Source organism: Quercus lobata, chromosome 11 (assembly GCF_001633185.2).
Source record: "Quercus lobata isolate SW786 chromosome 11, ValleyOak3.0 Primary Assembly, whole genome shotgun sequence".
Classification (NCBI taxonomy): Eukaryota; Viridiplantae; Streptophyta; class Magnoliopsida; order Fagales; family Fagaceae; genus Quercus; species Quercus lobata.
The window spans coordinates 5,825,149-5,941,537 of record NC_044914.1 but is presented as its reverse complement, the minus strand read 5'-3'; the positions used below and the strand labels follow the sequence as shown (position 1 = coordinate 5,941,537).

Here is a 116,389-nt window from a genome sequence, read left to right as displayed (position 1 = left end):
GGAGAAGTGAAAGCACCAGGATGGATCTGGTGCTGGGAAGACTAAGAAAGGGAGACGGAGGATAGCACCAGTGAACGAAGAGAGGAAGAAGCAGAGACACTTAGTCCATGCCTCGATCCTGACTCCCAACACACTGGAGCCATATTAGGTATGCTCATGAGAGCGCGGTTGGTACTGATGATGGGTGTTCTTGACTCAGTCACACCGAAAGTTCGATGTGACGAGTCCCTACTTCGGATTTTGGCTGAAAGGAAGGTAAGACGAATCTTAAGCCTCCGCCATCCTTCCCCTGACCGAGCCATTTCGAACTTTATTAGAACATGACGCTTTGAGGAGGGGAATGGTTTCTTCATCATTTGTTATGGTGAATATACTGTGATTTAGTGTATAAACTGGTGGGTAAAGTAAACTCTAGGGAAGGCCAAGTATTTCAAATCTCAAAAGGATGAAAAGGGACTCTTTTACAAAAACAATAACCTCCTACCTTCCTTCTTATACAGAGGGTGGAGCGAGAGACATTTAATAGGTTCAGATCTCCAAAGGAATCTGCAAACACAAACATGTCGGTTCTGTTTCTCCACCTCATCAAAACAAACCGTCGAATTAAAGAAGTCTCGTAAATAGAAGTCATTAAAAGCGCGTTTTTGGATACCCAAATAATAAGAATGCATCAAGCGCAAAATCAAAAAACTGTCTCATAGACCGGTGCATTTCCTGGGCAGATGAAGAGCCACTAGCATTGTTGACAGGCCGAGTTGACTGGGCCATAATAAAGGCTCGGTGTTACCAAAACCCCCCTTTCCAACCAAGAGGTTGGACAGCAGGGTTTTGAGGGGCTATTGTGGGGCCCAAATGATTTATGGGCCAGGCCCATCTACCGAGGAGAATCCAAAGGCCCAAGCCGAGGAAGGTTATGGCCCAAGCTCGACAAGATAGCCTACGGATACCGCCGAGGGCAGTTCAGTACTCGGCCGATCCAAAGTCCCCCCAAAAAGAAGGGTAAAGACGGTATAGGACTGAAACTTGGAAGAAAGATCTAAAATATCCAGGGAAAGTTGCTTTTACTGCCATTTAATGCTCTGAACCTGACAGAGCCACATTCTTTGGCTTTTACAACCACCCCCAACAACTTTGGGTATGGACTGATGGGACAAGTATCAGCCTTGGAAAGGTTGACCCTATACGTGGATGAAGGATAGTGGACGCAGGCGAGTATAAAAGAAAAAATAAGTAACCTAAAGAAGGGGCTGGGAAAAATGGCCAAAAACCAGAGCCTCCCAGCCCACCTCCAGGAGAAAGACTCCAGGGGTGAAGGAAACTTAACTATATACGAACATCCCGAAAAACCCACCGCCTGGTGACTAAGGCCTAGCCTTTCAAACCCACGCTCTACAAATGACATTGTCTGGGCCTTTTTACGTGTGAATCCAATACTGTTAGGTTCGTCACGAAACGTGTCCTTACAGACATATATGTTAAGAACATAAAAAAACATGCAATTTAACAATTATATTTTAAAAATTCACATTCAATAAAAAGATATAAGAGGAATTTTTAAAGATTTCTTTCTAAACTAGTTTGGATAGAAACCTTGTTCCAACCAAGTAAAGATGGAGCTAGAACTTGAAGTTAGGAGGGGCAGGTTTGCTTCTAGTTGCGTGTGGCGGCTTTGACCTCTGACTCTGATTTAACTGCTTAGGGTTATTTTATTTATTTATTATTTATTAGTGTTTTTTATGTGTACAGTTGCTACTGGTTAAAGACAAAATTATTATTTTTTTTTTTAAGTTTTAAACATCAAGTTTTTTTTTTTTGGTTGTAAAATTGGTTAATTGAGCTTAATTGTTTTTAGCTTTATGGTAATTTTTGTTGTTAGGCTATATATTTTGTTTTAAATTTTACATCTATAAATTTTTTTATGGTTTTTATTTTTATTTTTTTATTTTGTTTAAGAAAGTCCTTTTAAAGGAGTTAAATGCTAGAGTTACAAACTTCTGTACAAATTACTAATGTTGTGAGCGATTATTATTAAGTAAAAAAAGTGATATAAGTGATGAGTATGCAAACTAATAAAAATACCTTAACGATTTGTGAATATATTATAAAAGAGTTTGCCATTATAGGGTTACTTTAAAAGAATTAATAATATTATTAAAAGACACAAAATATAATTTTATAGAAAAAATTTACTAAAATTGATACATGTGAATATTCTAAGAGTGCGTTTGGGAAGCGCGTTTTGCGCTTCCCAAACGCGTTTACGTTTCTGGAAATTTTTTTTTTTTTTTTTCCAGCGAATGAACAGTAAAAGTACTGTTCATGTACTGTGCGGGAGACAAATTTTACTGTTCATACACTGTTCACGCACTGTTCATGGGACCCGCAATCACTTTATTCAGAAAAAAATATTAAAAATGGGTCCCACGGTACTATTTACACATTTAAAAATTATTTTGCTACAGTGTTTTTCAGTTTTCAGTTTCAGTTTTCAGTTTTCAGCTGTATCCAAACGGACCCTAAGTATTAGCAAAAATTATTTTTGCCAACTTATTTTACTATTTAACTTATTTTTTATACTATTCATGAGTCCTAATGCATTTTTTTGATACTATTTATAAGTTTTACTGTACTATTTCAGTCAATTTTTACATTTATTTACAATACTTTCAAAAAAAAAATAATTTTAACAAAATAAATAAATCTCATCCGGACCCTAATATTAAAAAAAAAAATCATTAGGAGGGTCGTTGGGCCCCAAGGTCAAAGCCTCCTCCGTCCCTATAACCAAGTGAGAAATTTTTTGGATGCACAGACTTTCTCCCGAGAAAAACAAATAGCACACTTTACACGTGCATCTAAAATAATAGGAAAATATAAAGTTGTTAACTAAAAAACCAAAAACAAATATAATGTTATTGTCTTGTCAGATCAATAATAGAGCAAGCAGAGCTGTGTACCAATAAACTGCAAAACTTTTATACACTGATATGCGGCCATAAATCACACCATTTACCCAGCAGTATTTTTTCTTTTCTTTTTATGTTTTGGTTTCTCATGTACACAGTTATCCACAATATCGATCACTCAGTTCATTCTACATCTAAACGAAAAACAGAGAGAGTCTGATACCACGGCCAGCAGGCAGCAACTCCGGATGGCAAGCTATAGAGGACTCAGAGCGTTGCATATCTGCAGTGTAAGGGATTCTTTTTCTCTAGCTTCTTTTCTTAGTAAACCAGAGATATATGTATTAAAGCTGGGTTTTTTTTTTTTTTTTTTTTTTTTTTTTTGTGGTTTGGTATTAGGAAGAGTTTTGATTTACTTGAAAGTGGAGTAGTGAGTACTATTGATTTACAAAGGATTTGTTTGTTATGTTTTATGGAAAATTATTAATTAAGTAGCTCTCTTTTCAGCTTTTTCATACATTTGTGGACTCATCGTGAATTTAATTAATAGGACCATTGTGGATGTGAAAGCAGAGAGCACATGATTGATCCTACTAGTGGGTCCAAACGTGAAAAAATGGAGCTCAGGACTTAAGAGTGTTTTATTTTGGGATAGGGAAAAGCTGATCTAGGAATTTGTTAAAGTTGTTTGTTTTGGAGAGGCTATGGACTGGGCCAGATACTTGCTGTTAGTATTTTTGGGTTTTTTTTAATCAATTATCAGTTTCAGCTTATTCAGCTGAAAAAGCGTAGAAAATAAGGTTAAAAACTACTCGTTGAATAGTATTTTGGAATTTAGAAATAGTACCAAAGAAGGTAATGGAACCGTGAATAGTACTAAAAAGAAAATAAAAACTCAAATAAGCTGAAGCTTGTAGCCCATTCCAAACAAGTTCTTGGAGATCGAGTTTGAAATAAATAAATCAATAATTTGTGTTGGGAGGCTCAAATGAATTTTAAGAGAGGAGGACTAACTAAAGTACTAAACCAAACCAGTGGCATTTTTTAGGCTCAAATGAATTTTTCTTAATCAACTCTTAAATTGTGAATGGTTAACACACTAGTACCAACTGTTTTAAGAGCAGGGCAGGAGTTGCTATATATGGATTATAATTTGCAACTGTTTCTGCACCTGCACTTGTGAACTTTTAAAATCCCATAACAAAGCCAATTTCTGTCACTTTATGCTTTCCAAATCCCATTTCCTCTTGCTCTGCCTTGTAAAATGCATGCTATTTGAGTTATTCAGGTTCAATTTACATTTTATAAATACACATTCTCATATTTATAACATTTTTTTAAAGTAAATATTTAGAACTACATAGTGTTTAGGTTTACTACATTTTTTGGAACGGTCAGGTGAAGGACCAAAGCTTTTGTCTAGAGCATTGAACAGGGGACACGATGTGAACACGTGATCAATTTTGAAGACGTGTCAGATTTAGTGCATAGGACCCAAATCAGACCCCCACCAAGAGCCCTATAGTTAAGTAATATGGTTATGAGTTATCAAATTCTCAAAAAAACTGTTAGTGTTATGAGTTATTTTTGCCATCAGCAAGGGAACGGTGCAAGGTTAGTTTCTTTTTCTCTTGACATTATTATCAATATTATGAAATTGTTGTGTCCTTAGCTTTATTTTATTATTATTTATCATTTTCCAGCTTTAATGCCACTTATTTGAATACACTGGTATTTAGTCCATTCTTTTTTTCTCCCTCTCTCTACTTATGTGCTAACAATAACATTTTTCTTTTTTGGTCATATTCTTAAGTGTCTGTTTGTTTTGGCATACAACCTTTTTTAGAAAATATTCCTTATTTTTGAGTTGTTTGGCACTTGAAAATTTTGGTCAAAGCAAAACCATTTTTCACTGAGCAGAAAAAATACTCTTGTTAACACGTAAAACATTTTCAGCCATTTTCAAATTCAAAAGAACATAAATACTTATATTCTATCAATAAAACTAACCATAATTGAAACTAATCAAACTAAACCTTAATCCAAACTAATTTATTTGAATAAAAAAAACATACCTTTATTATTATTCATTTTACACTAGATGATAGTAAATAAGAGTCAATAATTTATTTTGTGTTTGCCTTGTTTTATTCAGGAATAATCAAGACATTGAGAGGCAATTTCTTAAGAATGGTGGAGGTGATTCAGTGAAAGAAACAACGGCACAGAAGAAAATTCTTGATCCAAGGAAGGCATTCCTTAAAAGGTGGAATGTAGGATTTGTATTGTCGTGCGTGATTGCAGTATCTTTGGATCCTCTGTTCTTTTATCTTCCTGTGATCAATGAAGAAAAGAAGTGCATTCGGTTAGACAAGAAGTTGTGGATCACCGCTATCGTTTTGCGATCCTTCTTCGATATCATTTACCTACTGCATATCATATTGCAATTTCGCACTGGTTTTATAGACAAGAAGCTTCTGAAAAGTGGAAAATCTGAGTTGAATAAAGATGCTTGGAAAATAGCTCGTAAATATTTATGGCCGTGGTTCTTATTCGACATTATAACTATTCTTCCCATCCCGCAGGTAAGGGAGACCTCTGCTAATTGTTGTTCACTTGTTTGGTTTGATAAATGTTGCTTACATTTTAAAATTTTAAAAATAATATATATGTGTATGTGTTAGCTAATCCATTATTGTGGCTTGCAGCCCCTACCAAAGAAAAAACCCTTTTGTGCAACAAATCCTTAAGTGTTACTAGAATATAAATTTTAAATAAAAAAAATTATCAAACTACTCTGTTTTGGGGCTTTTTCATATATATTTTTTATAAATATATAAATGACAATGTATTTGTCACGTTGATTATTTCTTGTTTAGGACCTTAAAATTTTGGGACTTTGTGCATGCTGTTGTCTGGCTCTGTCTAAACTATTTGGTTGTGTATTTTAAAAGAAATTTTTTTGGCAATAAACTAGAAGAAAAATGGATATAATATAGAACATAATACGAAGAGGCTAAAGCTGAATAGTTTCAAACATTTGTTTGTAAGTCAAAGTAATTTTGACCAAGAGTTTTGTGATTCAACCGGTATCTCTCTCTGGTATCTCTCTCTGTTTCCAACAGAGAGTCCATAGTTCAAAATCCCCCTCCCCTATTGAATTATTAATTTTTTAAAAAAATTTAATTTTTAATTTTTAACTTTTACTTGACCATATTAATTAGTTTTCTAGTTATCAGAATATTGGAAAAATATTGAGGTAATATATATAACATTTATTTTATTTGTTGATTATGGGAAATTCAAGTATAATGTTTGACTTTTCCAATCAAAAAATTGTCAAAACTAGGTTTTTCAACAAAGTAAAATAAACTTTTCTTTAATAGACAATTGAGTTGTTTTAAAAAACAATAATTTTGTGTCATTCCATTTATTTATATTTTGCCAAAAATTAATATTGGTTTTCATGTATAAATTCGGCATCAAATTTCAGTCTATTTCTTATTCTTTGAATTAAAAAAAAAAAAAAATTGATTCAGACTTTGACCACTAAAGATTAGATCCTAGTTTAATTTCCACTACCTCCATAATCTTTTTTTTCTTTAAGTTATCATTGTCCTACAGATGGATTCTATCCATTGGCTCTAAACACTAAATTTCTTATGGTCAGGTGGTGACTCCGACTATTTTTTCAGAAATGAGAGGCACGAAATCTTCAAAAAAAGTAAAATTCTTGAACTCTATTGTTCTCTTCCAATATGTGCCAAGAGTTACTCAAATCTACCTATCTTGGAAGAAACTAATAACAAATAACAAGAAATTTGATAGAATCGTGCTGGTCAAAGCTTCATTGAATTTCATTCTATACATCCTTGCTGGTCATGTAAGTTTCATTTGAGAGTAATTTCTCATTCATTGAATTTAATCTTGGCAAGTTTTGATATTTTATCAATGTTTTGTCATCTTTAACAAACATTTATTTGAAATGAACCCACATATGAAAAAAATTATAGATTCCAAAGGTTTCACTTTATTTGTTTTTTGGACTTGTGTGGATTAAACCTCTTATATGAATGCCTGGTGCAGTGGTGGAAATGTAAAGGCTATAGCTCATGTCTGTGTGCGATTTTTTTTTTTTTTTTTTGAGAGAGAGTTTTAATTTATGGTGTCCACTCTGATGATAGCTTTTTATCATCAGACCAAGACACCAATCGGTATTTAGTGTAGGCAGAAATTGAACCTCAAAGCTCTTATTCAACTATTAGAGATTTTTCCAATTGAGCTAATTGGAATCCACTATCTGTGTGCGATCTAAAGCACTTGTTTGTGAGATGACTCTTTGCTTTTTATAATTAATATTAATGATTTACAATACCTGGTTTATATCCCCTTTGCTTTGTTCAATCTGTTAGCCGATTTACGTGGGCCAGGGGATTCAAGGGTTGATCCTTGACATTCCAACATGGTTTATATCCCCTTTTCTTTGTTCAACCCGTGAGCCGATTTATTTAGGGGGAAGACCGGGGGTCGGGGCTGGAGCTTGACCCCTGACATTTCAACAAATATGTAGTATTCCCTTATAACAATCAGGGTTGATCAATTTTTTTGTTAGATATATTTTTCAAGTATCTTATCTTTCCAACCAAGCTGATTGTCATTTCAGATTATTGAATGTTATTAATTTTCACAAATACTATATTGACAATCTTTCACAAACTCTATCCTTTTTTAAATGGGATGAACAATGTGTTGCGATGAACTTAACAAACAATGTGTACAGGGACTGTCCAATATCTTAACGCAGCTAGAAGCAAATTGTTGTTACTCACTTCAATTCCGAAGCTGAATGTTATATTAACTTCTTAATTGTAGCAATTTTTTCTAGCTGCATTAAGATATATGAGAGTCCTAGAGTTGAAACAAAATCCCATGATGAATGATGATCACTGGGATCTCCTACCTAGTTGGCAATTTGGCATTAGTGTATGCCCGGAGTGCTAATAACGATTGGAAGAATAAATTAATTCTATGAAAAAAATGCCTTTTAGATCTCGAAGGATCCTAAGAACAACATCATAATCGGATGATTGAGCTGCTGCCATGAATTGATTGACAATGTGTATTGTGTAAGAGATATTTGGTCAAGTGAGTATTAGATATAGACTGCACTCCTAACCAGTTCTGCTTGTAAAGTGTAGATTGCGAAGATGATCATTGTTATAAACATGTAATCGAGTGTTGTTCTCAATGGGCGTTTTAACCATCTTACTGTCTATTGATACTAGCTTAAATGATGAGGTTAGAGGTGCAGTTGGCCTGAGTAAGATAATAGCCATCAGATGATGAGGAATTCTCAATTAATAAGTAGAAGTTTCATGTCTATAGAATTCTCTTTTTTCTCTTACTATTATTGTTCTTGTTGTAACAATTAATAAGATTTAGTTCAGACATGGGATATCTACAGAATTTATTGATGTTTAATGATTTTCTGGTCTTTTAGGTATTGGGAGCCTTCTGGTATTTTTTCTCTACTCAACGACTGGCGGCTTGTTGGCATGAAGCGTGTGGTCAAAATCGTAGTAGATGTGTTGGAATTTCTTTTGATTGTGACCACAGTATTGGGAATCTGTCTTTTATAAATGATATTTGCTCTTTAAATACTGAAAACAAAACGTCCTTTGACTTTGGAATATTTCTTAAAGCCCTTCAATCTGGTGTCTTAGAATCTGAAGATTTTCCACAAAAATTATTTTACAGTTTCTGGTGGGGCATGCGAAATCTGAGGTTTGCACGTATTAGACTTTTTGCTATATTCCATATTAAAGCTATCTCAATCAATTCTTAATTTGATATTTGAACACACTAGGACTAAAATAGTTTGATTTCCCCTAGTTTAAAATTTTCAAGAACATTAGTTGTCCTTACACTATTGTCTGTTGTTTTTTTGGATATGAAGTGGGTGGAAGATTGACCCTCACACATTTGTTAAACTAATAATTTCCCCGCTCTTACCACCGCGCACCTTTGATGCGGTGATCACTCTAAAAGTATTAGAGCTTGTGGGTGTGGGGTGTAAGGGCCAGAGTTTAAGTCTCTAGGAGGAAATTTAACACATATACACTTAGATTAGGCTAGAATATAATTTTTATCTTGTATAATAATAATAATAATATTTTTTTCCCTGCTCTTTGCTACTTAGCTAATGATATTTTTAAATATCAAAGAAGTATCAAACTAGGCAAATATATTTATAAAAAAAAAAAATGTTGTTGTCAAGAAGTAACATCTGTGTCACAGTTATACTTTCTTTTCTATTGCTTATAGTCATTTCCCGATACATTTTTGGCGTAACTTTTGGTAGCTTCTTCTCTGCCATATACACACAGGTATAAGACATTGACTCATCCGAAATAAAAAGGAAATATCGGCATGTGATAGAGTTTGAGTTCAATATTGGTCTTCAATTGTTGTTTTCTTCCCTTATTAGGCCTGTGGTGATGGCTGTTTTTCTTTTCATCGAGAAAATTTTCTCATTAATGTAAGGGGAGGTCGTATTTCTCCAAAGGCCATAAACCTGTAATCTTGAAGGCCCAAGCATAGGACCGTACATCTCCTCCTAACTTATTCATTTCCCCTAAAAATGTTTAAATTCTTATTTTATGCATCGTAGTTTTAAATCTTTAAGATTAGTGTCTCATACGTTGTAGTTATGACATTTTTGCAGTTCTCTTGGTCAAAACCTTGAAACAAGTAACTACATATGGGAAAACTGCTTTGCACTTGGTATTTCCATCTTTGGATTGGTACTATTTTTATATTTCATGGGAAATTTGCAGGTGAGTACCCAATTCTTTTCTCTTCTCTTCTTTTCTTTATAAAAAATAGGCTCCTTGTTATTTTTTGACTTATTCAGTAAATCTAATGTATATCATCTTTCTCTTACATAAAAGTAACCTCTATTAAGCATTAGTTTCATAGATTGGACTCGTATGAATGTGAGAGAGGTTTGTAATATACCATTTATTGTACTATATGAAGAAGAGAGTGTGTGATTTCTAGACAAGAAATATGACACATCAATAATTTAATATGCTAATCATCCAATTATTATTAGTAGTAGTATTAAATTGATACTATTAATTTTTTGATAAATTTAATAGTTATAATGGGAAGGTGAGATCTCTAGATGATTCCGTTGAAAAAACCTAGATTAATGGAACGTCACAAAATTTTCTAGCCTTGGTATTGGCAAAATTGTGTCTTGAAACAGAAACATGAGTTTGGAAGTTTAGCTATGCATGGGGGCACTTTGTGACACTCGTCTCACGATGATGCCTCATATTTCACCGACTCTTGGTGACTAATTAATCAGTAGAAAGTGCATCAACTCATTGACTTTCAAATTTCAATTTTCGGGGTGGGTGTTCCAATGGAGTTGTGTTGAACAATGAGATGTATGACTGTAAAATATAATTAATTTAAATGCTTATACACTGTAAGATTTGGTGAATTGTACTGACTAGTAGAGGTGGGTTAGATGTACATGCAGTGGACGGCAACAAAATCTGTTAAAAATTGGGATAAGGTACGCAAGAAGATGAAGTCGCGTAAACGACAAAAACAACAAAAAATCATGAGATCGTGGATTTCCCAACGGGGCTTTGATAGTACCATTAAAAGTGAGATTATGAGGAACATAGATCAGAGATTTGAAGAAGACGAAGATGTTTATGTGGAGAACCTGATACCTGATCTTCCTCCAGACCTTCAAAACAATGTCAAGCGTCATCTCTGCTTAAATCTTCTAAAGAATGTGAGTTTTATACATCCATTATACTTTTTTTAAATAAAATATTAAATATTTCTTCATACCTTTATTTTTAATAATACATATTCGTGGAATTATATAGATATAGTATAAAGTTTTGGCTAATATAATAAAATTTGGCTATTATACATTCCATGTCCTGCAATGCACTAATTCGGAATTGATATCCTCGCCAAACTCTAAGGAGCATTATGCCTCAAAGGCATATTTTATTGTTCGGAGATTTTTTGCTTGGTCATTTTAAACGTGTTTTGTCCCAAATTCTTGTAATCGAGCAGCTCAAGAAGCTTTGTTTGGGTTTGCAGAAGAGAGTGAGGAAGAACTCGTATGGTTAGAAGAGTGCCCCTCATTTCTCTTTTTTATTTGTTCAAAAGTATTTGGTTTGAATAAAACTTGAGTATCATTTCTTTCCCAAAAAAAGAAAAAAAAAACAATTAGTACCAAGAATTAAAAAAATAAAATAAAAATTCTTTGACTAAAAATTTATTGCCAAAAGTCTTACATTTTAATAATTTATAGTTTTTTTAAGCATAATGGCTTTTTTTTTTTTTTTTAATTTTAATAAATGGAATCATTTACCATAATGTATTTATGTGATGTAACATAAGATTTTTTTTTTCTTTTATTTGTATTATCATTTTTTTTTTTAATTTCATTGATATTGCATTAATCATTTCTTCCATTACTTTACATATTTTTAAAAAAAAAATTAATTCATGCATATTATTTTTACATATATATTTTTTTACTAATTTGTACTACTTCCAACTTATATTTGTTTTTCTTGATCAGCTGAAATTCGTAAAAGACAATGGGTTGGCGGCTAAGCATGAACAACTGTTGCTTAAGATCTGCGACTCTCTCAAACCAAAGTTCTACAAAGAGCACTGCTACATTGTTCAGGAGGGAGACCCAATTGATGCGGTTTTTTTAATTACGGAAGGCACTGTATGGACTTGCACAAGCAGTAGTAATGGTGGTAAAGACTCCCAACATGCTGAGCGGCTTGAAAAAAATTTCTTTGGAGAAGAACTTCTTGAATGGGTTATGAAATCTTACTCCGCAGACATGTACAACCTATCCAAACTCCCCATTTATTCAAAAACCCTCAAAACCCACACAAAAGTGGAAGCCTTTGTTCTAATGGCCTCCGACTTGAAGCAAATATGGCATTCTAAGTTGTCACAATTTGGCCCTGAAGAACTGCAATCCCAGGCAGCTTCCCGTGTACAACGAATTTGGCGTGGGCACCGCGATCACCCAAAGACGGATGGTGCTGTTGTTGAATCGAAGGAACCTTCTATTTTACAACGAATCTGACACTGTTGTTGCAAAGCATTAGTTTGTTTTGATGTCTAACATGTACTAAGTCTTGATGGACTGGTTAGTTTTTTTTCTACTTATAGAGCTGCTGCTCTTCTTCTTTTTTGATGGATTGTGAATATGGTAATGGTAGAATTAGAGTAAATTGTTTAAGGTAACATATGTCTGCATCTTCTAATTATTCAAGTTTGTAAGTAGTAGCCTATTATGTTTCATTCATTTGTGTTACTAGTGCAATGTATGGACACCATGATACATAGGTGTGTAAACACAAATTTTTCCAATTGTAGAAAATTAAACAATTGAAAAGAAATATGGTTTGCAAATAATAAATTTGTATTGATGAATAAGAGTACAATCTTTATTTCAATTCTTTTACAAAAAAAATACCCTCAGATTCTATCTTCATTGAACTTGACTCGAACAAGAAATCTTCTTAACTTTAGTTGAAAAATGGATTGAACGGTCTCTACAACAAATCTCTAGTTTTGAGCTTATTAGAGATTTATTGTTCTTCAAGTCTTTGAATATGAAGGCTTTTAGGTTGAAGTTCTTCGGGACTTTAGAGGCTTGATCTGTTGAGCTTCAAGGATTTGAAGTTTGTTGAAATTTATGGAGGCTTTTTTTTAGCTTAATTCCAATAGAACTTCAAAGAACTTATTTGAATGTTCTTCGTGTGTTCTTGAGACAGAATTTCTCCAGAACTTTCACATCTTAGAAAAAATTTTCAATGAGAGGAGGTATGCCCACTATTTATAGTGGTTTCAAAGGATCAATCCCACTTGGGATTGACTTCCTTGTAGATAATTATCTCTATTTTTATTTATTTATTTTAATAGAAATAATGACTAACTATTATCATTCCAATTTAATTGGGATATTTATCTTTATTTAATTAGAATAATTATCATCAAGATATTTATCCCTATTTAATTAGGATAAATATCATTTTAAATGACACATGTCAACACTTGATTTATCTAATTTAGTGAAATATTAATTTAAATTTTGTTACTAAATTTCGATGTGGCATTTTATGATTGGCTTAAAATTTTGCCTCCTACAAATGCCCCCTCGAGACTTGATTATGTCCACAATTTTAAGTGTGGAAAGTGACCAAGTCTCGACAAATTTCATGCTTTGCTGCAATTAATTTTAGCACCTTTCATACTTTCACAATGATCCCACTGTTGTTTCACGGCCCAAGTAGAGGTTGTCTAATGTAATAGTAGCCACGTTCAAATCCATTGGCCGAGGTATATCAAGACTTAAGAGAGCTCTAATGCAACCAAGAATCCACCCATATAATACATGCAAGACTCCACCATGCAAGAAGCCACGTTTCTGTTTCCTAGTCCAAGCTGAAGAAGAATTCCCTTCCCATGAGAAGATAACCTCAAGAAGGAATCAGTTTCCTAGCCAAAGTGGTCTTGACTGGATGAGTTTTAGTTGCAATTAAACTCTCTCTCACCAGCACTATAAAAGGGCAGCTCCAGCCGCACATAATTCACAATTTTCCTCGCATAGCGCATAAGTTCGGGAATCTCAAGAAAACTTCTTGAAGAAGGCATAAGATTTTTTTTTTTTTTCTTCTTTCTCAATCAGGTAGCAAGGCATGATCTCTTCTCTTCTTTTTATAACCTCGTGTATTTTTTTTTTTTTTTTTGTGTAAACCGTACTCATGACTCTTTTTCTTCTTGTAGCCTAATAATTTTCATTGTTTCTAAAGACCATCGCAACTGTGTCAAATTTTGCACAAGCTCGATTATGGAACTTTCTCTTCGAGAGGTACATTCTTGTACTTAGGTTTTTTTTTTTTTTTTTTTTAATGCAATATTTTCTTTTGCATGTTGTGACTTTCTCTTGACATATATACTTGAGATGTGGGACTTGGGTTATCCATCTCTCTCAAGTGTGTAATTTTTTTTTTAAAGTACTTGAGATGTGGGACTTGGGTTATCCATCTCTCTCAAGTGTGTAATTTTTTTGAAAGTACTTGAGATGTGGGACTTGGTTTATCCATCTCTCTCAAGTATTAAGATTTGAAAGTACTCACTTGAGATGCGGGACTTGGGTTATCCATCTCTCTCAAGTGTGTAATTTTTTTTTTAAAGTACTTGAGATGCGGGACTTGGTTTATCCATCTCTCTCAAGTGTGTAATTTTTTTTTTAAAGTACTTGAGATGCGGGACTTGGTTTATCCATCTCTCTCAAGTGTATCATTTTTTTTTTTGAAATTTTATATAGAAATAATTGTGATAACTGACTTTTGCTTCTTTTCCTCTCTTTTTAGCGTGTTCAAGCCTTTTCCTTTGAAGATTCGTATATTGGCGACGAACTGGCCCTATTCGTTTATTCAGAGAAAGACAACAAGGAAGCGAAGCCTTCGACTCTAATCAACCGTCCTCCCATTATTGGAGAGTTTTCACCAAAATGGGATTGGGATATATGTCCACCTAACTTGCCACAATGGTCACAAGCTACTCCCCAAAATGTTGATGCAAGTGCCACACTTCTACTCACTTCCCACCACACAAACATTGCGAGTACGAAACCATACTTATCTCTAGGACGAGAAATAGTTGCGGGTTGAACAAACTGGGAGTATTCCTTCAACATGAATGGAGGAATTTCCTATATTCCGTTATATTGGGAATGGCTGGAGGACATACTCAGTTGATGCAAGGAAACTCTTAAGGCTGCCAACCTTCATGAAGTTGTTTTTGCTTCCTTCTTCACATATGATTTTAGTGAACATCTTGTGAAATCATTTTGTGAATGTTGTAGCCCAACGACAAATACTTTGCATACTTTGGTTGGAGAAATTTCTATTTCGACATGGGATTTGCATAAGCTTGGTAGGCTTCCCATTAGAGGACTTTTTTATGATGAAGTGGTTCCCATTGCAAAGGAGCTTGAAGGAGTTGATGATCAAGGGAAAAATTACTTGCCTCGAAGTTGTCGCTATTTGTTTATAGTCTACCATCATCTCCAACATCGAATGAAGGAGCAAAGTAAAGTTAATGTCAATAATTGGATTGCTTTTTGGTTTAAAGTAGATGAAAGACATCCTACTCCAAAGAAACAAGCAAAGAAAGGACTCCATCCAAAACGCAGCCAAAATCCATCAGGCCTTATCCTTGACTGTGGGCCTTGGAAAGACAAAGAACACATGGCTCTTTTTGATCTTCACTTTCTTGAAGACCTTAAGAAAGAAACTTATTTGGTAGCCTTTCTTGCTTGCTGGCTTTGTGTATTTGTTTTTCCTATTAAGGAATTGGGTAGCATTCGTCCTAGTACTTTTAAGATTGCTAGTCTCATGGCTAGCGGTGAAATTTTTGGCATTGCCGTTCCTGTTTTAGCAAGCATCTATCGAGGGCTCAATACAATCTTTAACAATCTTGTACCAAGCAAGTCTAGCAATGGCTTTGCTGTCCATTATGTTTATGCATGGATAGCGCACTTCTTCAAAAGCCATTGTGTTGTAAATGATGAACTGGGAAAGCCTATGATGACAAGATATTCTAGAGTAAGCTATGAGGCGCCGTTCGAAGAAATATCTTCACTTGACCGCATACGGTCTGGTAAGGATTTCTTTTGGCATGAGACTTCATTCAGGCCGGACCTTGACCTAACTTTTGAGGACAATGGAGGACTATCTGTTCCAAGACCGGGTTATTTTATGTCTCTCCGCTCTGGATATTTATCTCTCCGATGTGAAGATCACTGTGTTGTAGAGTCATATAGCCTACATTGATTTAGTAGACGCTTTGGGTTCTACCAAAACATTCCAGGTGACCTAAAAAAAAAGAATTCAAACCGGTACTTTAAAGGAGTTGTTCCAATATTATCACAATCATTCACCCGTTCCAACACATCTTCTATAGTGCTTATACCATCTTCATCCACAGACTTTGAAAAGAGAGTTACTTGTAGCTACATGGATTGGTGGAAAAACATTTGCAAGGATGACTTTACTAAAGGTACTGATACATTAGCTAAGACTGCACTTCTTCTTGCTAAGCCACCAGCTAGTAAATCTCGCAAAGGAAAGAAGGAACAAGCAACTATGAGTCCTAGCCATCAACTAAAATCCTTCTAGCACTACTATTGCTGTTCAAAAGAGAGGTACTAAACGTTCAAGTGATGTGCAATATGAAGATACACTTGTAGTTTTCGATGATGATGCAAGCAAGGATTCCGATGCTAACTGGAAACATATAAGAAAATCATCAAAAGGTATTAGTACTATGACCTTAGTTGACCATGTTCCTACTTCAACCCACAACAAACCTTCTATTGTGAACTTGGAGACCAAAAAGCATAAGGTTAATAATGCTATGGCATCTCCTAAACCCGTGAATGACACAAACAAGGTTTCTTCACAACAAGAAAAAGGGATGTCTATGAGTAAACAAGAGCATGCAACAAGCACAAAAAAATTTACAACAATTAAATTAGCAAGTTTTTACTGGTTGTTATCTAAACCTATCACTGATATTAATTTTTTATCTACCACATAACAATTTTTAAGGGGAAAAAAGTTTCTCTTCAAACTAGTTTGCAAGGTTTTCAGACTCGGACCCTTCATTGAACCATAAAAGGAAAAGGTTCAAGGGTTTTAAGGTCGAACCGAGATCGAACCGGGGTCGAACCGTGAGGACGTCATAATTAATTTAATAATTACTTAAAATATGAATAAATATATTAAATTAGTAAAATTTGAAAAATTACATAAAAATTTATAGGAAAAAGTTGGGTCATTTGTAAATACTATTTTCTCTGACTTAAATTGTATTAAATTAATAATATTTAATACAAAATAATTAAAATAAATGCTTAAAATTTTGTAATATTGACTAAATTAGGGTACGTTTGATGCACTAAATGAGGATTATGACAGGAATTGTAATCTCTATTACTAGGAATAAAATGTGTTGTAATGTAATAACTAAACCTATTCATTAGTTTGGTTATAAGTTATAACATTAGAATGAAACTTAACATTTATTTTAGGAAATTTCATACTCATACAATTATGTTTCCTTAAAAATTGTTATTTTTAATTTTAAGAGAGATATGTGTTATTTTTTATGATTTTTTATTTTTATAATTATTAGATGTACATAGAAAGTTTGTTTACTTGGAAATATATTAAGTTTTGAAATTATTGCACATACTAAGGAATAGCTAATACAACCTTTTAAAGAGGAATAATTATTCCTCATTTTGAAGAATAGGTATTCATAAGGAATTATTATTCCTTGTAATAAAAACATAACCAAACTAAAGAATAACTAAACCATAGGAATAACTATTACATTACAGTACCTATTACAAGTCTACCAAACATGCCCTTAGTACTTATAGAGATTCAAATATATCTTAATTTACGATAAATATGATATTTGTTAGATTTTTTCTTGTTATTTAAAAGATTTTAAAAACATTATATCTAAAAAATAATAAATAAATATAACAAAAAAAGTTTTAAAAAATATAACTAAAAAATAATAAACTTAAACCTTAATAAGTTGCCTGTGCTGTGCTGGATAAAAGGAGAAGAAAAAAAACTTATGACTCATGAGATCTCATGAGAAGCCCAACCCCACTCACACATTTCCCCAAGCATCATGATAAAAGTTACACGTTTCCTCAAGCCACACCACATGATCAGACTTCAAACCTTAGAGCATTTGTAGCAGTGGAGCTAAATAGCTATAATGCTATCTTAGCTCCACCATTATACCAAAAACGGCCAAGCAGCAGTGGAGGCATAGGTATAAATTTTAGCTGAACTACTACAGTGCACATATGTGCACTGTAGTAGACATCTAAAAAAGAAAAAGAAATTGTTTATTCAACTCTGGATTAAAATAATATTACTTTTGTTATTTTTATATGTGCACTGTAGCAAACATCTAAAAAAAAAAAAGAAATTGTTTATTCAACTCTGGATTAAAATAATATTACTTTTGTTATTTTTTTGATTTCTTTTATCTCATCGTCTTCTCTCTCAGTCATTCTCAAGCTCCCAAAGCTCTTAAGCTCTCATCTCTCAGTTTATCTCAAGCTCTCATCTCTCATCTCTCAGTTTACCGCCCCCTCAGCCCACACCGTCCCAACCGCCGATCGTCTTAGCCCACGCCTTCCCAGCCGCCGATCGCCTCAGCCTACGCCTTCCCAGTCACCAATCGCCTCACCCCACGCCATCCTAGCCGCTGTGGTTGAGGTTTTGTTTTGTTTTTTTTTTTTTTTTTTTGGTTTTTTTTCTATGTTGGGTTGTGGTTGTGGCCGGTGATGGTGGTGGTCTGATGGTATAGCTGCCGTCCCAACCGCTGTGGTTGTGGTTTTGTTTTGTTATTTTTTTTTCTATGTTGTGTTGTGGTTGCCGTGGTGGTTGTGGTCGGTGATGGTGGTGGGCTGATGGTATAGGTGCCGTCCCAGCCACTGTGGTTGTGGTTTTGTTTTGTTATTTTTTTTTCTATGTTGTGTTGTGGTTGCCATGGTGGTTTTGGCAGGTGATGGTGGTGGGCTGATGGTATAGGTGGTTGTGGGCGGTGCTGTGGATTTTTTTTGGTTGTAGGATATATTATTTTATTGTAAAGGATATATTATTTTAGTGTAAAGAATATATTATTTTATTGTGGTGTTTACATTATTTTATTATGTTGAAAGCTAAAATAGATCCACTGCTGTAGCATGTTTACAGGTAAAATAGATAAAGTAACTTTTGGTGGAGCTAAAAAGCTAAATTTTTAGCTCCACTGCTGTGGATGCTCTAATGGACTTTTGTCTTCTATTCTTTTTGTTTTCCCAACAACCTCCACCTCTCTCTACCTCTGTTATTTCTTACACAATTTTCAAACAAACAGCAGTCTCCTTCCATAATTTTTCAACAAATAAAGAAGAAGCAGAAGCAGATGCAGATGCAGATGCAGATACAGATGTAGATGCATATGCAGAAGCCAGAAGCAGATTTGTAGCCTTTCTTCCATAGTCTTCTATTCTTTTTTTTTTTTTCTTTTTTTTTACTTGTTTTCCTTTTTTTCTTTTTTCTGGGAAGATCTGATGTTGGAGATTATTTTGAGCAATGCTTGTTTTGTGATTTTTTAGGAATGTCAGACTTGTGTCCGGTTTTGAAAACCGGGCGGTTTGACCGTGGGTCGAAAGGTTCCCTGAAAATTTAAAATTTCCGGTTTTGGTAGTTTAAAAAACCAGAATGATAAACGATTGCCGGTTATCGCGGTCCAATCGGCAGGTTCGGTTCAGGTTTCAAAACCATGCTAGTTTGTAGAAAAACCTTTGGAGAGAAACCTTTCAAATTGCTCTTATAGATTTTCTTTATTGAATGTGAATTTCGAAAATATAACAATTGGATTGTATGTTTTTCTTATATTCTTCAAGCTTGCAAAATTTCAAGAAAAATAAAAATCAATAACTCAGCTATTAATCAAATGTCTAAACTTCAAGTTTTTGTAGTCTAAAGTTATATATAAAAATAAATTTATTGATGGAATAGTAAATAACACATGCTTTAAATGAAATTTGACATATATGTTAAGAATATAAAAAACATGCAATTTAACAATTAAATTTTAAAAATTCATATTCAATAAAAAAAGATATAAGAGGAATTTTAAAGATTTCTCTCTAAGCTAGTTTGGATAGAAACCTTGTTCCAACCAAGTAAGGATGGAGCTAGAACTTGAAGTTAGGGGGCGGCTTTTCTTCTAGTTGCGTGTGGCAGCGTTAACCTCTGACTCTGACTTAACTGCTTAGAGTTATTTTATTTATTTATTATTTATTAGTATTTTTTATGTGTGCAGTTGCTATTGGTTAAAGACAAAATTATTTTGTTTAAAAAATTTTTAAACACTGAGTTTTTTTTTTTTTTTTTTTTTTTTTTTTTTTTTTTTAAAATTGGTTAATTGAGCTTAATTGTTTTTAGTTTTATGATAATTTTTGTTGTTGGGCTATATATTTTGTTTTAAATTTTACATCTATAAATTTTTTTTTTTTTTAAGAAAGTCCTTTTAAAGGAGTTAAATGCTAGAGTTACAAACTTATGTACAAATTACTAATGTGGTGAGTGATTATTAGTAAGCAAAAAAAGTGATATAAGTGGTAAATATGCAAACTAATAAAAATTTACTACCTTAACGATTTGTGAATATATTATAAAAGAGTTTGCCATTATAGCATTACTTTTAAAAGAATTAATAATATTATTAAGAGACACAAAATATAATTTTACAGAAAAATTTTACTAAAATTGATACATGTGAATATTCTAAATATTAGCAAAAATTATTTTTGCTAACTTATTTTACTATTCAACTTATTTTTAGTACTATTCATGAGTTTCAATGCATTTTTTGGTACTATTTGTGAGTTTCGGTATACTATTTTAGTCAATTTTTAAATTTATTTATAATACTTTTAACAAAAAAATTTCAATTTTAACAAAATAAATAAATCTCAAATGGACCCTAATATTTAAAAAAAAAAAAAAAAAAATTCATTAGGAGGGGTCATTGGGCCCCAAGGTCAAAAGCCTCCTCCGTTCCTATAACCAAGTGTGAAATTTTTTGGATGCACAGACTTTCTCCCGAGAAAAACAAATAGCACACTTTACACGTGCATCTAAAATAATAGGAAAATATAAAGTTGTTAACTAAAAAACCAAAAACAAATATATTGTTGTTGTCTTGTCAGATCAATAATAGAGCAAGCAGAGCTGTGTACCACTAAACTGCAAAACTTTATACACTGATTTGCGGCCATCAATCACACCATATGCCCAGTAGTATTTTTTCTTTTCTTTTTATGTTTTGGTTTCTCATATACACAGTTATCCACAATATCGATCACTCAGTCCATTCTACATCTAAACGAAAAACAGAGATAGTCTGATACCACGGCCAGCAGACAGCAAGTCCGGATGGCAAGCTATAGAGGACTCAGAGCGTTGCATATCTGCAGTGTAAGGGATTCTTTTTCTCTAGCTTCTTTTCTTAGTAAACCAGAGATATATGTATTAAAGCTGGGTTTTTTTTTTTTTTTTTTTGTGGTTTGGTATTAGGAAGAGTTTTGATTTACTTGAAAGTGGAGTAGTGAGTACTACTGATTTACAAAGGATTTGTTTGTTATGTTTTATGGAAAATTATTAATTAAGTAGCTCTCTTTTCAGCTTTTTCATACATTTGTGGACTCATCGTGAATTTAATTAGTAGGACCATTGTGGATGTGAAAGCAGAGAGCACATGATTGATCCTACTAATGGGTCCAAACGTGAAAAAATGGAGCTGAGAACTTAAAAAGTGTTTTATTTTGGGATAGGGAAAAGCTGATCTAGGAATTTGTTAAAGTTGTTTGTTTTGGAGAGGCTATGGACTGGGCCAGATACTTGCTATTAGTATTTTTTGGGTTTTTTTTTAATCAATTATCAGTTTCAGCTTATCCAGCTGAAAAAGCGTAGAAAATAAGGTTAAAAACTACTCGTTGAATAGTATTTTGGAATTTAGAAATAGTACCAAAGAAGGTAATGGAACCGTGAGTAGTATTAAAAAGAAAATAAATACTCAAATAAGCTGAAGCTTGTAGCTCATTCCAAACAAGCTCTTGGAGATCCAAGTTTGAAATAAATAAATAAATAATTTGTGTTGGGTTTTTCTTAATCAACTCTTAAATTTGAGGGAGGCTCAAATGAATTTTAAGAGATGAGGACTAACTAAAGCACTAAACCAAACCAGTGGCATTTTTTAGGCTCAAATGAATTTCTTAATCAACTCTTAAATTGTGAATGGTTAACACATTAGTACCAACTGTTTTAAGAGCAGGGCAGGAGTTGCCATATATGGATTATAATTTGCAACTGTTTCTGCACCTGCACCTGCACTTGCACTTGTGCACTTTTAAAATCCCATAACAAAGCCAATTTCTGTCACTTTATGCTTTCCAAATCCCATTTCCTCTTGCTCTGCCTTGTAAAATGCATGCTATTTGAGTTATTCAGGTTCAATTTACATTTTATAAATACACATTCTCATATTTAGAACATTTAAAAAAAAAAAAAATTAAATATTTAGAACTACATAGTATTTAGGTTTACTACATAGTGAAGGACCAAAGCTTTTGTCTAGAGCATTGAACAGGGGACATGATGTGAACGCGTGATCAATTTTGAAGACGTGTTAAATTTAGTGCATAGGACCCAAATCAGACCCCGGCCAAGAGCCCTATAGTTAAGTAATGTGGTTATGAGTTATCAGATGCTCAAAAAAACTGTTAAGTGTTATGAGTTATTTTTGCCATCAGCAAGGGAACAGTGACAGGTTAGTTTCTTTTGCTCTTGGCATTATTATTAATATTATGAAATTGTTGTGTCATTAGCTTTATTTTATTATTATTTATCATTTTCCAGCTTTAATGCCGCTTATTTGAATACTCTGATATTCAGTCCATTCTTTTTTTCTCCTTCTCTCTACTTATGTGCTAATAATAACATTTTTCTTTTTTGGTCATATTCTTAAGTGTCGTTTGTTTTGGCATACAACCTTTTTTAGAAAATATTTTTCTTATTTTTGAGTTGTTTGGCACTTGAAAATTTTGGTCAAAGCAAAACCATTTTTCACTGAGCAGAAAAAATACTCTTGTTAACAGGTAAAACATTTTCAGCCATTTTCAAGTTCAAAAGAACATAAACTTAAAAAAAAATATTGCAAAAATCTTCAGAAAGACCATAGTACCTTCAAAACCTCCAAAACAATATTTAAACCTTCAAAAGGACTGAAATACTCCTGAATTTTTTTTTTTTAAATCAAAATTAAAATCAAAATTCCATTGAAAATCACTTTGAAAAAAAAACCCAACAAAACCTCTAAAATTACAAAATGCCCTCTAAAATGTCCAAAATGACCAAAATACACTCTAAACCTCCAAATACGCAAATGCCCCTTAAAACATTTATAATGACCAAAATAACATGTAAACCTCTGAAATGATAGAAATAAAACAAAATTCTAGAACATACATTAATATATAAAACTCCAAAGTGATAATTTTTCAGAATTAATATTTTAAAGTGGTGAATTAAAGTCATATATATATATATAAGCAATGTTACACCAGCTTGTAAATTTTATTGAATTAATAATTCAAAACTCTTACTGTTGGATTACAATTACATTTTCTGTATGTTCTTAGAATTACATGCCAAATTTCAAGCTAATTAGATATTATTTACTCTTCGATTCATAAACTCATATTTTACACATGGTTTTAAAATAAAAAAAAAAACTTAAAATTTAAACATTATATATAGAAGAAGAGCTTATGCACCCTTGAAGATATTAGTAGTGTATTTTTTATGAAATTTTTCTAGAACTTATAGGCATTTTGGGAAAAGTTGTTAAAGATTCCCACATTGGTTTTAACTTTCATAAAATAAACTACTTTGAGAGAGTTCAGAGCTCGTTCTCAACATCTGAATTTATACTGAGAAAGGTTTTGCTATAATTGCTGCATATAATGGTATGTGGCAGCAAAAAAGAAAAGGAACATGTCACACATTTTCCTTTTTTTTTTTTTTTTGGCTGCCACATTGCTGCATACAAGCATGCAGCAAAACCTTTCCCAAGAAAAAAAGTACTAACTTCTTATATTCTATCAATAAAACTAACCATAATTGAAACTAATCAAACTAAACCTAATCCAAACTGAAAGCTCGGATTTGTGTGAAAACACAAGAGCTTGTTTAGACCCCCAAATTAAAATTATGGCTAGATTGCTTTTACTTTAACTTAGACTAAGTGCGGAATAAGAGTAAATGAGCGCAAACAACCGATAACACTATCCTAAGCCGTATTCATCCATTATCAACAATATAAAGTAAAGCTTAAGAGTAGGGAAGAGAGATACAAACATAAGATAACACTGAGATATGTTATTGAAGAGGAAACCAAAAAACTCGGCTAAAAACCTCTCCATTGTCCTTCAAGTGGTAATCGATTCAATAGAGAATAAAGTTGGAGTACACAAAAAACAAAAAACCCTCCAAGCCTAGTTTACCCAATATATTTGAGCCTTCCAAGCTCCTGTTACCAATTGGTTTTTTGGAACCTTGTCTTCTCTAGCTTTCCCGGATTCCGCAATTCAGCCCGCTTGCATCCGCCAATGAATGACTCCTTCTAATGCTTTCCAACAGTGCCAAAACCTCACTTGACACTCAGATTGGGTGTGGTAACTGTTTGGGCTATCAACCTCTCAAGGATTTAGAGATGGAGAGATAGGAGTAGAAGAAAACCACAAGGAAATGTGTAGATGATCGTGGGTATAACAAAATAGTTGTAAATTACAATAAAATTTGGCACGGAATTAAAGCCAACACAAAATAGTTGTAAATTACAACTTTATGCAAACTAATTTATTTGAATAAAAAAACATACCTCTATATTATTTATTTTACACTAGATGATAGTAAATAAGAGTCAATAATTTATTTTGTGTTTGCCTTGTTTTATTCAGGAATAATCAAGACATTGTGTTTTTTGTATGATTAATGTTTGAATAAAACTATATAGTACCCATTAAACAAGTTATAATACCATTTAGACCTGTTTCACCTTTTTATTTATTTATTTATTTATTTTTAAATGACCTGTTTCAAATTTTGTTTAGTTCTATTTCCCCACAAGTCATTATATAACTTATAAATGCATACATTCAGTGTCACTTATTAGATATCCAGTTTTTTTAAAAGAAAAATAATAGACGAAATTGAAGCAATGTGGGGAAGGGTGCATAGGCAGCATGAATTAATTCTAAACTTCCTTTCAAAATCACCATGGTAGTAGTTTACATAGGGACGTGGATGGCAATATGGTATAAAGTTTGATCACCAAGTTATCACCTCAACAACTATGAAGATATTCAATTGTTTTTTTCCCCTCTTATCTCTTATTTTTCTTTGTTTTGTAGTCATGTGTGTGTGTGTTTGGCTTAGTTTTAATAATTTCTGAGTTTAATTATTAAATTTTTTGGCCTTTTGAAAGTTTTTATGTATGAGATCTTGTTTTTTTTTTTTTTTTTTTTTTTTTTTTTTTTTTTTGGGGGGGGGGTGGGATTATTATGGTGCTAAAAGTTCTTCTGAAAGATTTGTAACCTACATGATTATTTGATTTATGTTAAATCCTTTGAATTGTGGTTTAAGTTCTGAATCTTGTACTTTTTGGTTACAAATATGAGATTCTAAGAAACCTCAGCTTTAATTTCTATTTGGTTGCCCTAAAAATGGATGAAAAGGAGATGAATTGAATTTGTCTTATGTTTTATTTTTCTCTTTGTGGTTGTTTCCTTCATGGTATTCACTCACTCATAACCAAATGAAGAAGATGGGTTATAATGTTAGATTTGTGCTGGTACATACTTTTCATATTTGCTTATGTTTGTGGGTGTTTGGATTTTGGCTATGGAAGCATTAACTACTTACTGATGGTTATGTGGCCTAAATGGTTTTGATTGTACACTTAACTTTTTACTGTTGTTGGTAGCTTAAGTGAATTTTAGTTTTGATGTTTTTAATATGTGAGATGCACCTTCCTGGTAATTAACATCCAAAACTTCGTTGTTCTTGAGATTTAACAAAGCAATGAACTATAGCTTTGCTGTTATTTTTTCTCTCAACTTACAAAAAGGAAATATTAATTCTTGGGGTTTGCCTCTCCTTTGTTTTTCATGAGTATGATACTATGATCTCTAATTGTCATGCCATTAGCTGAGAAGATCATTTATTTCCTTGGTATTATTTATCTGTTCTTTAAAGTGAACTCCACATGCTTGACATTTGTCTGAGTTAAATTTTATGGATAATTTAAATAGGTTGGATAAAGATCTTGCATCGTTTCTATATAGCTTAGAGGTTATACCACATTTGGATGCTAAGATATGGTAAGGAAGCAGACGAAATCAATCTTGATTAATTTCCAAAGTTTTGTAGTGAAAATTTCTCATTTTAGCAATTAAACAGAGCAATACAACTTTAAACATGAATAATGCTTAAATGACACATGAATGATGCATGAAGATATTGGTAGTGCAAAACCCTACTGGTTTAAATTGATAATGCCCAACATTGTAGCTGATGCCATCTTATTGGTATTTGGTAGCATAAGTGTTGAATGGTTTTAAAATTTTCTAGTATTAGGTTCGCTGGAATTTATTATTTGAGTGCTCAAAAGATGGCGTGTTGGTATGCTGTACATGTGCTCTTTTTTAGTTTATGATATATTGCTTGTTACTGAACAACTGCTCATGCAGCTAATACTTGTCTTGCCAAGTAAATGTTTCACTAATGTAGTACGGATGAAAATACTACATAAAATGCCTTAAGAAGCAGATTTTGATAACCTCACAGTCATGATGAAACTCTGCCAAAAACAAAATTCTTAGTGTGTTTATTGTTTAGACTTTGATTACTAAATACCCGCTGGGATTCTTGTTATAATTCATTTTTTTTTGTAAATGGTGAAATGAGTGTTTATAGGTGTTGTTTGACATGTCTAATGAGTGTATTAAAATCCCCAGATGATAATAAGACAATATAAAATTATTTTATTATTTTGTGTAAACGTGTTAAATCTGCCACTACGACAGATTCTGTGTTCTCAACATGAAAATGTTCGATTAAATCCTATTCTGTGAATTTGGATGCTAGGGGCAGTTCTTATGAAAGCTAATACACATTTTTGTAATGGAATTGGTCTCATAGCAATTGGATGAATATAGAAATAATGGTGCGATTTCTAAGTTGACTGAAATTCTGTTAGGGCAGATTTGAGTATATTGGCTTGTATGAATTTTAATAAATAATGGCTTTATTCTTTGACTCTGAAATTGTTATGGCAGGTACTAGACATCTGAAGGAGTAATTCTGTAAATTGGCATGAAAATTGGAACTCCAGATAATGATGAAGCCGGAAGGGATATACTCAATTAAAAACCAAGTAAGTTTAGACTATTAACTTTGTAAAGACTGTCGCTTTAGTAAACAGTTGTGTATTATGACATTGCCCCATATATGGGATATGGATGGCTTTGAAGTACCCTTGATAACAAGATGTAATGTAGGGGTAGGTAACTGGCTTCAATCTACCTGGTTAGTTTTGCTTTTTATTTTTTATTTACAAAGAGACCAATTGAAAAAAATTATTGCATTTGCCTGGCCATATCTTCTTGATCTATTAAATGGCTGTAGAGGTATCCTGGAAAGATAGGAAAATTTCATACAGCACAAATTAGTTTTGGGTTTACCTACTATTTTCATATGATCAGCTCTCACAGTAAATGAGACTTCTAATTTGCTTTAAACACTGCTGCTTTCTAAACGATTGGGATGTCAAAAGTTAATACAAGATGTTAACAGAAATATTTCATTCTTAAATTGACTTAATTAACTATTAGAATAGGAATGAAGGTATTTCATTGTTTTGACATTTATTTAGGAGTGTAATTGTAATGATATTTCTAAACCACCGTTATTTTAGGAAATTATTGCTCTTTGCATAAAAATATCTCATAGGCTAAGGCATATGATTTTGATTCTTTTCTTACTCTTGTTCACCTGAGATATTTGTTCGTCTTCAGCATTATTATCCAGGCTGTAATTTTTTTTTTATAAACATGCTAGAATTCTACTTATCATATAATTAATTTAACAAACATGCCTAAATATTGTAGATTAGATGTCATCGCCTGTAATTGTAAGACTTGTTTTATTTCACTTAAGATTCTTGTAGGCATTTGGTGATTATATTTGGCAATAACTGCTTTAATGCATGTTTGGAGTATGTTTTCTTGAAGTTTTAGTTTGTGGACCTTGTGGTCATAGTATGTTTTCTCTAAGTTTTAGTTTGTGATCATACTTATTGACCTATCTTTTTTGAGTAATGACCTTACTCGCTGATAGCAATTTTTATTCACTTGTAATGTTGATACATGCAATCTACCATAATTATGAAATCCTGTTAGATTTCCCTTTTAAAGTCTTATGTTAGTATTCCTTGCACACATATCAAGCATTCCCTTTATTTTTTGCATTTCTTTTTATGGAACACATTGTTTCCTTCGTCTTAAATCATATGATTTAGTTTAGGTTAATACTGATTTCATTTTGTTCTTTTCGGCTTGTAATGGTTGTTGATGCCCGTGATCCGCAGTTCTATCGCTCCCTTGATCTTGAGGTAATTCTCTCTCTCTCTCTCTCTCTCTCTATATATATATATATATATACATATATGTGGACAAAACTTAGGTATAGTTTCTTAAATGTTGTTCCTTAGGTTCCTTTTTTTAAATTCAGCTATGTGATTTTTTTCTTATAGGATGAAAGTGTATTTTTAGTTAAGCAGTCACGTGATTGAATTTTAAGAAGGGACCATAAGGAAAAACACCTAAATACTATATTTAAATTTTGCCCTATATATATATATATATCATTTAGAAAATACTAAGTTACAGCAATTTGACATGATCTGGGCTCATTGGCTTTTTTATATATTTATTTTTTATTTGGTTGTAAATGTGATACCTCTCCTAGATTTGAGAGTAACTGAGCAAGATTGTGAGTAAAGATATGCGTATGAAACACATTACCCAAACCTTGACATTTCAAAATTTACTTATTAAAAGTGAAAATTATAATTCTTTACACTCTAGATTAGTTTTGTGCCAAGAAGGGGAGGAGCATGATGTTTTAATTTAGGGGACTGAATTTATATCTTTTTGTTGCTCTGGTTAAATCTGTTAAACTAATAATTAAATCTGTTTAGAATGCTTTAGAAGTACAGTATATAAATTGTTGGTTGTTCTAGAATATCAATGCCAATATAGAAACTTTATTCAAAACTTTGAGATCAAGCTTTTTAGATAGCTATTTTAACAATAAAAATGGCAAGTGCTCTCCACCCAAGTGATGTGTTATGGGTTGGATGAGTAATAACCTACACTAGGCGCTCAATTTGTAGCTTGGTTAAGTTGTTTCGTTGGGTTTGTGAGGAATTACAAGTGAAATGAAAGCTTAAAAAAACTACTACTTGATAAGGTGTAAGTGACCATACAAAGTAATACAGCATTCACTGACACACCAGCTATGCTATGATAGTGGATGTATAGGCCTCCTATTCCATACCCAATCCAAGAAACAATGGTGGTTTATTTTTTTAGGTAAATGGGAAAAGAATTGAACCGCATTTTTGTGATGAAGTTCATTTATGTGATGCTTTAGTGTGATTTCTGAGTATTTTATTTGTACTCAAGAGAATAGAGGGATGAAGAAATGTTTTGACCTATCAATTTCTTCTTCTTTTTTTTTTTTTTTTTTTTTTTTTTTTGAGAACCGACCTATCAATTTCATCTGTGAATAAACTTCTAGAAGTCTTAATTGTTTCATCCTTTGTTAGTGGAGATTTCATGATTGTATAGCAATATGGGTATGAGCGTGAGAGAGAGATTTTTTTTTTTTTTTGTCTTTTTTTTTTTTAGAGATTTATAATATCTATTTTAGCATATTTCAAGATATTTACGTTATATTATTAACGAATTTGTATGGTATTAAATTTGATTTTAGCAGATTTAAAGAATGAGTTAATGAATTTGTCTCCAATGAATTTGTTAGCTGAATTTTGACTAATTTATTTTTTCCTTTTTAATATTTTGTATTTGGGGATACACTGAAGCCTTTTTTATGCATTTTATTGACCAATAAAAGGACTTAAATTTTTTTTTAATTAAAATATAAAAATAAATAAATTATATTGTCTTAGTTAAAAATGGGGGCCTTGTTTTATTTGGGGCTTAGGCTATTGCATCACTTACATATATGCTTGAGCTGACCTTGTTTTCATCCAATTCTATTAAAATATTGCCATTAACTATGTAATTATCTAAGGAAAATAAGATTTTTTTTTTTTTTAGAGAAATACTAACGAGTGCTCTTAGGGCACTAGTTAAGTATCTAATTAAAGAAAGTTTTTATGGGAAAAGAAAAAAAACAATTAATGTTTTGACAGCTTTTTTTCATTTCCTATAAAAGTGATGACAAAACTTTCTGAAAATGGATTGTTAATGAGTGTCTTAAGGACACTCGTTAGTATGACCCCTTTTTTTTATGAAAAAATATTCCCACATAGAAAATTTATAAAATATTTTTATTAATTTTATAGATTTATTTTCATTAAAGTTGTAGCAAAAAATTGCCAAATAATTTATCTTAAAATCAAATCAAAAGTTGTTGAATAGGCTGCGTTACTATAAATATATAACCAATTGACTCGTACTTGTTACTGCCTACCTATATAGTGAAAAACAATAAAATAAAATAAAGTTGCAATCTTTTTCTTTTTTGCTAAAATAAAGTTGCAATCTTGCAAAAATACATTCAAGTTGGCACGTTTTTTGAGGGTGAGTTGAATCAAGCTGTAAGACACAAAGTTTAAAGTTACTTTCCCATTATTTAGAGGCGTTTGTTATCTGTAATTAAAAACAGATGTTTTGTTGTTTGAAAATATGGGTGAAAATACGTATAGGTGAAAAAATGTATAAAAATATGTGTAATATTGTTTAAAAATTGAAAATTATTGTTTGAAATGGTATACCAAACACCCCTTAGTCTCATATCAGAGTCTCCGACAATCACTTGACATAAACGGACAAAAAAAGATAGCTTAAAATAGACTGCCAAAAACTAGAATTTTGGGGATTTGGAGGCAGTTGGAATAGGCCTAATACCTCTTAAATCACTCATAACAAGTTTAAACTTTTTTATTTTTAATCTTTTACTTCTTGTTACATTTGGCTTTTTAAATCTTATGCCTAATATTAAAAGTAACTTTCTTAACTTTTGATCATAACCATTTAATTTTATTCTTTTATTTTCGTAATTTTTAATTTGATTTATTTTATTTTTAAAGGAAAATTCTATTAAAATAGTGTGAAATTTGGGTTAATATCAATTTGGTCTTTAAAGTCAACTTAATCTCTAAATATTTAAAAGTTATTATGGTTTTTGAGTGGAGTTTGTGGTTTGCGTCTGTGTTAGAACTTCTTTTCTTCTCTCTTGTGTGTATGTGTGTGTTTGTTTCTCAATAAAAAAAAGGGTCAATCAGTTGTTTTTCTAAACCATCTTAGGGCCTAAAGTTGGCTTTAGGGGATCAAATTGGCTAGTTTTGAAAATTTTTAGATCTGATTGTCATTAGCCCAAATCTTAAGATATATTAATGGAATATAATTTATTTTTAATTTGCAATCAAGTAGGTTCCTACCGTCAATTAACTAACAAAAAATATTAGGCAAAAGATTATGCTTTCTTTTTTTTACTGTTGTTTTTTTGTTAGGAAGTAGTGACTTAGAATTTTATTCAAAAAGTCTTCTCATAAAATAAAATTTCATAATTATTAATGTGATATATTGTAATTAGTGCATAATAAAAAATGTATCAATAATATATCATTTTAAAAGTGATTTTGATTTAATCACAACTTCCTACTTTAATAAATTTTGAAAAATATCATATGTCCTTGATAAGTTTTAATATTGTTTATTTTCATTTCCGCCATATGTACAACACTACCATATTTAGTTAGGTGATTTTACTTTGGAATAAATGAGACGTGTCCTTTAGGGGTCCCCCCCCCCCCCCCCGGCTCATACCCTTTGATGAGGAAGTGCCTCCACCAGAAAGACCTGATGATTTCTCAGAACAAATTGAATTCTTATCGATTGATGAGGGCCCAATAATTTGTTAGAAAAAATTGAGTTCTTATTGGTTGGAGAAGAAGACAATGCTAAAGAAAGACTAGAACATTGTCCATGGACCATATATGGTCCACACTACACACACTACTAGTCTGAGCAGATGGAGTTGACCGGGTCTTCTTTTATTAAAAAAAAAAACAAAGACTTGCTGAAATAGGACAACATTAGAAGACTATTGACCATTGTGAATGACTCTCACACTTCACACGCCAGTACTAGACAACATTAGCAGCGAGGATTTGCTCTTGCTTATTATTACTTGCATCTGCCTCTGAGCACTCTTAAAATCCCATTACAAAGCCAACTTCTGCCACTTTATGCATTGCTCCACCTTCTCACACTTCACACGCTAGTAACACCATTTGGTGAAAATCTTTTGCTTCTCTCGAGCAAAAAAACGTAAGAAAAATAAAAAGAAATTTGCCTTATTTGTCTAATCTGTTTCCCCTTTCTCCAGGGATCAAGATTAATTCAGATTTTCCTGTTTAAGTTGGCTGGGCCTACACATAGTTTAAAGGCTGATTCTTTATTTTGGACATCGTTTCCTTGATAAGCTTTAGATATGAATTCTCGTTCACATCAGCGAGGGAATGGTATAAGGTTAGTTTCCTTAGCTCTTGACATCATATTTTTTTTTACCTCATCTATTGTCTTTAATATCTATTCAAAATACTATAAATCCTTTCAAATTAATTAATCATATTTAGTTAATTATCATTCTTTTTCACCTCTTTTTAGGTTCTAACAATAGAACTTGTCTTTTTTTAGTAGTCTAACATATTTCTAAATTGGTTACTATTGGGCATCCGTTTGGTATGAGCTGAAAAATTCAGCTTATTTACACTATTAGCTTATTTTTGCTACTAATTATGAGTTCCACTGTACTTTTTGATATTATTTATGGGTCTCACTAATACAGCCCACTTTTGCTATATTTTGATGGTAAATTTAGCATTTTAGCAAAATGCATACTCCAATGCTAATGCTTAAGTGTAAGATATGTGGTCGGAAAAAATACTGAGTGGGCAATGATATTGTTACTCATTGGTGCACTTACTTATTGTTGTTTGAAAGATTAAAAAATAACTAAAATACTTTGTAGTGGGCTTCGGGGTTGTGGCTGCCTTTATATGTATTTATTATTATTTTGTGAAGTAGTGTCCAAAAGTTGGTAAGTTAGGGTATGTTTGTTAGTAGTGTTTAAGTATTGTTGTTCAAAATGATGTGAAAACTATAGTTTAAAAAATGTTGTGAAAACTCGTGTTTAAAGTACTCACAATGTAAAAAATGTGTTTGGTACCATGTTTCAAATAACATATTTTAAAATATGAAAAAGAATATAATTGTGTATTTGGTATTTGTATGTGTTTTTTAATTATAAAAGTAATAAAAAAATACTATTTTATTTAAGGAGAGAGAAAAAGAAAGAATAAGAGAAGAGAGAAGGACAAAGTGGTGGGCCTCTGGGAGAAAAGAAAGAAAAAAGAAAGAGTTTGGTCTTGTCAATAGGCCCCACAATTGTTAACTTACTTACAAAAAGGCCATTCAACAACGTTAATTGAAAATGAAAATGGTATTGATGAATTTTGAAAACACATGTTGTAAACACCCTAAATTGAGAATTGCGACTCAAGCACTCTTGATAAAAAAACTCCTACCAAACACCTTTTTTTTGGGTTCACAGTTTTTAGTGTTTAAACATTGAACAATTATAAAATTATTTATTTATTTATATAATTTTATAATTGTTAAATTAATTAATTATTTATTTATGTCATCATTGGTTCGACCATTGATTTGACTCTATTCTGACCATAAAACTGAGAACCATTTTCTATTCCGGTACTTTGACCGTACCATTTTTTAAAACTATGGGCACAATAGTCAAATATTTTAAATGGACTCTCAAGTTTCTCCTTTCTCATTTCACACCACCATAGAATCGAATAGATGAATAGATATAGTGCCTGTTTGGATTCAGCGTTTTCCGCTGAATCCTGGGCTGCGTTTTTTGATTTGTGTTTTTTTTTTTTCCCAGCCGCACTATTTGACCAAGTCAACCGTGAACAGTGCACTCGTGCACTGTTCACGGACCTACAAATTTCACTTTTCAGTAACTTTTTCATTAAAAATGGGTCTCACGACGAGTGCACTGTTCACGGACCTACAAATTTCATTTTCAGCAACTTTTTCATTAAAAATGAGTCTCACGACATTATTCACACATTTAAAAATTATTTTGCTACAGTGTTTTCAGTTTCAGCAAAAATAAGCTCAATCCAAACGGACTTATAGTTACTTCTACTAGTTAGAGTTGGGCTCTCCAATATTGACATTCCACTGAAAAGCCATTAAGAAAGCCGCCAGTGGGGAGGGGGAATTTTAATTTATGGTTTGTATTTTTGGGGTTCTTCTGCATCGTACATGAGATAAGAGTCATAAACTAATTTTATTTTTGCCATGCTTTTTGTTTAGTATAAATGATACTGAAGAGCAGGCTCCTGAGGTTGGCAAAGTTGCATCAGTGAAAGAATCTAAGACAGAAAAGACAAGTTCGGACTCACGAGGGAATTCTCTTCCATGGGATTGGAATAGAATAAGTAAATGGGTAAATTCTCTTCCATGGGATTGGAATCTAATAGTTATATTGGTGCGCATAATCGCATTATCACTGGAACCCTTGTTCTTGTATTGTCTCATGATCAATGAATACAAGAAATGTGTTGAGATTGACAGAAAGTTGGGGATCACTGCTATTGTTTCGCGATCTTTCCTTGATATCAGTTACCTAGTGCTGCGATTTCATACTGGGTTTTTAGGCAACCAATTTCGGAAATATAGAAGAAAATTAAAAAATAAGTTACACACAGAAAGAAAAGGAGCCGTGTCAAGATCAGCGACCATGGCCCCCACTGGCTCCTCCGACTCAACACCTGTTAAAGGTAAATATCAACATAATTACATGCTATCTAATTTATAATCTACCTAATATCTCTCCAATAAAAATAAATAAATAAATAAAATGGACCTAGTTAAATAATAATAACAACATAAGAGAAAAAAATAATGATATCAACAATCCAAACTACACCCCCCAGTTTTTTTACTAAATATTTATTCTAAGTTGCTTTCTTGATCTTATATATGTTGCATGTACAGGTGTCCACGTGTGTGTTTTTTCTTCTTCAAAATTTTGATGTATTGGTAGTAAATCTGAAGTACACACATATATATAATTTTTTTTTTTTAATAAAAATTATTCACCATTTCTTTTTGAATGGTACCAAATGGTTGATATTGATTTAAAGATAAAGATCTACCAACTTGTTTATAAAGTGATTGTACTTATGCTTACTAGTTACTCTTATGGAAAATGATTGTTTAAAGGACTACTTGATTTTGTTCATTGAAAGGAAAATTACCTTGAATTTAATATAGAAATTATATCATAAATGATTTCCTGTATTTCAAAGACGTCAAATTTCTTTTTGATAAATGACTGATTGAAATGCATTGAGTAATAATTATTTGTCTTTTCATTTGTTTATATATTGTTATATTCAATTGATACTAGTTTTATTTTTTTCGTAGTATTTAGTAATGCATCTTATGTGTATTTGGGACTAGCTTATAAGCTAGCATTTTGCATTTTAGTGTCGTTTGGGAACAACCTATTTAACTTTTTACAGAAAGTGTGTTAAAGTATACTTATATTTTAAAAAAGTAAGAAAAAATAAAAGAGGTTTTAGAAAGTTGTACAAAAAAAAAAAAAAAAAAAAAAAAAAGCTAGCTTATAAGCTAGTCCAAACACACTCTAAGAGATTGTTTGAGATGAGTTGAAATTTTCAACTTATTTGCAATTTTAGCTTATTTTTGCTACTATTTATAGGTCTCATTGTACTTTTTGATACTATTCATGGGTTCAATTGTACTATTCAACTTATTTTTCAACTTTTTCTACACTTTCAGCAAAAAGTTTTTAGCTTTAGCTAAATAAGCTATTCCTAAAGAGACTTAAGTATATTTTTAATTCTTAATTAAAAAAAAATTATTCATAACTTGGCTCCCCCCAAAACTAAAATCCCGGTTCCTTTATGCAGATAAGTGGCAAACAGATCTCAGAAAATATATCTTGCATCGACACTTTCTATTTGACATTTTAGTTTTTCTTCCCATCCCACAGGTAATGGAGTAGACTAAAAGCTAAATTCTTGGTTGCAATATACTTTTTTCACATCTTGTTGTAGTTTGGGACTAAAAAAGGCACATTCATGTAAACGGAAATTTAATGACACAAAAATGTAACATAGTTCAACAAATCACATGTTTTTATTCACATGCGACAACAATTAAAATTTATTATCAATGATAAATATTACACATTTGATAAATTGTTATAGACCCCACTTACGAACTTACAAATATCAATGCACTCACAATCCTTTAAAAAACACAAATTAACCTAAATCTCATTAAGCCCAAAACAAATTCTCAAATATTTTATTGGGAAAAAGAGTCAATTAATAGATATAACACACAACAGACTATTTCCTTGCCCCCTGTTTGTTCAAATTCAATGGAAGCTTCAAATAAATTAGCCAATAACTATTTCCTTGCCCCCTGTTTGTTCGAATTCCTTGCCCTTCTCCTAGAATCCACTCTGGGTTGAAGGAGCAGCCAGTCACTTCCTGAGCAGCTGAAAGCATAAAATTTAGCAACAACCTAGAATCAAAATACCAAATTTTCATTGGATATTTTGTATATCTAAATAAGTTGTAGTACAAGTTTGATCCCACTTTGGTAGTGGAAGACTGTTGTTTGATTCCACTTTGCAAGTTGAAAAGTGTCGTCATCTCTTTAGAAGAGATAGTGTGAAAGAAATGATCAAAAATCAAGTGGAAAATGCATTTATAATGTTTGGATAGATGTTGAGTTGATTGAAATTGTGTTTTTGAATGATTGAACATCTAACAAATGTCTTACGAGAGTTTTTGTCTGAAACTCAATAGACACTCATTGACCAAATGTCTTGTGAGATTATGCAATTTTTTTTTACAGAGTTATTGCCAAGAGTTGCACCATTTCATATTTAACCATTTATGATTTTTAACATTTTTTTAGCCCTAATAACATTTTATTTCTGAATTTTCATGGTCTATATATAATGTATAAACTCTCATTATTCTCCCTAACAAAAAATTTTAGAAACACTAGGTATTCTCCAAAGTTGCAGTTTGTAAAACCCAATAGGATTGGTTGTATGTTGAGGGCAAGTTTACAATAACCCTTTAGCTACTTGAGTATGGGGGAAAATAGTATCTAACGAAAGCAATTTTGTTGTGCCTCCAAGCCATTGCAGTGGAGTTGAGCTTGATATCGGGGCAGTAGATTCAACAGTTCTTTAGTAGTTTCTTGTGTCTTCAATATATTCTGTTTGTTATGAATATGAACACACTTAAACCAAGACTCAAACACATAAAAAGTACATTTTGATTCAGATTATGCCAAAATACAAAAATATGACCCAAACAATACTCAATGTGTTCACCCATACAAATAAACAAAAAATCACGCTCCTGTATCCTTCGACCAAAAATCCTATAAGATATTTATCAACCTCCAAACACAATCACGTTTTTTGCATATGTTTCAATTCTCTAATTACTTATTAATAGCAGTGCCTAGATACTGCTCTAACACATTATAAGTTTGTTTTAATTCGAATTACGCCAATACAAAAATATGATATCTGTATCTTTTGACCACAAAACCAATAAGATATCTGTCAACCTCTAAACATAATCACCTTTTTTTTTGCATATATTTAATTCTTAATTACTTATTAATTGCAGTGCCTGCATACAGCTGTAACACCTAATTTTTAATGAACAAATAATACTAATTCTTTTATAGGGAAAACTAAATTATTTCTTTGAAAAATAAAACATTTTTCTTCCACAACAAAAGGGTTCAAATAGAATAATTATAAATTTAAAGCAGAAATTTGATGCAATTTCTTATACATGCATACTATCTTCTTTGAATTAACATTGTCCTACACATAATTAGATTTTATTCAGTGCCTCTAAACATGGAACTACTTGTAATTTGTTCAGGTGGTAATGTTATGCATACTCTTAGACGTGAGAGCCATGAAATCTTTAAAAACATTACAGATCTTAAACATTTTTATTTTCTTCCAATATTGGCCAAGAGTTTTTCAAATTTACCTACCAAGGAAGGATCTGGGATCAAATCATGAGATACTTGGTGGAAGGCTATGGGTCCTAGGTCCACTGGATTTCTTTCTATACATCATTGCCGGCCATGTAAGTTTGATTGTGTAAAAATTTCATATTCATTAAATTTAATCTTGGCAAGTGTGCTAGTGTTGAACCCATCTCTCTCTCTCTCTCTAGAGAGAGATGGGTTCATCTTTTTTTTTTTTTTTTGAGGAGTTGGGTTAAAGTTAGATTTTATATAACTATGGGCAGAACTTAGATATAGTACTTAAGTACTGTTACTTAGGTTTCCCTCTTAAAATTAAGTAGTTTCATATCTTAAGAGATTAGAATCACATGTGGTCAAGAACGGTTTCATGTAAGTGCACCATTGTTGTTAAAAGTGCGCCTAAGCTCAAAGCTCCAAGCCCCAATCTCTCAAGGCTTTGCAAGGCCAAAAATAGATCATTTAATGAAGCATGCCTTATGCATGTTTTTTTGGAGCTTTTTGAAGAAGAATAAGGCATGCATAGGCATGTTTTTATTTTATTTTATTGCTAAAATAGATATAGATCATAAAAATTAATTATTTGATCTTGAAAGAAATAACATGGACCAATGATTTACTACACAACTAATATCTTTAGGGTGTTGTATTACACATTTTTTTTTTTTTTATTTACGTGTCATAAGATAGGTTAATTTACAATTCTTGTGCTCTTTGATCTTTGACTTTTAGATGTATGTTGATTGAACCACATACATCATTTGATTATTACTGTCATGGTTATGTACTTTTATAAACCACAAGAGAAATATAGAAAATATTATGTATAAAACTTTCTATGACTAGATTATTTAGATATTGACCATTGATAATTGTTTTCAATTTACCATATAAAAATTTTAAGAATTGAAATAAGTTAGGTAAAAATTGAATTTACAAACATTATACAATTGACTTCCCTGATCGGTAAAAAATAGAAATTTTGGGCTATTATTATTTTTTGAAAAAAGTTTAGTTACAAAATTAGAGGTAAATTTTGACAAATCCACAATTGGATTACATTTTCTTTTACACCCTCCTTGCTTGCAAAATTTCTAGAAAATTAAAGATTAATAGCTATGTCATCAATAAATTGTTTAAATTGCAAGTTTTTATAGTTTAAAATTATGCATAAAATATAAGCTTATAAATCATATAATAAATTATATTTGATTGACACAAATTTGACATGTGTATTAAAAGCATAAAGAATATGCAATCTAATTGTTAGATTTTCAAAATATGTAGTAATATTATTTTTTTTTTTAGCTAGACTTTGTTCTTTTTTTTTTTTTAATAATATATTACGAATATTTCTATTAGAAGTTATGAAATATTATATTTGAAAATTGTGCGCTTCTCTTCAATCAAGTGCGCTTTTTGTGCTTAGGCTTCAGGAGACTTTTGCGCTTAAGTGTGCTTGACACTTTTACTCACATTGAAGTGCACTTTACCTTTAAATTGTTTCTTTGATATCTTTAAATCCGCTAATCTGATTAATGCTCACAAACTGTTGTTTTGATTGTTGTAACCTCAAGATTTGTTTTTTTAAAAGTATTTAGAGATCAAATGGTCAAAATCACAGTCTTGCCTTGGAGAAATGAGATGGTGATGATATGCAAATGTAATGCAATTGAAGTTAAATGAGAGGTGCAAAATGGGGTGTATACACTTGTTAGTATCTTTGAGATGTATTTAAAGTCCAAGACATGTGCCCTGGATGACTAATGAAGATCTACAAGGTTTGAAATCTCAATATGTAGTCTACACATAATTGATCAAATGAGATGTTGACAAATAGCTTTCTAAATTTGATCGATCAAGAATCCTGCATATAGAGTCCAAATTTAGCTTAATCAGCCATCCAAGCTTTGACCCCATAGCCAAGGTATAAAAAGAAAACCTAGAGGACAGGAACTTAGACTTTTGGAGAGCTATGGATTGTATATCTAGGGTTAGGGTTAACCAATTCCTCTCAAAGCATCACCTAGTGATCAAGGATTCAAGACTTGGTGATCAAGTTGAAGTTGCTGCAATAAGAACACAGTCAAGTTGCTATGAAGAATCTTCAAGAGGTTCTTGAATTTGCAAGCTGAACGTTCATGTGAAATAGAGTTCATGATAGAAGATTCAATGGTCATGGAGTTGAGTATAGTCATGTAACTAAGTACTACATGAGGTAGCAATAGATTTATGGCGAAGTATATTTCAAAACTTTCATTCTATTATAGTGGCTTTGTTTCCTTGAGGGTTGGTGGTAAAGTTCCAGAGAGATTTTCGTATATAGGGTTTTTTCTTTGTAACTATATTGTCAATGTTATTTATTTTCTACAATTCATTATTTTGCAATATTGTTGCATATTGTGATAAATCACAAACAATATTACTCGAGCATAATTGGTTAATTAAGTAAACTTGGCATTAATATTGGAATTTGGCATATTACTTGTTTCCTATTTAAATCTTTTAACTAAATTAAGTAGTTTCATATCTTTTGAATTCTCTTCTCTTCTTCTTTTTTCTTTTAATTATTATCGTTTTAGTTGTAATAGTTATTACATTTGGTTATGATATCTACAAAATTTACTGTTGTTAAATGATTTGCTTGTCTTTTAGGTATTAGGAGCCTTTTGGTATTGTTTCTCTATTCAACGAACTGTGGCTTGCTGGTACATGGCGTGTAAAAATCATGGTGGATGTGTCCGAAATTCTTTTTATTACTGTGACCACAACTTTCGCTATCACTCCGTTTTAGATGATTTTTGCCCTAAAAACATGCCAAATGCGGAGCTCTTTGATTTTGGAGTATATCTCAACGCTCATCAGTCTAATATCTTAGAGTCCAAAAATATTCCACAAAAAATATTCTACTGTTTCTGTTGGGGCATGCGAAATCTGAGGTTTGCACGTATTAGACTCTATACAATTCCATATTAAGCTTTTTTTTATTTTTATTTTTGAGAGGATCCATTCCATATTAAGCTATTTCAATGCATTAAATTTGTTTTTTGCTTACATTATGGACTAAAAGAGTTACTATTAGTTTCCTAGGTGGTTTATACTATAGCATTTATCCACTATGGAGACTTGGATTTCGTGCTCAACATACAGACCTCTATACTTGATGTTAAAACTGTCACCTTGGTTGATGAGTATCAGCAAAGTGGCTCAGGACTTCTCTGATTGCCAAAAGCATTGTCGTTACTCTACGTCTTGCATATTAGGATTGGAGGGCCTAAAACCTATGCTCGTAACCTAGTGGATTCATGCATGCGCATGCGCACACACGTGCACACAGAAACACACACACATATATATATTCTCTAAACTTATTCATTCCCTATAAAGTTTTGTAAATTCATTGTAGTTATAAATTTTCAAGATTAGCATCTCATACATTATAGTTGTGCCACTTTTGCAGTTCTTTTGGTTCAAACCTCCAAATAAGTAGCGATGTATGGGAAAACTGCTTTGTACTTTGCATTACTATCTTTGGCTTGTTACTATTTTTATATTACATGGGAAATTTTCAGGTGCGAATCCAATTCTTCTATTTATTTATTTTTTATTTAATGTTAGGCTCTTAGTTGTACAATTATAAAGCAGAGAGACAGTGGGTTTTAAATAGGAAGAATGAAACACCATAATTTTCCAAGTAATATACTAATCATCCTACCATATTATTACATTGATACGATTGTCAATCTCATAATGCTATTTTTATATTTCTGTCATTTGTTGTTGTTGCTCTCGATTTTACTATTGTTGTTAATTGTTATTTTTATTGAAAGAAATATATTTTATATATAAAAAATGTAAGATCTGATTTTTTATTAGGAAAAATGGATTAATTCATGGAAACACTAGACCTGTTGTTTTTATTAAAAGAAAAAAAAAAAAAGATTTTTATAAAAAAGATTCAGATCTGGTTTTTGTTAGGAAAATAGAATGTTTTATGAAAATAGACTCAGATGTGGTTTTTGATATGCAAAAGAGAATGATTTTGAAAGAGAATTTCCAGATCTGATTTTTTATATGAAAAAAGAAATATTTTTTCAAAGGAAATTTCAAATCTGATTTTTAATCATAAACATATAACATCTTTATGAAAATATATTCATATATGGTTTTTAATATGTAAATGTAAAATGTGACTTTTTGAAGGTTGGGATAGGCTTTTATTCCTAGAATTTTAAGAAATGTGTTGTAAAAAAAAAAAAAAAAATTAATAAAGACTCTTTTTTTAAAATTATATAGCAAGGACTTGGCCACAATTTTGACATTCTTCTATCTCATATTTTTTATTTTTTAGTGTTGTCACTTGGGAAACATTGAGTTTGAATTATATTAGATGGCTTGTATTTTAGACTTAATTTAGACATATTTATTTTTCCAACTTTCATATTATTTTATGGCTTCTCAACTTATTTTAATATATAAATTTTTTTATTTAACAATGTGGTTCGACTGATAACCCATTAATTGAACCAATGACCAAATGACCCAACTCTTAGACTAGGTTAATGTCCTATCCAAATTTAATAATTATCCCATCACATGAGTTTGGATGTTTAGCAAAGTAGATGAAATTGTCTTGGAATTCTTCTCTTCAAACATAACCATCTAGGAATCACACATCGTTTATTGTCTTTGGTCTTCCCAAATACCTTGGAACCTCATAATATTTATTACTTTGGTCTTTATCAAAGATTCTATTTAAAAAAAAAAAAAAAAAATTTCCAAGACCAATCTAATTTTATTATGCCATCAAACCTTCTCGTTTTTCTTTTTATCCGGAGAGATGTTACTAAGCTACACTTCTCAATTTTAGGGTGATGAGTGTTTTTTTCATTAGTGGATCTCCCACTGAAGATGTGTTTGGAACAACTTTCTCCAAAAAAAGCAAAAAAAAAAAGATGTGTTTGGAACAAGGAGATGTATGATTGTAAAAATGTAGTATATTGTAAGATATGCCAAAGTTAACTTACTAGCATAAGTGGGACAGATATACTTGCAGCGGCGGATAACTTCAAAATCAATTGCAGAAGGTACGTTCTAGTACAACTTTTTTCTTTCAAGTATTAACTTTTTTTCCAAGTACAACTTTTTAAAAAATCCTGGATTTTCCTTTTCAAAAACTAAAAAGATAAGTTGTACCAAACAGCTGCGAAAAGAAAAGAAGAAAGCATTAACTCATGGATTCAAAATAAAAAGCTCAAGGCAGAAACAAGCAGTGAAATTATTAAGATCATGCAAAAGAAATTTCACGAAAAGGAAGATATTTATGTGGAGATCCTGATTTCTGAACTTCCTTCACAACTTCAAAGGGATGTCAAGAACCAAATCTGCTTTAATCCACTAAAGAATGTGAGTTTCTTCACCTCTATGAATTTGCTAAATAACTGTTTGTCCTGGGCATATTGAATATGCCATTGAATGGTATTATAAATATCATCCAACAATAAAATTGAAGATTTATATATAAAAAAAGTTTAGTTACAAAATTGGTTGCTGTTTAAGGCTATACTCTTATTCAATATCTTTTTATTGGATGTGAATTTTGAGAATTCCACTATTAGATTACATCTTCTTCTTATATCTTTCATGCTTGCAAAATTTCTAGAAAATTAAAGATCAATAGTTATATTATTAATAAATGTTTAATTGTTAGTTTTTGTAGTTTAAAATGATGTATAAGATATAAGCTTATAGAACATAAATGATATTCGATTGACAAAATTTGACATGTGTATTAAGAGTATAAAGAACATGCAATTTAATTGTTAGATTTGCAAAATATGTAGCAATGTTTATTTTATTAGGTTAGATTATAGTCTTAGGTTACAATCAATTTTTTAGCTAAATTTTGTCTATTATATTATTATAAGTTTAACAGGGGCGGCTCCATATGTAACTCTGGGGGGTTACAGGAATACCTTGGCTTGCTAATATATATATATATATATATATAGAGGGTTGGGTTTAAGTAACACTCGGTGTAACTCTAAACAATATTACACCATCCAATAACTTGTTAATAAATTTATATTTTGAAAATTTTATCATTGGATTACATGTTCTATATGTTCTAAATATGCATGCTAATTTTCATACCAATAGATGTTATTTACCATTCAATCCATAAAATCATCTTTTATGCATTATTTTAAATTACAAAAACTTGAATTTATACAGTTGATAGATGACATGACTATTGATATTTGATTACCTTAAAATTTTGCAAGTATAGAGAATATATAATAATAATGTAATCCAATAGTCGATTTGTCAAAATTCACATACAATTAAAAAATATCGATTGATGGAACATTATTTAGAGTTATACCAGATGTAACTTAAATTCAACCTACACACACATTTACAATAATTTCATAATAAATTTTATGTGATAAGTGGAAAGTTGTTACTAATTCTAATTTGAGCCCAATATTGACATCACTTTTTAACCTACTAATAACAAATTGGTGCTTTACGATTTTTTTTTTTTTTTTTAAATGTTGTAGATATGGTATTATTGCAAAAATAATTTTGGCTCCTCAAACATAATTCTTAACACCTTAAACATAAAAAAAAAAAAAAAAAAAACAATACTAAATCAAACAACTACTGAACAAATTGTTGGGGGCCGTTTTTCACTACGCAGCCACGTGTTGTCTGTTGGAGGAGTGACCTTACTAGACCCAGATCTGTCTAGGGAGTTTTGTCTAGAACTCGACATTGGGCCTAGTACTCCAATGGCTTCTAGTGTATTTTTAGCCCTACAAAATGGGTAAAGCCTAAGGTTTAAGAATCATGATAATGATTGAAATAATAGTTGAATAAAGTAATACTTCCTTCGTTCTACTTTTTTTTTTTTTTTTTTCCTTTATTTCATTTTGAGATGTCCCAAAATACTATCCTGTTTCTAAAAATAAAAGTCATTAATTTACTAATGTTTCTATTATACCCTTATTAATTTACTAATTTAATTTTTTGATAAATTTTTTTAAGAGTAGTTTTGAAAACTTATACAATAAATGATGTTCCCTTAAAAAGTTTGACTTTTCAAACATGACAAAAAAAGTGGGATGGAAGGAGTATGTATTTAGTTAAATATTTTGGTTGAGTGATGAGTTAAAGATCATAATGGTGTATAGTGGGTGATGTCCAATATTCGGGATAATTAATTGTCATATGTCTAGCAATGGGATGGGTTCAAGATAGTCCATGTCTAGTTGTGGTATGATTCATGTTTAAGATAATAAGATATGTCTAGTAGAGATTTATGTTCAAATAATGTGTCCAGCCGTGACATATCAATTTATTAGTGTATAGTAATGTAATAGTAAAGTGATTTGTATTTAAAGGTGAAGTAATCGTGTACTCAATGATATAAATTTAGAGATATGGAAACATAGTCACTTATCTTTGTATGGTTTGTAACTTTAGCTGTATAGTATCAGTGAGTTGATAGTATTCTAGTAGAATGAATCTAACGGTGGAGAGGCAGTATGCCATGATATGTCCTTCCATGATGACTTTAAGATTAAAGGGGAAAAAATGAGTGCAACTAGAGGGAGAGAGAGTGTCTAGCTGTATGTAAAGTTTGGTTAAGTTTGTCCCATTTATCATGCACTTAAATGATATCCTCTTGATAATGCTCTTTTAGTTATTGTGAAGTTATGGATAGTATTACCTTTCATAAGAAAGGCTTTTGTAAGATAGGTTTGTGTCTTCCATGAGAATGGCTTTAGTATAAGGTCTTTGTGCCTTCTAGGAGAAAGGGTTTTATGTATTAGAAGTTCATACCTTCTATGAGAAGAGCTTTTGTAAGAAGTCTTTGTACCTTCTAAGAGAATGACTTTAGTATTAGAAGTTTATGCCGTGCATCAGAAGGGCTCTTAGTATTAGAACTTTCTCCACAACGTCAAGTACGTTTTAAATCAAGAGAGAGATATTATAATTTATGTAATTCTCGAGAAAAATAAAACAAGACCCAAAATAAAATATTTTTGTCTTTCTGAAATTTTCAATGTTTTTGGTTTTTTGGTTTTTATAAACAAAACAACCTAAGAAAATAAAACAACAAAAAACTGAAAGAAAATATGTTCACAAATAATTGAAAGAATTAAATCAAGGACAAGTAAACAACACTCGCTTTAGCAAATCTTTTCTTACCCATATAGCACACATCTTTGGCTTTGTAGGTGAAAAATCATGAAAAATAGAGTGTATTTGGGGGATTACATACTTCTTCTGAGAGAGACTGAAATCTTGCAAACTACTTTCCCATGCCAACAAGTTTAAATTTTTCAGAAGCATATGAAACAATTTTTCAAGGCTTATAGTAGGAGATATATAATCACATATCCTAGACTGAAACACAGAATGTTTAAATTTCAATTTATAACAGTTATGACAAATATGACCAGAGACACTACAAAAGTGACAAACAAGAACAAATTTATTAACATTAGTATTTCTAATGGCAGGTCTAGTCTCAGATTTTGGTTTTGCTTTAGTAAAGAACAATATGGTCTAATGTGACCTACAACACCACAAAGGTGACAGATATGCACAAAAACAGATTTCTTTTGCTCTCTAATAGGAGGTTTAGACACAGGTTTAAAAACTTTAATGTCTACATTAGAACTTTTACCTTTGTCTAACCTAGCTACATAAGTCTTTTCTTTGTGATTCCTCTTAAAATGAGGAATATAAACATTGTTAGCTTTAGGCTTAAGAGGAACAAAAATAGAAACAAATTTGTGATTAATAGCAAGTTTGGTATTAGACAAATTTTCAAGTTTAGATTTAGACTTAGCTAACTTTTGTTCCAAACTTTTCATTTTTTCATTTTGAGAGGAAAATTGGTTTTTTAAAAATTCATTCTTTTTTATTTGATTCATCTAATCTCACAATTAATTAATTCCTCTTTTTTATTTATTTATTTTTTTATTATTTTTCATGATTTGCCAATTTTAACTCTTCCTTGAATTTTTTAGTAATTTTCATAGATTTAGATAATTCCTTACGAAGAGTTTTACAGGCACCAATAAAATCAACAGAAACATTAGTGTCCTTTTTATTCAAATCATCATAGCCAATAGCAGTTAGACACTTAAAATTATCCATGATAGCAGGGATCAAAGATTTCACTCAAGACAGTTAATCCAATTAGAGTGAACTCACTCTGATGCCACTTGTTTGTTCTCTTTAGACCCCTTAAAAACAGATTAGTTTAATTTAATGAATTAGTCAAGTATTTACTTAGGTTAATTATGAGATCAATGTTAAACACATGCAAACATATTACTTGGTGCGGAAAAATTAAAGAAGACAGTAATATAGTAATCTAGGTAAACTAATGAAATCAACCGTTTTAAGGTAAAAACCTAGAGAAAATTTATCCTAACTATTTTCAAGGTAAAAAAATCCTCTATGATAGAACGGAAGATTACAATAGCTTTAAACCTTAAATTTAAAGTTACCTTATGTAGAATTTACTAACACGATCACGTGTAGCTCCGACTCTATGGACTCTTCTATCTTGGATTTGCTGAACACAAACTCCTCGTTTGTAACTTTGAGATCTCACTCAGGTTTTAGATCATCAGCAATTGTTAATCTTGTAGTAGCAACTTTAAATTTACCAGTTCTAATGATATGAAAATAATTTTCGGTAGAGACTTTGAAAGAAGAAGACACAATACCTTTTAGATCTCACAAGAGCACCTCCAAGATCATAACAAAACGTGTCTTAAGGTTTCCTTTAAATACTATGTGAAATAGATCTGAAACCCAAATCACTTAATGGGCTTAATAGGCTGATGAGCTTTTATTGAATTATGTAGAATTTGTATTTTGATTGGTCGAAGCTTAGTCTTGATCGGTCGAACCTAGCTTGTTTCGAATTTCTTGAACCTACAGCTTTCTCATATTTGTATTTTGACTTGCAGCACTTTGAGTATTGTCTAATAAATCCTATATATTCTAAGATCTATTTCTAGACGAGTTTGTGCTCATGGTTTGCTAATTGTTCTAAAGTTTTAGAATCTAACACACGACTTCCAAAGTTTCCCCAAGGAGATTCATTAGCTTGGATTATGAGTCGAAAATGAGATGACGTACCTTGGGCTTTGCTATCATTTTGTGTAATTATGGGCTTTTGTTAGAAAAGCCGCTTTCCATTAGCATGAGAGAGAGGATATGAGACGTGAGTTTTGATTTATTGCTTGAGCTTGATCTATATATTAATGTTGATGATGTTGTGGGTTATGAGCCCAAATAATGAAGAGGAAGTATGGACCATAAATTTGCCTCTTGAAGTGAAGATCTTGTGGGCCATGTGAGCCCAATTTATGTAGTTGAATGAGATATAAGCTTACTTTGGGCTTTAAAGAAATTTATCCAAAAATCAATAATATGTTGATATGGTGTGGGTTGCTAATGAAGTAATGCCATTGGCGTGAAAAAAGAGTCCTCAACACAAATTATTCAACTAAAAGCTTATTGAAAAAGAAAAAATAAAAATTTTAATCATTCAAATTTGTAACTCTTTCGACCTATTTTATAAAAATAATCCCTAATTTCATTTTTCCTTGAAAAAAGGACATAAGAAAATATTGTAGTCATGAGTTTTATGGCAGTGCCGGCAGTTATGCTCTTTTTGGTCTTACAATTGCAATGATTTTGCTCTCCTTGGCAAACTAGCTCGTAGTTATAACAAATATCATCTATTTTTCTCTCTTTTTTATTATCATTTCAATTTTCTTACTTTATTAGTCTAATTTCAACATTCTCAATTCCTACTTTATTTTTTATCAGTACATTTCTTTCTTTTGTCTCTTTGTTAGTAGGAAAAAATTGTTACACTTGTGTTTTTTTTTTTTTTTTTTTTTTGGGTGAAGTTGATATATTCAAGTTATCTCTTTAATAAATTTTGTGTAATTTAAGTTTTTTAGCGAGGACTCTAAAAAATTTCATGGAGTTGCCACTGAAGTTTAATGACTCAATATTAAGTTTAATGACTCAATATTTTTTAAATCGAATTGTGAGATTGTAAATAGTGTACAATAAAAAATAATATCAATAGTGGTTCTAATTAAAATGATGTTGCATTGATCATTGTCCATCATCTAAAAAAATTATGGAATTTGTTGTGTTTTTAGTATTATTATATATCGTATTATAATAAATTATTGTTTTATAAATGATACGAACATCTTGCATATTATCTACAAAAGTTAGAAAAGGTTTTTGTCCATTATTTGATCTTTATATTTTTTTTGTTTAATGTCGAGATCAATATTATTTTATTGAATAAGTGTTTGACTCTAACCAAAAAAAAATGTTTGACAAGTTTACGAGGCGTGTCTGCGTTTGATACATAAAATATTGGAATACCCACTCTAGAGGTGTCTATACCAAATATATACATATATGCTTATTCTTATTGGGACAGAGTTTGTGTACAAACCAGTTTACAAAAATACCTATTAAATTCTTTTTATATCTTTTTAGGGTGAGTTTGGTTCAGCTTTTTGTAAAAGTGCATAATGAAAAAGTGGAGTTTTGTTAAAAGTGCATAATGAAAAAGTGGAGTTTCAAAAAGCTGAGTGTTTGGTAAAAACTGTTAAAAAGTGCATAATGAAAAAGCTAAGTGTTTGGTCAGCACTTATAAAAGTGGCAGTTTGAGGAATAAATTACCAAAAAGGACAATGTATATATAAAGGAATTTATTTCATACTTTATTTTTTTTTATTTTTTTATGTGAGTTTGTTTCATACTTAAATCAACTACTTCATTATACTTAAATCAATTTTTCTCTTTCTAAAAAAATTATTTTTTTCTCACCAATATTAGTTAATAATAACCTAGCACCTAAGATTTATTATGAAAATATTATGATAAAAATTGATACTGATTTTAATTTTAACATACCATTAAAATTATTTTTTTTCTCACTAATATTAGCTAATAATAACCTACCTTAAAATTTATTGTGAAAATATTGTGATAGCGTTTCTTTTTTTTCTCTCTTTTTTTCTCTCTACACACGTGGCTCTCCTTACTTTTTTTTTTTTCCTCTTTTTTTCTCCTCCACACACGTACCCACACTCTTTTTTTTATTTTTATTTTTATTTTTTATTCCTCCTTTCCTCTTTAATTCATTTCTTCATGCCACTTCCTCTTCAGTCCAGAACGTTCCACCACAGCTCTCCTTCTTCTTTTTTTTTTTTTTTTTTCCTTTAATTCATTTCATACCACTTCCTCTTCAGTCCAGAACGTTCCACCACAGCTCTCCTTCTTCTTTTTTTTTTTTTCCTCTTAGCACTTCAAAACGAACGGAGGATTTTTTTTTTCCTCAGTCCTTTTCTTTCCAGAATTTTTTTTTTTCGTTCTTTCGTTCCATAGTGAGTTGAACCAAACTCACCCAACTCATCCAACTCCAGAGTAAATCTTTATCCTTTTCTTTCCAGAATTTTTTTTTCCGTCCTTTTCGTTCGTTCCTTTTCTTGTCAGATTGGCTTCTATTTCGGAGACGGCGATGGTGGGGACTGTTTCGGTGCCGGTCGCTTTGATGATTGCGTTCCCGGCGTGTTCTAAGAGCCACCGGAACTCATCCGTCCTCTTGGAGAGACTCTTCAACTTCTTCTCCACCAGAACTCATCCACCGCAAGATGGGTACAAACTCCATTTGAAAGATTTTGCTACATTCTTTTTTTTTTTTTTTTTTTTTTTTTTTTTTTTTGCATTTTGAGGAATCCTAATTTGCTTTGGAAATTTGTTATAGATTTTTTTGTGTTTAGATTTGGAAATTTGTTGGGAGAGCAGAGAGATGAGATGAGAACTGATGATTTATCAAGGATAATTTCGTAATTTTTGGAAGAGCCCAACGGATCAAAATCAAAACGCACATAAGTTTTTGTTTATGGACTTCCAGAGCTCCATAAACCCAAACGCGCGTTTCTTCACAAATATAAAATGCAACTTTTTCCAAAAAGTTGCGTTTTATACTTACCAAACACATTTTCGGACTGGCTTTTTTGAAAACGCGCGTTTTGGGCTGAAAACGCCGAAACAAACGGGCACTTATTGAATGTGAATTTTGAAAATTTAACCGTTACTTTATGTTCTTAACATGTATGTCAAATCTCATTCAAATCTAATGTTTTTACTATTCGAATAATAAACTAATTTTTTTTCTGCATAATTTTATATCACAAATGCTTAAAATTTTAACATTTTATTGATGATATATCTATCGATCTTTGATATTCTTGAAATTTTGCAAACATGAAAATATAATAAGAATATGCAATCCAAAATTTAATTTTCAAAAGTCACATCCAATAAAAAGATATCGGTAGAATTTGAAAAATTTTATTTCCAAATTAGTTTGGATACATAATCTCATTTTCTCTCCCATGTGTGTGTTTGTTTTTTAATAAATAAATAAATACTTTTTGGTCTTCTTCAATGATGCATGTCATTGTCACATAATATCCTTACAATTATAATAAAATGTTGGCCCTAAATTCTCATTAGATCTCTCTCATTATCTTTTTCTTAATAATATATAATTTCCATCTCATGTGAGCTTAATATAAATTTTGACATTTCTTTTCTAATTTGAACATTCACATAAAAGGAGCTAAAAATTTAGCTTTTAACAACTCAAAAACTACTTTATTTATTTTAACACCTTACTTTACAATACACCATATATCAAAGTTTTTATTTTTTTACCACTTCATTTTAATATTCTTTATTTATTCTTTTTTTTTTCCTTTTTCTCTATCTTTTATTCTTCTTCTCCATCTCTCTCTTCTCTGCCGCCCATACCCACCGCCACTAGCCACCACTGCCGGTTAAAAAACCATAAAACAAGAATCCACAACCCACTGCCAGCCACCACCACTGAAAAAAAAAAAAAAAAAAAACACTTAAACACAAAAAAAAAAAAAAAAAAAAAAAAAAAAAAAAGCAACTCGCTGGAAGAATAAAAAACCCACTAACTTCAACCGCTGCCAGCCACCACCAACACCACCATTGAAAAAAAAAAAAAAAGCAACTTGCTGAAGAGGAAAAAAAAACCCACAAATTTTAACCATAAACAAGAAAAAAGCAACCCACTGGAGGAAAAAAAAAACCCTCAAAACTTCAACCACCGTGAACCCACCATAACCCATTCCAGAATCAACCCAACCACAAACCCATGAACCCATAGTCACCCATAATCACGGTTGAACCACCGAGACCCACAGCCATAATTGAAACCGCTATGACCCACAACACAGCCAAGAGAGTGAGAGATGAGAGGAATTTCGAGAGTGAGAGATGAGAGGAATAAAAATATGAGGAAAGGAAGGAGGTGGTAGAATAAAGATGTTGGGTCTGAGAGGGAGGAGAATAAAGAGAGAAACGTTGGGGAGAGTGAGAAAGAAATGAGTTTTTAATTGTAGGAAGAGGGATGGTAGTATAAAAAATTGAGTTTTATGTTTAAGTTGATGCTACAGTTAGCTGTTATAGATAACAATTTACTGTAGTTGAAAGCTAAAAAATTTTAGATGTAGCTACTTTGGGGAGTATGAGAGTGAGAGATGAGAGGAATAAAGACGTTGGGTCTGAGTGGGAGGAGAATAAAGAGAGAAAATGCTGGGGAGAGTGAGAAAGAAATGAATTTTTACTTGTAGGAAGAGGGATAGTACGTAGTATAAAAAATTGAGTTTTATGTTTAAGTTGATGTTACAGTGAGCTGTTATATATAACATCTTACTGTAGTTGAAAGCTAAAAAATTTTAGATGTAGCAACTTTGATGCATCTTGATTTTCATGATTTGAGTTGTTAAAATAGATTTTTAGCTTTTGTTACATCTTTGCTGTGAGTGCTTTTAGTTTTTAAAATTGTTAATTTTGTACTAGATAAAAGGGATAAAATAAAAATTAATGGCTGCAACTCTATAGTGATATATATATATATATATATATATATATAGAACTCTAAACTTTATTTGGTTTATGTTGATATATTAAAAAAATTAATCTATAAAACACTTATTTTACTTATTAACAAAACATTTTTTTTTGGTTAGGAAATAGATTAGCACTTCAACTTATATTTTTTTCTTGCTCAGCTCATGATCGAAAAAGAGAATGATTTGGCTAGTCCTAAGCATGATAAATTGTTGCGTGACATCTGCAACTCTCTCAAGCCAGTATACTACAACGAGCAGTGCTACATTGTTCGGGAGGGAGAGCCTATGGATGCGGTATTCTTGATTACAGACGGCAGTGCATGGGCCTTTCCAAGCAGCAGTAATGGTGAAGGAACAGGAACTGCATCCCGACATGCTGAGCGTCTTGAAGCAGGTGACTTCTTTGGAGAAGAACTTTTTGAATTGGTTAGTGAACCTTACTCCGCCAACATGTTCAATCTACCCAGAGTTCCCATTTACCCAAAATCTCTCAAAACCCATACAAAAGTGGAAGCCTTTGTTCTAATGGCCAACGACTTTGCATTCGTGGTTGAAGAAAAACTTCTGAATCCAGCAGAGCCTGATGATATTGTTGAATGCCCTAAGTGTTGGTGCTTCAAGAAAATGCCAGAATTTAGCAGTACCTGACACTGTTGTTGCAAAGAAATGGTTTGTACTGATGTCTTTGTATTATGTTTGTTTTTCTAGTGATGGAGGTGCTACTTGTTTGGACTTTGGATTCTCAATGGTAATGGTAAATTTAGGAAAGAGACAATGTGTGCGATTGGATTGAAATGAAAAATTAAAATTATTTCACTAGTTAATTTATTTTTACTACTATTCATAGTCTTCACTGTACTTTTTGGCACTATTCATGAGCCACACAGTATCATTTTAATTAACTTTTACCTTTATATATAGTATTTTCAGCAATAATTTTTCAGTTTCAGCAAAATAAACAATATCTAAACACACCCGTACGTTTGAAATAATAAACAGTTTGATGCACACTATTAAATTCAGTAAGGATTGTGTAGAACCTTATATTTGCACCTTTTGAGTCAAACTAGCTTGTAACCGTGTGATGAATTTGGATATCTATATGATAGGATTCAATTGGGACGAGTTAAGCTTGGACTTTTTGTTGGGGTGGGGGGGGGGGGAGGGAGGGAGATTTTAAAAAAATAATAATATATTATTACGTATTAATTTTACTAATTTTGTTTTATAAAATTATACTTTGACCCTCATAATAATATCATTGATTCTTTTAAGAATAATATACTAATATTGTAGTCACAAATTTTTCTATAATATTTTTACTAATTGTTGAGATAGCAAATTCTTATTAATTCGTATCTAAGCCTACCACTTATGTCATTTTTTTAGTTACCAATAACTATTCACCACATCATTAATTTATGGAAAAATATTTGTATCTTTAACATTTTCCTCATTTTAAAGGTTATAAAAAATTTATAGATCTAAAATTTAAAACAAAATATACAAGCCAAAAATAAAAAAATTAGCACAACAACAAAAAATACCGATAGCAAAACAAAAAAAAATTAAGCCCAACCAACAAATTTTATCCAAAACAAATAACCCGGTCCTTCAAAAAATTTTAAATAAAATAATTTTGTCCTTGCTTGTCAAAAAACACACGCATCAAAGACAAAACACAAACAAAACAAAAAAAAAAATCCTTTATATCTATACAGTACATAAGCTGGTGTAAATGAGGATACCGACTTGGCTACATCTTGGCCCTCCACATGGACAACTTTGAGTTACAAAAGCAGGGACTTTGGTGAGGGGAGCTGCGCCTTTGGCTTGTGCCAATAGCGTGAATGCCATTGGAGGAAGAGAAGTGTGCAGTCTAGCATGGACACCTAGCACTACCATGAGAGGGAATTCAGCCCATGATGATCAGATGTTGCAGGACACCTCTCATTGGTTAGTACGAGTTTGCACCACTGCCAAGGACACTTGTGATCCCACACCGGGTCTTTCTTTTGGGTTTCCCTAAAAGCTATGGAAAGTACGTCTTGGTCTAGGGTGAACCATGGTGAAGTGTGTAAATGGAGTCGTCATCTAAATTAGATCTAACAACCTTAAACTTAAATTCATTAATGGACAAAACGTACGTTACACCTTTCAAGTTTCAACAATGTATGGTGCTTAATTAATAATGGTTGAATAACTAGACATTTACAAACCATCTCCAATATCACAACATTCAAATAGACTATTGGTCCAGGTAAGCACCAATGCAAGTAGTCATTATAACGGTTATTTCAAAATAACAAACTGCTTTTGCTCCCTTGACTCGGATATTGCACTCCCAAAACATAAAAGCTAAAAGTCGCCTAAAATCATATAACTCAACCGGATGGTGTCTCTTGGTGTTTCTAAATAAGACATTTAAGGGGTTCAAATCTGATGAATTCTCTTTCCCCAATTACTTATTTATTTATTATTATTATTATTATTTTTTAAGTTATACATATGCAGTGGTGAGTATGCAAAAATATTTAAAGCTATTTTTAATTTTTAGGATCCAAAACATTTTTTTTTTTCAATAATTCTTAGTTATTTAATACCTCCACAATTTTTTTTGGCTTCCCTCCTTAATACCCCAATTAATTATCCTCGCCCATTATGTTATTCCTCTCTCTCCACCAAACAGGATCATTTGCCTTTTTTTTTTTTTTTTTTTTTTTTTTTTTATCATAAGATATGCTACATTCACAAAAATTTCACAACAAATCCTAAGTAGCAAGTGTTAAATATAAGATTCACTCTGAAACAAAGATTGCAACAAACGACACCATTTATGATAAAAGATTGGCCCAAAACTGTATCGTTTTGTTGAAGGACACGTGCATGGATAAATCTTTTCAAAAGATCACACATGAAATAACTAAATCACATGATGTCGTTTTACTAAAGGCTGTGCATAGATCAAAACACGACATCTTTTCTCTTTTTATCTTTTTATTTTATTTTTTTATTGGTTTAATCTCAAGATCCCTTTGTTTTCCTTTCCATAAGATTTTTTGTGTTTGGTTCTACAAAAAATATTTTCAAGTTTTGGTTACATTCTTGAAAATGTTATGGAAAATATATTTTCCACTATTTTCTTATCTCTCAAGCACATATTTAATAAAAAAATAAAAATTTTAAATTAAAAAAAAAACTGTGATCGGGGACTAGTGGTGGCAACCAGGGACATTAGTAGAGTGTAGTGGTTGGATGACAGACAGTGGGAGGTGGGGCGTGTTTGTTTGGTTGATAAATTTTGGGTGAGGGGGAAAGTGGTTTATTGAAAATGAAAGCATAAATTAATTTCTGCCATAAGTGCCTTTGTTTTATGGTTAAGCGGGAAACAATTTCCGATTGATCAACATTTTTTGTCGCTCCAAACATCTGGGAAGGCGAAAAATATTTTTCAGAAATCAAGTTATGTCGAACCAAACATAAAAATCTATAAATTCTACTCCTCTGGCAGAGGACTTGAAACCTAAACCTCCTCTCCTTTTCTTATTTTTCTTTCTTTTATTTATTTATTTTGAAAAAAAAATGTATTACTAAACTAAACATATATATTTCAACTCGACCCATGCACACCTCTTATAAACCTAAATATCTAAATATAAAATGAAAAAGAATTTTATTTTTGAAAAGGAATAAATGTTTTTACTAATATATATATAAATATAAATATAAATATGCCAATGTTGGCACCATCAAGGGACTAGCCAATGTCACCGTGCTAATTGGAGTTCAATTTTACACTACATGTTGGTCCAATTTTTTAATTTTTGTGAAAAGTGAATTATTGAGTACTAAATTCGAAGAATTTAAATCCAATTAAATTCTAAATTATATATATAATGAGAAATTGTTACATATTTTTAAAATTTATGATTTAAAAAATGTGTAGGCTAATACTGTGTATAGTTTAAACCTCTTCTAAAAAATATATAATTTGAATTGTGCTATTGCAATTATTTTTAATTATACCTATGTATATGCATGGAGTTACACACTAGTTTATAAGTAACTAAAACAGTTAGTTTTTGTTACATTTGTATTTTATCAATAGTTCTATGAATATGACATTAAAAAAATCTGTGAATAAATCCAAAAAAGATTGGAAATAAATTCCAGTCTTAAATCCCTGCCTTTTTGTATGAGCGGCTAAAAAAAGTAATATTATAATTTTGTGATTAATTAAATCCAAAAAGACCAGAAATAATTCCCCATTATAGAAAAAAGTTTTTTTTTAGTAATACAACAAAAATTTATAACAATTCATAATTTATAAAATTTGAATCCAAATATATATTTAAATGTATATTTCGAATCTATTAAGTAACGATCTATATATAAGACTATATATTTACTTATTTTATATAAACACGTAATATGACTCATATAAGAAAGTGACCAAAACTACACACGGACCGATTTTCTTAGTTGTCACGTAATAATGAGTTGATATAAAATAACTCCAACATATTTGAAGCCCTTTTTTTTTTTTTTTTTTAACAACATTTTTAAATGAACATTCACATTATATATGGGACACTATATTGTGGTGAACTATGTGAAAGCCGAAGATGTTAGGAAATTGTTGTATAGGAAGACTTGAAAGATTGACGACTGGACTTTGCTCATTTACTAGCACGGCAGAAGTTGACTTTGACTATGACTTTGTAGTATCTGCATGTTCATCTCCACCTTCACCTTCACCTTCGCAATCTTGTAATCCTATAACAAACCCAGTTTCGGCCACTCTTGTAAAATGCGTTCAACTTGAGTTTATCAGGTACCATTTACTTTTTTATGAATACAAATGTTATTTCTCTCCATGGGTATACATACATATTTACAACTCTTACTTTTCCTTTTGCTTCTGCGGGAGAAAACTTTTGTTTTATGGCGCACACACTTGGGAGTTTGTTCTTGAAAAAAAATGAAAAATTGTTTGTATTTTTTGTCTAATCTGTTTTCCATTTAATTATCCAGGGATAAAAATTCTGATTTTCAAGTAAAGTTTTCTGGGTCTATGCAAGTATGGATCGTATGAAGGTTGTCGCCACTGTATCACTTGTTATTCATAATCTTTGGAATCAACTTCGGAACGGTGTAAGGTTCGTTTCTTTGGCTCAGTTTTTGTGTCGCCAATTTGAACCTCTGAATCGTTTCAAATTAATTAATCATAATTTTTTCACTGTTCACAATTAGCTAGTTTGGTTAGTTGCAGAAAAACATGGTAAATACTCCTTACATTCTTGAACTACGTAGGCCATGTCTTATTTTTCTAGAAGACAAAATGGTTAGTTGTAAAGTGAAAATATAAAAATAAAAAATCAAACTTGGTAGGATGGGACTCTTGTGAATAAGGAAGCATCGACCTTCAAAGAAACTTCCTTTCAACTTAAATACTATTCAAAAATCGACCCTTCCCACTCTCGTGACTATCACTTTTCTTTTCCCACTCCTCATTGTAATTTATTTTCTACGCACCTTATCTTTTTTGTCTTCTTATTATTCGAGAGTTCTATCACTCACACATAGATCGCTATATTTTCTTCACCTTTCATAATTTGCTACATCACAATTAGAGCAAAAAAAATTGTGTAATAATTTGTGATTCTAGATTTTTTTTTTTCCTTTTTATTATTTCATTATCAGCGTCTCATAAAACCCTTTCACACTCTCTGTTCTCATCTTTCTCACCTTCTTTAGTTTAGCCCTCTTTGACCTTCTCGCCAAATCTAGCAAAATTTCTCTCTCAAAGTCAAGTGCTAAGCAACATATCACCTCCATACCCACTCATTCCCATGATCAACTAAGATCAAGTACAGAGAAGTCGAGCTGATGAGGCCATCTCTTTATTTCGACCTGGAACTAGTATTTCGGCCGGCACACAAGTTCTGCAGTTCAAGCCAGTGCAGGTCGGAATTTGAAGTGAGACGTACCCCAAATTTCAGATGATTGATCTACCCACCCGCTGGAACGGCCGCAGAACAACATGAAATTCAAAACTCTGGTTACAACAATGGGAGGGAGAATTTGAATATTTTAGCATTTTCCTTGGAAACACAAAAAGATGCAAGTGGCAAATTTTTTGCTATAATTTGATGGTTAAAATAGAATAGTTGGATTTGAACCTTGCTTATTTTATTTAAAAATATTTTAAGGTATTAGTTGAGATTTAGGACTCTTAATAATTTTTTTTCTCCTCTACTTAAGCATTGACACTTTTTTTTTTTTTATGGAACTTAAGCATTGACGCTTGACAATTACATTTTTCCTTTTTTTAATTTTTTGACCTGAAGTTTAAACTATTTAGCTACTTCTAAATTAGTTACTACTAATATGGAGTCATCGATGTGTTTGTAAAACAGTATCTGTTTCCTGTGAATTTGGATTTGAGAGGTTAAATCCGGTACCCATTTGCATATTTAAGAAGGAAACGATTGGATTGGGGCCAAATCCACCAAAGGATTTAAAACCCAAAATCCTTAGATTTTAAATAATGTCCAAACTCTCGGAACTTAAGTCATAATGTAGGTTTTGAGTGTGTTTTAATCATTTTGAAAGTTTAAAGATTATTTTGATAATGGGATTAAAGATTATTTCGATAATGGGAAGGTTTGAGAACATTTTGAGTTTGGTCTTTCACTGACCAAATTTTATGTTTGCCATGTATTTGTTCAGTAATTACGATATCGAGAGGCAACCTCACAAGGTCAAGGATGGTGGTGGTGATTCAGCGTCAAAAAGAACGAGGACAAAGACAATTATTGACCCGCATGGAAAATTCTTACAAAGGTGGAATATAATATTTGTATTGTCGTGTGTGATCGCAATATTATTGGATCCCTTGTTCTTTTACCTGCCCGTGATCAATGGAGACAAAAAGTGCATTGAGTTAGACAAAAAGTTGAGGACCAGAGCTCTCTTTTTGCGATCATTCAACGATATGATTTACCTAATGCATATCATATTACAATTTCGTACTGGTTTTATAGACAAGAAACTTCAGAAACTTGGAAGACCTGCGTTAATTACAGATTCTTGGAAAATAGCTCAGAGGTATTTGTGGCCATACTTCCTATTAGACCTTCTAGTTATTCTTCCCATCCCACAGGTATACTTCTGTTTAACTATAATGTTTATATTGAGAAATATTATTTTCACCTCATGTTGTAATTATGCTAACAAAAGAGCGTTCACACAGATTCACATCCATTGCATGTTCTTTATATTAGCATAGATTCACTTGTAATGACTATAACTGTCAGTAAAAAAAATTAACATGATTATATATTTTGAAAATTTAGACGTTTGATTGTATTTTTTTTTTTTATAATATTTTTAACATTTATGTCAAATTTTGTACAAATTTAATAATATTTACTATTCGATTTATAAACTTATTTTTTATGCATATATAATTTTTGACTACAAAAATTTGATGGATAATATAGTTATTGATATTTGATCTTCCAAAGATACTAATGATATCTCATCTTATGATATTAATAAAACTCCTTACAATTAATATTCTCTGCCATGTTCTAGACGTTGATCTAGACTTCTATCTATTAAAATTCTTCCCGTGTAATAATTTTCTACCACAATTTGATTCATATTTCATCACAACAACGCTGATTTATCCAATGTGACTAGACGTACGCGCAAATTTTTTTTAATATTTTAATTTTTTTTAATTATTATGAGGCATAGATGGTTTTATCAATTTCCATGAATTGGCTTGGAGGAATTGTTTTCTAAACTATATTTTCTTATGAACTTTTTCCCATTCTTAATAGAACATAGTGATTGCTTTTAATTTTTAATTTTTAATTTCTAAAGATAAGGAAATAATAAATTACCTCTTTTATAAGAATTGCCAAATTAATTTTTCAACAAGGAAAATAATTTTCCTTCAATACTAAAAAACTTCAAATAGTCTATTAAGTGAAAAGGAAAAGTTTTAGACAATTTTCAACTCAGAATTATCTTTAAATTAACATTGTCCTGTGCATAATTAGATTTATCCATTAACTCTAAACACTAGCGTAATCTTTCAGGTGGTAACTTCATGGATTTTTTCAGAAATGGCACAAACGAAATCTTCAAACAAAATAAAGTTGTTCAACTCTTTTGTTCTGTTACAATATGTGCCAAGAATTCTCCCAATCTACCTATCCTGGAAGAAATTGATAAGAAGTAACGAGAAAATTGAAAAAACCATATGGTTTAAAGCTACACTGAACTTCTTTCTGTATCTCCTTGCTGGCCATGTAAGTTTGATTACATATACAGATTTTATATAAATTTAATCTTGACAATTATCGAATTTTATTTATGTTTTGATGATACATTTGATAAAAATTTAGCCTTTGAAGGAACAATCCTCGGCAAATCTTAATTTTATATTGCAGTACAATATAAATCATAATTGTCAAATGCTATTATTTTTATTATTATTTTAGTAGTAGTAGTAGTTTTAATTTTTGCAATTACACGGATTAAACCTCTAGTGCAAACGTCTTGAGAATTCTCACTAATCAATACCTTGAGCATAACAGGTTTTTAAAATTGGTAGCCTAGCATTTGTTTTGGAGAAGACAGTTGTAAACCAATTATTCTATAGTAGAAGATTTTATTGAGGTAGGTCCTGTGATTTTTTCCTTCTCATTTGAGGGATTTCACACAACAATTTGGTGTCTTGATTGTGAGTTTGCATGTTGAATGTTTTTTTTTTTTTTTTTGTTAATTATTGTGTTTGGATAGTTTTACTTGGAATACTTATTGAATTTGCACAAAAACTAAAATTAAAATAATTTCTTTGCATGTGTTGTTTTTATTGCTATTTTTCCCAACAGTCTATACGTAATAGCACTTTATATATCTAACAATATGTGATCCCATGGCTTAACTTCAAAAGTAGTTTTCCATTGGTCATGAAAGTTTAGAAGAGAATCTATTTTTTCCTTTTTAGAATGATTATTAATTATTACTTCTTTTCTTTTGTTTTTATTGTTTAAAACAAAAAGAAAAAGAAAAGAATCATATAAAGGAATTCAGCAAAAGTTTTATTTAATATATGTTTGGGAATAACTTATCTAACTTTTTTTTTTTAATTTTTTCCTGAAAGTGTACTAAAATATATTTGTATTTTGAAAAAAAAAATGATTTTTTTTATAAAAAAATGAGGTTTTAAAAAGTTCTACATAAAAGCTAACTTTATATATATATATATATATATATATATTTAGAATGGCATAAAAACTAATAAACTAGTTCTAAACATACATTTAATTTCTCTCTTATTGTTAGGACAAAAAACTTTACCTTTCAACTAATTGAAACCACTGTTATTGTTGTTTCGTTATAATATTTGCAGAATATAATGATGTTTAATGAGATGCTGGTGTTTTAGGTATTGGGAGCCTTTTGGTATTTTTTTCTCTACTCAACGAATGACAGCTTGTTGGCATAAATATTGTGAAAGACATACTGGATGTGTCCAAAGTTCTTTCAACTGTGACCTCACTGAAGGAAATCACACATTTCTTAATAATGTTTGCCGTATAAATAAACCAAATACAAAGCTATTTGATTTTGGAATATTTCTTGAAGCCCTTCAGTCTGGTGTGTTGGAATCCAAGGATTTTCCACAAAAATTATTTTACTGTTTCTGGTGGGGCCTGCAAAATCTGAGGTTTGCACACAAATTAGACTCTTCTGTTTCATATTAAGCAACTCTTAAATTTGAGGTTTGCGTTGTCGAGTCATACTTTGTGCCTTTAGTTATAATTTTTCATATTAGCATCTCATCTCATATATTGTAGTTGTGCCTGTTTTGCAGTTCACTTGGTCAAAACCTTCGTACAAGTAACTATATTTGGGAAAACTGCTTTTCACTTTCCATTTGTATCTTGGGCTTGTTACTGTTTCTCTATTTTTTGGGAAATTTACAGGTTAGTACCCAATGCCCAAGGTGTTTTCTTCTCTTATTTACATTCTTTTTAAAAGGTTTAACGCTTTTAGTTGTACAATTATGAATTGAAAATAGTTTAGAGAGAAATGGAGGGTGTATGTTTCTAGATAGGAAGTAAAGGAAATAGATACTTACATAACATTGCCTCAATCAAATGGGGTTTTGAATTTATTTATTTTTTTGGTTATTTAGTAAAAACCCAATGAAAAATGGTACAAGTAGTACAAAAGTATTAACGTAGATAAGACCCTTTCCACATTAAATTCTTCTAGTATCACAAACTCACAATTTTTGCCATAATTTTCTTATATGGCAAATTTGACTAGATTTATGTAATTTTTACATAAGTTTATTACTTTTTATTCACTAATCATAATCACATGGAGAGTCATAGTAAAATGTTTTTTTTTTTTTTTTTTTTTGGTACTAGATTTTTTGTTCCAATTCCTCCAAGCCTCACCAAGGAATTTCATAAACCAGTCAATAATTTATCATCGTTCACAAACCAAGTCCTAATGCTATTGTTTTTCAAATTCCGAAAAGGGAGAAGTATTACTTAACTTGAAGGTTGATCTTAGGTGTTTCTCAACTTTAGGGCAATAATTTAGTGGCACAATGTGATGCTCTAAAATTGTTTTTTTTTTTTTTTAATATAAAAAAAAAAAAATTAAATGGATACATTCTGTTATATATATTAGGCAAATTGAGCTCACGTGTAGAATTGGCAGATGTATATGCAGTTGGAAACTTCAAGATCAGAAGAGGTACGCATGAAGATGAAATCAAAAAAACGAACAAAACAAAAGGAACAAATAGAATTGTGGATTTCCAAACACCATCTCCCTAGTGAAATGAGAAAGCCAATTATAGATGACATGAATCAGAGATTTAAAGAAGACGAAGATGTTTACTTGGAGAGCCTTCTTCCTAATCTTCCTGGGGAACTTCAGAATAATGTAAAGGAGCATATTGGCTTAAAGCGACTAAAAACTGTGAGTTTCTTTGCCTCTATAAATATGGTATATAACTATCAAGAGCCTATAGCACAATTAATACTTTTTTGTGTTTCCATTAAAAATGTCTAAAAATCAAATCTTCATTCTCCAACTATCAAATTATAAAAAATATTTGTGTAATTAATTGCCCTCTTAACATGATAACAAAGAATGGTATTACAAATTTCATCCCAAACATTAAAAAAGTTAAACAAAATTAATATAATAATTGTTTTATCATCACAAAAAAAAAAAAAAAAAAAAAAAAAAAAAAAAAACAGCTCCTACGGCTTTATTATAGGCATAAGTTAGTGTAAAACAATAGTTTTTCTCAGGTTTTCGTGGAAATAATGACATGTGAGTTTTGTATGTAATAATAAGATGTTATATTTTGAGGTACTTTTGATTATTTTACATTTAATAGTGTCCACACAATTTTATATCATGTATAAAATGTAGACATTCTTGAAAATTTTGGATATCTAATTTCAAAAACTGAGGATATTGTGTGAAGTTAGTGTAAATTAGGGAGAGTAAAACAATAATTTTCCTATATCATGTACGAAAACTCAAGAAGTCCTATGTAATCTAAATCTATACTCTCGTGTATTGAAATTAATATATATAATTTAATCTAAGAGGTGTTTGACAAGTGTGCGAGCGTGTGTCCTATTTGATACATGTAGATCGAATACTGTAAGAAAAAAATGAAAATTTTGATAAGCATTCTTATTCGATCAGTAATAATTGTTACAAACCTATTCAAACTCCTTAATAAATTCATCTAAATTATTTAGGTAGAAGTGCTTCGAGGAATGGAAGAGCAAATGTTGCGTACGATGTGTCACAGTCTGAAACCAATGTTCCACAGCGAGCACAGCTATATTATTCGGGAGAGAGACCCAATCGACGCGATATTCTTCATTACGGATGGCATTGCATGGACCTATACAAATACAGCCAGCAATAATAATGGCGAAGGAACTGTCCTCACACAGGCTGAGCGTCTTGTAGAAGGTGAGTACTTTGGAGAAGAACTTTTGGAATGGGTTCAGAAATCCACAGCCTCCAGGAACAATCTATCCAAACTCCCCGTTTCATCAAGAACTCTCAAAGCCCACACAAAAGTGGAAGTTTTTGCACTAATGGCACAGGACTTGAAGCAAATATTGCATTCTAAGTTGTCTAGTTTAGGCCCTGAGCAATTGCCATCGGCAGCAGCTTCTGTTGTACAAAAAATCTGGCGCCGCACGCACCCGAAGACGGAGGATAGCGTTGGTGGTTCAACAAAACTTCAGAGTAATGCTGTTGTTAAATCCAAGAAGGCAGCTTCTATTTTACTACCACCTTGTTACCGGCTTACCGCTAATCCATAGACTGATCATAGCTCCAGAAGCGCCTGACACTGTTGTTGCAAAGCAATAGGTTTTTTTTTTTTTTTTTTTGGGAATCAAAATAGAAATAGTTTGTTTTGAAAAGAATATTGTGAGTGTGAAATAAGAAACTTGAGTGATTATAGTAAAATTAGGAAAAGATGAATATGCATGTGAAAAGATAAAATGTTTGATACCAAACTTTATGTTTACCCTTTTACACAAAATGTATCAAATTTTGTACAAATTTGTAAGAAGTGTACAATATTTATCACTTTTTGTAAATATGTATAATATTTGCTATTTTTATTTGTATATAGTATAAATTTATATAATATTGTACTATACCGTACTATGTAGTGTCTATTTGGTAAAAATTATTTTTATTAACTTATTTTATTATTCAACTCACTTTTAATACTAATCATGAGTCTCATTGCACTTTTTGATACTATTTATGGGTCCCACTGTACTATTTTTGCTAACTTTTATCTTTATTTATAGTACTTTCAGTAAAAAAAATTTCAGTTTCAGCAAAATAAGCGGATTCCAAATGGACCCGTAAAAGAAGAATTTATTTTAATTATAGTACAAAGCTTGTAACTCATGGGATGCACAAAATTTGAGTGTCTAATGTTTTTTTTTTTTTTAATTAATGAATAATGCTTTAAAAAAATGGTAGAAATTTTTATTGATAATATATAAAACTATATCCTTTGAGTATAAATCTTTATTATATTGATCGCTTCCATTAAGAAGGGTGGACCACATCGATCCATTCCACTCAAGCGTGGAATAAATATTACATTTACATGCATAACGGGCAAGGGCCCTTTCAACTTGCTTTATAATAGATGGGACACTAACAAAGCTCCACTCACTTTGCGTATTTTGTGCACTTGCCTCTAGGATCTTCAAGAACCATGCCTTACCAGAAGATAAAAATATAGGATTGGTGGTGTTCATAAGTCGCAGTCCAGCTGCAAGAGTTCCTTTAAAAACAATCTTATATACCATAATGTCTTTCACTCGCTACATCAATGGCGCGAACCACAGCTAGCTAGTAACTCATACGCACCTTATTTGGCACAATGAGGGTTCATACATATTGTGTGATATGTATTGTATCGAGTGAAGAAAAAAAAATACATGTTAGAAACTCTATTAAAAAAATGTATAAATTACAACAAAATAGGATAAAAGATGAAGTTGAGCCAAAAAACTATTAAAAAAAATATCGTACTTCTTTGGCACACTAATATCATTTTTTAGTGAAATTCTTTGACATTTTAATTGGGTTTGATTTCTATTAACTCAATATTTTGAATGTCTACTTGGAGGTGGGGAAGAATAAAAAACCCACCTATATTATTCTCTTTTTAAAAATATTCAATTGTCATTCTTTTTTTCTTTTTCTTTTTCTTTTTTGGGGACATTTTTATGCAATTTTGGCGGGCTTTTTCATATGTAATGGGGGGCTTAAGAACTTATTCAAAATGTTTGGGGGCAAAGAAAGCCTTAGGCCTAGGCCTTAAGCCAGCCCATTATGCATTACTATTTAATAGATGGTTTCGAGAGGTTCATTAACAAGGTGGTTCGAATTTTCGTTGAGTTGTTTGATTTGTTTAGATTATGCTTTTTTGTTTAATAATTTTTGATGATTTTTTTTTTTTTTTTGGTCCAGAATTACTTAAACTAATTGTGCATATGAACCGAAAAAGATATAGAATTTCCACTCGAGTTTGGATGCATTAACAATTGGTTCATCTTATTATGCACTTCTAATCATATACTGAACATGGATTTAATTGGGAATTTTGGAATAAGGTTTTGCTGATTTGAAAAGCGAGGTTATGCTACTTGTCGTTTATCCTCGTGTTCCTTTGAGTGCAGCAAGTGGTTCAAAGCGCAACAAGTGCATGAAGACCAACTGCTTTCATTTTTTTAGCAGGATGCCATTGTTGGGACTGTTCAAGCAATAACATTTCCTAAAGTAGATCAGACATGATCTCTCATGCCACCAAACGAGCAACGGAGGCCTCTTGGACTTATTCACTTACATGCTAAATTTTGTAATGCCAAATTATATATGAAAAATTATAGAATCACAATAAAATACAACACTTTTGGACATTCAACAACGGTGGAGCCAGAAGTCTAGGGGTAAAATTGCCCTCTCATGAGAGGGCAATGAGAGGGCAATTGTACATTATCTTTTGGATAAAAATTTATAAGTTTGATCATAGTTGCAAACTTATAAATTTTTATCCAAAAGAAATGTATTAAATGGTTTTTTTCTTTAAAAAGTTGGAAGATGGAAGAAATTGAAGAATTTCTTGGGAATCCTACAAGATCCACTCGTTCATTTTTCTCAAGGTTTTTTTTTTTTTTTTTTTTTTTTTGGAGAGATTGAGTTTTAAATTATGATGTCTACTCTTAATGATAGCTTTTTATCATTAAACCAAGATACCAATAGATTTTTGGTGTATACGAGAATTGAACTTCGGATCTCTTATTTAACCATAAGAGACTTTACCAATTGAATTAATTGGAACCCATGTACATATGTTCAAGTTATATCTAATGTAAAAATTTCGAGGTTGGATACTGAAATGTCAATTCCCTAGCGTAATTTGAACTCTTCTATATTTTGTTTAGACTACCGCTTGCGATTGCTAATTCAAGGTTTTAGTCCAGGATTAGGGTTTTGATTTTCACACTCCACTATTTCACATTTATTTTTATGTGTTAACATGTGAACATTTTCACCTCAATTGTGGAAAAAGGTCATATTCACAACATTTTCATAATAAATTTTAAGTGGTAGGTTATTATTAGTTGTTATGAGTGAGCAAGAAAATAATTTAAATTGTGTATTCAAATTAGAAGTAATAATAACTTATCACCTATGATTTATTGCGTAAATGTTGTAAGCATATTATTTCCTATTGTGGATGTGTATATGAAATAGTAGATGTGAATTGGTGCAAAAGAATATATTCCTTTGGCCTGTTTGGATTAAGGGGAGAGGGAGGAAAAGTAGAGTAGAGTTGGCCGAAAATAGACTTATTTTCAACCAACTCTCATCTACTCTCCCTTCCTTCCTTTCAATCCAAACTGGTTATTAGTCTTACTCTGTAGTCAATTAGCAATCTAAAAATTTAAGCTTATTTTTTTATCATTTGTTTACCAATTTTTTAATTGCTAGGAAGATGCCAAGTTGGACTGTTTTTTGCTACAGTACTACCACATGTAGAATTGCAATATCAAGCTTATAGTTAATGTGCAAATTGCAAATATAAGCTTATTTTATTCATTTGTTTATCATTTTATTTTACTTGGAAGTCGCGAGGTTAATTTTTTTTTTTCTTATGTTTACACTTCCAAGTTCCAACGCACTAGGTTAGTTGGCTGAGTTGAATTTGCAATAAATTGAAACTTTATTAAGTGGTTAGTTAGAAAGATAAATTTAAAGAAAGACTTAAGGTGGACTAGTGCCCATGGAGCTAGCTATATTACTTGGATGTGCATCTTCATTTGCATCTATGCACTCTTAGAAGCCGATGACTTCTGCCTCTTTTTGCTTTGCCTCCCGCTTGTAAAATGCTTCCTAATTGAGTTAATCAGGTTCAATTTACTTCTTGTAAATACACATTCATGTCTCTCTAAGATACATATTTTTTTTTTCTCATCAAAAAAAAAAAAAAAAAAAAAAAGATTCATATTTTAAACTATTAATAGTTTGCTTTAATATTTACATTTCTAAACAGCTAAAATTAAATTATGTTATATGTAATGATATTTGCTTACTTTCCATGTCTAGCTCGAATGAGATTCTTCCCCTTATAAGCGTGGTGTCCATAGTGGCTAATAGGTTGTAGCTCACTAATTTCTTTTCCATTTTTTCAGGGATCCAAAGTCAGAACTTTGTGGTAATGTTCGTGGGCTCTACACATATTTAGAGGTTGATTCATTCTTCTAGACATTGTACCATTGATAAACTTTAGTTATGAGTTACCTTCGGCATCCGCAAGGGAACGGTTCTAGGTTAGTTTCTTTTGCTCTTGACGTGATTTTATTTAACACAAACACTCTCTTTCTCTCTCTCATTTAATATATTTTTGACCCTTAATATTTAGGGTTATTTTCATGTTGGTCTTTAATATTTCAAAATTTCTATTTTGGTCAGCAAGAACATTCATATTGATAGTGCTAAAATTGCTTAAAAGTTATTTTAGCCACCAAAACATAAAAAAGCAAGCTACATCAATAGTGTTAAAGTTAAAAATTTTAGCAATCAACCTAAGTAGACCACCATCTTTGGCACTTTACTGTAAAGTTATATAAAAATATTTTATTCCATTCTCTCTCCTCTTCCTTTTTAAAAATTTGTTGTCTTTTTTTTTTTTTTTTTTCTTCAGCATCTCCATGTCTCCCTTTCTTCTCTTATTTCTCTCTCCTCTCTCTCTTCTTCTCGTCCTCCTTGGCACTTTGGCCACAGGAAATAGAGGAAATCAAAGGGAAATGTAAATTTGGATTAGTGTTGATTTTCGTGCTTACGTGGCTTATTGTAGCACAAAAATGGGTGACAAGTTAGGGCCTATTTTCAGTATTTTGTACTTTAAGACTAATAATAGAGATGGACCATTTTGAAATGGAGCGATACTTTAAGGGCCAAAATGAAACTTGTAAAACATCAAGGACCAAACTAAAAATAATCTTACACATTACCTGAGCTAAAAATTTTTAGCTTTAAGAGTTAAAAAAATTTATTTATTTATTTTACCAACTCATTTTATAATACACATCATGATTTTATTTTAACATTCGTCATATAAAAATAATATGTACACCACAATAAAAAATAGTATATCGAACCCAATAAATAATAGCCAAAGCCACCATCACCCCCACCACAACCACCCATAACAACTACTGTCACTGCCATGGAAACCACTGCACAACCACAACCACAGCCACAGCAACCTCCACCCATAGCCGTAACACCCAACTATCAATCCTTCCAAATTGAAACCCACCAAACCCAAAAAGAGCACCACTACCACCCACAAGGGCCACAACCCCTACAAATCAGAAACCCCACCACCCAAAATCAAATCACAAACCCACCAAAACCCAGCCACACCCACCGAAACCCATTCACATCCACCGAACCACCGCAAGACCCACCAACTGAGCTACCCACACTGTCGCCAATCTCAACCTCCAAGACATGCCCACATCGTCACCAATCTTAGCCATTTTGATTTTGAGTTAGAGGAGGTAGGCAAGACAGGAGAGAGAAAAAAATTGATATTATTAATTGTCAATTTTCATTTTATAGAAAATGAAAAAAGTTGTCAAAATATTAATTGTTTTTTTCTTTTCCTATAAAATTTTTTTTTAATTAGATTATTAACCAGTACCCTGAAGATACTCATTAGCATTTCTCATAAAAAAAAATAACGATAATTTTGTAATTACTATAAGACCAATTATCTCTATTACGTTTTGCATTTATTTAATCACAACTAGTACTAAGTACATATAACTAGTACTAAGTTCTAATTATGGGCATGACAGGAGTTGCATTTATTTATTTCCTGTGTCTGTGTGGGTGTGTTGATTATTTATTGCCTTAAATATGTTTATCCATGCAAAACTTGTGATAAATAATTATCTGCTTTAAGTCTTGAATAATTCATTAATTCATTAAGTTGGTTGTAACGGTCTAAACATGTTTTTTCAGAGATATACGTATATATAGTAGCAAATCTGATATCTAATAATAACTAAATATTTTTTATCTTTTCATTTTATGATATTTTGCTAATATTAAATAAATACTAATTTGATTTTTCATTAAAATAGAAAATTCATACGTTGGCCCCACCATTAAAATCCTATCTCCATCCCTTTCCACCCAGATTTTATCTATTGGTAAAAAAGACAAACATAGGAAGACTTGAGGGATTGACCAGTGTGAATGGTTCATATCACTCACCAATTAAGATCATGTTGACAGGAGTTACTCTTATTTATTTCTTGCAGCTGCTTCTGCACCTTCGCATGCTCTTAAAATTCTACAAGAAAGCCAATTTCTGGAAATCTTTGGCTTGTCCAGATTCCCTTCCCTCTTGTTCCGCCTTGTAAAATGCATGCTACTTGAGTTTGTGATCAGGTTCAATCACGCATTCTCTTTCTCAATAAGGGGTTACCTTTTTTTTTTTCTTGAACAAGTATTCGTTCCGTTAACCCAAGAAAGAACGAGAGGGTATGCTAAGGTCAATACCAGACCAATAGACCACGCAGTCTCAACCAAGCCAACTTTATCATATTTTCAACTAACCACTAAGGAGATATATATTTAGTGATAGTATTTTATAACTCCAAAAAAAATATTTATACTATATTTAAATATTTTTGAACAATTAGGTCAATAGCCTTGTTTTTCATTAGTATTGTTGCACTTTGAAATAATGAAAAATTTGTTAGTAATGTCTAATCTATGTTTTACACTTCTCCAGGGATCAAAATTCATACTTTTTTTGGTAAAGCTCGTTGGGTTGTGTAAGCATAGTTCAGAGATTGGTTCTTTGTTTTGGAGGTTGGATCATCGACAAGCTTTAAGTATGAGTTATCTTAGCCCATCGCAAGAGAACGACGAAAGGTAGTTTCTTTTTCTCTACTTTAGTGCTAACAATAACTTCTTCTTTTTCTTCTTTTGGCCAATAGTCTAACAAATTTAGTTCTAAATTGTTGTCGTTTTCTTTAATAAATAAATTGGTTATTATTAGGCTCTCAGCTAAAACATTTTTGAAGAAGATTTTGTATGTCTGTTCTATTCTGTTTTCCACTAGTATTTACTAGTGGCTAGTGGTGTGTATGGGTTGGGTTGAAGGATTTTTTCAATTTAATCCATCATGGTAGGTTACAAAAATTCAATCTAATTCAATCCATTACAAGGATCCAACCGAACCCATGTGGATCGGGTTGGACCCATGGTTTGGACAGATTTTTTTTTTAATTGCTATTATTAACATTAAATTGAGAATTAGAACACTACCACTACAAATAAGAACAAATTTATAACCAAATACTACTTAGTATAACACCAAATCAACACAAATTATAAGAGGAGAACCAAAGATTTGGATTTTATTTGAGAAGAGGGGTAAAAAAAAAAAAATTTAATATTTATTAAAATTTAAATATATATTAAATATAAGTGGGTCAGTCGGGTTAGATGCATACAAAACAAAATCATTTGAAATTAAATAGTGAATAAGTGCATATGAATAATTTCGACATTACTCAAAATTGAAAAACAATTCACCCGCTAGATAGCAGAATCCCCAAAGCATAGTAGTCCAAGTTGAACCATGATTCGAAGACCAAGTAATTGACTGCTTATAGAAATGTTTAGCTAAGAAGAAAATGCTGCAGCCTTATGCTACTTATTACCAAAGTATTGAACAAAATTCGAATTTACATATGCTTTTGCCAAGTTAATTCAAAGTAATTTTTATTATTCAATTTGAATTAAATTATTATAATATTTTCTTTAATTCAACATATTATTAATGCTAATTGCTCTGTAAAATTCCAAAATAATGCACTCCAATCATCTTGTGCAAAAGAGTAGGAGTCTGGAAAGAAAACATATATACGGTTCCACTAATTCAACTTCACATGTGCATAAGAGTGGTAATTGGTTAGGTTTGGGATGGATTAGCCTCTTTCCAATCCCAAACTTTTTAAATATGAGGAATTCCATTCCAAACCTTTTTTTTTTTATTATTATTATAAATAGAGAGAAAGCAGTGCGGGTACTTTGTTATAAAATCTAGTTTTCTTGTAAATAGAATTCATGATGGAGATGTTTTAATTTTTAATAAATAGTGGATTTCAGTTAGGTCAATCGATAAAAATTTTTATTATTAAATAAAAAATTTGAAGTTTAATCTTCACTTACACCAAAAACTAATTAGAATTTTAGCTTAATGATAAAGAACCATCATTATAGAACACATGTTATAGGTTGAAAGTTGAGTAAGGTTAGCTTATATTAGTTTAAGGTGTGGTGTACAAAGTCGACATAACTCAGTCCTAATACATAATTGTTTTTAAAAGAAGATCCTAATACAGAATATCTGATAGTGTTTAGCTTTTTGCTTTTTTTTTTTAAGGCAACCTCTAATTTGTATGTTTGCCAGGTCTTTGTGCAGGAATGAGAATAAGGATATCGACCTTTCAAAAAAAGAGAATAAGGATATCGAGGGGCAATGTCGTCCGAGCAAAGTTGTTGAATTTGTTTCAAAGTCATTGGTACGTTTGTTCCGTAAATGGTATGAAGAAATACTTGTATTGTTTCGCGCGTTTGCAGTATCACTGGATCCCTTGTTCTTTTACGTTCCCATGATCAAAGAAGACAAAAAGTGCATTGGCTTAAACAAATTGTTGTGGACCATAGCTATTGTTTCGCGATCGGTCACCGATGTCGTTTACCTAGTGCATTTTGTAGTGAAATCCTACAAGCAGCGAGGGTCGAAGGCAAATACAACATGTTGGGAAAAAGGTCGAAGGCATTTATGGTCCATCATGTTCAACGTTCTAGTTATTCTGCCTATTCCACAGGTAAGGGAGACTTTAGCTACATTGTAAGTTGGAAAAATACTATTTTCGCGTATTTTTCTAGTAATTTGGAACTAAAAAAAAAGACTTTATATATATACACACACTTCTTCTTTTTCTTTTTTCCTTTTTCTTTTTTGACGTAAGCCTTCAAAAAATTATTGAGTACTTATAATTAAGCATTGTTTTCATAACCGGACCAGACCAATTTGTTCAACCGGGTTAAGTGGAAACCGGAGGCCAGGCTGACACATTAACCATTAAGGCAAATTAGCTTGTTGAATCTTTATGTAGCAAACTATTATATTAACTAGTATATAGCCCCGTGCATATGAAATCCAAAATATTGAAAATATTTTCCAGTTTCTAAGTTCTAAATCCAAAATAAGTTAAGCCAGTTAGCAAATGAAAATTAGCTTATTACAATCTGAAATCCAAAATAAAATTCTCATTCTAAGGTAAACTAGCTAATTATAAATATGAAATCCAAGAGCACATGTTTTGGTAAGATTGGTAGGATCTCATACGATCCTACAATCCTATACGATCTTGCACGATCTTACATACATTCCTACCATTTTTACGATCCTATTACGATTCTAAACGTTTTGGTTAGGTAAGATCGTAAATCGTGCGATCCTACGATCTAAATCGCAATTTTGACAACCATGCCAATGTTTCTAATTCCTATTTCTTAATAGCAATACCTAACTGCCTATATCATAAAGATCTAACACGTAATTTTCAACGGACAAAAAATACTAAATTTTTTCTTGGATAAGGAATATTAAGTTACTTCTATTTTACAACAAAAATATTTTCCTTTAATAAAAAAACTTCAAATAGATTAGTAATAAATCAAAATGTGAATTTGAAAAAATTCTAATACACACATAATTACTATTTTCTTTAAATTATCACCGTCCTACACATAATTAGATTATATCCATTGACTCTAAAAAAAAAAATTGTTGTAATCCATTCAGGTGGTAATGCCAAGCATATTTTCAGAGATGAGACGACGGACAAAATCTTCAAATATAACAATCTTGAACTCCGTAATTCTTTTGCAATATGGGCCAAGAGTTTTCCAAATCTACCGATACTGGAAGGAACTCAAACGCGCAGGGAAAACTAATAAGGCTTCCCTATGGATCACAGCTTCATTGAATTTATTTCTATACATCCTTGCTGGTCATGTAAGTTTGCTTACGTAGTAATTTCATATTCTTTATTTTTAATCTTCACAAATGTTGATTCTTTTATCAATGTATTGTTGTCTTTCTTAATATTTAAATTCCAAATCAACCTTCTTCTCAAAAAAATCTAAACCAACCAACCTTGCTAAATCAAAATCATATATTGAAGAAATATCCAAAAAAGAAAGAAAAATAAAAATAACAAATGTTTCATTTTATTGATTTTTTAAAAAAAAATACCTCAAGAATGAAACTTAGAAGGTGCTATCTCATGTAAGAGTTGTGTTGGGGAGATCATACCTTGGAAAGCTTCAAAATGGGTAGTTAATACAACATGTATATAGGGACAACACTTGACTCAAAAGGCTGGCTTAAACCAATGGGTATAGGCCTAATTATGTTATATTAACCACTCACCATTCTCATTATTATTCAATATGAGACTTCACTTATATATGTATACCTAACAATCTTTCCCCTCACCTGTGAATCTTTGCCTCTTGATAGGCAACAAACAAGTCTCATTTGCTTCTATAGCCTTATGGACTTTTTCTTTGTCAACATGTCATCCATGAGCCTTATGTATGCCATCCATAAGAACCACATCTCAACTTTGTATGCTCATTTTTTAGAACTTAGCTTGCACTACTGTCTATGGAACCTTGCATCTCACCATTTGGCAATACCCTTTTGTCGGATTTTTTTTTTTTTTTTTTTTTCAAGATTATCTGTATGAGCTTCTATAGGCTTGTTTGGTGTGATCCCTACTTGTGAAGGCTCCAAGTACACACATCCCATCCCTGTGCTTTGGATGCCTTTGTGACTAGTCTATGCGAAGTACGTTTCCATCCGTTGGTAAGGTTTAGAAAAGCATCTCGATTCACTTATTGAGGATAATTTTTTTTTTTTTTTTTTTTTTGAAAGGGAGAATAATTTAAGTAGTAGTTTCATATCCATACAATTCTCTTTTTCTCTTATTGTTATAGTTTTAATGGTTATTAACCTTTGGTTACGATATCTGCAAAATTTACTAATTTATAATGATAATCAAATCGATTAGGTATTGGGAGCCTTTTGGTACTTTTTCTCTATCCAACGACTAGCGTCTTGCTGGCACAAAGCTTCTAAAATTCATAGTGATGGGGTTGAAATTTCTTTTAACTGTGACCACAGTTTTAGAAAGCTCTCTTTTTTAGATGATTTCTGCCCTATTGATACACCAAACACAAGTACCTTTGATTTTGGAATATTTCTTGAAGCCCGTCGATCTGGAAGCTTAGAGTCCACGGGTTTTCTGCCTAAAGCATTTTACTGTTTCTGGTGGGGCATGCGAAATCTAAGGTTTGCACATGATACACTCTTTGCTATTCCATATCAAAATATATAAGTCCTGCGTATTTCTATGTCGTCCAAGTTACACATGGTGTAACTTTAAAAATATTACATCACTTAATAATTTATTATTGAATTCATATTCTGAAAATCTCATTGTTGAATTATAAGTTCTATATGTTCTTTAACATGCATGACAATTTTCATGTCAATCGGATGTTATTTACTATTTGATTAATAAATTTATATTTTATACATTATTTTAAACAAAAAAAAAAAAAAAAACTTGATTTTTAATAATTGATTAATAACATGACTATTGATCTTTGATCACCTTGAATTTTTGTAAGCATGAAGAATTTATGAAAATAATGTAATTCAAAGATGGTTCGGTGGATTTGTTAAAATTTGCATTCAAATAAAAATATTGAGTGATGTAACATTATTTAAAGTTACAAGGTTTATGGCTTTTTAATCTATTCTTAAATTTGTTGTTTGCACACAATTGAAGCTAAAATAGTTATGAGTAGTGCTACATGCAATATGTACTACAAGTTTACTACGTTAAGCATACAAATTGAAGTGTCACCAATAACAAAAAGGTAATTCAAATATTCAATTATGAGGTGGTTAAAGCCTACCAATCACATTCATTAGCATATAAGTTTGTAAGTTATATTATATGTAATAAAACTTGTAGGGTAAATTGCAAATTACACCCCTAATAATATGATCATATTATTATTGTCTTTCTAGTTCCTTTCAATACAAATAAGAGATCGCAAATAACTAAAAAAGGAAAAAGAAAAAAAGAGAACCAAAAACAAAAACAGTTTTTTTTTTTTTTTTTGGAAAAAAAAACAAAAACAGTTTAAATAAAACTTAATTAATACATTGATTTCTAAGATTACACAATCCAAAGTTCACTAATGAGTAATGATATCATCACCATAAAATAACATAAAGAAAATGCTAATGTTTGTGAACTATGTCAAGTTATCAACCTTCTCAGTTGTGCCTCTTCTTATTGCATGTAAAATAATAATAAAGTCAAATTATTTAGAAAAATAAATAAACAAAAAAAAAAGTTTTAAGAATAAAACATAACATATTAGGTAAAGAAAAATAAATAAATATTTAATATAAATTGTACCTCAAGAATCAAACTTCAAGTTGTGTGAAAAACTAATTTGGGAAAAATGATTTCATTGCATTAATTAGAATTACAGAAGCTAATCTATATATACAAGCTAAAGGAAGTAACTAACTCCCATAAAATATGCTAATCAGAAAAACTAAAATACTAACAGCTCTTGGCACGTGTATTACTAACAGTAGTTACACATGTGAAACATATATACAATATACTACTAAGTAAACTACAAGTCATATATAGCAACTAACTACATGTCGTGCTCTGTTCTTCTATATCTTGACTTCCCCTATTTTTTGTGTGTATGAGCTTATCTACAGCAATTGGTTCTTTGATAGTTGATTCCGCTTGACCAGAAGGCTTCTTCTTTTGATACTCCCCCTCAAGATGGACTGAGAGCAAATGAATATTGATCAGTCCCATCTTTGAAATGAGCTCTAAGAAGTGATTAAAACTCAAAGCCTTAGTTAGCACATCAGTCAATTGGCATTGAGTCTTGACATGACATGAATTAACTTTATCACCTTAGCCAACACCTTGTCCCTGACCACATGACAGTCAATCTCTATGTGTTTGGTTCTTTCATGAAACACTGGATTGGAACCAATGTGGAGAGTAGGCTGACTATCATAAAAGAGCAAAGCTTCTCTATCATGCCTCACTTGAATATCCCTTAGAAGATAAAGAATCCATACCACTTCACATGTAGCTACTGTCATTGCTCTATTTTCAGCTTTTACTGAAGATCTTGAGACAATGGACTATTTCTTGGATTTCCAAGAAATTAAGGAGTCTCCAATAAAGATGCAATATCTAGTCACTGATCTTCTTGTGTCTAGACATGCAGCCCAATCTAAATCAGTAAAACCTTTCACATGCAACTCTGAGGCAACTGAAAAGAACACTCCCTTCCCTACTTCATTCTTCAAATACTACAAGACTCTATAGGCTGCTTCAAGGTGTGGTTTTCTTGGTTTGGACATAAACTGACTCAACTTATGAACAGCATAAGTGATGTCAGGTCTGGTGATTGTCAAATACAGCAGCCTCTCCACTAATCTTCTGTACTTGCTAGGATCATTGAGCAAATCACCATTATACTTGCTCAACATAAGATTCTACTCCATTGGGACCTTATAAGGTTTATGACCAAGTATACCAGCATCACTTAGTACTTCCAATGCATACTTTCTTTGACAAAAGGCTATACCCTTATCAATCCTTGCAACTTCTAGACCAAGGAAAAACTTTAAATCTCCCAATTCCTTGAGCTTGAACTTTTGATCCAATAAAACCTGGGATTGATGAACCTTGTCCTCGTCAGTGTAGGCAATTAATACATCGTCCACATAGACTAATAAGGCAATAAAAGACTCACCCTACTGTCTAGTAAATAGTGAGTAGTCTGCTTTAGACTACACAAATCCTAATTGAATCAAGGCTTCAAAGAACTTGGAGAACCATTGCCGAGATGCTAGCTTCAAGCCATAAAAAGGTTTGTTTAATTTGCAAACAACCTCCCCCTTGCTATGGAAGCTAGGTGGAAGAGCCATATAAACATCCTCAAGCAAATCCCCATGAAGGAATGCATTGTTGACATCAAGTTGGCTCAAAAACCAACCTTTCACAACAGCCACTGCCAACAAGCACTTCATAGAGACCATTTCGGCAACAGGACTAAAGGTCTCAATATAATCAAGCCTTCTTTTTGGGTAAACCCCTTTGCAACCAACCAAGCCTTGTACCTCTCCACAGAGCCATCAAACCTATACTTAACCCTGTAAACCCACTTACAACCAATGGCCTTTTTGTTGGGTGGAAGAGGAGTAAGGGTCCAAGTGTTATTTGCCTCCAATGCTGCAATTTCAGCATCCTTAGGTTCAAACATAGCTTGAGAATAGTATTGTGGTTCAACAATACAAAGATGGAGCAACAAAATGATTTATAGGATGAAGACAAGTGATCATAAGAAAGAAAAGAAGAAAAAGGATGAGATGTACCTGACTAAGGCAGATTAGAAGTAGGAACTAAGGTTACCTAACTGCAATGGTAAGCTTGAAGATAAGATGGAGGCTTAGAAACTCTAAAAGACTGCCTAAGATGAGGATTAAGAACCAAAGGCTCATCTGGAGCCTCAGGTAGATTCTTAGGAAGATCCTCATCAAGATCATGATGAATATCAATGATGGTGTCATCAGAAATGTTATGGGAAGAAGCTGAAGGAAAAGAAGAACATTGTGGAGAAGCATCATAAAAATAAGATGGAATGGGGGACATTTCAGGAAGTGGAATAAGAGAAGAAGAAGAGGAAACATCTTCAAGCACAAAAAAAGGAAAAACTGTCTCATGAAAAACTACATCCCTAGATACAAGAACAGTGTGAGATAAGAGATCAAAGAGCTTATAACCCTTGATATTATAGGGATATCCAATAAAAACACACTTCCTTGCTCTAGGAGAGAACTTGGAAGACTTAAGACCAGTGGTGGAAGCAAAACATAGACAACCAAAAGCCCTAAGATGGGAATAAGAAGGAACCTTCCCAAACAGAAGTTCATAGGGAGTTTTATGATATAAAAGAGGAGAGGGCGGTCTGTTAATAAGATATACAGTAGTGAGCACACAATCACCCCAAAAGGAAAGAGGCAGATTGGACTAGATTTGTAAAGCCCTAGCAGTAGATAAGATATGTTGATGTTTTCTCTCCACAACAGAATTTTGTTCTGGAGTATAAACACAACTAGTTTGGTGAATTATGCCTTTAGTAAAATAAAAATCAAAAAGTTTGAATTCAAGAGCATTATCAAATCTAAAACATTTGATTTTAACATTGAATTGAGTGAAAACCATGTTATAAAAGGAAACAATCAAGGCTTTGACTTCAGATTTTGCCTTCATGAGAAAAAGCCAAGTTGCCCTGGTTGCATCATCAACCAAAGTAAGGAAATATCTATGACCAGCTGAGGTAGGAACAGAAAATGGACCCCAAACATCCATATGCACCAAATCAAAAGGAGAATCACACATTTTATTATTGAAGGGAAAGGATAATCTTTTCTGTTTTGCCAATGGAAAAACAATACATTCTTTAGTACAACAATTTTGCAAGAAAGGAAAAACATTGCTCAAAGATTGAAGCTCAACATCAGAGGGATGTCCTAGTCTAAAATGCCACAAAGAATATAGATTATTGTGATGAGTATTAGAAGAAAAGGCAGTAAAAGAACTTATGTAGTGCTTGGACAGGAAGTCAACTAAAGAACTAGAAGCTGATAACAAGCTTGATTGTTGCAACAAGTACAAACCATCAGACATTTGACCCACTCCAATCGTGCTCCAATTGGTAAGGTCCTGTATAAAGCAATGAGCAGAAAGGAAAACAAGACAAAGGGGTTGTGTCTTAGTCATGGAACTAACTAATAAAAGGTTAAAAGAAAAAGAAGGTATACAAAGGACATTTGTAAGGATTAGATGTGAAGAAAGTTGAATTGTTCCAACATGTGTGACAACAGCTGATTCCCCATTAGGCAGTTGTACCATAGAATGTGAAATAGCAATAATTGAGGTTAGTAAACTCAATGTGATCAGTAGCCCCAACATCAATAACCCAAGTCTCCATATTATAAGCTTTTCTATTAACAAGCTAAGCAAAAAAGACAGAATGCTTGAAGTTTAAAGACATACCTGCTACTGTGTTATTAGGAAAACCCACAGTATTGGCCATGTGGTACTCCTACCCTATAGAATGCTATTGAGATGGCCTTGGTAGTGCACCAATCAAAGCTAGCAACTATTGGTACTGATCTATTGTGAAATAAGGAGCATGAGTGGTGACAAATGCATGGCTAGGCACACCTTCTTGAGGAGTCAGTGCAATATGATTGTAAAGATGATCTGGAATAGTAGAAGAGACTAGATGGGCCATGGACTTGTTCTTGGATTTGTAAGCTGGTGGAAATTCATGTAACTTGTAACACTTATCAATGGTATGGCCTAGCTTGCCACAATGAGTACACAATGGTCTGTCTTTGCCTTTACCATTAGAACCCCATTAGTGTAATTCTGAGTCTTGGTGGCTAAAGCAGTAGATTCAACCCTCGCACCCATACTAACACTCCTTTGCATCTCTTCTTGGATCATCAAAGAATGCATCTTGTTAACAGACGGTAGAGGATCCATGAATAAAATCTGAGTTATGACTTAAGAAAAAGAATCATTTAGTCCCATAAGGAACTTCATCACTGATTCTTTGGCTTGAAGATCAGTAAGCCTTTGATTCACATTGCACTAACATTTTCCACAAGTGCACAAAGGAAAAGGGCTGAGACTTTACAATTAATCCCATAAGACCTTCAACTGTGTGAAGAAATCAATGATTGAAACTTCACCTTGATGGAGCTCTGAGATTTGCTTTTGCAAATTGAAGATCTTTGGACCATTCTTATGACAGAAAGTATCCCTCAAATCATTCCAAATTTCCAAAGTAGTTTCCCTATAGACAATACTAGCATGAAGCCTTGGAGAGACTGAATTGATTATCCAAGTCCCTACCATATTGTCTGCACAAATCCAGGCTTGAATTGCAGTTGGAGAGTCTACAATTGGAGATGACAAGGTGAGAGAGCCATCTATGAAGCCAAGCCTATTCTTAGCAATGAGTGACTTCCTAACAGACTGAGCCCAAGCAGGATATTTTTCTCCACCAATTAGAGGTTAAGAAACAAGAACAGCACCAGGATTTTATCCATGGTGTAAAAACAAAGGATCATTCACATTTAATGAATCCTGTGTTGAAGTTAAGTTTCAGAGGTTGAAGCCATAGTTGTACCAGTGGCAACCATGGAAGGAGCTTCAAAGCTTTTGAAGAAGACGAAGAAAAACAAAGAAAAAAGTTCTCAAATCTGTTAAAAGAAGAAAACCCTAGGTTTTGTGCTCTGATACCATGTGAAAAACTAATTTGGGAAAAATAATTTCATTGCATTAATTAGAATTACAGAAGCTAATCTATATATACAAGCTAAAGGAAGTAACTAACTCTAACTAACTCCCATAAAATGTGCTAATAAAAAAAACTAAAATACTAACAGCTCTTGGCACATGTATTACTAACAGCAGTCGACACGTGTGAAACATATATACAATTTACTACTAACTAAACTACAAGTCCTATATAGCAACTAACAACATGTCATGCTCTATCTTCTATATCTTAACTTCCCCTGTTTTTTGTGTGTATGAGCTTATCTGCAGCAATTGGTTCTTTGACAGTAGATTCAACTTGACCAGAAGGCTTCTTCTTTTTAGAAGTTGGCAAGTAATTTTGTTAGTGTTTTTATCTACAATAAAATTTTTTAATATAAGTCCAGCATACAAAGAAAGTGATTCAATAAAGAATTAAAAATTATGACTATTCTATAACAGAATCAACTTACCTAAAATCATGTAACCAACTTTAAAAAATATCACTTTAAAAAACATGTTGGGTTCGATTGTAACCCATACAATAATTACCCATAAAGATTTTTGAGATAGAAACTAAGTCACTAGACCTCCAGCACAAGTAATAGACAATGTATCCTAGCTTACCGTTTTTGCTGCAATTGTTGAACTAGCTTTTAGTCTTCACACTGATTTAGTGCCACAAGCAAACAATCTAGAAGCAAATCTCAAAAATTTTGTAATAGGCTATTAGTTGACCGAGAGTCTTTTAAGAGTCTTCTAAGTGCTTTTTTTTTTTTTTTTCTTCTAATTGTCAATGTCACATGAACGAGCCTTCATTCTTGCATTGTCAAGATTGTCTTGTATAGTGAATAGATATTTCAACCTTCATTACCACTATTTATATTACAATATCAAAAGCCAATATTCATGTTCTTAACATCTATGTCATATTTCGTTCAAATAAGATGTTATTTATCATTCAATCTATAAAAAAAATTTATGCATAATTTAAGATTATAAAAATTTGAAATTTAAAATATAGTAAGAGTGATCAATATTAATGAAGGCTGCTTCGAGCTGGCATCAGTCCTATCCCTGGAGGGAAAGCATACTTAGATCAGTAGAAGAAGAAAGAGGGGAGTTGGCGGATAACATTTCATTTCCTATTTTACAGGTTCAGTCATTTGCCTTAGCCAAACCTAGGAAAGAGATAGCCTCCGCTCGGCGACTATTTAATTATTGATATAGTTATTGATTTTTAATCTTCTTGAAAGTTTACAAGCATTGAGGACATAATAAGAAAATGCAATCAAATTGTGGATTGTTAAAATTCTCATCCAATAAAAAGATATAAGAGAAGTTTGTAGCCATTGTCTTCTTTTTGCTTTTCATTCTTTCCGTAATTTACTCTAATTGTGTCACATTCATGCTTCCTTCTCTCATAGATGTAATGGGCTTGAACCCCATCCTTAATTAACAACTGCTCTTGTGTATGGGGTTGGGGTTCCTATTTGTCCAAAAGCCATAAACATGTAATCTTGACCCTGCTTTCTTACTTTGAAGGCCCAAATATAGATCTTTCATTTTCTCTTTAACTTGTACATTTCCCCTAAATTTTCATGAATTCTCATTTTTTGAATTTTAGTTAGAAATTTTAAGCTTAGTGTCTCATACATTATAGTTGTGGCATTTTGCAGTTCTTTTGGATCAAACCTCCAAACAAGTACCTACATCTGGGAAAACATCTTTGCACTTGGAATTTCTATCTTTGGTCTGTTATTATTTCTTTATTTCATTGGAAACTTACAGGTGAGTGCCCAATCCTTTCCTTTCACTTCTTTTTTTGTGAAAACTTTTCTGCACTTGGAATTTCTATCTTTGGTATGTTATTATTTCTTTATGATAGGCCAAAAATGCATTGACCCCTTTGGTAAATTAATCAATTAATTAGCCAAGTGAATTAATTAGATTCAATTATATGCAATAAGCGTAGTAGCACAAACAAATCACTAACTAAGTTAAATGCAGCAGAAAATAAATTTGACACAGTTGATTTGTTAACGAATGGGGAAAACCACCTAGGCAAAACCCCACCAGGTGAATGTAAGGTCACAACTATCGAGAATCCACTATTATCAAAACAAGCGGTTACAAATAAAAGAAATCTCAGTATCTAATACCAATCTACAGTTTACCCCAATACCCAATTGGACTTGTGATGTAGCGGCAATATCTCTGTTCAATGCATGACTCCTAATAGCCTTCACCTGACACAATCAACCACACAGACATGCTCAACAGCCTACCATGACCAATACCCAAGAAACTCGTCCCAAATGGCAACTGCATGCGCCTCTACGCACAGACATATGTTCCGACTCTCCTCACATGTGCCGCCAAGAATTATCAACTCCTTGATCAGATTATGGTCACACACACCACCATGTAGGCCTTGTTGTTCACCGATCTACAAAAACCTACGAATCTGGCCCTCATCTGACCCTATAAGCGCTCTCATGTGCCACCTGGAAGTCCTACACACACTGTCGTCATCATGCTCCTGCCACGCATCGAAGAACTACGCCAGCTTCTTATAACATCATCCATGACATCATCTAATGCCTTAGATTGTCTTTGAATTCTCATTAGTTATTTGGACCTTGGATTGTCTTTGAATTCTCAATACCTCATGTGATTCTTTAACCATTTGGATTGTCAGCTTTTACATCTTTGATTCTTGGATCAAAGACACTTGGATTTCTAATTCTTGAATTGTGGACTCTTGAGTGGGTGCATCAAGGATTAGTTCTTGGTTCTCTGTCATGTAATTCACGAGCTCTCTTGCATTTGGATTCTTGGGTGGTAGTCTCCATTGATGCCGGAAGGATTGGTGTTCAAAACTAATATTGTGGGTGCATATGAAATCTACCCAATTTTTGTATAAGCCTGATGCCTCCATGCCTTGAAACCACTTCAACACCTCTCCTTCCATATAATAAGAGGCAATGGGAACCATGAGAAGTGGTGGAGTGTTGTCAAGAGCAAAGAATTTGTAGACCTTGCGAAGCCATCAAAAAGAATATCCACATTTGAGTTTCAGTAACTCCATGAAACTTTGATGCGGTGTAATGAATTCGATCATCTCAAGATCAACTGCTCTAATACCATCTTGTGACTTAAATAATGCTCCCAGGTGCAAGAGTCACAAAATAATATTTCAATGTGTCCGAGGTCGAATCCATAAGGAAAAGGAATTTATTAGCAAACCACAAGATAAATTAAAAATTAAAAACAATAAAATTTAATGTAAGATAAATTTTGATTGAGGATTTGGTAAAGAAAATTTAGAATGAGGGAAAACAACAATATATTAAGACACTAAGGTTTAAGGGTTCACACGCCGCACATCCATTGGTAGTCTTAACAATATTATGTTATAACTCAACTAAAATTCATACGAAGCATGATCTTAGTCTGATGATTTAGCAATTAGAAATCAAGAATTAGTTTTCTAAATTTTGATTCATTTTAGGCAAAATAAAACTAGTGAATTAATTCACAGGAAATTTTAAGCATCTAACATGCCAAAGTCTTTGCTAAATCAAAGAATATACAGAAACAATCACTATTCTAGATAATTAAATCAATAAAAAACGCAAGAACATAAGCACTAAAACCATAAAATTATTGTCATGAACATACCAATAAATAGTTGGGTTTCACCCTCTATCTTAGCAAGGCTTCTATCAAGTTATTACACCAAATAAAACTCTAAAAAATGTAAATAAACTTTAAGAAAACCTAATTCTCCTTCTAAGGTTGCTACCTCTTGAGTTTTTCCCTAAAGAGCTTTTAAATTGTCCAAGAAATCTTATTATAAGTTGGATTCTCATTTAGAGAGAATCCCTAGTTTTTAAACTTCATTTAACCAACATTTTTGGCCCATTTAAAGTCAGAATCGGGGTTTTATTAAACTACAAAGCCCTATAAGTTAGCTTTCCAACACTACTTGAATCCTCAAAATTAATATCGGAGTTGAAAGTTATGCCCAAAATACTAAATGTTGTGTAGTCTAGAATCCTAATCTAAATTGGACTTAGATTTGATATAAATCTCTTTTGATTCCTTGCTCCAATTGGACTCAAATTTAATTAGGTTGACCTTCTTTAACTTCATTATCTCCCTTGTAAAAATAAATTCCATTACGATTCCTTGCTAGAATTAATTTCATTCTCTACAAAAGACATGTAAATTCTGTGATTTGTACCCCCTTTATGGCACATCAGCTTGTTGGTTCCTTCTCGTGAAGGTGGGATACGCTACATTCAATCTCCTTAGATTTGAAGCCAGCGCAAGCTTAAAAGTATATGAAGTCTCTTAAAAAGAGATGAAGGAGTCACCACTTGGTTATAGGTCCAAAAACCAAAACATGACTCCATGAAGATCTTTCTACTAGACTAGGTTCAGAGTTAGGGTATAGGATGGGAATAGGTTAGGCACCCCAAGCCTGCCTAGCTATAACGACTTTCATATATCGTTGTTCAACTTGGTGGAAAGTAAGCTATCTTAGAGGCCCAAATGGATGTGCACTTGCATCTAAAGCCTAGGTATAAGCCTATGTATCATGTGTGACAACCACGGGAAAGTAGATAAAACATGTGATCATGGAAGCATAGACATGTATAGAATCATACAACTCATGGCATCAAGCTCAAAGCATTAGCATACAAACATGATAGAGGTCAAAACATTAACATCCAAGTATGTGCATGTGTATACCCAATTATGCATGTGCTCGCACACATGCAAATGGATACCAACCAAGATTGCGAGTTTCTCTCAAATGATGATTATGTCTTATGCAAAAAGGGATCATTAAATTGATGTGAAGTCTTCATTGATGTGTGGATATCTTCCCTTTATTAAAATTGGATTTGTCTTGATTTTTCATCAATGATCTTGCATCTTTTAAGGCTTGAACAAGATTTGATTAATTAAGATAAAATTAACTTAACTTTTATGTTACTATTTAAGTTCAAATCAATTACCTTAATAACATTAAAGCTTGTCAAGATACTTTCCTTATCTTTGAATAGTTAACTAATTCCAAAAGGAATTGAATATTGATTGAATTTTGATTTTGATTTTTTTAGAAAGTATTTAAGCTTTTATGAGTTGTAAGGCTTTCATTGATTATTTCTAAATATTCTAGTTGCCTTATGAGGATCAAATCAAAATCAGAGAGTGAATGAGAGAGAAGAGATAAACTGCATTAGGGTTTGATACAAGAAAGGAAAGAAAATAAGAAATTTTGGGTATTTTGGATTTATTACACATGTGATACAAAAGGAAACAAACATGACAGCATATATACAATCAAAGCAAATAAAACAAATAAGAAAAGATAGTAAAATATGGCATTAAAAGTAAATGAAAGAAATCTAGCTTCTGCCTAGATTGGTATGCACATCTAGGCTTCAAATAGATTCCCAGAAAAACAACAAAAACATGAACCCTAGCCGTCTAAAACATGCGTACCCAGGGGTATTGGTGCGTATGCATCTTATCCCACGCGTACGCATCCTAAGACATATTAGGGTTTTTTTACAGATTTGCAGAAAAATGAAGAAAATGAATCAAACAACTAAAGAAAAGCATGTTATGGTACAAAAGCAACATATTAAAACATTAAAACAACATGAAAAAACATAAAAGAAACAAGAATCAAAAGGAAAAGTGTGGATCATAGGAAAGATCCATATCTCCTCCTCATGGCACTTACAGTGATGTTAATTACTAGCCCCTCAGCTGAAATCAACTACCGCAAGTGAATGTGTGGAGGAATGATTTGAATGGTTCGGTCAGGTTTAGCTTAATGACTATAAGTGGTGTACTAGAAAAGCTTTGAACCAACTAGAAGTTTTGAACATGAATGAGCAGGAGATTATCTTTTAACCAAAGATGGCTGAAAATCAATCTAATGCTCACATTTTTTGCCCTTCTAGAGGTATTTCAGCAAAGTTTATGTAGGTATTGAAAATCTGGACCATTTGGATGGTGAAAATGGGGGTTTATATAGGCAAAATTGAGATGTAGGATTAGGTTAAACGTTTGGGCAATCAGTTGATCAGGCTGGTTACCCTAGAATCCCACAGAAATAGAAATTAAGTGATTTAAGGCTTCTATCCAGATGGTGTGTATGCCACAGATTGAGTGCATACACATCAAATACCTAATGTACGCTCCTTTTGTAAGTCTTGGCCCAATTAGGTCAAAAATGGGCTTTTAGGCTTTTGAGCTTGATTCTTGAGTCATAGTTGTGCTTGGGCTTGAACTGTATCTAGCCACTTTGGGGTTTGTATGCTCATTGGGCTCCACACATGATGCTAATCATATTGGTGGCAACTGATTTTCTCATCATTGGGACTAGGGGATTTGGGTATAGGTCATAATGAAATGGGGTGTCTACAAGACATATTCATGCATTAAAATTCATTTTAAGCACAAAATCAATTATTCAATATTATTCTAAAACCAAATATAAAATGCATGAATTAAAAGTATGATAATACTTTCTAATAATGATATAAATATTCAAAATTAAGCTATTATTATACTTGTTGTTAGGAACTTGGTTTTTTCTATTGGGAATAGGTGGAAAGCGTATGGAAATATATGGGAATCGTATGTGAATTGCCTTAATTCAAGATAGTCACACTCCATAGAGAAATATTAAGAAAGAAAGGAAGTGCACCAAGCAAGGAATTACATTTTTTTTTAAAGATATATCAAATAATGGTTCCTTGCACTCTTTATACAACTCAAGCTCCCCTTCTATTGGCCACACATGTAAGGTTGTCCATGGGTTAGGTCATCTCGGGTTTGGGCTCAAGCAACACTCAACCCAACCTGATCAGGTGGAACATATCTCAACTCATCACCAACCAAAAAGATTGATCAAACTGGGTAGATCAAACCTTCAACAAGTGGTGGTCAATTTGGTTGGAGTTGTGGATCTAGAAAACGGAGAAAATTAGGCTAGTTAACGGCAAAAATCAGTGAAAATCTGGTGAGATTTCTCAAAATCTGACAGAAATCTCATCATATCCAATAAGATCTCACCAAATCTTGCAAATCTCGCCAGAAAAATCATATATATTCCAGTTAGTTCGTGTAATTTGGCTTTTGAGGAAGGAGACCTGCAACTAACTTGGCACCATTAATTTCTATAGGAAAAGACCCTCTACTGACCACTAGAGTAGTCAGGTCGAGCTGCAGTTGGCTTGGATCCAGTGGGGTTTATCACTTAGCTTGGGTAACCGAGTGGGTTGGACAACCCTACACACATAGCTCTAACTCTATCATAATCCCAACATGTGTAACTGATTTAATCCTATCTATTTTACTTGGAACTTGACTAATAATTGAAGGGATGTAAGGATAAGATTATTCAGATAAGAGGATCTTACAAGAAGTGTGGGGTTGCTAGCATAACTTCTTCCAGCAAATGGCGTTCCATCAACAAAGTTGTGTTCTCTGCATTAGAAGCTAGATAGGTTAGTATTTTTTTAGCATATTCCACAAGCTAGCAACTAGTCATTACCCTTAGGGAACTTTTTCGCATATTGCACAAGCTGGTGATTGAGTTGTTAGTATTTTCTTTTTGGGAAAAGTATAAAAAGGGCACCATAATTTTATCATTACGACACATTAAACCTTACACTTTTAAATGGGACTCATTAAACCCAAGACTTTCATAAATATACACAAAAATCCTTCCAAACAAATTTCACCCTCATATGTGAAATGTAAATTTATAAAAGTTATGAGTTTAATTAAAGTGTCTCAAATCTCAATTGAAAGTCTGGAGTTTAATATGTCCTAATTATAAATTTATGAGGTTTTTCTTGTACTTTACCCCTTTTTTTTTTTTTTTTGGCTGAATCTTGTTCCCTTCGTTTTCCCCTCCACAAGATTGTTTAAGTCTATAAATTCTACCCCATTTCCTAATCTACATCTCTCTTTTTTCACTTATTTATTTTTTTGGAAAAAGAAAAGATTTTTTTTTTTTTTTTTTTTTTTGGGAAGATGGAAAAAGAAAAGTTGTGTGGAAGTAGAACATTGAGATGTATAATTGTAAAATATTATTAGTTTTGATGCCTAAACATAGTAAGATTTGGCGAGTTGAACTGACTAGCAGAAGTGGGACGACAGATATACATGGAGTGGAGAACAACAAAAGAACAAAAGTGGAGAAAACGACAATATAACCTTAAATTGTGGTTGTCCAAACACCGCTTTGATAGAAAAACAAGGGACAAGATTATTGACTACATAGGTAAAAGCTATGAAGCAGACGAAGACGTTGGTGTAGAGACCCTTATCCCTGATCTTCCTACTGAACTTCGAAGGGCTGTCAACCGCCATATCTGCTTAGAACTGCTCAAGAAGGTGAGTTTCATTACCTTCATAAATTTGCTAAATAACTGCTTGTCCAGTTGTCCCTTGCACGGTGACAATGTACTACACTTTGAAAATATTCTAATTGAGTAGTTAATAAAATATAGAAGAATACCATTTAAACTATAAATTAAAACTTATAAGTTTTGTGTATTTCATTTACTTTAATTGGTAAAGTCTCTCTTATAGTGGAATATATTTATGTTATTATACTCATAATAAAATAAAAACTGTCATTTTTATGACCGTTGTGTAATTTATAGCTTATGACAAAATATTTGTTCCCTTTTGCATTAGTATGTTGGGTTATAGTCTTGAACAACCGTTAGAAACGAGTATTTACTAGCTTTAGTATATATTTTATAGTGACAAAGAATAATTTTTGAAAATTAATAGTAAAATCCGACCAGATTCAATCTAATAATAAAATATCATTTGAGAATTAAATAAAAATGTTGAATATATAGATTTTAGAATTTACTAGTGTACTGTGTGCGTAAGAACGATAGTGGCTACGTTTGGTAAGTTTTGGAAAATAGAAATTCTAGTAATATCAAATTCTAACCAAACGAAATTTGCAAAATACATTGTTTGGAGAAATAAAGTTTTATATAATGGATCTCAAAAAAAAAAAGTTTTAAATAATGCTAAAATAAGTGAGAAAATAATTATGCTCATTAAAATGCGTTTGATTATGCTTTTTGAGAATATATTTTTTTATAAAATGATAATTTATTATTAAAATTTTCTACGATATGTTAATCATTTTAGTAAATAATAGATCAAGCACAAGGAAAAAAAATTTAAACGCTAGAGCTAGTATAATTAGATCTACGAAAAAATTATAACAAAAAACTCATTTTTAATTGGATAATTTGTACAAAAATGAGAAGAAGAAAAAAAGCCGAAGTGATTCCCCTAACATCTATATGAGTTTTCATAATTTTTGTAATTTATGTACAATTTTACACAATTTCTTAACAATTTATAGAGATTTATGCACAAACAATTTTCCACAAAAGTCGTGAATGGGTATGGGCTTGCAGCATAGACAGCAGTGGGTTGCTATGGCTTGTGATTTGGGTGGGTGGGTGGAATGAGAATCCTCAGCTCAAAGGATTACTGTTTTGATTTTTTTTTTTTTTTTTTAAGAATTACTGTTCTGATTTAATGGTAGAGGTTAGGGAAAATATATTCTTAGAATCTAGTACAAAGTAGAGTTAACAAACACAACCAAAAGAAAAATTCAAAATGTATTCTTTATGCCCAGAAAACTACTATATGCATTCATAGAGTACCAATATTAATGAAACAATGTTAATCGACTAGAAGTTAACAGGCTGACCTAAAAGTATTTTTTTCTCATATCCATTATACTTTTAAAAAATAAGCATTAAGCTTGACATGCTTTTAGTATGTAATTTATTATTAGTATAGTAACATTATTAAGATAATTTGCGTTACGTGAAACTCAATTACCTAATTATTAAGAGGTATAATTTAGATTTACACAAACTTATAGCTTTTTTTTTTTTTTTTTGCCTTGATCAGCTGGAAATCATAAAATACAGTGGGTTGGCTAGGCAAGAACAACTGTTGCTTAAAATCTGCGACTCTCTTAAACCAATGTTCTACAACAAGCACAGCTACATTGTTAGGGAGGGAGACCCAATTGATGCGGTATTCTTTATTACAGAAGGCATTGTATGGACTTATAAAAGCAATAATGGTGAAGGATCTGACTCTCGACATGCTGAGCGTCTTGAAAAAGGTCAGTACTTTGGAAGAGAACTTCTTGAATGGGTTATGAATCCTACCTCCGACGACATGCGCAACCTATCCATACTACCTGTTTCTTCAAAAATCCTCAAAACTCACACAAAAGTGGAAGCCTTCGCTCTAATGGCCCACGACTTCAAAAAAATATGGCATTTGTCACTATTAGGCCCAAAGCAATTGTTCCAGGCAGCTATACTTATACAACGATTCTGGCGCCGCAAGCGATTGCGGTCCCAGGCAGCTTCACGTGTACAACGAGGACGTCGTTGGTGGTTCAAGAAAACTTTGTTTTGATGTCAGATAGATTCCATCAAAGCCAGACAGTACCGTTGTTGCAAAGCAAAATAGTTTGTTTTGATGTCTTTGTAGTATTAAGTTTGTTTTTCTAGTCATAAGGTTGCTACTTTTTTTTTTTGATAAACTCATAAGGTTGCTACTTGTTTCTCAATTATACTCTTTTTATGATCCATTCGGTACCATTTCATTAGTCTTTAGGTTTCTCCACCAAAATGCCTAAAAAACTTACTTTTGTTCGACATATTGATTCACACATATAGCTGTGGTAGTCATTTTTAACTAATGGACCGATCATTTACAATCATGTAAAGTGCTACAGGTGTGAGGTATAGATCTTTTGCATGACCCATATTTCTCCTCCTTGATTTATTATTATTTTTTTTTTGTTGTTGTTGTTACTGCTGCTGCTGCTTTGTGTCTTTTCTTCTTCTTTTTTTATGTTTTGTTATTAATATGATTTGGGATGTATTGTTTTATGTTTTTTTTTTTTTCTTTTATATGTTTTGTTATTAGAATGATGCCTAGTATACTGTATTATGTTCTTTTTTTCATTTGCTTTTATGTTTTTTTATTAATATAATGCATTATTTATAATAATTTAAATGATAACATGTGTTTTAATTTTATTTTCTAGAAATAATATGAATCTGAAATTTTGGTTGAAACCCAAATGCATACGTGTTTCTAGGTAGAACTCAAATTCTGACTTTCTTTTCTTTCTTTGTTTCTTTTTTTTTTTTTTAATTGTAATAAGTGTTATATAGTTTTTCCTTTTATTTTATTTTTTTAATTAATTTATTTTATGCATTTTTTGTTTTATTTTAATTTTATAAAACCTAAACACCAAAAATATTTAGCCTGTTAACTTTTAATTTATTTATTTTAAATTAAACATTGAACATTTTGTTCATTAAAAGATAGAAAAAGAAAAAACTATTTAAAACCTTAATAAAAAAAATTATTCGATTTTGGCCTTAAATAAATTAAATAAGTTTTGAATTTTTCAATTCTAAAAAATAATAATAATTAGATCCTTTCCTTTGAAAAAAAGATTTTAAAAAAATCCAATAAAAAATCTATGGGTAGTATATTTGGTTTACCTAATAACCCAGCCCACTAAATATAAAATGGCCATTGCCCATAGATAGAACCATGGATTGAATTTTTCCCTTTCAGTCTGACCCAACCCGACCTATTTATTGGTCAGCAGTTCAGTTGACCCAGCCCACTAGGCCTAGTAAAAACAGGCCAGGCCAGCCCAATGACAACACTTTCTAACAGTAAATCATTCCAGGCCATTGACGTCAACAATACTGAATTTTGTTAGGGATGGAACTATTTCATAGCCGCCATCAGCACTACCATCTTACAAAAAAACATGGTTTTCTAATTTAGTTGCTACAGATTTCGATGGAACATGTTGAGAATATCTCAAGCATTAATAAACAACATTGTTATTAATTTGAACAACTGGATAGAATTTGTATGGGGCTCCAATAAGGAACAGTATTTGCATATTCATATATAAAATTGCTTCCTCATTTTTCCACCAAGCCAGGAGTTCTATTGGCTTTGATTCATGTATGTGATGATATTGCTTATTTCATGAGGAAGTGGTAGGATGAATGATCAACTATGAGAGAGAGAGAGAGAGAGAATAGTTATATAGAAAAGCATCTGAAGCCAGCCAAACATTGGAACAAACTAGACATGTGAGAGGCTCTCTAGGAATAAAAGACGAGAAACTTTATTCTCTTCCTTACTGAAATTATGGATTCTGTCCTACAAAAGTTGTCCCTATTGCCTAAAAGATGAGACAACAAGAATTTTCCAGACAAAGAAGCCATGTGATCACAGTACTCCCTTGTCGGCTTGGGTGCTATACAATATTTCCGGGGCACATTGAGCTAATCCTTGCAATTAGGTTATCAGCCCCTAATAATTATCTTATGCATCTAGCATATGCAACCTCTCTATCACAACATGTGAGTCACGCAAAATTGATTTGTGGGGTTCACATTCTATGAGAGGGAGAATGTTTTATATGCCAGCTGCAAAAGATACCTCTCGTCAACAACACTCCACCTCAACCTGCTTGATAAGTACCCCCCATTCACAAACATTACTTACCATGCATAAAGAATTCCAAATGCAGTTTGATTTCAGACATGAATACATTTGACACAGAATGTCTTGTCTTCTAGATTGCAAAATTTGAACTAAAGTTATGCCATATATCGATGGCTCTTAGCTCCCACTACGCTATCCTACAAAGCAATTAGGAAAAGTTGAGGAAAAATGATACCTTGGGAACTAGAAGCCTCAAAATTCACAGAATTCTTAGCAAAAAGAGAATGAGGCCAGAAGCCAAAATCACTGGCTTTTGCAGACTCCCAACTGTCCTTTCTGTGCCACCATAATATGGCTCGATCATTACCGGAAATTTGCAACTTCCAACTGATGGATCAGTTTTGGTGATCATTGAAACATTGGGAAACTTGCAGGCTTGATCAAGCTGATTATTTCTCTGATAGTAACTGTTAAATGCATAAGAGACATTACCCCGAGCATCCAAATTTCCACAAGATGTCCCATAACCAAGGGTAGTGCAATCAGCAAGTCCACAGGCATAGCTCACACTTAGTGACACTTGTGGGTCATCAAGTTTAGCTGATGGCTTCATCACACACCACTTTTGGTCCAGATACTTCACACCCCGTGCCGCAGCCAGGGCTCCTGAATTTGTTGCACCAAGATTAAGCTGGTATTTTGCTGACCCATCATAATTAAAGATCCCCCAGTGGCGTTCAAAATTTCCTGGTTGAACGCTCTTAGCATCCTCATCAATCAAACTAAATAAATACACATCAACTGCCCCAGGTCTCATAGGGGTTCCTTTCCCACCCAATATATGGGTCATAAAACCTTGGTTGAACCGCTGTGCATACTGTATATTAGCATTCCGATCCCCATCAGTTGGCCAGCCAATCTCTCCAACTATGATTGGCAAATTTCCAAAACCATTCTTTTGTAGTGCCCACACAAGAGTGTCATAGTTTGCATCAAACATATTGTAATATGTTGTCCCACCATCAGTTACAGGTGTTGCCTTTTCATCAAAAAATGCATACTCAACAGGGAAGTTTTCATCAGTGTAGAGACTTATAAATGGGTAGATGTTCACAGTAAAGGGTGCACCATTGTCACTCAAGAACTTGACAATGGCAAGCATTAGGTCATGTATGTCAGCTCGGAAGTCACCACCGGAAGGATAGTCAGTTGAGCTCGCATACACATCAGCATTAAGGGGGACTGTCACCTTTACTGTGGTGCCAAGACCAGCTTTTATCAGGGCAGATTGGACGTTCTGCAGAGCAGGGAAGGTTGTTTTGAGAAAGCTTCCATTGTATGTTTCCAAGAAGGGTTCATTTCCAACTGCAACATACCTGTAGATTTAAGTGAATATTGGTTAGTTGGAAAGATAGTGATTCATTTTGCAGCAATATTACTGAAACTGAGAATTATTCTTCATCGGCATAGAGGAGAATCATTATACCATAAGTCAGAGTAAGAAACCAAATGAGTTCAATATGGTTATTACAGAATTGTTAGAAAGGATATTTTATTATTTTTGAACAATTTTATCTGGAAGAATCAGTTATATCCAGCTTCCTCTAACTCCAGGTTTCTCTTCACCTACATGTTCATTATTTTTTCAACCTCATTAAGAATATTGTGAGACACGAACTTCAGAAAGGTCAATGTTCACTGACAATGATCCAGACAAAAATAATCATAAGAGAAAGTATAAATGAAGACACACGTGATATTTTGGGTATAAAAAGCTGAGGGATATGGCCATCCTATTGCTAAAAAGTACAATGCAAGCAAACAAAACTGCAACCCATTACTCATACTGGTTTACTTTTTATTTTCTTACCCACCAATAAAATCCTGAACATCAAGTAGTCAGAGATCTCCACTTTGGTTTTTGGATGGCACGAAAATTTTATATATTTCATAGACACTATTGACATAGATAGCATATAAATCTAAAAGGCCTCAAGATGTAAAATAAAAGTTACTTGCATTTCATACAGGCCCAACAAATAGTTAACTGAGTATTTGTTAGGCACAAGACAATTGTGCAAAAAATGCATCATTTGAGATTGTAAAAGAAATCATCATGGCATTGATGTCACGTTTTTTTCCCTTTCTTGTATCAAGAAAAATTATGCATAAAACATACATATGTACGTGTTAACAAAATTCTCAATTAAAATGAATGAAACCCCCCAACTTTCAACCTAAAATTTTGAAATCTGTTTCATATAATCGAAGTTTTATCAACTTCAAATTGGGGATATGAGAAACAATACAACCAATTTGGTGCAAAGTCATGGCAATTCTCTAAGAAGTTTCATTCTAGGCAATTGGCTGCACCAGCATGTAATGTGATTGAATTAGGCTTATGATATTACAGAGGATGCGATCCTATATAATAAGGCTTTTATGGATAGAACAATTCACGTAGGTGACTGAAAATGGGTTGGGATTTTACTTTGAAGTTTAGATTGCCACACAAGGTCAGAACTTTGAAATTTAGATTTGGATGCATTTTGTTTTCCCACCAATTACTCTTAAAAGGTTCCTATCCTTTCTATTATATCCACATAGCACTTCAACCTTTGCCCAATGAGGAAGTAATGCAAATGGTTATTTTCAACTCTAAACATTCTGCTTTCTTGTGTGCAAGCTATCTAAGGGAAGTGGCATAGTGAGTGATGTTTTACTAGATGGAGTCTACTGAAGCATTTAGGTGCGTATTTCACCTTGATCTTTAAATGAAGTTATAAATAGAATTGGTTGCTCAAACATAAGGGCTTTAGATTCTGATTGTTTACACCATGATCCCAGCATGATTCAAAAGAAGAAACACGTTTAATGAATCACCCCACTTCTTGCTTTCCATCAAAAATAAATATGAATAAAAAAGTTAATCCTATATTGAAATAGAAACAGGAAAAGAGAGAATCATCACTATAATTACAAATGCAACAGAATTCTGTGAATGTTAAGAACTAAATCTAGTCAAAAATAAACCTTTGTCAACTGGGGCTTAAGAAAGCAACCTATGCAGGTGATAGAGGTGGTAAGATAACTAGACAAACAAACTACAAAGAGGTCAAAGGATAACACTTAATAGGTCATACTGGTCAAAAGACTCAACTAATTACATTCTTGAATGTTTTTAATTAAACAACCAAAAAAAAAAAAAACCTTAAGTTGTAAAAAATGATGCTGTCCCAAAAAAATAATCAACTACCAGTACAGTACTTGACCAACAGTATTCTGTGAATGTAAGAACTAATTCTACTCAACAATACAAGTCTTTGTGAAATGGGACTTAAGAAAGCAACCTATGCAGGTGATATAGGTGGTAAGATAACTTGACAAACAAACTAAAAAGAGGCCCAAAGACAACACTTAACAGGCCTTACTGGTCAAAAGACTCAACTAATTACATTCTTGAATTTCATAATACAGAGCAATAAAAACAAAAGACCCTGGCTTAAAAATCGATACCATTCCAATAACACTAATCAACCTCAAGTACAGTACTTGAAAAATAAGATCTAAAAGTCTGTGGAATGGAAGTCTTTAGTTGCAAATTTTTTTTTTTTTTTTTTTTATTGATACGATAGAATTTCAACCTATGGCATTTACTTCATGATGATTGCTCTTTATCATCCGGCCAAAACACCAATCAGTTTTTTGTGTAAATGGGGTTTGAAACCCAAATCTCTTATTTGATGACAAGAGATTTTAACAATTGAGCTAACTAGAACCCTCATGAAACATAAATTTATATAGCTCCCAATAAGTAGATGAAGATTGACCTCCTGAGACTGTCCACATCATATGAATCATAACAATAACTTCAAAAAATGGTAATCATACAAATGATTGGTTGCAGATAGGAATGTCACAAGGCCCGGCCTAACTAAATCAAATTGTGATGTAGGACAGAATATAGGTTTGTTTTTTTTTGTCATTTCAGAATTTTAAAGAATAGGGCTATATTTTGTCATTTTAGAGAGTCTATCAGTATTTTAGTGAAAATTGAATTCTTACATGGTATTGTATTAATTATAATCTGTTTATAAAAACATTTTGGTGATTTTTCTTTTTTAAGCCCAATTTAGTGCCTAACACGAATTAGGGTTCCCTAAGGGTTTCCTAGCCACCTTAGCACTTTTGTTTTTTATGAAATAATACAATTATAGAGAGGATTCTCTTTTTTTTTTTTTTTCTTTTTTTTTCTTTTTTTATGGATTCCAGAGTTCTCTTTGTAGATTCAACAAACACCCCAAGGATTTTAAGAGTTTCTTCTTGAAATAGACATATTCTATTCCTTGTGGCTATCTTGTTATGTCAATTGTTATCAAAGCCTTGTCCTTTCCTAATCTAGTGGCTACTAAATGAGACAATAGAAATTCTGGCGATAGAGATCACAAAGGAGAAGTCCTTATTAGGGACAAATTCTTTCAGTTTGAATGTGACATCTAGCAAATACTACATGACATGCAACAAACACTCATAAATATCTTTGCTAGGATACGCCATTGGAGACTGGTCAGGACCATGGCAACCACAAGCAATGCTATTACCACAATGAACAACTAAATTTTCTTGTTGATCTAAGGATTTACAGTAATAGGAATTGTAGAAACAATAGGGACAATTGTAGTGGAGATATAATTCATATGGCTCACAGGCAACCTATTAAGTTTGATTCCTTTTATACTATTTATAAGGGTTACAGATGAAAGAATTAAAAATTGTAATGATTGATTATATAAGGAAGATTTTCTTGATTGGTTACTTGATCTAGACTAGAGGATTAATATATGAGTATTTCTTAGGAGAGAAATTTTTAACTCAGTTTCTATAAACTTAGTTGGTATGCCTCAGGTTGGCGGGAACGAACACAATTTCATAAGATCCAATAAGGTAAATACTAAATACAAAATTTGCTCATTGCTAAAGAAGAAAAAAGATGCTTGTAATTAAAGTTTTTCCCTAGTTGTCATATACAAAGAAAGATTACTAGCCCAAAAATTCATACTCTAGGAATTATATTAATGAGCGCTAGATTCCAGATCCTGAATATTAACTCAAGAACTATCTATTTTGCAAGTGGAGGGGTCTCATGTAGCCTTTGATATTTAGACCACCGATTAATAAAATTTCAGAATTTTAAGAAAGGTCCTTTTTTTTCTTTCTTATGGATCCCATGGAATGGTAGATTCAAGGACAAGGAACCTTGAAAGGATTTAAGGATTAGACAAAACTTAGGTACAATACCTTAGGTGCTATTCCTTATATTCCCCTCTTAAGATTCAATCCTATGTCTACTTAACTAAAAAATACACTATCATCCCATTAGAAAAAATCCACATGGCAAATTCTTAAAAGGGGAACCTAAGGAACAGCACCTAAATACTGTAAGTACCTAAGTCTTGCTCTTAAGGATTTATTCTTGAAATTGACATGTTCTAGTTCTTGGGGCTATCCTACTAGATCAAATTGAAACCAAAATCACATGTCCATAATGTTATTAAAGAAAAAACAAAAATAAAAAATAAAATAAAACTATGAAAATAGCGAGCAGCAGGAAGATCTATGAAATTTCAGCAGTCAAACCAGTTACTGAATATCCAAAATTCCAAAGAAATTCCAAAGAAATTTGACTTGCCAATACACAATTGCAATAATGGACTACTGCCTTATCCTCATCTATTTATAGATTAATTTACACATACAGTATAGAGCCATTAGCTGACTTATATGATATATCCTAGACCAATCATAATTCATAAGCATGCCAACAATTACCAAACAAGAAGCTTATAAACTTAGACATGAATATCTCGATTTAGGGAGTTAATGTTTCTACCACTCCAATCAAAGAAAAAATGAAAAAATAATAATAAAAAAGGCTTAAACAGTATAACAGGAGTAATGGTTACTAAGAATAGTATACAAGAAATTATTTATGTTAACATTATTGGCAGAAGTAATGAACAAAAGAAAACTATAGGAAAGTGAAGGAAGCTCACTTGATGTTGACGTTATTGGTGGTGAGATGTGTGGAGACATTTTTGGCAACCCATTTCTCAGCAGCTTTCACACTACTGGCCATAGTTAGAAGCATATCATTAGGAATCCCAACCATGACCTCAATCCCAGATTTACCTAGAGCTCTCAATGCATCATAATCTGCATCAAAAAGCTTAATCCTTTGAAACCCATTATCCCTCAGCAGCCTCACTACAGTATCTGGAGGCAGAGGATGACTACACTGTGTACCCCAGTTAGCACCAATGCCACTCACTGTGAAAACCATTGAGCACAATGAAACCAACCCAATAGAAAATGAAAGCCACCCCATGATCTTAATGCTTCAAATCTGCTTACTAGCCAACTTTCTATGCAAAAGACCCAAGAAATTAAGACTTCTGAAGCTAAAGATAGCTGTATTAGTTCAACAGGTATGAAATAGAGAACAATGTGATCTAAGAAATACAGCTAGTACAAGAGAAAAAGCAAGAGCTTTTACAGCGGAATCCAACACTAAAACACAAATGGAATGATACCCATGATTGTTATGGTACTAACAAAGCTTCACATAGATAGAATCCCAGAAGGGATAGTGAAAAAGTGAGTTAAAGATATACACTTACCTCAAAGAACAACCAAAAAAAAAAAAACCCAGAAGGTACTAGCAGAGATTCTTCAAATACAAAAATCAAAAAAGAAAATATTTGGAATTACTCAAGTTGTTAAGATAAGGTGATTAACAAGTAAAGTAGAACTAGTACATGCTTAAATCTGAACAAGATTGATAATGATAGAAATCAAGAGAAAACGAAAAAGGGAAAGTTGAAAAAGTATCTTAAGATAGAGAGAGAAATAAAGGTTAAGCTAAAATGGGAGACAAAATCACATGAAGAAGTTAAGGATCCACATCTAGTGTTGGAGTGAGAGGTGAGCTCAAGAATCCAAACAATGCTCTCAGCTCAGCTTATTAGAAAAAAGGCAGAGTGAGCCAGCCAGTGAGAGAGAGCAAAGATGTCAGAGACAGAACACAAACACACAAACAGAGAAAATGATAAATGAAAAAAACAAAACTAAAAAAAGAGAAAAAGGAACAGTGCGTGTGTGAATATGTGAGTGCGTAGTTATGACTTGTGTGTGTAGTACTACTATGATATTACCGACTATGTAGTAAGTAGGGAAGGTGTGTTTTTCAGTCGTGTTTATCAAAAAGTTCCAGTACTTCTCTGTGGCATCTTCTAGGGGACGGTGTTCTATGCCAAGCCAAAGTGTTACGTGGCATTTTGTTCTTTTTGAGTGTGCAGATTCTTTTTTTTTTTTTTTTTTTTTTTTTTTTTTGATGAGGAGTGTGCAGATTCTGATACCGTTTATCTCTTGACGGAGACCATCCACGTTATTATTTTTATTCCTTTTTGATTATAGACTATAGCCACTATAGTAACATTCTCACAATATTCTTTTTTTTATTCTTTTTTTTTATTATTTTATATGAGAAGAAAATTTGAACTCTAACAAAGAGCATTCACATCAATACTTATATAATTAAAAAAAAGGATTTTGTTAATATGTGTTCTAAGGACACATAATAACTAATCATTTTTGAAAAAAAAATTCTTGGAAATTGAAAAAATATTAATAACTTTTTCAATTTTATAGAAAATATTTCCAAAAATAGATGGCTTAATGTGTATAGGGTACACATTAACTGAACCCTTAAAAAAAACACACATTTTAGTCAACTAAGGTTATATAATTAAAAAAAAGGATTTTGCTAATATGTGTTCTAAGGACACAATAACTAACCATTTTTGGAAAAAAAATTCTTGGAAATTGAAAAAATATTAACAACTTTTTCAATTTTCGAGAAAATATTTCCAAAAATAGATGGCTTAATGTGTATAGGGTACACATTAACCGAACCCTTAAAAAAAACACACATTTTAGTCAACTAAGGTCAAAATTTATCCACATTAGACTATATGCAGTTGTGTAAAAATATATGGTTATTATAGTCGAATAAAATTACACTAGTATTATTCATTATGCTTTCAGTTTTTTATTCTTTCTTTACGCACCCAATTGTAGAGAACTTGGGCCTGGGTGATCAATATCGGCTCACCAAACTTAAGCCCGAGATCAGCTTGAGTAGTCGAGACTATCCCGAGGGATTGGAGTTGGCCCAATAATAAGTGTATCAAGATCTAGAGAGTATTGTTCGGGGAATTCACTAATTATTCGGGCAGATCTTGCCCACTACTGACCGATAAGACAATGCGAAATCAATGAGGAGATAGAGGAATTTAGATCAACCTCGAGTACTAGTAGTGCTTTTGGGAGTTCGCTGTCGAACGCTATTTGGCATCTGAAACAAATTTTAAGGGAATTCTCAGAAGACATGACGGTTTCTTGAGATTCTAGGTGAAAGTGGGATTGCATGGAAACTAGTGAAATAGTAATAATTTGAACCCTACTAAGGAGAGACTATATAAGTGGAATGAGGGTAGACAGTGAGGGTGGTTGGTCTCTAATACAAGTGAGAGAAAGAGTAAGAAAAGAGAAAGAGAGGGAGTAAACACAGGAAGGATGAAAGAACAGAGAAAGATAGAGATTAGAGAAAAAAGAGACTAAGTCTAAGGGAAAGAGGGTGTTTGAGCTGGAAATCATAGGGATACTTGAGGTTGGGTTGTCTAAGCTACGTTTGAAGTGAAACCTATTGGACTGTGAGGAAACCCACCAATAAATAAATTGAGAGCTCAAATCCACTTTCCTAGATAGTAACGTTCATAGGTCTGGGGCACCGCACCACTCCAATGATGAAGGAAAAAAGTAGATGGTGGTTGTTGTATTTAAAGAAATATAAACAGTTAAAAAAATCAAGAAAATAGATATTTTAATGAAATGTAATATGAAATAAATAATTTGATGTGAAGAATTTTAAAAAAATGGGGTACATAGAATAGAAAAAGTATATTCTTATACTAAAATAAATAGAAATTTTTACATAAGCTGAAAAGATGGTAAGATATAGAAGATTCTATTAGGAAAATAACACCTTGGGGAAGATCTTAATTGAGTAATTAATATAACATATAATGACACCATTTGACTCAAAAAGCTTAAATCCTATGAGTTTGAGTTAAACAATATTATATTAACCACTCTATTTTATTATTCTTATTTCGTGGGACTTTACTCACACGTATATCCAACAAATTCTTGACCAATCAATATTATAATTGATCTATAATAAAAAGTCTAAGACACGGCAAATTTTTATAAAAAATTTTCATAATTTATTATAGTTGTTATTAAGAGCATTAGCAAAGGAAACTATATGGCCACGATTTGCAACGAACCGTAACAGTGTTGGGTTCGCACGTAAAAGGCCCATACAATATCATTTGTAGAGCGTGGGTTTGAAAAACTAGGCCTTGGTCACCAGGCGGTGGGTTTTTCGTAGTGTTCATACATGGTTAAGTTGTCTTCACCCCTGGAGTCTTTCTCCTGGAGGTGGGCTGGGAAAAATGGCCAAAAACCAGAGCCTCCCAGCCCACCTCCAAGAGAAAGACTCCAGGAGTGAAGACAACTTAACCATGTATGAACACTACGAAAAACCCACCGCCTAACTACGAAAAACCCACCGCCTGGTGACCAAGGCCTAGCCTTTCAAACCCACGCTCTACAAATGATATTGTATGAACCTTTTTACGTGCGAACCCAACACTGTTACGGTTCGTTGCAAATCGTGGCCTTACAGAAACATTTTTGGCAAACTCTAATATAAGTAATTACCTTTTTTGTTATGTATACTTTTTCTTTTTATCCTAAGCTTACTTTGTACACTCACTAATCACTATCTTTAGTTAAATACACATCACATTTATCTCTTTATTTCTTTCCTTCATTTTTTTCTTTTAAAATTATCATTCTTCTTAATTTTTTAATCTTTATCAGCTTCTTATACTTCAGACACCACACCTCACACAACTCACATCCAAGTCTCTCTCCCATTCACCATACTTTACACAGCCACTTCTCTTTGCCTTTTCGTCACTCACATCAAAAGAGGTGCAAAGGGAAGAAGGAGATGCAAAGGGATTTGGCAACATGGGTGCGGCTTTGGCCAGTGGCCACCAGGGATATATTCTTTTTACTGTAGGGATATATTATTTTTATTGGATTGTTTATATTATTTTAAGGTTTTGTATGTAAAAATAAAAATTGGAGTGTTGGTTGTATTGTAAAGTGGGATTGTATAATAGATGAAGTAACTTTTTAGATGGTAAAATATAATATTTTTTGCAATTCCGGATGCTAATGCTAATAAGCCTAATTTTTTAACATGCTATAGTAGAAAGGTATTGTAGTATGCTCTAAAAATATTTAAGATTTGACACATCTTGTGAAGCATGCATGGTTTTCGGTGTGTTAAATACTAAAAATTTAGCATATAGTATACCAAATGTTAGTGCTCTAAGCCTCTAACAATATATTTGGATGAAAGGAAGACAATGGGAATATTGAGAACATGATAGAGTTGTTTAATTACCTAATCTGGATGTCTTTTAAAAGGAGAGAGCAAAGTGTTTGAGGGGTAAGATAATCCTCCAAATTTTTCATCTTAAATTATGGGGGTAATTACACTTAATCATCTTAAACTACAGCTCAAATTATATTTTACACTCTAAACTTTCAGAATGCACGATTAGCACTCCAAATTATAACTTATGTTACATTTTACACTATGCCATCAATTTTGTTGTCATCTTAGGCAGAAAACCAAAATTAAGGTGCAAAGTGTAATCAGAAGTATTATATAGGGTATTGAAATGTAATTTCTCCTTTGTTTTTAAATTTTAAGGAATTGAGAATATGGGTAATTAAGTTTTTCCACGTAGTATCGTCTAGGTTAACAGCCCAATTAACAATGGGGGTGAAAAGATAAACACAGTTTATAGTTTAAGGTGGTAACAATGCATTATGAAAGTTAAGAGTGCAAAATATATTCCATATTATAATTTAAGGAAGTAAAGTGTAACTTACCCTAAATTCTAGGGAGTGGGATTCAAATTATATTAAAAAAAAAAAAGATTGACAAGCTTTCTCTTGTGATGTCATTTATATCTATTTCTTTAAATTGAACAAAAAATTGGTTTACTTGTAAATGTATATGATGTCTAAGACTTCTTCTTCTTATTTTTTTTATTTTTTTATTTTTTTTATTTTATAATCATATGATGACTTATTATTTCCTTTCATTCTCATAATCCCATTATAATTTTTAAAGCATCCAAAAAAAGGACATCGATATATTTTCTACTACTATTACTTAATTTTTAAAACATTTAAACAATGAAAATGGATAACCCTTTACTCTCCCATCCCTCTAAACTTCCAAAACATAGTGTAAAACAACATCACTTTCATATTGGCTCATCGTTGATATTATCATAATTTGGGCAAAAGCCTTTGAAATTTTTTTCTCTAACATTGCTTAAATCTTATACCCTACTTAAGTAAAATTCAAATGGCATGACTATTAAGAAATTGCAAATTAATACTCCACCCTTAGTGATGGCGTGTTCGGGCTATTCAGATTCCAACCACCAAAGTCAAGCCAAACCGGTCGATTCAACCTACTTCTGGCAGTTCCCGATTAGCCAAAACTAATGTAGGTCGATTCACTCTTCGGTTTGAGTTTCAAAACTCCAACAAAAACCAAACGATTGACATATATCTATAGGACAATATATTTGATATCTTATAAATATATAAAAACAGTAACACACAAATATTGTCCAAAATAGTATTGTTTTGATTTATACGTAGACATAGAGATAGACAGACAGATAGAAGTAAAAGCAAAAACACATACTTAACCCAATCCTCTATTTAGGAAGGACCTTAACCATGGCTAGTGCCATCAGCAAGTCCACAGTCATATCCCACACTTGGTGCCGCTTGTTGGTCATCAAGTTTCGTTGATGGCTTTGTCACACACCGCTTGCGGTCCACAAAGTTCACATTAAGCTGGTATTTTGCTGACCCATCACAATTAAAAATCCCCCAGTGGCGTTCAAAACTTCCTGGATCAATGCTCTTAGCATCCTCATCAATCAAACTATACAAGTACGCATCAATCATCCCAGGTCTCATCGGGGTCCCGTTCCCGCCCAATATATGGGTCAAAAAACCTTGGTTGAACCGCTTAGCATACTCTATATTAGCATTTTGATCCCCACCAGTTGGCCAACCAATTTCTCCAACTGTGATTGGCAAATTTCCAAAACCATTCCTGTTTAGTGCCCACACAAGTGTGTCATAGTTTGCATCGAACATATTGTAATAGGTCTTCCCACCATCGTTTATAGGTGTAGCCTTTTTATCAAAGAAGACAAACTCAATAGGGAAGTTTGGATCGGTGTAGAGACTTATAAATGGATTGATGTTCACGGCAATGACCCCATTATTGTAAATCAAAAACTTGACAATGGCAAGCATTTGGTCGCGTATGTCGGCTCGGAAGTCACCACCAGAAGGCAGGCCAGTTGAGCTCTCATAAACATCATCATTAAGGGGGACTGTAACCATTACTGTGCCGCTAAGACCAGCTTTTATCAGGGCAATTTGGACGTTCTGCAGAGCAAGGAAGGTTGTTTTGAGAAAGCTTACATTGTAGGTTTCCAAGAAGTGTTGATTTCCAACTGCAACAAACCTGTAGATTCATGTGAACATTGGTGAGATGGAAAGATGGTGATACATTTTGCAGTATTATTAGCCGAAAGTGAGATTAATTCTTCTACAAGGGAATGGAGAAGCATTATCATTATACCAAAAGTCAGAGTAAGAAACCCAATGGGTTCGATATGGCTATTACAGAATTGTTACTTGTTAGGCAGGATTTATTTTTTGTTTTTTTGAAGCATAATTTTTTATCCAGCCTCCTCCAACTCCAGCTTTCTCTTCACCTAGTGAGTTCTATTTTTTTTTTTTTTCTTTTTTTTACCTCATAACAAATATCACTAGACATGAACTTCAGAAAGCAATAAACGATGAATCATTTGAAATTGAAGAGGAAGCATCATGGCATAGATGTCACACTCCTTTCCTTTTTCTTCATATAATAGAAGTTTTACCAACTTCAAGTTGGGGATATGAGATACAATGCAACCAATTTGGTGTAAAGTAGGCAATTCTCTAAGGAGTCACTAGCATGTAATGTGATTTAATTAGGCTTATGATATTACAGAGGATGTGATCCTATAAGCATTAGCTGACTTATAACCCAGACCAACCATAAGCTTGCTTACAATTACCAAACAAGAAGCTTATAACAGCAGTAATAGTTACCAAGAATAGTATACAAGAAATTGTTGATGTTTACAGTATTGGCAGAAGTAATTAGCAATAGAGGAAGTGAAGGAATTAGCTCACCTGATGTTGACATAATTGGTGGTGATATGTGTGGAGACATTTTTGGCAACCCATTTCTCAGCAGCTTTCACACTACTGGCCATGGATGGAAGCATATCATTAGGAATCCCAACCATGACCTCAATCCCAGATTTACCTAGAGCTCTCAATGCATCATTATCTGCAACAAAAAGCTTAACCCTTCGAAACCCATTATCCTTCAGCAACTTCACTACACTATCTGGAGGCAGAGGGTGACTGCACTGTGTACCCCAGTTGGCACCAATGCCACTCACTGTACACACCATTGAACACAATGAAACCAACCCAACAGAAAATAAAAACCAACCCATGATCTTAATGCCTCCAATCCGCTTTACTAGCCAGCTTCTGTTCAAAACACCCAAGAAATTAGGACCTCTAAAGCTAAAGATAGCTGTATTAGTTCAGCAGGAATGAAAGTAGAGAACAATGTGATCTAAGAAATACAGCTAGTACAAGAGAAAAAACAAGAGCTCAGATAGAGAAATTAAAAAAAAAAAGGTGAAGAAAAAGTAAAGGCACAGTATGAGCAGCGAGTGAGAGAGCAAAGATATTGTTAGACAGACAAACAAATGTACGTAGACAAAGAAATAGGAAAATGATTAACTAAAAATAGAAGAAACGTCGTTCTCATATTTTTGCTTTTGAGTGTGCAGATTCTTATAGACGTTGCTTTAGGCTCTTAACGGCAGTTTGTCATTGGGAGTAGTATTTCTGCCGAAAGAAAAACAAGTGAGCATATTTTGTAGTCAAGAAAATGTATAATATTTTCTTGTAGTTGTGCAAGTGCAACATCTGGGAGCAGAGGATTTATGTGCTGTGGTTTTTCACCTTATTTCTTACAAGGTTTTCCATGTTAATCATTCCGTCCATGCATGCATGTTTAGCCTCATTTTCACTCCAACACCGTGGCTAATTAAGTTAGCCATTGATGCAATCAATGTTAATGGGCCTAAGTGTGTGCGGGTAGTAAATGACTAACAACTAATATTATTATAATCTCGTTTTAACCTAATTCCCACATGCACTACTCCTAGGTTGCACGGCACTTGGTATGGATGTATGGGACTACGGAAATTCTTGAAGGGATTTGGCTTATCTCTAGTTAACTTTTTAATAAGATATCTCATCTTCTTTTAATAAGAAGCAGTCATGTCACTCGTTACCTCCTTAGCATTAAGTTGAGATTAAAAATCAACACCACATCATCTTTCTCTCGAAGAGAGAAACTAAAAAACAAGCATATTTAGTAGTTTTTGCAACACAGTAGTGAAGGAAACAAAATTCTCAGATTAATCAAAAACTTGAAAGTTACATTGACAAAACCAGAAGAAAATCATAAAATATCAAAACTAGATATTCATGAACAACAACCAAATATTTTCATTGGGGTATTCTCAAAAGAAAAAGAAAAAGAAAAAGAAAAAGAAGTTTTAGATTTTGGAACAAAAATTACCACTTAAACACTCAACTCAAGTATAGAACAACAAGAACAAATAGATGTACCCACTTGCTTCTCAATGTTCTCATTCCTTTTTCAAAACAACAAGAAGTGCCACTTAGGTAGATACCCTTTCTCTGCATTTTGGAAATTTCAAGGGATTTAATTTTAAATTGACTCTCTTTTTTCGGGCTAATGGGTTTGATTATGATCTTAAAATTGATTAGAGAGAAACAGAGTACAAAAAACTGAGTCTTTTTTGTCTGTGATATGTGTTAGAAATACAGAGTATTTGTATTGTATTTCATTAAGTAATAGAATATACATAAGTGCCTTTATATAGGAGGCAGAGTGTGCAGTACAAGTAAGTGTGCTATACAAGTAAACAAAGTGGGCCTAAAGCCCACATACCCTAATACACCTTAACAGCCCCCCTCAAACTCAAGGTGGATGTGAGACCAACTTGAGGTTGTCAACTAAAGTACGAAGACGTCCCTTAGGATGTGACTTGGTGAAGATATCTGCAAGTTGATCTTTAGAAGAAACTGAGATCAGCTTGAGAGCACCATGGACAAGATAATAACGGATAAAATGACAATCGATCTCGATGTGTTTAGTCCGTTCATGGAAGACATCATTGTGAGCAATATGAATGACACTCTAGTTGTCACAATAAAGAGGAGTAGCGGAGGATGTGGACACACCTAAGTCTTTGAGAAGCCACCGTAGCCAAAGGAGCTCAGATGTGGTATCAGCAAGAGCACGATATTCTGCTTCAGTACTGGAGCGGGCCACATGAGTTTGTTTCTTGCTTCGCCAAGAAATCAGAGAATAACCAAGAAGAAAGCAATAACCAGTGGTGGACCTGCGATCAGTGGGATCTCCTGCCCAATCAGCATCAGAAAATGCACGGAGAACAAGAGGAAACTGAGCAGAGTAGAAAAGACCATGGAAGAAAGTGCCCTTTAGGTATCGAAGAATACACAGAACAGCAGCATAGTGAGTCGATTGTGGAGCAGATAGATACTAACTCACCTGATGAACAGCATAGGAAATGTCTGGACGAGTGACAGTGAGATAAACTAGGCTGCCAACCAAGCGTCTATAAAGAGAGGGATTACACAATGGTTTCCCCCCTGACGGAGTCAGATGCGCATTAAGCTCAACTGGAGTGTCAACAGTCTTGTTATCAGTAAGTCCAGCTCAAGACAAAAGTTCGGAGGCATACTTGGCTTGAGTAACATAAAGTCCATCTGTAGAATGAGTGATTTCAAGACCCAAGAAGTAGCTGAGATGGCCAAGATCTTTCATCTCAAACTGCTGACTGAGAAAATCCTTGAGTTCTTGAATGCCACTGAGGTCATCACTAGTTATGATCATATCATCCACATATAGGAAAAGTAAAATAGTACCTTTGTCAGTGCGACGAAGAAATAAAGCAGAATCATAATGATTGGCCATGTAACCTAAACGAGAGATGTTAGAGCTGAATTTGGCAAACCAAACTCGTGGAGCTTGTTTAAGGCCATAAAGAGCACGCCAAAGGTAACAAACCTTATTTGATTCAACAGAGAGACCAGGAGGAGGTTGCATATAAACTTCTTCACTTAAATCCCCATTAAGGAATGCATTTTTGACATCCATCTGAAAAATGTCCCATTTTCTGGCAGCAACAACAGCTAAGAGAGTTCGAACAGATGAGATACGAGCAACTGGAGTAAAGGTCTCTTCATAATCAATCCCATACTCCTGTGTAAAACCTTTTGCAACAAGACGAGTTTTGTAGCGCTCAATGGACCCATCAAAGCGAGTCTTAATCTTGTAGATCCACTTACAACCAACCACAGATTTCCCAGGGAGGAGATTCACCAAATCCCAAGTATGGTTTTTAGATAATGTATCAAGTTCCTCTTTCATTGCAATCTGCCATAAAGGGTTAGTGGAAGCCTCACGATAGGTGTGAGGCTCATGCAGTGTAGCAAGGGCAGGGTAACAATGATAATCAAGTAAATGTGTAGGAATGGATCTTACCCGAGTTGAGTGGCGAGGTGGAATGTCTTGTACAAGATCTTCAGGCGGAGCAGGAGCAGGAGACCCAAGCTCAGGGTTGGGTAGCTCGTCTTCAACTTGTGCATCTTCCACCTGTTCATTAAAGGGTGAACTAGGAAAGGGTTCAAAGGTATCTGGTGGTTGGACAGAGAAGTCTATAGGTGGATCAGGAGCAACTATAGGAATATGTGCCTCATCTGGAAAAAGATCTAAAACAGAGGAGGAAGATAGGGAGGTATGGAAGTGAGAGAGCTCGACAAAGGAGCGATGTTCCCAAAAGACAACATTGCGAGAGATACGAAGACGATGAGAGACAGGATCATAACACCGATACCCCTTTTGAGTTTCGCCATAACCAAGAAAACAACAAAGCCTTGACCGAAGCTCAAGTTTGTTATGCTCATGTGGCTGAAGAAGAACGAAACAAGCAGAACCGAAGGAGCGAAGGTGGTGATAGTCTGGAGGTGACCCAAAAAGATGCTCATATGGAGTTTGATTTTGAATAACAGGACTTGGAATGCGATTAATAGCATGAACAGCATGAAGGGCAGCTTCACCCCAAAAAGGAGCAGGAACTTTGGCAGAGAGAAAAAGAGCACGAACAGTGTCAAGAATATGGCGAAATTTTCGTTTGGCTCTACCATTTTGCTGAGAGGTACCTGGACAAGTTAGTTCATGAATAGTGCCATAGGAATGCAAAACAGCTTGGAAGGCATATTGAGTGTACTCAAGAGCATTATCAGATTGAAAAATTTTGATACGTTTTGAAAATTGAGTTTCAACCATTTTTGCAAAATTAGAATATACTTGCAATAATTCAGAACGATGTTTTATATTAAAAATCCAGCTATAGCGAGAGTAATCATCAACAAAGACAACAAAATATCGAGACCCACCAATACTAGAGACAGAGGAAGTTCCCCAAACATCAGAATGAATAAGGTCAAAGATATCAGTAGATATTGATTCACTAGTATTGAAGGCAAAGCTGGTTGTTTTCCTAACTGACATGAAACACAATCAAAATTTTCTATAGACACTGAACCTAACAAACTTCTAGAAGCCAATTGTTGTACACGAGAGGAAGATGCATGACCAAGTCGAGCATGCCAAAGTGCAAGGGAAGGAGTAGAAGAAACTGCAGCAGCTGCAACAACAGAAACAGGGGCAACAAGTGGAAGACGAAAATTGTCCACGGGAAACATACGCCCAACTCTGGGACCGGTCCCAAGCTCCTGTCCCGTCCTTGGATCCTGCACAATACACCCAGAATAATCAAAGATAATGCGATAACCTAACTCAGCTAATTGGCCCACAGAAAATAAATTGTAAGAAAGGTCAGGAACATTAGAGACACTAGGAACCGAGAGATTGGCGGTTGAAACGGAACCTATATTATGACCAGACATAGTGGAACCATTTTCTGTGTGAATATTAAGAGGGTGTGGTGCAGGTTTAAGTTCAGAAAATAAGGACGAGTGAGGAGTCATGTGATTGCAACAAGCAGAATTCATAAGCCAAGAGGAAGAAGACATACCAGATAAAGCTGAGAGAGAAGAGGAATAAGATGCATTACCAACCATACGAATGACATTGGCGATGATGTTTTTAAGGTCATCTGTGGACATGGTGAAAGTGCGTCCTGAAGACTTAGACTGTGCAGAGACGGGAGCCATTGGTTGGACACTCTCAGTGTTGGCAATAGTAGCAGCAGATATAGACACAGCTGATTTGTTGCGATGATAGCAAATCTCAATATTGTAGCCAAAACGTTTGCAAAAACTGTAAAGACGTTTGCTAGATTGTTGGCGACGATTATTGCAACAAGAAGAAGACCTGTCCTTATTTCTCATTTAGAAGCAAAATATGCAAAAATGGAGCGCAAAAATGAAATCTACGCGAAAAACTGGGTAAGGAGGACCCGGACTGCAAAAAATCAACTCTGGTCAAAAGTCAACGGTCAACCTGGTCAAAGTCAACGGATGACGTCAGCAGGCTGATAGGTGATTACGTCAGCAGATGATGTGGCGCTGACGTAAGCAGGTGACGTCAGCTAGGGCTGACGTAAGCAGGCAGGATGATGACGTCAGTGAATAGGTTCCGGCGCATGGTAGCGCGTGGCGGAGCGTGGGAGGCGCGTGGCGGCGCGTGACTGAGACAGGAGGCACGTGACGCGTTTTGGCGGCGCGTGGTGGCGCGTGCAGTTGACGCCGAGAATTCTGGTGGCGCATGGAGGCGCGTGGTAGGTCCGATGAAGACGAAATTTCGCAGAAAGGCAAATCGGAGAGACTACTTTCCAATGATGCTATCTGTGGTCTGATCGGAGAAGCGGAAGCGGTGGTAGCGGTAAGGCAGTGGTCTTTGATGCACTAGAGTCGCGGTGAAGGCAGCGGTGCTGCTCACAAAAAATGGCTGCAGAGGACACCTAAGAAAACAAGACTGCTTAAAAGCGGCACACCAAAGAATTAGAGCAGTGGCTCTGATATCATGTTAGAAATACAGAGTAATTATATTGTATTTCATTAAGTAATAGAATATACATAAGTGCCTTTATAAATAAGTGTGCTATACAAGTAGACAAGATGGGCCTAAAACCCACATACCCTAATACACCTTAACAATATGAAATAAAATAAGGCACAGTATGAGCAGCGAGTGAGAGAGCAAGGATACTGTTAGTGACAGACAAACAAACGTACGTAGACAGAGAAAAAGGAAAATGATTAACCAAAAAAGAGAAGAAACGTCATTATCATATTTTTGCTTTTGAGTGTGCAGATTCTGATGACGTTTTTTTAGGCTCTTAACGGCAGTTTGTCATCGGGAGTAGAATTTTTGCAGAAAGAAAAACGAGTGAGCATATTTTGTAGTCAAGAAAATGTATAATATTTTCTAGTGGTTGGGCAAGTGCAACATCTGGGAGCAGAGGATTTATGTGCTGCTTTTTCACCTTATTTCTTAGTTCTTACGAGGTTTTCCATGTTAATCATTCCGTCCATGCATGCATGTTTAGCCTCATTTTCACTCAAACACCACGGCTAATTAAGTTAGCCATTGATGCAATCAATGTTTATGTGCCCAAGTGTGTGGGGGTAGTACATGACTAACAACTAACATTATTTTAATCTCGCTTTAACCTAATTACCACATGCACTACTCCTAGGCTGCACAGACACCTCGTAGGGATGTAGATATGAGGCTGCGACCATTTTTGAAAGAGTTTAGCTTACTTCCAGTTACTTTTTAATAAAACATCTCATTTTTCTTAAAATCCTTCCAAACAAACACACCTTGGTGGACAACAAGGTAGAGGGGAATTTTTTTTAGAGAAATAAAGTCTAGTTTAGATTGAGAAAGTCGTTGCCTTAAAATCAATCTAGTTACCTAGGTGAAACACAAAATTTTATTAACGATTTCTCTTATTTTCCCTCTACTTTGTTATTGTCTAGAATAATAAAAATGAATAATGGATATGAATAGGGGCTTCAAATTGAAACGGTTTCATAAGTTTTGAACTTTAATTTACAAAATTAAAAACCTGGGACCTAATATCAAATAAGGTGTAAATCATGGGCAATTTTATGTAATTTCTCATTAAAAAAATAATAACATTAGAACAGTCGTATAGCTTGATGTTTGAACTCTGCATCGCTGAATTTTTGTCCATGGCTAATGTAATTTCTTAATTTTATGCTAGTTCAAATGAAGATATAACTTTCAATTTGATTCACTTGTTGCACACTGATGTTAAAATGCTAGAATGCAGTACAAGAGTACACACATGTATTCTTTTGGTATTACTTATAAAAATTCATTTCAATTTTATCACTTCCATTTTTCTTTGATTTTGTTAATTATAGCTGAAGATGGATCAAATCATGGCTAGGTTTTCATGCTATAAATTCTTACTTTGTTCTTTTAGAAAAAAAAAATTTATAGTAATCAAAGGTCACAGTTTTATGGTTTTTCTTGTGAGGATTTGTGGTTGTTTGGGGTTTGATTTTTATGCGTATTTC

The 116,389-nt window shown here is 32.7% G+C and overlaps 6 protein-coding genes across 9 annotated transcripts; 4 read left to right on the top strand and 2 right to left on the bottom strand.

Moving 5' to 3' along the window:
• The first annotated feature begins 2,928 nt into the window (after positions 1-2,928).
• Positions 2,929-12,326, top strand: LOC115968317 (cyclic nucleotide-gated ion channel 1-like). Of its 2 annotated transcripts, none has more exons than XM_031087675.1 (8): positions 2,929-3,196; positions 4,305-4,520; positions 5,062-5,491; positions 6,577-6,789; positions 8,407-8,690; positions 9,631-9,742; positions 10,444-10,719; positions 11,527-12,326. In XM_031087675.1, exons 2-8 carry the CDS (start codon positions 4,441-4,443, stop codon positions 12,052-12,054), a joined length of 1,923 nt encoding a protein of 640 aa, XP_030943535.1. In that variant the 5' UTR covers positions 2,929-3,196; positions 4,305-4,440; the 3' UTR covers positions 12,055-12,326. The 2 variants fall into 2 exon arrangements, with proteins under 2 accessions (XP_030943535.1, XP_030943536.1); XM_031087676.1 differs by having other exon boundaries at positions 6,577-6,630; positions 11,527-12,122.
• Positions 12,327-20,776: 8,450 nt separating this feature from the next.
• LOC115968653 (cyclic nucleotide-gated ion channel 1-like) lies at positions 20,777-53,945 on the top strand. Of its 3 annotated transcripts, XM_031088099.1 has the most exons (13): positions 20,777-21,043; positions 25,939-26,007; positions 26,965-27,062; positions 28,275-28,298; positions 32,327-32,469; positions 34,345-34,811; positions 35,970-36,052; positions 37,986-38,198; positions 40,753-41,036; positions 41,558-41,669; positions 43,142-43,184; positions 43,301-43,503; positions 53,277-53,945. In XM_031088099.1, exons 5-13 carry the CDS (start codon positions 32,432-32,434, stop codon positions 53,763-53,765), a joined length of 1,932 nt encoding a protein of 643 aa, XP_030943959.1. In that variant the 5' UTR covers positions 20,777-21,043; positions 25,939-26,007; positions 26,965-27,062; positions 28,275-28,298; positions 32,327-32,431; the 3' UTR covers positions 53,766-53,945. The 3 variants fall into 3 exon arrangements, with proteins under 3 accessions (XP_030943959.1, XP_030943958.1, XP_030943960.1); XM_031088098.1 differs by lacking the exon at positions 25,939-26,007; XM_031088100.1 differs by lacking the exons at positions 25,939-26,007; positions 37,986-38,198.
• Positions 53,946-57,931: 3,986 nt separating this feature from the next.
• Positions 57,932-65,583, top strand: LOC115966323 (cyclic nucleotide-gated ion channel 1-like). Its single transcript, XM_031085573.1, has 8 exons — positions 57,932-57,951; positions 58,152-58,276; positions 59,850-60,282; positions 61,229-61,422; positions 62,584-62,865; positions 63,013-63,124; positions 63,873-64,136; positions 64,937-65,583. The coding sequence occupies exons 2-8, from the start codon at positions 58,200-58,202 to the stop codon at positions 65,513-65,515; spliced, it is 1,941 nt and encodes a 646-aa protein (XP_030941433.1). The 5' UTR covers positions 57,932-57,951; positions 58,152-58,199; the 3' UTR covers positions 65,516-65,583.
• Positions 65,584-71,499: 5,916 nt separating this feature from the next.
• LOC115969624 (cyclic nucleotide-gated ion channel 1-like) lies at positions 71,500-93,535 on the top strand. The gene is made up of 8 exons (XM_031089312.1): positions 71,500-71,693; positions 72,040-72,182; positions 73,729-74,149; positions 75,133-75,345; positions 76,406-76,686; positions 84,469-84,580; positions 90,986-91,222; positions 92,783-93,535. Exons 2-8 carry the CDS (start codon positions 72,145-72,147, stop codon positions 93,302-93,304), a joined length of 1,824 nt encoding a protein of 607 aa, XP_030945172.1. The 5' UTR covers positions 71,500-71,693; positions 72,040-72,144; the 3' UTR covers positions 93,305-93,535.
• A 1,884-nt stretch (positions 93,536-95,419) lies between these two features.
• LOC115969050 (glucan endo-1,3-beta-glucosidase 6-like) lies at positions 95,420-102,639 on the bottom strand. Its single transcript, XM_031088609.1, has 2 exons — positions 101,431-102,639; positions 95,420-96,753 (listed from the first exon to the last, which is right to left on the bottom strand). The coding sequence occupies exons 1-2, from the start codon at positions 101,760-101,762 to the stop codon at positions 95,637-95,639; spliced, it is 1,449 nt and encodes a 482-aa protein (XP_030944469.1). The 5' UTR covers positions 101,763-102,639; the 3' UTR covers positions 95,420-95,636.
• Positions 102,640-107,220: 4,581 nt separating this feature from the next.
• LOC115969051 (glucan endo-1,3-beta-glucosidase 6-like) lies at positions 107,221-109,389 on the bottom strand. Its single transcript, XM_031088610.1, has 2 exons — positions 108,863-109,389; positions 107,221-108,143 (listed from the first exon to the last, which is right to left on the bottom strand). Exons 1-2 carry the CDS (start codon positions 109,192-109,194, stop codon positions 107,333-107,335), a joined length of 1,143 nt encoding a protein of 380 aa, XP_030944470.1. The 5' UTR covers positions 109,195-109,389; the 3' UTR covers positions 107,221-107,332.
• Positions 109,390-116,389: the final 7,000 nt, after the last annotated feature.

Excerpts from the sequence above, each read along its gene's own strand:
- LOC115968317 (XM_031087675.1), top strand. The coding sequence starts at position 4,441 with ATGGTTATGAGTTATCAAATTCTCAAAAAAACTGTTAGTGTTATGAGT. Across the intron at positions 5,492-6,576 it reads CTATTCTTCCCATCCCGCAG|GTGGTGACTCCGACTATTTT; the intron begins GTAAGGGAGACC and ends TCTTATGGTCAG. Across the intron at positions 8,691-9,630 it reads TGGGGCATGCGAAATCTGAG|TTCTCTTGGTCAAAACCTTG; the intron begins GTTTGCACGTAT and ends ACATTTTTGCAG.
- LOC115968653 (XM_031088098.1), top strand. The coding sequence starts at position 32,432 with ATGAATTCTCGTTCACATCAGCGAGGGAATGGTATAAG. Across the intron at positions 32,470-34,344 it reads CAGCGAGGGAATGGTATAAG|TATAAATGATACTGAAGAGC; the intron begins GTTAGTTTCCTT and ends CTTTTTGTTTAG. Across the intron at positions 41,670-43,141 it reads ATTACATGGGAAATTTTCAG|ATATACTTGCAGCGGCGGAT; the intron begins GTGCGAATCCAA and ends TAAGTGGGACAG.
- LOC115966323 (XM_031085573.1), top strand. The coding sequence starts at position 58,200 with ATGGATCGTATGAAGGTTGTCGCCACTGTATCACTTGTTATTCATAAT. Across the intron at positions 58,277-59,849 it reads CAACTTCGGAACGGTGTAAG|TAATTACGATATCGAGAGGC; the intron begins GTTCGTTTCTTT and ends GTATTTGTTCAG. Across the intron at positions 64,137-64,936 it reads GCTTAAAGCGACTAAAAACT|GTAGAAGTGCTTCGAGGAAT; the intron begins GTGAGTTTCTTT and ends TAAATTATTTAG.
- LOC115969624 (XM_031089312.1), top strand. The coding sequence starts at position 72,145 with ATGAGTTATCTTAGCCCATCGCAAGAGAACGACGAAAG. Across the intron at positions 74,150-75,132 it reads TTATTCTGCCTATTCCACAG|GTGGTAATGCCAAGCATATT; the intron begins GTAAGGGAGACT and ends TAATCCATTCAG. Across the intron at positions 76,687-84,468 it reads TGGGGCATGCGAAATCTAAG|TTCTTTTGGATCAAACCTCC; the intron begins GTTTGCACATGA and ends GGCATTTTGCAG.
- LOC115969050 (XM_031088609.1), bottom strand. The coding sequence starts at position 101,762 with ATGGGGTGGCTTTCATTTTCTATTGGGTTGGTTTCATTGTGCTCAATG. Across the intron at positions 96,754-101,430 it reads ACCAATAACGTCAACATCAA|GTATGTTGCAGTTGGAAATG; the intron begins GTGAGCTTCCTT and ends TTAAATCTACAG.
- LOC115969051 (XM_031088610.1), bottom strand. The coding sequence starts at position 109,194 with ATGGGTTGGTTTTTATTTTCTGTTGGGTTGGTTTCATTGTGTTCAATG. Across the intron at positions 108,144-108,862 it reads ACCAATTATGTCAACATCAG|GTTTGTTGCAGTTGGAAATC; the intron begins GTGAGCTAATTC and ends ATGAATCTACAG.